We start from the raw sequence: 110,724 nt of genomic DNA, 5'->3' as shown, positions 1-110,724 counted from the left end.
TTTCTTCACCTCACCCCGGAGAAGAGACTTTGAAAATGACTGAGCGAGTCTGCACAGCACTACCTGGCCAGGAGTGTTGGCCCCGCGTCCCCATGGCCCCTTTGCAAGCGACATCCCCAGCATCACAGTCCTGATGGCACAGGCTAGGACCTCCAGTACAACGTAGAATAGAAGTGGTGACGGTGGACATCGTGCCCAGTCCCCAACTGGAGAAAAAGTGCTCAGTGTTTCTCCACGAAGTATGATGTGAGCCTTAGGTGTTTAGTTTTTTACACATGTCCTTTGTCACATAGAGAAAGTGTCCTTCTATTATATTATTATTAATATAATCATATTACCTACTATATTACTAATGTAAATATTATTCTCTATTAGTATAGTTTGCTGAGAGTATTTTTCTTTTTTTTTTTTTGGCCACGCTGCGCGGCGTGTGGGATCTTTGTTCCCAGACCAGGGATCGAACCCGGGCCGCTGGCAGCGGCAGTGCGGAGTCCTAACCACTGGACTGCTAGGGAAGTCCCTTTGAGAGTTTTTTTAAAACTCATACATTTGTTCAATGACTTTTAATCCATGGCAATTATTATTATTTAAAACATCCCCCCCAAATAAATCTAATCTATTTTTTTAGATCTGCAAATAACTTAAATCACCATACCTTTGTCTTTACTATGCAACAATGTGTATAGACTTGCTTACTTCATGATTGTGTCTTAAAACAAAAAATATTAATGAATAAAAAGATTAGTGCCTAAGACTCTGCCTTTTTCATGTTGTCAGTTTCTTCCTTTTGCTCTCAGAACCCAATGATTAAATGTGTACCCAACAGAATCCTCTTATTATCAGTTTTGCAAATAAAAGGCATGGTTTTAGCGGAAGCCAAAAAACTGTTTGTTATTGTGTCACTTGAGAAGGGATTAAAACTTCAAACTTCCTAATCACGAGGCCATTAAAAGGTAACCTGAGGGTTTCGCTGAGGTGAAACCTGTGCCCTTTGGTAAGGGAGAGGGATGTGGCAGTGGGGAGGTTGGGTTTGCTGGTCAGATTTTTGCCTCGCCATGGACGTATATACACTACCAAACGTAAGGTAGATAGCTAGTGGGAAGCAGCCGCATAGCACAGGGAGATCAGCTCGGTGCTTTGTGACCACCTAGAGGGGTGGGATAGGGAGGGTGGGAGGGAGGGAGACGCAAGAGGGAAGAGGTATGGGAACATATGTATGTGTATAACTGATTCACTTTGTTATAAAACAGAAACCAACACACCATTGTAAAGCAATTATACTCCAGTAAAGCTGTAAAAAAAAAAAAAAGATTTTTGCCTCTCGACTTTGATGGCTGATTTGTGGGTCAGATTTTCTGGTCTCTGGAAGCTTGAGCCCCCTTCCTAGAGTTTCTGGGCCACTAATATCCCTCACTCTCTTGGAATGGCCCAAAGAAAGACAGCTTACCAACAAGGCCCCCCATGTCCAAGGTGACCCCCATGTCCGAGGTGCCCCTTTCTTCAGAGGGCAGAAGGTCTCTCACTGGTTGGCATGCCGTCCAGCTGGTCTTTGGGCCCATGGACTGGACGAGGCAGGCCCCTGGGGCAGAGGCTCTCGCCCTGTGACACTCTGCCTGGTGTGTGTCCCCGAGGCTGGTTCTGCTATAGCATTGCTGGCGTTGGTGCTGAAGTGTAGCCCAGCCGGTACCCCTGCAAACATCCATATCCTGGGGCAGTGTCTGGAATTGGAACACTGCACGCTTCGGGAGGCGAAGAGGGGCCCTTGCCATCAGGGCGTGTGATCCTTCAGGACGCTGAGGTGAGCTCCACGTTCATGCACGGCCTGAACCTCAGGACGCCTCTCACCCTGTGGACGAGCTACGACTTCGCACACGCTCACCACCGGCAGCGCTTTACGTGAATTCTCTTCTTTCATCCTCACAACTCTGGGAGGCGTGTGCCCACAGCCCCGCGGTCCCTTTGCAAAAGACACCCTCGACGTCAGGACACGCTAAGGAATCGTGCAGAGCCGTGTCTCATGTCATCAAGGAGAGACGGTCTTTGTCTGCAGAACGATCTCGTGGCCGCTTGCTCCTGCAGAGCCTGGGAACAAGGCGACCAAAGTCCAAACTCCAATGTCTCTCTCGTCCCCAGAACATTAACCCCACCTGAAATCTCCCTCTGTGATGTGGCTGGCCAGGTGCCTGCACCTTCCTCACCCGCCTTTAAATACATAGAGGCTCACGGTGGTGGGGAATGGGGGGTGGGAGTGGCTGGAGCGCAGGTCCCCCTCGTGGACCACCACCCACCACTGGCCCTGCCGCCTGCAGGGCCTCCCTGGATGGCAGGGCTCTTGCCTTCCGCCTGAACCTCTAAGTTTTCCCTCCAGTAAACTGTGGCGTATATCTCATCTGCGTTACCTGCCGTGTTGGTCCTTGCTCACCTGCTTCTCCTTGCTGCCCAGCGTGGAAAATATACCACTTGTGCCCGGACCACACCTTTTTGGAAGCAACAAAGGGGTCTGACTAGACCACTCTCAGGATGGGCAGCATCGCCTCGGGATGGTGACAGGTCACCTGGCTGAGTTGCCAAGGCAGGAGCCCGGGTGACTTAGCTGTGGAAGGCAGCAGCCTTGGGGCGCATGGTGGTCCTATCGTGAAAGAGACCCTTGGGGGGACAAGGCTGCTGTGGGCCCATACCCCTACTCCTCTTCAACAGATCAAGCCCTGCGAGGGAGGAGGAAGGGAAAATAGGAGACCCCCACCTGCATGGCACTACCGAAGCTTCTGGGGCCCCGTGGTGCAGGGAGAAGACCACGTGTTGGTGGGATATGTGTGGGTGCTCATTAAAGAGATGGGCTCCCCCTGGCGTTGCTGCCACCAGCACTCTGGACTCTCAGGAAGCCGGGAGGGTTCGTCTGCACAGTGAGAACCAACAATGGTGCTGCCGAGCGAAGCAAAGGGCAGGTGGCGGGGGCCAACCCAGGACCCCTGCCTCGGAGTCTGTGGTCTGGACAGACTACCATTCCCACTTATGTCTTGGAGTGGGTGCTCAAGGGCATCCGTCATACCCCCCCACTCTACCCCAGGGGAGCTCCTGAGACCTTGGGATAAACTAGGACACCCCACTGAGGCCATGGCGTTACTGAGGGAACTTGTGGGAAACCAGGAAGAACCCCTGGCTACAATTTCTGGAGTCAGAAAATGCCAAGTGATTTAACGTTGTGAGGCCTCCAAGGGGGGATGTCCTCGGCTTTGCTCCTCCAGTCCCGAGGCAGTGTCAGGGATGGAACGGTCCTCCCAGATCTCTGCCTGAGATAGGAAAGGGGAGCAAAGATGGGGAGGACCTGCCCCCCTCCCAAACGGTGTGGCCATGGCTTGGGAACAAAGGGTGCTGAGTAGGGAAATGGTGGCCTGCCTAATCCTACACCGTGGAAGGCTGGTAGATCAGGAAGGAGGACAAAGGGGCCCATGGCGAGAGTAGGGAAGGGACCGTTTGTAAGGAAGTGTGTGGACAGGGGTGGGGAGATGGTGAAGGGAGAGTAATGTGAAAACTAGGAAGGGAGGGCAAGAGGAAGCCTGGGGCCGAGGGTCCCTAGGAGAGAAGAGCCCATCACCCTCACCTCTGTGGTCCACCCTGCAAAGCTCCTACCCCTCTGAAGGACTCGGGAGTGCAGCCGAAGAGCTGGCATGCCACATTCTGACAACACTGAAACGCATTCCTGAAGGGAAGGCTTGTGGCTGGAGGGTCCACGCAGCCAGACCAGTCCTGCTCAGGCCTCCCTACACCCGGAGTCCTTCAAACCAGAAGATGAGGACCGAGGTCCTGGCCCTCTGCTCCCTTGGGCCTGGGTGGGGATTGAAGACTCTGTGTCATATACACTGGAAAGGGGAGGGATCCTAGGCCTGGGGTCCCAGCTGGAGCCCAGGAAAGGTCACTGTGGTAACTGCTGTCCTGGCTTTTCCCGTGTCCCTGGTGGGACTGTGGAGCCGGCCTTGCACTTCTCCAGGAAGAGGCGGGAGAGGGCCAGCTCACCAGTGCCTCACCCTTCGCCCTCCAGGGGGCAAAAATCCCAGCTGTTCCAGAGAAATTCCTGGGCTGAGCATGTGAACCTGCTGACTGTCTGGTGTGTCTCACGTGGTTCATTGGGGAGCAGAGGTGGCCACGGAAATGCTGCATCTCGCATTTTCCTCCATATTCCTTTGCGCTCACTGCCCTGGGACTGCGCCTCCTGGTAAAGTGTGGGTTCTTAAGCCTTTCCTCAGGCTCTGTTTTCCAGGGAATCTAAACGAAGACACTGGAGACTGCAAATGGTTTTAGAAAGCAGACCCTCAGGGTTTCATTCTGGGATTGAACTGCCCACTTGTCTTAAAGCCACCGCATTATCCATCCCTAGGGGTAAGCGGGATTGTTACAACCAGGGTTCGGCCGTGGCTTGTTTTGTATGGTCCTTGAGCTAAGAATGGTTTTTATTTTCTTTCTAATTTTTATTTTATTTTATTTTTTAATATTTATTTATTTGACTGTGCCGGGTTTTAGTTGTGGCAGGCAGGATCTAGTTCTCTGACCAGCGATCGAACCTGGGGCCCCTGCATTGGGAGCGTGGAGTCTCAACCCCTGGACCACCAGGGAAGTCCCAAGAATGGTTTTTATTTTTTAAATGGAAAAAGGAGGAATAAAAACGTCAAAGAGTCTTCCCTGGTGGCGCAGTGGTTGAAAGTCCGCCTGCCGTTGCAGGGGACGCAGGTTCGTGACCCGGTCTGGGAAGATCCCACATGCCACGGAGCGGCTGGGCCTGTGAGCCATGGCCGCTGAGCCTGCGCGTCTGGAGCCTGTGCTCCGCAACGGGAGGGGCCACAACAGTGAGAGGCCCGCGTACCGCAAAAAAAATAATAAAAAAAAAAAGTCAAAGTATATGCCACAGAGATCACACTAGGTGCCCAAAGCCTGGATTATTTACTGTCTGGCCATTTACAGAAGAAGTTTGCTGACCGCTGGTAATAACTTACCACGCAGTAGCATTGCAATTCCTTAGGTTTTCACGGGTGGTCGGTTATGATGGGGCACAGGTAGAGAGAAAGGTACTGGGAAGTCAAGCAGAGGTGGTACTTCATCAGAGGGGACAATGGTAATGATATTGATCATGGAGAAGGGTGGCTCCTAACGTTGGGGCTGGAGACCTTGGCAAAAGAAAATGGTAGGCTTAGGACAGCTCACTGCCAACTTGACCAAGTCTGTAAGCCTGAGGGCCCATTTGCAGCCCTGCAGATTCACATCTCCCACGGCCACTGGGTAGACTGGTGGAAATCAGGCCTAGACTCTGATTGTGAGGTTCCCAGAACTACAAAGGAGACCAAGTCACAGGCTTGACAGGTCCCTTATGTCAAGGTCAGGAGTCAGATAGGGAATGATCCTGGGTCATGGATGAACTGAAATTTTCAAAGCCCCAAGTTCCCGGGAGTCTCCTCGTCGGCAGAAACAATCACTTCCCCCTTCCAGAGAACTGACTGTCCTTGCTGGATGCCTCACCTGGAGCAGGTGCCCTGCAAAATGATGCCTGTTCTCCTCAAGACCTACTCTCAGCATGCCTCTTTGATTCCAGGCCTATGAGGGGGTTCGGGTTTCAGCATAGCTGGAGCAGGGAAGATAAGCCCTACCCTGGTAAGAAACAGCCCACACGCCAAAGGAATTGCAAGCCTGGCTGACATGTACCCACAGGACCTGAAGTACATGTGTGATGGTGGGTCTTCAGAATGCTGCAGTGGGCCGGGCGGGGGGGGACTACAAGTCTAGGTTGGTGGCTAGAGAAGAATTCACTGGCGTGGGGCACTCTTCTGTGATTTAGAACTTAACGTTTTGGCAAGAACACCGGGAACTTGTTCTAATCATTTCTTGGAGGTGAGTCCAGTGGTGTGCTGGTAAAAGTTTAACAGCTGGGTCTCTGGAGGGAAAAAATGTTTGTCATGGTGTAAATGTCCCCACTGTGGCCAATTTCCAGCTACCGATGTGACTCTCTTAGGAAAGTGGCAATGCCCACCAAGGCCACACCGTGAAGAGAAAAGATCCACACCGGACTCAGTCCAGTACGGCTGACAGAAGCGTTTCTTTAGAAAATAGAGTGAATTCACTCAGTTGCAAGGAGAAATGGGTCTTCCAAAGTTCAACACCTAAAAGACTCTTTTTCACGACTCTTTGTTTAGGAGATTTAAAAAGAGGCAAGTGTTGCCGAATAATCCGAACAAAGTGTTCATGGTAAAAACATTTCTCAGGGTCATTGAGGCCTCTGGCCTCTTGTAGGAGGATTCTGCTGTAAGTCAGTTCACGCTGGGCTTGGAATCATGGCTCTTGAGATGCTGTTCGGGACAAGGACAGGCCAGTCCGCAATCACAGCACTCCTGCTCGTCACGGCTATAAAATCTGCTGTCGGCACAGAGGAGGCGGCTCAAGTTTCTGTCCTGAATGAGGGCCCAGGTATCGGTGTAAGTCATTAGGGCTCCAGTGAAGGAGAAATGGCTGGCAGGCACCCTGTCTCATCCCCTGGGAATGACCCTTGCCCTCTGGGAGGCTTCCTCCCACCCCTGCCTCTCACATCTGAGCCACCCCTCAGGGTCAAAGTTCAGGAGGAGGTCACCAGAAAGTCTCAGTGTCCCTGACAGATTGTTCCTCAGTGGTAGGGGGGGAAGCATGGCCAGCAGGGGTTGAGCTGTGCCCAAACCCCCCGCCCTTGATGTCGAATGTTGACCTGAGAGAGCCAGACCTGCACTTTATTGAAAGAGTATGGACTTCCCTTCCAGATGAGGTGCACAGTTAACAGCCTATGTTTTTAGGGGAGTGTGTTTGTGTGAATGTGTACATAGAAGAAAACCAAAAAGGAACATCAAAACTCTTACAGTGATTTTTCCCTGAGTTGTGGAATATGGGTGGCATTAGTTTTCCTTTTTATACCATACTTTTCAATGTCCTTCATATAGTCTATAATAAGCATTCGTTACATGTTCTATATATTTGTATAAATTCTAGATAATCTACATTTATATAAGAATTTTTATAATTAGAAAAATATAGTTTTAAATGTTATAAACTACTAAATATAAATCAAAAATTAATTTTGAGTTTTTACCATGAATGGATGGTGAATTTTATCAAGTGCTTTTTCTGCATCTATTGAGAGGATCATGTGGTTTTTATCTTTTCTTTTGTTGATGTGGTGTATCACATTGATTTGCATATGTTGAACTAAAAAATTAATTTTGAATAGGGTGCTTAGTATCAGTTTAAAATGGCTGGCTTTGTAACCCCAATAGAGATGAAGAATTGGGACCAGAGCAGTAAAAAGCAAAGACACTGAATTCTTCATATTGTGAAGTTACTATTTTTGTTTGACTTCTCTTCATTTCCCAGTTTTTGTCTTCAATAATTACATAAATGTGAGTTTCATGCTGTTTTGAACAACCACTGCTAGAGATTTACCAAGCATATATTTATTGTCCACACCTTTGCAGAAATGATAAACAAATAAAATATTCTACAGAGCCAAAGTCAGATGATAGAACAATAAACAAACCACAGAAAATAATGTGACAGACATAGGTCAGGCACAGCCATGAGTGCAACAAACAAACAATGGAAGTAAGAGCAGTGGGCTTTCAGGTGGGACAGAAAACACCCAATATTGGGGGGCTTTTAAGAGGCCAAGACACAAATGCTACAGAAAGGTAAAATAATAAAATAAATAAAATGATGAGCTTGGCTGTATCTGTGAAACCAAAGAATGTAGATGTGGCAACATTGCGGAAAGACAAAGCAAAATTTGTGCTTTTGGGTGTACGTATCTTACACGTACAACCATATGAAGCATACGTGCCAATGGGGAGTGCGGGGAGGGAAAACGTGAAAGGAATACACTTCTGTCAGGTGGGTGGAGTGGAAGTGGCTTCCTCACTTGTTTTCCAAGCTCTGTTTTGCTTGTACAAACAAACAGGGGATGCTAATTCCTGTGCTTTCTCAGCTAGCTTTTAAACAAAACAAAACAAAACAAAACCTTCTAAGCATGTTTGCTTAAAGACCATGCAGCTAGCACAATTTATAGTAGCCAAGACATGGACGCAACCTAAGTGTCCATCAACAGACGAATGGATAAAGAAGATGTGGTACATATATACAATGGAATATTACTCAGCCACAAAAACAATGAAATAATGCCATTTGCAACAACATGGGTGGACCTACAGGTTATCATACTAAGTGAAGTAAGTCAGACAGAGAAAGACACATATCCTAGGATGTCACTTACATATGGAATCTAAAAAAATGATACAAATGAACTTATTAATAAAACAGAGATAGACAGAGAAAACAAACTTATGGTTACCAAAGGGGAAAGGAGGAAGGGATAAATTAGGAGTTTGGGATTAACAGATACACATTGCTATATATAAAATAGATAACCAACAAGGACCTACTGTGTAGCAGAGTGAACTACATTCAATATCTTGTAATAACCTTTAATGGAAAAAAACTGAAAAAGAATATATATATTCAGTTATGCACATATATATATATATATATATATCACTTTGCTGTACACCTGCAACTAACACGACATTGTAAATCAACTCTACTTCAAAAAAAAAAAGACCAGGCATCTCTCAAGAGTGGGATTTTGGGGAGCTGAGGCAGAGATGTGGCAACAGGCTCTTCCTGGAGCGGGTCAGGGCAGTGCGAGGGAGCCATGGGGGCGGGGGGCTCACCCTGCCCCTGCCCGCCACCTGCCCACAGCTGGACCCCCGAGGCTTTAGCGCACCTCCAGGTCACTTTTCAGCCCCTTCCTCCTCCGACCCCCTCAGGCTCCGGGTTGGAACGCGGGTTGCCTGCTCGTGCTCCTCCGTCCATGAAGACTGGACGTGGCCCTGGGTGTCATCTGGGTTGAAGACATCAGGCCCCGAAACGACAGCGTCGGTCAGCGCTGGGTGCGGGCGGATTTGCATCCTGGAAGCCGCCTCGTGCAGAATCTGTCCCCGGCTCTCACCTTCCGCCGGCCCTGACGCAAGGACACTGTGCACCCATGCCTGCCCCCCGTCCCCGACTTCCTCTCCTGCCCTCCTCTCTGTCCTCACCCTCGGGACTCCAGCGTTCTTCTAACACTCGAAACTCCTCATCCAACTGCCGCTTTCGGGAAACATCTGATGGGGTCCCTGCCCGGGATCACGGAGGCTTTTTTATTCTGAGGGAGTAAGTTCTCACCACCCTGGGCTCTAGGTTTAAGCGTGATCTTCTCCAAATCTGTTTGGAACTCACTCTTTTTTCCAAGGACAAGCTTCACCTCATCCTATCCAAATGTTTTTGCCTTTTTTAAAATAATTAATTTATTTATTCTATTTTTGGCTGCATTGGGTCTTCGTTGCTGAGCCGGGGCTTTCTCTAGTTGCAGAGAGCGGGGGCTACTCTTCGTTGCGGATTTGCCGGCTTCTCATTGCGGTGGCTTCTCTTGTTGCGGAGCACGGGATCTAGGCGCATGGGCTTCAGTAGTTGTGGCACGAGGGCTCAGTAGTTGAGGCACATGGGCTAGGTTGCTCTGCGGCATGTGGGATCTTCCCAGACCAGGGCTCGAACCCATGTCCCCTGCCTTGGCAGGTGGATTCTTTACCACTGCGCCACCAGGGAAGTCCTTTGCCTTGTTTTTGTTTAACTCTTTTGTTCCCTACCTTCCCCTCAATATTCTCTTCCCTCCCCCTCGTTGTTCAGGTCCCCAAGATTTCAGGCCACATGAACTCTCCTCTGAGACACCCTTTGCCGGCCAGTAAAGGAGCTCCTGGCATGCTTGTACGTGGAGCTCCTGACTGGGAATTTTCCCTCCAGGTCTTTGGAGGGTGCTCAGGCCAAAGCTGCGTGTGATATCTGGGAGAGCCATGTCTGTCCCTGGGGGCTCTGGGGCTCCGGCTGCATGGCCCAGTGAGGGGTGTTTGTGTGTGTGTGTGTGCATGCGTGCACATGTGTGTGCGTGAATGCCTATCATCAGGGACTAGCATCTTTCACCAGCATCAAAAGACTGACCCATTTTCTGCAGCCACCTTCTTGCAGCCGACGAAGCCTTCGTTCAGTTTGTATGGGAGAGCGGAAATGTGCCTCCATCTGGGCCGGGTTGTTTTTAAGAGAAGTCGTAGGGGCTTAGCAGGTGGGAAGGAAGCCTGGCCATGGCTCTCCTGTGAAATCTCACCTCCTTTCTTTCTGGAAAATTTACAAGACTCTGGTTTCCTTTTGCTCAGTCATAATGGAAGCCTCTCTTTAGGCATAAAGTCAATGGGGCGCAATGGAAATACCCTGAAAACATCACCCCCTGTTGGTACCTGGGATTCAGGCCCGTGAAAGCCCCCGTTCTCCATGGTGATGAACGCCTCACAGGCACCAGGCTCAGCTCTGGCACACGGCTAAGCCCTGAGTTTGCAGAGAGCTTCAGTGAAGGGCAAGCCGAGTACACTAAGCATTTGCTGAGAGCCACTAAGTCCCAGCAAGTGGAATTGGTTTTGGTTTGTTTGTAAAATTTCATTGCACTTACAATAAAACCAATTGCTTGAACTCTTTTTTAAAAAAATGTATTTATCTATTTTTGGCTGTGTTGGTTCTTCGTTTCTGTGTGAGGGCTTTCTCCAGTTGCGGCGAGCGGGGACCCACTCTTCATCGCAGTGCGCGGGCCTCTCACTGTTGCGGCCTCTCTTGTTGCGGAGCATAGTCTCCAGACGCGCAGGCTCAGTAGTTGTGGCTCACGGGCTTAGTTGCCCCGCGACATGTGGGATCTTCCCAGACCAGGGCTCGAATCCATGTCCCCTGCATTGGCAGGCAGATTCCCAACCACTGCGCCACCAGGGAAGCCGTGTTTTAACTCTTAAACTATTCCATGCTCCTCCTGCGTGTGGACCCCCAGGAGTCTCAGGGGTCGGCCTGGCCTCACTTAATGGCGTCGCACAATGATGCAGCCCTGCTTTCTTCTAGAAGCTGGCATTATGCCTAGTGTTAGCTGTCCTAAATTTGTAACAATTGTTGGGCACATATAAAATTCATCTGTTTGGACAGCACAAAGTGAATGGACAAGACTAACATTTAAATTGTTAGCCAAATACTGCCTTTTGAAGAAACACGTCACGCCTGGACCTCTGCCTCAGCTTTTTGTTTGCGTACACTCAACATGGTGGGAATTGATGTAAACGTTATTTTCCTGTTTCTCTGGCTTGTGTTATTTTTGTTTTTACAATGTTGATTTGCTTTGAAGGTGAGTGCATCAGAGGGAAATGAATGTCAAATCTTGTTCAGAAGGTGGTAAACAGGCTTGTTTGGGGGATCAGAGACCAACTTGATGGACAAAGTAAAGGAAAAGGAGTGGGGTTGGTGGGGAGGGGACAGTGCAGGCCTTGCGGGATGTGGTAGGGGAGGGTCGAAGGACATCTGGGGTCTGACCATCAAAATGATCCCCAGGACATGGCCTGAGAAAGGGGTTGGGTGGATGGGCCCTGCGGACCAGCTGAGGTGGGAGTCGAAGGTCTCACCGGAGATGCAAACGTGGGCATCCTTTGGTTAGTTTTTATTTTTTAATCTTATTCAAAAAAAAGTATGTTGTGTATACTGTGCAGAACAGCGGCTTGGGTTTCATAATTCATGTAGCCGGATTTACAGCTTATTTAAAAGGTTATTTAAAAATTCAACCACATTCCCATTTGTTTGTGCTTGAGGAGGTCCGACCTTACATTTGTACCCCACCTTCCGGTGGTGACTCCTTTTCCTGCCTGCCGGTCTCTGGGCACAAAGAGCCCGAAGTGACTGCTGACAGCCATGACACAGCTCAGTGGCACTCTTACTGGGTACCCTGGTGGAAGTGTTCTCCCTCTGGAGAAGAAACACAAATTCAGTGAATGCCTGGAAGTAAAGGAAAGGGCACTGCTTCTAGTTTTACTCCTTGGTTCCCGGACCTATGCATTTTATCAATTGGAGACAGCAATTTATAATGATTTAGGGTACATTCCGTGTCCTAAAGGATGGAGTCGCATCCTTATAGGGTATTTTCTCCCACCTGGGACCTCAGCTGAGCCTCCAAGAGGAGCGCTCCATCACTCACCTGGGTGCGCAGCTTCTGGGTGGAGAGGTAAATGAGAGACCCTGTGGACCCCGCGCTCATGGGCCTAATGCCACACTCCCTTTGCTGTCAAGTGGGTCCTTTGGTCTGGAACAGTACTATGTATTGTTCTATACCTGACGATCGAACATTCTTATAAGCCCCAGAGAGTGACTATAAAGGCAGGAAGAACAAATCCACACTCGGACTATGCGTTGGTTCAGCCAACATGAATCGTTGCCCCCTTTAGGGTGGAAAAGTCCAAAGTGATCAACTTTCCACAGAGTAGCCTGTGGGATTCCTCAAGGGGCGGTGCTAAGGTGGGGGTAGCTCTGCTTCCTGGTGCTGTCGGGTTGAACTTCAGCAGATGTCATAACTGGCTCAGCCTGGGCAGGTAGGACCTCATGCTGGGCCCAGGCCGTCCTGTTGTCCCACCGCCACGGCTGGTCGCTGAGCGGCCCATGGCTGAGGCATGTTGATTTCAACCAGTCAAACCACTTCCCTGCTTGGTTGGTTATTGCCTGTTCCCTGGTGGGTGTTTTCTGGTAGGTGTCACCGTGGAAGACAAAGGTCTTTGCAGCACCCCCACCCCCAGGTCGATCCACACACGTGCCCCTGCACAAAATTCCTGGGGTCCTCAACCGTTGGATCCTTCCAGGTCCAGCCTAGCGGCAGCCAAGCCTTTAATCACCGTCCATGGGTTTGAATACATTCAGGTCACATCCCTTTCTACATAAAATGAATAGCCAAGTGTGCTGCCCAGGGGTGGTGGGCAGAATGATGGCCCCCAAAGATCTTCACGTCCAGATCCCTGGAACCTATGAATAGGTAACAGTACATGGCTAAAGGGAGTTTGTGGATGTCATCAAGTTGAGGAGTTTTAGATGAGACGGTGATCTTGGATTACCTGGGCCGGCTCAATTTAACTATAAAAAGGAGGCAGGAGGTCAGAGCCAGAGAGGGAGATGTGGCGATAGAAACAGATGTTGAAGTGATGTCATTGCTGGAAAGAAGCCACGAGCCAACGAACTCAGGTGGCTTCTAGAAGCTGGAAAAGCCAAGGAAGTGGATTCTCCCCAAGAATCTCCAGAAAGAACACAGCCCTGCCATCACTGTGATTTTAGCCCAGTGAGACCCATTTTGGATTTCTGACCTCCAGGACTGTATGATATTAAATGTATATTGTTTTAAACTCCTAAGTTTGTGGAAATTTGTTGTAGCAGCAACAGTGAAACTAACACACCAAGTTTCTCCTCCCTGGGAGCTTGGGAAGATTTCATTTCACCTCTGCCTTTCAGGGACACTGAGTGAGGCTGTAGTGTAGCTACAGCTGCCTTTCAGGGACACCGAGTGAGGCTGTAGTGTAGCGCTGCTGTTTGTAGGCACATTTTGCGCCCCACCCTGAGCCAACCCATCCACATAGGAAGCTCAGCTCCCTTCTTCCTCTGTCGGCTGGTCATAAGTGCCACCCTAACCCAACACAGCAATAGGTGGAGGTGAGGGACAGGCAACTGGGGCAACAGCAGTAGGTGATACGAGGGTCTGGGCTTACGAGGTTTGCTTTCGTCCTCTGGCCCTGCGCGTGCCCGATCCCGACGTACTACTTTCTTCTTCCAGTGGATCGCAGTTGGCTGTGCCTGACCTTGCAACTTGGAGGGTCTGGTGGAACCCAGCTCAAGTGGCGTGGTGACCACTTGGTGTCTCGCGGTCAGGCACTCCTTCTCTAGGACACAGAGGCGTGCCAGCAGCTATGGGTCTTTGCTGCAGGTAGCGTGTGGCCTTGCTACAAAAACCTAGGGGTCTACGTTGTGATTCTCCTCCTGGGGCTTGCCATAAAATTACCACAGGCTTAGTGGTTTAAAGGAATATGGCATCGTTTCCCAGCATAGGTACCTCTAGAACCACAGTATCTTCCAGATCACATGGTCTAAGTGGCAGGGATGCTTGTACCACAGCCTCTGCACCTGTGAGAGTTCTTTGCTCTTCTGGGACTTTTCCCAGAGCCACTTGGTAAGCACATCGGGGCATTATTCCCAAGTGTGGCCCACTCTGCCACCAGCCTCTGAAGAAGCTACGAGGTGTCGTGGGTCTTTCTTAGTGGTGGGAAGTGCAAAATGCAGTATCTGTCCTCTCCTTTTTTTTTTTTTTTTTGTCCTTTCCTTTGGAGCAGGTGTCTGTCATGCTCCAAACCACTGGACTTCTAAACATTGATGCTGCAGGCCCCGGAGTCTTCACAGGATTTCCCTCCCGCCCTCTGCAGCATGTATCTTACTAAAGCCTCTGATGTGTTTTCCTCTTGTTCATCCAGTTTAATTAATATGATACCGTTAATATGCTGGACCAATATGGTGTCATGCAGAGCACCCAGACAGTCCAGACTATGTTAGGACAGAGGGAAAAGAGTTACCATAACCCTGGGCAAGACCATCAATGTGCCCTCTGTCCATCCTAAATGAGTGTAAACTGCCTCTCGTCCTCCTTTTTAGTAGGGATGGAAAAGAATGTATTGGCTGCCTCCCACGGACTTGAGGCTGTGTTGACCTGCTCTGGAAAACACAATAATTGGGGCTACTACTTGTTTGGGTTTGCAGTACTCCACTGTCATTTTCCAGGATCCAGCTGAATTTTACAGGAGTTAGACTGATGAATTAAATGGCTATACGATGGGGCAAACTATCCATTTTAAGGGTGGGGCAGATCTCGTTCTCATAAATACTGCCATTCTCAGTATTCAGTACCGTTTTGGTTTACTCTACTGGCGGAGGTGAGCTGGGTCTCCCACACAGGCTCCCCCACTTCTATAGCTCTTATTCCATAGTCCAAGGACCTGGCCAACACGGGGCTTATCCCACCTGCTAAGTATGTCCATTTCAACTGTGCGTTTAAGGGCTTGGGAAATGGCCACCAGGTGGGTCCATACACTCAGTGGACCTAACAAAATCTAAACAAACCTACAGCTAACTGAAGCAAATCTTGGCCAGGACTTTATTTATCACTCGACCCCGAATGCCCTCCCTCTAACAGGGGCCATGATGACGCTTCAGGTCCCCAGGACCCTGTGTCCAATATTCCGTGAAATGGTTGTGTATACCCCGCCCCCGTCCCCCCAGTGTAGGCTTACCTGGATGAGTGACCTTAGGTCTCTTTAGAGAAAGACTGGGGGAGATTATGACTGTATACAATGGCAGTGATGTTGGGAATCTGGGCTTTCCTTCAGTCAGTGGGGTCCAGGTCTGAACAGTGAGTAAGGGATAGAGGCATTTTATTGGGGGCAGAAACCCTCAGCCTCTGGATTATCTTTGATTTCTTTTGTTGCTTAAACCTCACTGCCTGTGCATCTGGCCCCTGGGGACACTGTGTTCTATCAACCATCTCATGGCTGTCTGCATGTCACCTCCTGCTGGCTACCACGCCAACCTTGCCACTCTTTACTGTAACTGTATCTACCCTGTTTCTGATCATTAGGCACCGCTGCTTGGCCTCTATTATTCTGAGATGCTGTCGTCCCCATTGTTACCAGGGAGCTCAGACTCACAACAGCATCTCCCTACCACGAGCCCCCGCCAAGCGCACTTCTCACCAGTCACTGCTTTGGTAAAAGAAGTGATCCACCAGGATACCCCACGGAAGCAAGTTGGCTGGTGGGTTTGCTGGCGTTGCATACTACATCTACTCTAGCAGGACTACTTCTCTGAGCCTTTGACCCTTTTCTCCACCATATCCCGTGGCAGGGACGGCAGTTTTCCTTCATTTAGTGAAGGCCACAGCGTTTTACAGGCGTTCAAGAACCATACTAACAACTAAGATGATTAGTCCCGTCTCCCTGGGCCCTTGCCAGGGTCGTAAATCCTATACTGTATGGCAGAAGTCCTGCCACACTGACTAACTCTCCCTCATCCAACTTTTCATTCTATCCCCTGCTGATCCAGCATGTTGGGATGCCGTCCCAAATATGGCCTCCAGGCTCTGCTGGGCCCTACAGCTCCTGTGGGTCTAGTGCCTTCTTCCCAGCAGGTCATGTGACTTGACCCTGGTGACAACTCTGGGGACAGGAGGGGGTTAATGGGGAGGATCCCGAGAAAGGTGCGTGCTGTCTTGCATGCAATGACCTCTATATTGTCTTCGAGAAACCCTTTACGGGGAGGAGTGGACCACTTCTGTAAGCCCAGAAGATTCAGGGGAATGTGGGGATTCTAGATTTTTGAGTACATCAATCCAGATGTCCTGTTCAAATCTCAGTCCCAGGGCTTCCCAATCACATGTCTCATCTTGGCAGAATAGACTTCCTGGAGTTGAGAAATAAACCTTCTCTGGAGCTCCACTGCCCTTAAAATTAATGTTGGGGCTTCCCTGGTGGCGCAGTGGTTGAGAGTCTGCCTGCCGATGCGGGAGACACGGGTTCGTGCCCCGGTCCGGGAAGATCCCACATGCCACGGAGTGGCTGGGCCTGTGAGCCATGGCTGCTGAGCCTGCGCGTCCGGAACCTGTGCTCCGCAATGGGAGAGGCCACAACAGTGAGAGGCCCGCGTACCGCAAAAAAAATTAATGTTGGACCTGATCCCCAGCTATTTCTGATCTTTGGCTGCAAGAGACAAGGGTTTCTTTATGACCTGCCAAGGAGGTCCTCTGACTCTCAGCCTTGGCCTTCATTGTCTTTATCCACTGCCCTGGCAACCCCACAGCCACCAGCTGACCCCATGGTTCTTTCAGATGAAGATAGTGCCCTCTTGCTGGACTCCCATCCCTCCAGCGCTGGGGAGATTTTTCACAGTTGCATCCCTACTGCACCAGGTGCTCAGTTCTCGCACTCTTACATTAATCATGGGGATTTCAGTTCAGCTGGCCAGTGGGTGATTCGGCTTCAAAGTCTCAGGTTAGAGGCTGCTTCCCCAGACCACTCCTGATAGCAACTATATTAGGTGGAGGTCCCTGAGAAAGTGGGTTTGTAGCCCCAACTTGAATGGGGACTCCCCGGGGGGAAGAGGGGGGAGGTAAGCCACGTTGGTTGAATTTCCCCAGAGAGGAGCTTAGCTGGGAGCCAACAAGGACCAGTACTCCTTGTGGAGTGGGCTTTGGTCCGAGAAGCATCGGGGTGGCCGTCCACAGCATCCGTGACAGTGGTTTCAGACTTTGGCTCATCTAGCCAAGATGCACCGTGTGTACCAAGGAGACAGCAGAGCAGGCTCCTGTCTTCCTGGAGCTTGCGTTCTAGCGGGGAGGAGACACTGTACATCCCTTTATACAATATCTCGTTTAGGTGCAGCCCGGAGGAAGCTGATGGGCGGCCGTGGGCCACCTGGCGAGGCACCCGGAGGTGCAGGTCAGGGGAAGCTCCCTGAGGAATGACCCACAAGCCTACTGGGCTTGCAGGGGTGGCAGGCTGGCATAGTTTGGGTGGAAAACTCAGTTTTTACATGATTCAGACAGAAGCTGTGCTCTGAAACTCCGCTCTGAGGCGTGGACGGTGTGTGGCTCATGGTGTGGCTCACGGTGTGTGGCTCATGTGGACGGTGTGTGGTAGGCACTCTGGAGGGAGGGGCTGGGCCCAGCGAGGCGGAGGGGCAGCGCCAGGCAGCGCTGAGGCCTCGGAACCCGCCCGCCTGCCCTCCTGTGACACCTACTCTGGCAGAAAGCGCCAAGTCCACGTGTGTGCCTTGTCCTCGCGCTTTCGGGCAAACCCTGACTGACTTCGGACACTAGTTGACCAGGCTTTCCTGGAAAGGGCTTGCTTGGGTCTCTGACAGCAGATGACTCTTGCCCTTTGTTTGAGAACCAGCCCCTCTGTTCAAATAAGAGGAAAGCCGTGGACGCCCCCCTCCTCCACTCCAGGAAGGCGCCCTGAACAATTATTCTGTCTGTGTTTTCATGGATGTAAGGGCCCTCCATCAGATCTCTAGGTCCTGGGAGATCCCGGTTTAAGAAAATCCTGGTGGAATCTGGCTCGGCCCGGAATCTTCTGCGGGGCGTTGCTCCAAGGGCTTGTCATTAGGGATAATTATTGGAGGAGGCGTCTGAGCTTATCTAATTCAAATCCCTCGCTTTCCTGGTGAAATAGATGAGGACTAAAAAGGCCAGAATTGACCAAAAAGTCACACAGCTGGTTATAGGTAAAGTGACAGCTGGTCGCTGCTAATTTGGGGAACTCACCACAGTACCAGGTAAACTTCAGTCTCCTAAATGATCCTGTTAGATGCAGTTATATATATATATATATTTTTGTTGTTGTTGTTGTTGTTGTTTTTTTGCGGTACGCGGGCCTCTCACTGTTGTGGCCTCTCCCGTTGCAGAGCACAGGCTCCGGACGCGCAGGCTCGGCGGCCATGGCTCACGGGCCCAGCCACTTTGCGGCATGTGGGATCTTCCCGGACCAGGGCACGAACCCGCGTCCCCTGCATCGGCAGGTGGACTCTCAATCACTGCGCCACCAGGGAAGCCCAGATGCAGTTATATTTGAATGGGGTATAAATGGGCACCCAGAGCATTCACCAACAAGGCATCAATATTGTGGTTTTTCCTAAGTGGGGGCTTCCTCTGACAACCTTTAACTTTTGTGTTTGATTGAAAAGTTATTATTTATTGAGAAATAAATCTAAATTACAATGAGGTATAAAGAAGCAGAGAAATGTCCCATTATCCCAACTCCAAGATCATCTCTGAAACCTTGGGACTGCTGGACTTATTCACACACTCAAACACACTCACACAAGTACACATTTAACATGACTGAGATCATATTGTCCACATAACATCATAGCTTGATTTTTTCATTTAAACTTGCGGTATAAGTGAACCATGTTACTAAGAGCCCTTAGGAAAGAGCACTTCTACTAACTGCATAAGCTATTCGGCGTTTGGCAAATAGGTATTGATTATCGTATGCATCTGACAATGTTGAAGGTATAGGGGATTCAGAGGTGAGCAAATCAACCTGTACAAGTGGAACTCACTTTCTGGGGGGAAACTGGGGTGGGAGAGGAGACAGAAAATGAAAAGACAGATATGAATTTTAAAAATTACTTCCAGAGAGTGATAAGTACTTTGAAGAAAGTAAATTAACAGACTGGAGAGTTCAGGTGTGGTTTACTTTTGACATCTCTGAGGATGTCACATGTGATTTGAGACCCAAATAATGGCAAGGATGCAGCCATATGAAGATCTGGGGGACCAGTGTTATTCAGCTGAAAAGACCAGCAAGTTCAAAGGTCCTGGGGCAGAAATGATCTTAGCAAGTTTAGGAACAGATAGAAGGTTTTGTCTTCTAGGCTCACTTGGAGAGGTGGGGACAAAGCCTTCTAGGCAGACCCCTCAGGTTTCACAAAATGATATCAGTTACCTCGTGGCTTAGATGATGGAGTATACAGCAAGGCACTTTACTGGCCATACAGACCGATACCTGCCCTTCTGAGGCTGTCCCCAGGCTCTGGCCACTTCTCCTTCTCCTGGTGCCTGCTTCCCAGCCCGTCCCTCTGGCTGACCTACATTCTGGGCTCTTCTCAGATGTGGAGCTCAGGATTGGGCCTCCCCAGCCTCTGTGGGCCTTTGTCTCTAGGCATGTTTGCCTCTCAGGCAAGGGAAGGTAGGGCCTGGAAGCCACCTTGTTTTGTGGACTTTCCCTCCTGGGGTGAGTCCTGGCCATGGTTACTTCGTTCATTCATTCATTCAGAAACTGCCGATTTCCAAAGCATCTCCTGCCAGGCTTTTATGTTTCAAACACTTTCTTTGCTGTGATTTTCTCTAGTTATTCAATCAATTATCTTTTTTTATGAATGACACTTTTTCATGTGCTCTGCCTTTTTCTCTAATCCTTTCATGACTCTGAGGAACTTAGGGGCATTCAGGGTACAGATCCCCCACTCCCTGCAGCCAGCCCCCAGACCTGGAGGCCCCAGGCTGGCGCCCTCCTCCCGCCCCGACTCCCGAGGCCCTGGTGCCAGGTCTCTTTCCTGGAGGCAGGAATCCTTAGCTGCATGCACTAGCCCTGCTTTCCCAGGCCCCAGAATGCCTGCCCACCTGCCTTCCGGGTAGGAGGCGAGGACTCACCTAGGGACAGTGTTAAGGACGTGACCTACAGGGACTCATGTCCACTCGACAGTCACCTCCGCCCAGACAGGCCCTCAGTGCGGGGTGGTGACCCTGCTCCCTTGTCCCAGATCTCAGATCTCACACCCTCTCTCACAGTCCCGCAGAGAGGGGCCAGGCCTGTGCCCTCCAGCCTCCACAGGGCCTCCTCAGCCTAGAAGTCCCCCTACTCTCCACAGCTGTGGGAGAAACACGATTCCTCCTCGTGCGGCACTGGCTGGGGTCCTCGGTGGACCCTCGGGGTCAGAGGACTCTCCACAGCCATACCCCCTCCCCCACCGCTCACAGACAAGCCAGTTACTGGCCACAGCTGCCCTGGCTGCTCCGGGCCCAGAGGAGGATTCTGCCTGGCGTGAACTTTCTGGGCAGGAGGCTGGGGAGCCTCTGTTGAGAAGGCAGGGTACTTGGGGGTCAGAGGCCAAGGTCACTGACCTCCCTGAGTTCCGCCTTTGCCCCTGCTCAGGCCAAGCCCAGCCAGTGTTCAAAGCTCACAGGTGGGTGCCCCTGAGGGGAGACTCTGGGTTCCCAGCTTGGCCACGGTGGGCAGGTGGAGGAAGAGGTCTGGGTGGGACGCCCCAGCTCTCAGACTCCACAGTGTCTTCTGCATCTCCTGCAGGCCCCGGGGGCCTGGCCGCCCTGTGCCAGTGAGTTCCCCTTCCTTCTCTCCCTAACGCCTGGAGGGCAGGAAGCTGGTGCATCCTCCTCTAAGGGCTTAATCACCGCAGAGCTTTGGGCCAAGCTTCATGAACTAAGGGCCCAGCCTCGAAGAAGTACACAGTCCCATTATGGCCCCCCTTTTAATAGACTTCCAGGGGGCCTGAGGTGGGGTCGGGTGGTGGACGGGGAGGGGGAAGGGAGTGAATACCATTCTCCATCGTGATGTGAAGTACTAGCATCAGCGTGGGTGAGGACGCTCAGAAATGACGAGGCAGTTGGGAAACTGTTTTACGCTTCTTTATGGCGTTTGATGGGCTGTTTAAGAATGAATGTTTGCTCTTGGGCAACAGGATACATGTGTGATAAAGATAAGTGTGTGGACGACAAGGAGGATAACAGGAATCTGAGAGCCCTGGAAGGAGCCTGGTTCACAGTGTCCACCATCACCCAAGGGACCAAGGTGTCAAATGCCACAGGGGACTGTCCTACCAAGACCTTGGGTTGTGGGTCTGGACGGGAGAGCCCAGACTCTGGGAAGTGTACTGCTGGGAGAAAGGGGATGGATGGGAAGACAAAAGCTCCCATGGGTAGAGTGGGGTTTCCAGAAAGTCAGGAAGATTTGATAAGGCAGGGGCCAGAGGATGGAGGTGCTCTGGTCAAGGGGTGGACTTGGAAGTGGGGAAGCAGGGTTAATAGCCGAGGGCCACCCGGGAGGGAATCTCTCTGAGAGCACGATTCTCCGGGGGCTTTCTTCCTCATGGACCGTGGAAGAGCTCTACACAGTGAGTGTTATCAAATGCCTTCCCTCACAGGTTGTCACCTCTTAGGCTTCTCTCAACCGCTCAGTAAAGTCTCTTACAGCCAGCCCACCTGCATGGTGAAGTGTGGAAAGAAATGAGGTTGGCACTGCTGGAGGGAGATGAGCTCTGGCCGTTCACCTGGCCTCTGGCTAGATAACCATGGTCCTGGATGCAGGACCAGGTCCTGGATGCAGTTAGCAGCAGAGAGAGCTATGGTCCTAGGAGCAGTGATCAACTGCTGTTGTGGAAGTTGCTTACTAGAAGGTGTGTAGTTCCACAGAGATCCCCCGCACCTAAACAGTACTCGGCGCACAGCAGTGCTTCAATAAATGCCTGAATGATACTTTGTAGGCGATCCTCACCAAATATACATGAATGCCCATGAAAATGAAAAGTGTGCATGTACATAAAAAGTGCTTGAACTCAGTAATTACCAGAGAAATGCAAATTAAAACCATAATAAGATACTATTACATACCTATTAGAATGGCTAAAATTAAAAAGGCTGACACATCAGGTGTTGCCAGGGGATATGGAGCAACTGGGATGCCATACGTTGCTAGTGCAAATGAAAAGTGATGCAGCCACTTTAAAAACAGTATGGTTGTATCTTGCAAAGTTAAGCATGTTCTTACCATATAATCCAGCAATCCTATTTCTAGGTATTTATCCAAGAGAAATGAAAACTTATGTTCATACAAAGACTTGTATGTGAGTGGTCTTAGTAGTGTTACTCATAAATAATAAGAAATAAAAGCAACTCAAATATGCATCAACTGTTGAACGGATAACCAAACTGTACTACGGATACTACTCAGCTGCAAAAAGGAATGACGTGTGGATGAATCTCAAAACATTATAAAGGAAAGAATTAAACACAAAAGACTATGTACTGTATGATTCCATTTATATGGAACTCTAGGAAAGGCATGGTTATAATGACAGTTGCAGTTGCCTGGGGCTGGGGTGGGGGAGGAGATGAACTGCAAATGAGCAGGAGAAAATGTTTTAGGGTACAGGAACTGTTCTGTATCTTGATTGTGGTGATGGTAGCATAATTGTGTAAAATTACCAAAACGCAACAGGCTGTACACTTAAAATGGGTGAATTTTATTGAATGTCAATAATAATCGGAGGCTTTCCTGGTGGTCCAGTGGTAAAGAATCCGCCTTCCAATGCAGGGGACATGGGTGCAATCCCTGGTCGGGGAACTAACATCCCACATGCCGCGGGTCAACTAAGCCTGAGCGCCACTACCGAGCTCTCGCGCCTCAATCAGAGAGCCCGCGTGCCGCAAAGTACAGAGCCCCTGCGCTCTGGAGCCCAGGCCACAGCTAGAGAAGAGAAAACCTGCACGCACGCCACAACTAGAGAGAAGCCCGCGCGCCGCAAGGAGCGCCACTGTAAGGTCGGATCTTAACAAAACGGCACCGCGAAACAAAGGAAGGCTTCAAGTGAGCTTTATTAGGGAGCGCTCCCGGGCGAGGTTCACGGTGGGTCCGAGAGAAAGGGGCCAGAGAAGTCGCGTCCAGTACTGGATGAGGGGAATTTTTATTGGGGTAAAAGCAGAAGGCGGCTTGCAAGGGGAGGGGGTGGTTTGCTATACAGGGTAATTCCTTATTTGGTGAGGATACAGCAGGGCCAGGTGTTGGTTGGTCTGTTGTGGGGCGTAAGCCCATTTTCCCTTCCCGTCAGCCCCATTGTTTTCTGGGCAGGAAGTTAGAGTCTCTTGTTGATTCCCAGAACAGGTGAGGTCGTTATGTTCCAATGCCTCTCCTACCTCATACTGGTCGATGTTTTCTCTTACCCCCGGGCCTCCTTTCACCCGGGCCAACGGACTTTACAGCCACAACGATAGATCCCACATACCGCCAACGAAGATTCTGCGTGCTGCAACGAAGATTCCGCGTGCTGCAACGAAGGCCTGACGTAGCCAAATAAATTAATATTTTAAAAAGTCAAATATAAATTTTAAGTTAAAAAACTCCACATCCAGATACATCTCGAGCAAAGAACACATAAAGAATGGAGCGCATTGAAAATGGTAAAAATGAATGTAAATAAAAATTATAAAGGTATCCAATAGAAGAACTAAAAACAGACCACAAAGCTTCAAAATTGATAGAAGTATCTGCAGTGAGCCTGTGCGTGGCGGATGGAAGACAGATGGGACAGAACCACAGACACCTGGCAGAACAACAAGGGAGCGGCTTCATCCTGGTTACAAAGCCTGAAGCATCGTTTGGTCCTCATCTCCCTGGGAGTTAGGGAGGCTGGCACATATTATCCCTGCTTTATAGGAACAGAAACATAGCCTCAGAGAAAAGGAGTTACTCTTCCAAGAAGCCATGTTAAGTAACAACAGGATAAGGTATGTGTCTTTCGAGATAACTTAGTCCAGTCCCCCTGAAATGAACCTTGGAAGCTGTGTTGCTGCTATCCAGTCCTCGGGAAGGCTCCTCTCACGCGGGGAGAACAGCTTTTTCCCGAGGCTGCTGAGCGGTGGAGGGGTTCGGCGCTGTCACCGGGCAGGGACGCTGAGGCAGCCCCACCGCAAACGCCGCCCGCGTGCGCGCGCAGTCGGACAGGGGCCGGGGCGCAGCCGCCGGTCCGTTGCTAAGGCCGCGCCGCCCTGGCGACCGAGGGCCGCGGCCCCGCGCACGCGCCTTGGCCGACTCCGGTGCACTGTGGGATGGAAACCCGAGCGGCGCGTCTAGGCCGGACCTGGCGGCGGCGGCGGCGGGGCCGGGAGCGGCGTTTAGGCTCGGCGGCCGGCGAGACGCGGGCGGCGCCGCCATGAACGCGGCGGTGGTGAAGCGGACGCAGGAGGCTCTGGGGAAGGTGATTCGGAGGCCGCCGCTGACGGAGAAGCTGCTGAACAAGCCCCCGTTCCGCTACCTGCACGACATCATCACGGAGGTGAGTGCCGGGCCGGGGCGGGGGTCGGGGTGCAGTCCGGGGTTCGTCGGGGTCGGGGCCGGGGTCCCGGTGCGCTGTCTGGGTGCAGGCCGGGGGTCAGGGCCCTTGTGGGGCTCGGGGTGCGGGCCGGGGGTCAGGGCCCTTGTGGGGGTCGGGGTGAGGGCCGGGATGCGGGTCGGGGGTCACTGCCGGGTTGTGGGTCGGGACCAGAGCTGGCGTCAGGGTCGGACCTCGCGTCGCTGAGCGCGTCCTCTACCCGAGGAGCCGGGCTTTGGCCGGATTCCGCGGCGCCTCTGCTCTCACCCCTGTGCTCCCCTTCGCGCCAACCCCCTGAGCCCCCTCTTCCGGGGAGACTCCCCGCCCCTTGGGGAGCATTCTTATTTCTTCCCATCCTACCCATGTATCTCTTAGAGCACATCTTCCACTCTACCTGGCAAAGCTGTTTCTGTGACTTTTTTTTGCTGCGGTGTCTAGCATGTGGAGAGTGCTTACAAATCCCGGGAGAAAGAAATCATTCTTTTTGTTTTTGTATAAACTCCCTCTCCCCAAGTTTCCCTCCACCTGCTCCACTGTGGCCACCACATACTGGTTGCTTAATCGGTACCTGTGGGTGAATTGATTGAAGGTGGTTTAGGGGACCTGAAAAGAAGACGCTATAAAAGAGCAGGTCAGTATTTACCGATAAACGACAGAGCATGTCTTGAGATGGGTTGTCTGTAAACTTCTCCCCACTGGTAAATTCCTGAGTGACGTGGACGGTAGCTTGTTTGTTGGCATATCCTGGGTACGGTACACAGAAGGTGCACGACAAACATTCATTGTTGAATGGAATCAGTCAAGGCTCCTGTAACTCAGGGGGGCAGTGCCCATTTCCGTGGTGCACCTGAGTGCAGTGTTGACCTTGGAAACTCGGGCATGCTCTTGGGGAGTTAAGAGCTCGAACTTGCAGGTGTCCACGGGCTCAGGCTCCCACTCTTGCCCCATGTTTGTCCTTAAACTTCACGTCTCACTCTTTCCAGCAGGTGCTGGAAATTACACAAATTTTGCTTTGCTTGTTTCTGCTATCTTAACTTAGCTTACAATGTGTGCCTCTCTCTGTTAAAAACCCTAATCGTGCTTACAGCTCTCTTGAAACCCACCCACATCCCAAGGGCTGCCTTGACTGGCCTCCCCCTCCTCCTAAGCTAGTGCAGCACTTAGACCTGCCCTGGACAGTGTTTGGGGAAGGGACGTGGCTGCGTGGAGAGCCTGGTGGGAGCCGGGCCTTGAGCTGCATCACCCCCGCCCTGTGAAGTAGGCAGGTAGCGTCCTCTAACCCAGGAGGGGCCAAGTCACTTAGCCAGGAGGTGAGTGGCCAACTACAGCAGTTGCCGCCCAGCCTCACACTTTCATTTTCTGTGTTAGTCCCATCTCTTCACTGAAACAGAGCCAGGAAGGAGGCTGGCGGCCATACCTTGTCCTGTGGGTCTTGGTGTGGCCCTGGTCTCATGGTGGCTGCTGTCCCCACCTCCTGGAAGGGCGGAGGAGGAGGAAGGTTCGGGCAGGAATCGGCTTGGTTGGCCAGGTAGCCAGGGTGTGGGGAAGGAGTTCCGTGTTCCCAGTCGGGATCCACTGGTCTGCTTTTCTTCCTCAGTTTTTTCCTAATCTAAGGTCAAAATTAATTTCTCTACCTGTGTAAAGATAAATACGTTAATTGTCACCTACTCAATAAAGATGTTAGGACAGTTGACACCTGGAAAGCATTTTCAGATAATATGTGCAGATCCTTGTACGAAAATTCTTCACTGCCCCTGAGTATTCAAATCTCCCTGTTAGTATTTTAGCTACTGCTAAACCAACTCTGCCTCTTTCATAAATTGAAGCACTGATCCTGCGAAATTCATGTCTCTTGTTGGTTAAAATGACTGCTCACAAGTTTAACTGTCAGCCCACTGGAAAAAGCTCCAAAGGTTTTTCCTTTTGAGGATGCAAAAGTTCCAGGAATATTAAGTGCAGGATACTCCTGATATTCCACCTGTCTTGTCAGGAAGAAAACCAGCACAGCTGTTAAGTAGTTTGAGGAATGAAAGCTAGCTTAATTAATAGCTAGCTAGTTGTAGCTTGGTCTCAGAGAAGGAGCCTAATATTAGTGTGGTAATAAATACTCTTTATATCTGACCCAGGACACACACATATAGGCAATATTCATCCTAACCACATACAGTGCAGTCTGATATTTTCTTATATGTTTTATTAAAAAATGCTTATTGCTACCCATTACATTGACTTTATAGTGACCTGCCGCATTTTGAAAACCTCTGGTCTGAGAGAAGCCAGGGCCCTGGTGTGTCTGGAGGTGGGGAGGAACGGAACACATCACCACCCCCAAAGCCTGACTGAGGGGTAGCTGGGAGGTCCAGGTTGACTGAGGAGAGGAAGGGGTGGGGGGAGAACAAAAGTGATGTGGCACAGAGCACCCCTGTGTCCCAGGAAGTGAGTGACCCAGTGGTGAGGAGAAACCCAGGCTGGGAAGTCCCTCTTCTTTCCAAAGTCCGCGCTCTCCACTGCCCTGAGCCATCCTCACAGGAGGCCATTTCCTGTCTGTGCACCCCTCGGGGCCTCCTCGTGGTAGTGAGGCTAAGTCCACATTCCTGATGGCTTCCAAGGCCATCCAGTCAGGCTCGTGCCGACTCCCTGGCCTCAGGCTCCTCTTGTCAAACTTCCTCTGGCTCCTTGAACAGGACCTAGTTGGACCTTGTGGGACTGTTTCTTTTGCCTGTCACGTGCTTCCTCAATACCCGCTCTCCCAGTTCTTCTCCCGTAAGCTTCTGGTCTTAGTTTAGATATGATTTGCTCTGGGAAGTGTTCCCCGACTCCCCAGGGCCTCCTGCACCTGGATTAGGAGGGATCCTGTCCCCCGTTATAGCCCCGCGGGTCCATCGTGTTCACCTGTTGTCACAGCCAGGCTGAGTTCTGTGAGGACCAGGCTGGCTCCTGCCGGGACGAGGCCTGGCACATGGCAGACGCTCAGTGCTCATTGCGTCAGTGGATGAATGACGTCCTGGGCGTAGACAGATCCAGGCGGCCCTTAGCGTGGGCAGTGGGCGAGGCCAGGGCACGGGCTGTCCCGTGGGGCGCTGACCATGGCCTTGCTTTATCTTTTGAAGGTGATCAGGGTGACCGGTTTCATGAAGGGCCTCTACACAGACGCTGAGATGAAGTCCGATAACGTTAAGGTAGGTTTGAGGCACTGTCCCTGCTCGCCTTCGTGAACAGGGTTTTTGTGAGCGGTGCGCTGTGGTGGCCCCTCGCTCACGGCTGACCTGTGGCTGGCATGCGAGGCTGGTGGCTCTGGGCGTTGCCATGTGCCCTTCCTCGCTTCGTGGTCTTTGCGGCAGCTGCCTAGCACGCTAACGTTATCCTGGAGAAATGGAATGAGTGTTCCAAAGGTTAATGATGCTAGCCCACCACCTACAACTAAAAGCTTTACCGGAGATTTTTTTTGGTGGTTGTTGTTATAAAGAGTCAGGATTTCTAAATTTAACACGAATCTAAAAATAGCTTCTTATCTAAACGGGAGCTGTGCCTGTTGGACATACTGAAGACAATGCAAGCTCTTTTTGAAGTATTTTAATATTTGTGTTTTAAATGGAAATCTTTCAGGATAAAGACGCCAAAATTAGCTTCCTTCAGAAGGCCATAGACGTGGTGGTCATGGTCTCCGGAGAGCCACTGTTGGCAAAACCGGCTCGCATCGTGGCCGGGCACGAGCCTGAAAGGACCAACGAGCTGCTCCAGAGAATCGGAAAGTGCTGTCTCAACAAGGTAGTGCCGCCCCCGAGCTGGAGGCTGCCAGCACGGGAGGGATGACCACACGGGGAGGGCAGGCCACGCAGCGGAGCCGAGGTGTTTAAGGAGGGGGTTTTAACCCTGTGCTTGCAGTCTGACCCCACCTCTCCTGGAGCCTCCGAGTTGCAGAAGTAGTTTAAAGCTGCACACTGAAACAGATAAGGCAGTGCTACGCACAGGGTCTACGAGCTGTCAGCATCAAATAGGGACTCCGCAGACACTTTGCTCTTGGGCACGTGGCTGGGGGCTGTGTGCCCGGCCTGCTGAGCCCTGAATCCTTTCTCCTTTTGGGCCTCCTTTCAGGGCAGGTGACTGTTTCCAACCGGGTGACCGGAGGAGCTGCTTTTCTTCATCTTTGGGGCTCGTGGGATGTCCCTGTTCTCTGCCCGCCTTTCCAGCCTCTTGGGTCTGCTTCCCTCCCTCTTTCCCTCCTCCCCTCCATCCCTCCCTCTCCCCTGGTGGGTGTTTGCAGAGCTGTGCTGCCTTCAAAGAGATCCCGTTTCACTTGTGCAGGGACTGGATTTCCTGAGATCCTCACCAAGGGCTGGAATCTTGGCTTCTCCCTCACAGTCCAGCTGGGGCCATAGGAGCAGGTCATCCCCAGGGCCTGCCTTCTTTGTGGGATCTGAGTAGCCCCCAGGGGAGCGGAGTTGGACCTTTATCAAGGGCATGGCTAACAGAGCCCTTCATGGACCTGATGGGCTGGGGGCTAACCTTCCATGTTACCAAGATGGGAAAGGTGGGCTTCAGCTCACACAGCAGCAGTGGGAGATGGAGAGTGGGATCAGACTGGCCCCCGGGGCCTCAGGGTAGCCTCGCCCTGGTGTGCTGGGTCCAAGGCATGGAGACGCAGAGACTGATCTTCCAGTGCGCTGACCTCTGTCCCCCGCCCCCACCCCCAGATCCTTCTCGTTGCTCATCTTTCCAAAAAGCAAATCTGACTAGCCTTCCTGCTGAATCCCTCGCCCCCAGCTCCGTGCACCGCTCACGAAGCCCGTCTCCTCTGGTCCTTTTCTCTCATCTCTCACCTTGTGCCTGCACCCCGAGGGCTCCTGCCCTGGTGTCACTCCCTCGCTTGTGCTGCTGCTTTCTCTGTGCGGAGCTGCTTCCCGGGAGCCGTGTGGGATTGGCTGCTCTTGCTGGAACCCCCGTCGTGTTCCCCCAGCGCACTGACTTTTGGTTCTTGTGTTTGGCCGCCTCGCTGGTGTGCAGCGTGTCCTCGGCCCGCGGTCTAGTGCCGGGCGTGTAGCAGTCACTCAGCGCAGGCTTGCGGAAAGCGGGAGTGTGTGGCCAGTGGGATTCCTGACCCGAGGTGTTCAGAGACTCTGGGGGGCGGTCAGGGATGCTGCAGAAGGGATTTTGGCATTTGATGGGGCTCCGGTTAGATCATTCCTTAGGCCCTTTCGGTGCTGGGCCTCTGTGGCCCCGTGAGAAGTGAAGGGCGTCGTAGAGTCGTGTGGCCAGCTTTGGTGTCCTTGAACAGCACACACGTCCACTCTTGGCACCTTGGGTAGAAGGGACCCAGGGTTCATTTAGCTTGAGTGGACTGCACTGTTACCGCAGGAGTGCTGGAGGGCTCGGTTAGAGGAGATGCTGTACGTTGTCTGTGGTAACGTTCATTTCCTTTTAATATTTTATCCTTTGAAATCCATTAGGAGACAAAGATTCCGTTTAATGAGCAATCTTTGAATGTTGACATTCATGTTTATTAAATGTACTAATTTCATCGCAACCTTGCATTTTATTTCCTCACGTTGGGACAAGCTCTCCAGCGACGATGCGGTGAAGAGAGTGTTAGCCGGAGAGAAGGCGGAAACAAAAGGAAGGTCCTCACTGACGTCGAAACCTCAAGAATTGGATAATAAGAACGTGAGGGAGGAAGCGTCCAGGGTTCATAAGGATAAAGAGGTGAATGCAAGTTACGTGCATCTGAAAATGAAATAATGAGGCTTTTTGTGGTTCAGGTAGACGTTTATAAGTGATATTGTCATCCAGCTTTTTTTTTTTCTAGGATAGAAGAAACTCTGAAATAAACGAGAGAAATACAAGCGGAGGTCGAAAACAGAAAGAGGAATTAAAGGAAGAAAGCAAACCAAGAGAAAAGGAAAGGGACAGGGAGAAGGCCAAGGAGAATGACCGAGACAGACACAAAGATCCCGAGAGAGACAAGTGCCACGAAGGGGAGAGCGAGCGGGCCAAGAACAGGGCCCGGCCGGAGAGGGCCAGGGACAAGGACGCAGAGCGGGAGAGCGAGCGGAAGAACGAGGGCGGAAAGGAGGAGAAGTGGAAAGACCGGGAGAGCGAGCGCGAGCGACACAAGGGCCAGGAGCGGGCCCGGCAGAGGGTGCGGGACGGGCAGCGCTCCAGGGACCCTGACAGGGAGAGGAGCCGCGAGCGCGAGAAGCCGGGGAGAAAGGTAAGTCCTGTTGGAAAACCTCTGCCTTTAACTTAGAAAGGGTTCGTGGTGTTCTCCACAATGACTCTGGTCTTGGTTGTAGTGTGATTAGGAAACTGGATTTCTTTATCACCAGTTTAAAATTCTGACAGTCGTGGATTCCTAGGAGAACCTTAAAGTGATACTGGTTTTTGCTTTTCCTGTCTGCTGTGTGTGTGTGCCTTTGGGCGTTCTCCTGGAGACCGGGGATCAGTGGGTCCCGTGGCTTTGTGAGCAGCGTTTCCAGGCAGCCTCAGCGTGTGGGGTCCCCGGGGTGTGGGCATGGCTGCGTTTATTAAGGATTAGGGACACTTTCTAAGCCTCTGAAGCATTAGCAGGTGAGTAAAATGAGACCTCAGTTTACTGAATGCTTGTTTGATTAAATTTTCAGGTAAATTTAGGGTTTTCCAGAAAATTCTTTTGGTTTCAGACACTGTTTTCTAGATGTGCAGGTTATTTCGGACCCGCTGTAAATAGGGTAAGTCTCCTGGCAGGGCTGGCATTGCAAATGCTGGTTCTTGCAGGGACATCAGATAACTGTAAAGTGTCCTGGGCAGGTCCTGGAAATCCTCTGGTCTCCAGCTGCTAGAAAGGAGGAAGCTGAGGTCTGGGAAAGTACAAGGTCTGCTGAGTGAGGCGGCCAGGCGGTGAGGGGCCAGCTTGCTCTTTCCTGCCGAGCCGGCCTCTGGTTTTGTGGCCTCGCATCCCTGGCACCGGGAGGTGAGCGGGCTCCGTGGGACGGACTGCGCGCCAGGCCTGGCAGCTGGTCTGCTCGGTGGTTCTTTTGGCTGTCGGTATGCTACCTGGGACCCTGGGGTCTCCCAGGGACACCCTGGAGTCATGTAACTCACCACGGCGTATGTATCATAAAAGCCTGGTTTCCCGTAGGAGTTTTAGAAATAACCAAGGCCTTCCCCGTCTTTTGCTTCTTTTTAGAGGTCGAAGAAAAGTCTTTCACGGAGCCGGTTTTAGTGCGGTGCCCGCACATTCTAGTGCACTTCACGAGGCAGCGCCTGCCTGGGGCACCTCCTCAGCACTCCAGGTCTTCAGACCCAGTGTCCCACCCGTGACGTTCACTGAGGTTGCTGGTGGTGGGACTGGTTTTCTAAGTAGAGAGACAGTTCCAAAGAGAACTTTTATGGGTGGATATATGGGACGTATTGGAGCCACGAGCGAGGGACGGTTTTGTTTAAGTGCGTGAGACCAGGGTGAACGGACTGCGTTCCTGCTCCCAGCTGGCCCTTGTTGGCCGAAGGCAGGTGCTCATAGACCTGTCGTGGTGATTTTGCTGGACTGGCCCTTCTGTGTCCGTCTGGGGCTCCTTTGTGGAACAGGGCTCTGGGGGCAGGCTGCTGTCTCCCCCAGGAGTGGTGGGACCCCCAGAGAGCCGAGCCTCGAGGCTTCCGGGAGGGCAGCTCCAGGGAAGAGGAGACTCAGCTCTCACCTGGGCCCTGCCGGGCAGTCTGCAGCCTCCAGTCGAATCCCATGACTTAGAAGAGACGATGGTGAGACATTCTCAGCCTGTGAAACAGCAGGTGTGAAGGCACTCTGAGAAGTCACGGGTGTGTCCCCGTGTGGCGGTGGAGGATGAGTCTGAGGTCAGAGTGGCCACGTGTGGGTGCTGCCCTCCTCCCATGTCTGCAGGGAACTGAGCACTCTGGGCTGGGGGGACCCCAGGCACAGAGCCCGGCCCGCACAGGAAACTACTTCGGATGTAGTCTGCTACCTTCATAGTTAAGTCATGAGGACAGTTAATTGTTGAAGTATTCAACAGGCATCCACTGCTTTTCATGGAGGAAAATCTCAGTGATTGTGTCTCTTCTACTCCTTATGTCGAGATACGTCTTTCTGAGAGTTGATTTAAGTGTGAGGTTTTTTAAGGTGTTGATTTAACATGCTTACAGTTTTCACGTCATTTTTGTTTTGAGAGTGCTTTCCTGATGTAGCGTCTGGAGACTTTGCTCAAAAAGAACCGCTCCATTGGGAGGTGAGAGTGGTTCCCTCACAGAAGATAGGAGTGGGCGACTCCCTCGTTTCCAGATTCCCTGTGTGTCCCTGGAACATCTCCGAGAAGTCTGGCCTGGCGTAGGGACCGTGTGGGCCTGGGAGACGCTGCTCCCTGCGGTTCCCTGCGAGGCCCTGCGCCTGCTGCCCTTGGCCTCCTGGTCAGCCCCCAGTGGGTGGAGATCTTGGATGGGCCTTTGGAGGTCCAGGCCACACAGCGACCGCAGTGGGGCGGGGCTGGGATGTGACATGGTGCTCCCGTGTGAAGGGTTATCTTGTTGTTGGTCAGTGTTAGAGAAAACATCTCGGCGCGTTTTTAGATGTTACAGACTTGAGTAATTCTAGAGTTTGAAAAAAAAAAATTTTTTTTTATAGTCCTCAAGCTCAGGAGAGATGTCTAAAAAGTCGTCAGATGGATCTTTCAAAGACTCCAAAGCTGAAACAGAGGTAAACTTGAAAAAATAATTTTGAGAGACATAAACCCATAGCTGTGTTGAAATAGTAAGTGCTGTGTGTGGTCCACCCCCAGTCCACGGAGGCACGGGGTGGGGCGTGGCGGAGGCTCACACACAATAGGTCCATATTTATTTTGTTGTAAAAGTACCGCTTTAAAGGGTTTACTGCCTGTAAAGTAGGTGGGGTGTGTTTATTCTCTGCTTCTCTGTGGTGGACTCTTGGGTCTCCTCGTACCTTTATGTGACAAGTATGATGTACGGAGTACAGAGGGGTAAGGCAGTCATTTGGGAGAGGATGGAGGTGGCACTTCGGAGGAGTCTGGGAGAGGATTAAGTCACGAGGCAGGCAGGGACCGGAGGGCCGGCTGGAGGGACCCGTCCAAGCTCTGCCTGGCCCGGTGGGACCCTGCAGTGCAATTCCTGTGGGTGAGGTCGAGGCCAGGCCGGGCTGTCTTGGGGAGGTTAGACTCACCCCAACTTCATCGTCCAGTTTGCATTTCAGAAAGTATATCCGGGCAGCCACAGGCAAGATGGACAGGCGTGGAGTGGAGGCTGGGAGGCTAGTTAAGAGGCCCTCGTGGCAGGTTGAGGGAGGGGTCGGGCCAGGGAACTGAGCCAGCGGTGGGAGGGATGGGATGTGCTGTTTTCTCTGATTTACGCTCTGTTTGAACACACTGTGTACGTTTTCACTCTCAGAGTTGTTCACAAATGCATTGAGGTGATTAAGCATATAGCGACAGAAGTCGAGTCCCCATAAACTCATCTGATGAGACAATGATTCTCAAGGCATGGTCAGTGGACGGCTGACCTTTTTAGGGCTGTACCAAAAAGTGGAATTCTGCATTTAGAGTGAAAGAGCTTTCGGCTTCCTTCTAACTCACACTCTTAGGCCTTAAGTGCTTAGCCGTGCTGACTTGGAGTCAGTTCCCCTTTGAATGCGCACGGATGTTGTGTTTCCTGTTTGTTCTTCCTTGAGCTTGAATAATAAATCTGCTCATGGTGTCACTCTGTGGTGCATCAATTAATTTATTTTTTCATTCTCTTTTCTTTAAGACTGAGATTTCCACTAGAGCATCCAGGTCAGTGACAACAAAGACATCAAAACGGCGATCCAAAAATTCAGTGGAAGGTACTGCAAAATTTATCATACAATGTAGCTGAAAATACTAGATTCTTTTTTCTTAATTTATTTTATTTTTGGCTGCGTTGGGTCTTCGTTGCTGTGCACAGGCTTTTCTCTGGTTGTGGCAAGTGGGGGCTACTCTTCGTTGTGGTGCGCAGGCTTCTTATTGCGGTGGCTTCTCTTGTCGTGGAGCATGGGCTCTAGGCGCGCTGGCTTCAGTAGTTGTGGCACGCAGGCTTAGCTGCTCCGCAGTATGTGGGATCCTCCTGGACCAGGGCTCGAACCCGTGTCCCCTGCATTGGCAGGCGGATTCTTAACCACTGTGCCGCCAGGGAAACCCAATACTAGATTCTTTGCTTTAGTCACAACATCTAGTAGGAAAAAGCTTCTGTGACTAGAAAGCAGATTTGCCCTTGGAAGGAATGAACAAAGACTGTGTGAAAATGTTGAAGATATATGGCTTTCACACCCACATGCATGTGCATGCCCTTGCACACATGTGTGAGCTCACGACACCAGGGGCAGAGCACACCTGCGTGATCTGTGTTCCAATCTAAAAGGTGTGACTGAATGTTAATTTTTCAGAAATATGTATCAGTCACCCGTGTCTCACTGACTCTTCTGAATGGGTAAGCAAGTTTAGTCCTGATGCAGGACGGACATCAAGAGCATCCTGCCCTTAGACAGGTGATGTTTATGCATTTAAAACATAGCAGAAAATGTCACTGGCAGTCATGCTAAAAGCTGAAGCTGAAGCTGAAGCAAACGGGCCTGGCCTGGGTTTGCCCGAAGATGTGTCTCCTTGTGACAGACCAATAAGTAGGGAAAGAATGTCAGTCCAATGCAGGGAAGTACAGTTGGAGGCCGGCAGTGTCGGAGGCTTTCAGTGGAAGCATGAAGTTACTTTGAATGAGCAGTAGTAGTTCCTGAAAAGTCATCCTTTTCCTAAATTGTAAAACTTAAAGAAGTATGGCAAGAATGTAGTAGTTGGAATTTTTCACTGAGAAATTGAACTTAGATGGCAAGTTCCACTCTTTGACATTGATAAATGCTTTAGTGAACTTCTTTGTGCCAGAAACTTTCTCTTCCTTTTGGGCGATCTCTGTGGGATAGGTTCCCAGGGTATAATTACTGGCACAGAGGGCCATTATGGACATTGTAAGGTTTTAGCTACAGTGGACGCTGTCTGTACCCTCTACCCCACACCTTCTCCGGGGATTTGTTTGAAAGGCTTGCTGATTTTGATAGACGGAAAACACTCAGAGTCTGAGTGTTCTTAATTTGCGTGAGCTCCCTGTATGTGAAGGACATCTGCCAATTTTTTTTTAAGTATTTATTGTTTCATTTTTTTTTTATCAGGGTATAGTTGTTTTACAATGTTGGGTTGGTTTCTACTGTACAGGGAAGTGGAGTTCCCTGTGCTAACAGCAGGTTCTTATTAGGTATCTATTTTATACATATTAGTATATGTATGTCAATCCCAATCTCCCAATTCATCCCACCCCCCCACACCGATTTTTAAATAAGTATTTGTTTCTTATATTTTTTTCCCACTTTTTTAATTCTAATTTTGTTTGGTTTCTGACTTGCCTAGGTGTTTGATTTTTATGCGCTGGAAGCTACCAGTCTTTTTTCTGTAGTTTTTCCAGAGATTTGAGAGATGAAGGTTTGTGTTTTGTCATACGTTTTAATATTTAATCTTTTTGGTTATCTCTTATTTTAATTCATGGTATAAAATGAGGCTCTGAATTTATTTTTTCGTAATAACTCATCAGGTGTTCCAGGGTCACTTACTAAATAATTGTTCCCTTCCCTCCTGCCCTGTGATCTCCCCACATGCCTTTTGGAGTCTGGAATCTGGTGTTTCTGTTTTTGTTTTTTCTCTACTGTTTTTCTGTTTCACTACTAGTTAAAAAAGACGTTTTAAGCCCTTTTATTTGCTATTCTTCCACATGTATTTTGTAATCACTTCATTAGTTAAAGAATCCCACCTCCCACAAAACAAATGGATCAGGATGTAATTGGACTTGGGTGAAACTTAGGCTTTCGTTATTCTGGGAAGATTGGATACCTCTACTTTCAAGTTAGACAGGGGTCTCCTCCTCTCCCGAGATGTGTGTTGGGTGCTTGGGTGTGTCTGTCAGTCAGGGATTGCTCGATTGTTTGTTTTGTTTTCAGTTTTTTTGGAAATGGTACCCTTCTTCCCGTCATTAATTTTTAGTGATCATTGTTGGAATATAGAAGCTTTATTGATTTTTGTAAATGTATCTTAAATCTAGCTTGTATTGAATCTTAACCCATAATTGCCCCATTGATGTTTTGATTTTCTAAGCTGATGGTCGTATCGTCTGCTTTTCTTTTTTAATAACTCAGGATGTTAGCATGTGAGTTAACCGGTAAGCTTGAACTGTAGGGTTCCTTTTCTTTGATCTTTAAGAGATTTGGTTATCAGAGTTGCCAGCTTTATGACATTAAGGTTTACTGAGCTGTCGACAAATTGGTGAACTCTTTCTTCTCTGCTAGTCGGGCACTGACCTCACCCCGGGTCCTTGCCCAGCAAAGCTGGCACTGCGCCCTATCGTGCTGCCTCGCTTTAGCGGGTAGCTTTAGGGGAAGGGTCCAGCACCCAGGAGGTGTGCGAGACACAGGCCCTCTGTGTTCCCGCCGAGGAGAGAAGCCTTGCCTTTACTAGAGAGGGAGGGCATCACGTTTGTTAGACATACTTAGAATCTTAAGGCCATACTAGAATCCCTATAGGATCCAAAAAATATTCTGTGTAAGAATATGATAATTTTTGCTTATTCTTAGCCAGTGGAGACTAGCAGAGCAAATCACTTTGAGTTAGTGGGTACATTTTAATTTCATTTGTTTGATAATATGCAGCATCACAAATTAAGTTTAATACGTATTTTCATTGTGCAATTTCATGTTAGGAAGAAGGGATTCTAGAACCAGTGAAAATAGTCTCTCCCCTGAAAAAGAACGTAACTCTTCCTGCAGTAAAGCTAAGAAGGAACACACCGGGAAACAGCTCGGTAAGACTGAGTGAACCCCAGGGAGGCTGCAAGTGAGGGTTTGCGACTCGAAACCTTTAGCCGCCTGATGCCTTGCTTCCGTTTGATCATTAAACAGACAGAGCCCTGTGGGTGGTGCAGAGGAGATGCGCCTGTTTGACGCGGGCCCGGGTGCTACAGCACTCTTCTCGGCCCCAAGTGGAGCAGGGGCAGGGGACCCGTGGGCCCCCTTGTCTGAGCCACGGGGCTGCCCCCGCCGTGCATGGATTCCCGTCCGTGACTCCCTCACTGGCCGAAATCGTCCATGTGAGCCTTCCTTTCTTAATTCTGCAAATATCTGTGGAGTACCTGCCCTCGTGGAGAGTATGTTCTAGAAGGAGAAGACAGACAATAAAGAGAACTCAGGATGTATACATTCGTGTTAGTTAACCATGAGTCTTTTGAAGGGAGGTGAAGCCGAGAGAGGTGGAGGGGGGGGCGTAGGCAGGGAGGGCCACTGAGGAGGGGGTGTCTGGACAGAGTCCACTAGCGTCACAGAGCACATGACCTGTGGGCGTCCAGGAATGGCCAGAGGCCCCGAGCTGGGGACAGGCCTGCCTGTTTGAGTGACTGGAAGCTGGGTGGTGAAGCTGCAGCAGAGAGAAGGGCAGGTGCCAGGAGAAGGGGCTCGTGAGCGGGCAGGCTGGGGGCATGGTGGAGTAGGTGGGAGCGAGGTCCTGGGGGTGCCCAGCAGGACAGAGACAGGCTCTGGCTTAGGTTTGAGAAGTGCCCCCGTTAAAACTGCAGGAGTGGGAATGAAGGCCAGAGAGCAGTTAGGTGGTGCTGTGGCATCCAGGTGAGAGGCCGTGACATCTGGGACCCAAGGTCACTGCTGTGGAGATCGGCCGGGGGTGGGGCGGGGGGCGGGGTAGGCCGCTCTCACGGAAGGGATGACAGTGGCGCCGATGGACTGCACGGCGCCTGTTAGAGAGGAATCACAGGTGGGATCGGTCGGGGGTGCCCGGCACCTCCGTGGTGTCATTTATTGAAGTGGGGAAGGCTTTGGGAGAAGCTGGTTGGCGGATCCGTTCTAGAGGCGTTAAGTTCAAGATGCCTGTGAAACAAGCAGGTGGAGGCGTTGGGACAGCGGGCAGGCGTGTGGGCCTGAGGTTCAGGGGCAGAGCTGGAGAAGCTGATGTTAAAATGAAGAACTTGGGGGTTCCCAGATTAGCGCACGGGCCTTCATGCAGTAAAGGCCTCCGGGGAGTGTGGAGCCCAGGATTCGAGGGTCGGAGAGGAGGAGAGGGCTCTGGCAGAGGAGACAGAGGCCAGCAAGTTGGGGGGGTTGGAGAGCCAGCGCCCTGAAAGCCAGGGGCTTCCAGAGAGGGAGGGGCTTATCCAGCGCTTCCGAGACGGGTCCCGTGGAGGCTGAGGGTTGACCGTTGAGTTGATGGGACAGTTAGTTGGTGACCTTGGCATAAAGCCTTGTAAATCCCAGCCAAAGCAACCAAACGCGAAAACCTTTGCAATAGTTTAATCTGTTGTTCACTGTTTTATGTCAGGAAGAAAGGAGGATGATATTTCAGCTAAAATTTTAGACCCCATAGTGTCTGGATTAAATAATGAACCAGATCAGGAAACTACAACTTCAGAAATAGGTAAGAAAAATATATTCTTTAGTTTAAATTCCTCACCACTTTGGTATGATTTACATCTCAGTGGGGTTATCATATTCTTTATTTTTCTAACCACTTTAACGTTCATCAGATTTCTTTTTTCCCACAGTGTACTGAAGAACAGAAATGACTTGATAGTCTGTTTGCTTTAATTTGCTAAGTTTTATGATAAAGAAGATTAACTCAGCTTTAAGTTAACCTTTACATGCTTTATTATGTGTAACATCTTTGCATCTAAGTCAAAGTGCTTTCTTCATCTTACTCCTGGAATTTTAAAAAGTGTTGTGGATAGTTAGAGAAATTATCTTTCAATTCTGCAGCGTGCTCTGCTGTGTTCTGTTAAGAAAATGCTCCACAAGAACTATTTTAAAGTGCCTGCTCGGAGCACCCGGGGAAGGTGTCCCCGTGGCACACCTCTTACATTTGAGGCTGGCAGTGTGACGTGTGTGCACATCCTCACCCTGCTGATACCGGGTGATTAGACGTACGGATATGGAATTTCGGTGGGATGATCCAAGATTGTAACTGTATGGAGTCTTCTGTGATGTTTAACTAAATTCTTCAGAAATATGGCAATTCTTGAGTGATATTTGAGGGGAAAAATAGTGTAAATCTTGCCTCCAGGGAAAGATAAAAATTTTTCTAGGCTGAACTTGCCTCGGATCTACCTGGTTTTTTAACATTCTGTAACTGTAGCTAGAATAACAATAAGCCCATCTTTCTGCACTTGCGTTCTCCCTTTACTAGTTTTTGCTTTTCTAAGAGGGGTGTGTTTGCAAGCCGTCTGCTCCATCACTGGTTCAGCAGTGATGGTCTGGGGTTATTCTGTTCCGAGTAGGTCAGCTCTGTGTGGTTTATCTGCGTCTTGAACAGTGTGGGCGGACCGAACGACCTAAATTGGGACAGAATGAGTTCTTACGGATGAAAATGCTCTTCTCAGTGGCCACGCCCGTTGCAATTCAGCTGCATCTTGTGATGGCTTATTTCATTTCTGCAGGAGCTTTTCTCAGCCACAGGCGGGTGCTGTGGGGGGCAGCACAGGGCAGTCCTGGTACTGCAGGAGAGGGGAGTGGGCGGGGCGAAGCTTGAGTGAGGGCTTGCCCTGCGCAGGCCCTGGGCGGCCCACGTGGGCACACCTCGCATCCAAACCCAAACCTGCGTACCTGCTGCCCTGGAACGAGCCGCACAGGTGTGCCCTCTGAGCCAGTGTCTCCTCGTGGGTACACGGGTGTGAGAAGACCTGCCTTGAGGGTAAATGAGGTGATGATCATGAAGTGGCTGGCTTGTCACAGACATGTCGTGCACCATTGCTTTAGTACCCATCACTTTATATATAAAGTTCACCGAGAGCCCCAAGTCGGGGTGAGTCAGCGCTGTTCTGAGATGGTATGCTGGATTTAAAATGAATTGGGGTAGTTCTTTAGACATATGTTAGACTTTATGGATCTTTATAGATCTTCATCTGCATGTGTGAAAATAATAAAAGCTCAGTGTTTAAGAAGCACAGAACATTGCAGCAGGCGATTCTAGTTGAGCGCTTTGTGGAGATTAGAAGGAAGCCTGGCGCCACCTGGTGGCCGCCAGCAGAGTCCTGTGCGCTCCCTGTCCCCGGGCGGCCCTAGTGAGCCTCCCTCCCCGCAAACCCTTCCTCCCTTGAGTCCTGTCACTGCACACACCCCGGGTCCCTGTCATCACAAGTGTCGTCCTGCGCTGGCAGTCATTTTGCTTCCGGAATTCAGGGTTTGCCAGCAGTCGTTAGGGTTCCTTAAGTTCCCAGATTGATTATGGCTTCCAGATCCAGGCCACTGGGTCTGTCCTCCCAGCCCCCTTCCTCTCCTGGCCAGTGCTTCAGACCAGCGCCTGGCCGGGTCGTGCCGACTGCCCCAGGGCCTGGCCGGCCTGCGTTACTGTTGGGGTGTCCCGGGACAATGGTTGGGCTTGGTGGTTCTCATTTGCCTTTGCAGGTGGGTTGAAGAATTCAACAAGGAATTTATCCATTTCTTTCTCAAAACATGAACGTCTTCTTCCCCTGCTCACATTGTCACACAGGCTGTCTGAGGAGACTCGCTCCTTCTACAGCTGTTTGGTCGTCTTATGTTTTCCCGGAACCTTACGCCATCCATGTCTTCATTTTGCTCGGGTTCGCTCATTTCATTTTGTTTTATTGTTTAGACGTTTTCATTATGAAAAATACATAGGAAGAGTAGAATGACTCGCACCCATGTACCTCTCATGTAGATTCAGTAGTCCTAACATTCTGACACATTTGCTTCATCTATGGTGACATAGTTTTATGAAATATTTCAGAGTATTTAAAAAATATTTTAATACTTTAAATAATTCCATTTAAATACTTCAGCATGCACCTCAAAAAAAAATGTTTCTACATAGCTGTAAAATTATTGTTGCACCCAACAGACTTGTCATTCCCCAAGAGCATCTAAAACCCAGTCTGCATTCTTATTGTCTCAACAGTGTTATTTTTAAAAAAATCAGGATCCAGAACACACTGTATGTTTTTTATTATTCTTTTTGTGTCTTTAACCTCTTGAATGTGGAACAGCCCCCCTTCCCCCACCTTCGTTCCAGAGCATTGACTTTGTGGAGAGGTGAGGCTGCTTGTCCTGTACAGCACTCCCTCCTCTGTGTTTGTCTGATTGCTCCCGTGGTGTCATTTAACTTATGGCACCACCCCCCGCCCCCCGGTATTTCTGTTAGATCTAAAGGCCTGATCAGATTTGGGTTAAAGAGATTGCTTCTCCCTCACCCCTACGTAGGTGATGCTGTGCCCTTTACCTTATGTCCTGTCAGGATGCACTTAGTGTCTCTGCATCCCATGATATGATGCTAAGGCTGGTCACTGGGCCAGCCAGATCCGCCCATTTTAAAACCCTGGTTATTTGCATTTACCCTCAGATGTAGTCAGCACCTCCGTGCAGCTGAACTTTGCACAGAGGTCTGGCGGAAGAGCAAGCTGCTTGTGCAGTGCTATGGGCTCTGCGCTGCTTGGTGAGTTTCAGGGAGAGTGACTGGTGCAGACTCCGTGGCCCCAGCCGGTTCCCCCAGCTTTGCGCGGGTGATCTTACTGGGATGAGAACCCCCTCAAGGCACGGTGCTCCGCCCACGTCCTTACCTGCAGGGCTCAGCAATGGCCGCTAACTCAGCAGATTGTGCTAATGCACTGACTTTTTTTTTTTTTTCCAATTCATAGTAATTTTAATTTCTTACGGGTGCGTTACTGTTTTAAAAGCTGTTGCTTGGCAAGTTGGTTAACCTGCCCTCTGATTAAGAATCGATTGTAAGTATTATTAGTGAATGATAGTCTGTTTTTATGTTCTTTCTGTTTGTGTGAATTTGGGGCTTAGTAAACCTTACTTAAGAATACCACTAGAAACGTTAAAACGACCATCATAGGCCTCTCAAAAAAGTAAAGAAATAAAGAGCTTTGAGGAGATAAAATTGTGCAGTGTCATTGGTCTCCTCAAGCTATGGACAGAAATAATGCATTTGTACTTTACTTCCTGTGCTGGTGGGTTTTGTACAATATAGAAAATATTTGATACTTTCAGATAACATATGACAACTTAAAGTTATTGCGGTGTTTTCTTCTAAAGTTGACAATCTACAGCTGCCTAACTCATGTTTAGATTTGTTTGTTTTAGAACTTAATGGTATTTCTTGTTGGTCCTGTGAGATATCATAAATAATTAACTGTAGACATGAATCAGACTGTTTAAGTCAGCATCGTTTTTGCAGATCAAAAAAAAAAAATTTCCTCAGAATTGTGTGTTGTCTGTTTTAGGCAGTTGCACCGCGTAAAGTCAGGCAGTCCTCTCTGATAGTGACCGTTTAATTCCGACATAAACTATTTCTTTGAGTACTTTTAAGAAATTATAAGATCGTGTTTCAGGAAAGGGAACATTCTCCTAATTTTATTGTTGCCTCCGGATCCATTTTAGAGAGTGTGTGGGAGGGTCCTTTAGTAACGGGTCAGGTTTCCTCCCTGGGTCCTGCCACAATTCAAAATCTGTTCCCCCAGCACCCATCCTTTCATTTTTACTAGGAAAGAATGTTTTATTTCTCAGGTATTTGGTGTTTTTTTCCATTTTTATAAACATTCGCATATGAGTCAGTAACCAGGAGACAAGTGTTTGGGAGCTTTTGACACGTCTAGGGCTGTGCGTGAGGCCAGAAATATTTTTCCTTCTCCTCCTGCTTTCCTGAAGTTGCAACCTATTTGCAGCTTGTGACTCCCAGGCCTGGCTGTCGTGGGGAGATGAGGGGAGACTGGTAGTGTCGGGTGGTCCTGGAAATGGGGGGCCAGGGTGCTTTGGCTGTGGGAGCCCAGGCCTCTGCCTGGGCCACGTGGGCGGGGTCTGCTCACGTCTGGGTGTCCCTTCGCGCTCTCCTGATCCCAGAGCCAGGCCTGGGAGGAGTGTTCTAGGTGCGTTTTCTAGAAGCTGCCCTGGGTCATCCTTGGGAAGCTTGCCGTGGGGAAGCACAGATAAGTAAGGTGCCGCTGATGACCAGTTCTGTCTTAATAACCCATTTAACTGTCTTACATCAGGAACAAAGGAAGCTAATACTAACTCAGCTAGTGTTTCAGATGCTAATTCATCTAGTCTGCAGCGAGAAAGTGCTGAGCCAGAACCAGCAGTAAAGCAGAAAGGTGAGAAGGGGGCCCCGTGTCAGCCACTCCTGTCCCGTGAGGGAGACCCGGCACCCCAGATGTGGCGCGCTTGTGTGGATGCCTCTCAGCCCAAGGCCATGGCTGCAACCACAGGTTCCCTGAGTCTCTGACACCCCCAGAGAGTCCAGTCCCTCGTTCTCCGCACCATCAGGACCGAACGTGGCAAATGGCTCACTTTTGCCTTTTTACAGAAACTAGAAAGCGTCTTCTAGTCACTGCCTGATGGCAGCAGACTCTCCTGTGTCCCCAGTGTTCCTCCTGAGATACTGTGGGAAAGCCCGGGGTGTTGGGACGACAGGAACAAGCCTCAGTCGCTGCTGGGGGTCCCAGAGGCCGAGCTGCATCCCCCAGGTTTCAGGTCCAAAGAGGACTTTTAAGCAGCTCAGAGCGCTGTCACGACTGTGACTTTTCTGTCTGTGACGTTCTCTGAGTGTCTTAAGTCCCGCCTCAGTGGGGTTCTGCTTTTGGCATAATTTTTCTCAGCAGTTAAAAAAAGAAGTCGTGGTAAAGTCCACGTTCAGCATTTGCTTTTTAAGGCCCTGGAGCTCCTTCGAGCATGGAGGGGTGCACGTGCCCCAGTGCCGGGCCTGGTGCAGGGTGTTGGGACCGGGGCAGCAGGGGCACGGCCAGGCGAGGGCCGACATTTGTCAGTTTGTTCCAGTAGAAAATGTTGGTTGAAGGCCTACTGTGTGCTAGGCCCTAAGGCAGTGAGTGCATGAGTGGGCGGAAGCCAGTAGGTGCCCTAAGGGGTGCTGGGGGGAGGGACTCTGCACTCTCTCGGGGAGGGTCAGGGAGAGCCTTTGGGCAGGGGCAGGGGTGAGAGCTGGGGCCAGTGGCCACGTCAGGGAGCTTTGCAGCAGGAAGCCAATGGCATTTTTACGATGAGTGGCTAAGCCCTACTCAGATGGCCTCCACGTGGGCAGAGCAGTGCGTGGTCCAGAGGCGAGAGCGGCCTGGGCTGTGGAGTGGCGGGGGAGGCGGGGGCGGCAGAGTCTCGAGGCGCGCAGACGCCTGAGGGCAGGCTCCAGAGCTCAGAGCGGGGCGCGGCCGGCTGTGAGGGTGCGCTCACCTGGGACGAGGGATCCGAGGGGGACAGAGCGCCTGCACGTCCGGGCCGCCTCGGCCCCGGGATCTGGGGAGGAGGTGGAGCCGCAGAGGAGCTGGGCATCCGTGAGGACGGGGCGCCCAGGGGCCGGGCTGATCTGTGGGCGGGGCTGCCGTGTGCCCTCACCACCTGGGCATCAGCTCGTGACTCAGCCGCCTTTCCGGGACCCACGGCCTGTCCCCAGCGACACCGAGGGCATGGGCTTTGGAGAGAGTCTGGAGGTGTGGCGTCGGGGCCCCGGGGGCCCAGCGGCTCTCACGCTGGCCTCTTTTCCGCGCACCCGGCGACAGGGCAGCAAGGAGGGCGGCTGCGGCTGCTGTGTGTCCTCCCGGGCAGCCCCCGTCACCCCGTCTTCCAGAGGCTCTGTCTGGAGCCACGCTCCCCAGGCCTGTCCTCACCTTGTCCCTCTGTGGGGCGGGACCTCCGGGAGGCTCTGTGTCCCACACAGATGGAGTCCTGGAGGGCTCCCGGGTCCCCCCGATGCCCTAAGCGGCCCCCCCCACCCCTAGAGCCGCCCTCTTTGGGGCAGCATTTCTGTGGCTCTGACCACGGCGTCCACAGGCCACCCAAAGTGCTCGAGGTCCCCCCCACCGGTGCACAGCTCCGGGGTCTGAGGGGCGCTTGTCTGTCACATCTGTGTGTCCTGAGGGTAAGCTGGGCCCATCCCCGGGGGGTGTCTGTCCAGGCCCTCACCTGAATCCAGGGAGTCTTGGGTCTTCTGCACACGTGTTCATGCATTTTAGGAGTGTAACACAGAGACCTTCCTGGGTCCACCCACCCCTGCAATGCTTCACTCGTTGACTGTGGCCGCCTCGGTCACATTTGTCCCCATAAAGTGGCACTTGAAGAGAAAGGGTCCTGGGGGAAGAGTGCCAAGGCAGGCCTGTGTGGGGCAGAGACACTTTCTTCTAATTTAGGAGCTGATGGAGAAACACTCGCTGCTGAGTTATGTAAGACGGGCTCTTGTTTGCTTCCATCCAGAGCCTGGAAAATGCCCCAAGGTGTGTTCGCCAGTTCACCCCTGGCTCGTCCCACACATGGAGTCAGTCCATCCGTGGCTTCGAGGCTCTGTCACCTTCTCCCTCTTCTGTTTCTTTCATTCATCTCTTTGATGGATACACTTTCTTCTCATCGCTGCTTCCTGTTTCCATGTAATAACATGTTCTGATTCATAGTTTTGTTTGTTCTTTGTCTTTCTCTCTTTGAAAATAAAGCAGTGGCAGTAGGAAACTAGAAAAAAGGCTATGAGGAAATGACCCCTTTTTTCCCCAGTAGACATCAGAAATTATTAATTATGTATTTCTCTCTAACCCTGTTCTGCTCATTTAATATACTGAGGTTTCCTAACACAGAAGTTGATTTTCTGATGTACCTCTTTTTTTTTTTTTTTTTTTTTTTTTTTTAGGTGATTCTCCTAGTGATGCAGGTAAGGAATAGCCTTAAGTAAATCTGTTTGGTGTAAATTGTGTACGTGTGTATAGTTATTAACATGTACTCTCAGATTTAGGTTTTACAAATTGTATTAGCGAAAGTAACTTAAGGAAACATAACTGCACCAAGTTAAGATTTAATTTTCATATTTTATGAAAATATGTTTCAAAAGAATACATTTCAGAATTTCTTCCTGAGTGTGAACTGTATTTCCAATAATCAAGTTCTGATTTTACTATTTTCTAATGTATAAAGTCCTTTTACTTTAAATAGTAAGAGTAAATTTAATTGTCTTAATATTATAGCTTGGGCTTATTATTTACTGATTCAATATTTATCAAAATGAAGAAAACTTTATTCAGATTATAAAAACAATATGGTACAGAGCCAAAGTGAAAAACCTTAAAAATGCAGAAAACTATGGAGAAGAAAATGAAAAGCACCGGCAGTGCCCCTGCTCGTAACTCGAATGGATGTCCTTCTAGAGCCCGCCTGTGTGTGTAATGATCAGATACGTTACCCTACTCTACTGACGATACATACATTAACATGACGACTGGTTTATACGAGGGTCTCACAAACCGCAGTTCCCTGAAGTTTCCTAGTGTCTGTCACTGTTGTAAATGCTGATGGGTGAGCGTCTTGACACGAGGTTACACGTGTCCGCTTCTTTCCTTAGCTTGTATTTCCTTTAAGTTAAATTGCTGACTTGATTGACCTACCTTTTTAATTCTGTTTCTGGAGAAGTTAAACCAGTTTGTATTCCCAGGGTTTGAGTGTGCCCGTTTCCCCAAATCTCCCCCCAAATTTAGATATCAGGTGTCTGTTTGAACTTCATCAAAATGATAGATGAAAAAAAGCTCATTTATATTTGCAGTTGTTTGATTGCTGTCTCTTCATATATTTACTAGTTGTTTGTTTCTTTCTTTGTGAACTGCTGGTTGGCTTGCTGCCTGTCCAGAAGGAGACGTTGGACCTTCTGGCCAGGAGAAGTGTGAGGTGCCGGAGAATTCCGAGCTGCCAGGCGAGCTCCCAGCCGCCGTCAGGTTCGTGTGCTCTGGTTCCCACCCGGGCAGCTGCCCTGCTCCTCTCCGTACCTTCCACAGCTCGTGTAATGCTTGGGCTTAATTGTGAGGAAGTGTGTGTACAAAGAAAGCAAAAACTGTTTAATTTTCTTGTTCCTGAGGTGTAACTAACTCACGTAGAATGTTTTAGAGATTTAGGGAAATTCGTTCCTAAGGCTAAATTAGGTCATGGTTTGATTCCTGATAGTTAGGTTACTACTTTTTGTACCTTAAAATTAACGAGAATGTAAGATTAGAAGATGGATACTTTTAGACTTGTCAGGTTAATGGAACGTTCTTACTATTCTGCAGGCTGTGTCCTAACTGGCGTATTGATGGCGGCCTGGAAATTAGCATTAACATTAATGTGGGTTTTCATCTGTCCACTTTGAAACGTGCAAGTGTTTTGTATCCCTTTTCAGGAGGATACCTCGGCCCGGGAGCGCACGGCCCGCGCCTCCCCGGGTCAGGCGGCCGGAGAGTGCGGAGGTGCCGACGACGGACAGGTGAGGCCCTGGAATCCGCGTTGGCACCGAGGGGCAGGGCTTCCCTGGCGCTGGTGGGACAGGGATGGGTGAGGATGGTGCGTGTGCTGAGAGACGGGGGCGGAGCGGGCAGCAGACGGCGCAGGGAGCACTTGCTGTCGAGTAAAAGAGAACCCGGGGTAGAGCGTGACCTCAAACCTCATGCGTGCCGCACACTTCAGATAGAAGTGAGGGAAAACACAGGTGTTCGTGCTCGTACAGTTATGTCTTTACAGTTACGGGGAAAGTGGATTGCCCCCATCTCTACATAGAGGATTTTCTAAGCATAAAAACAATTAGGGGAAAAATAGGACAAAAAAATTTAAAGGCTTAATTGCACAAAAATTAAAAAACAAAAGGTGGTCAGAAAGTCATCAGCAGTATAAAGACAAGCCTCAGGCAGGGCTTTTATAAATTTTACAAATCTACCTGTGGATCCAGTACAGAAAATCAAAACAAAAAACTAGGAAGATGAAAACAGGCTGGTCGGAGTAGGCTTCAGATGGAACGGGAGGCGGGGCCTGGAGGCGGCGTAGACGTATTTTACGTATGGTTGCCGGGGGAAGCGGAGGGATGCGCAATGTCAAGGGAAGTTAGGGGTCTCTGTTTTTAAGATGAGCCGGCTAGCACATTTTTCTGGTGCGGGGGATGGTCCAGTGGAGAGGGGGAGACTGGAGATGCCGGCGTTGCGGGGTGGGGAGAGGGGACTGTGGGAACAGAGCCCCTGGGTGGGCCAGGACGTGTGGAGGGAATGGCCTCAGCGAAGGCCGGGGGGCTGGCGGGCGGGTGAGATCCCAGGAGGTGAGACCCTGGCTCTTCATCTTTCTCCTGAGCCAACAGTGAGTCTGGGCGAGGAGGGGCAGGGCTCAGAGGAGAGAGGAGGTGGTGGATAGTGTCCTCCACGAGAGGGGCTGGTGAACGGGCGAGGGCAGAGGTCCTACCCGGGGGCCGCCCCAGCCCGGGGCCACGTCTGGGGGCGTTTTGTAGCACCGTGATTGGGGAGGAGGTGCAGGGGAGGCCCTTGGCCTCTAGTTGGGGCTTGGAGCCAAGGATGCTGCTGAACATCCTGTGGAGGACAGGCAGCCCCACCCCAGAGGTCTGTGGCGTGCCTCCCAGGGCACGTGGGGTGGAGTGATGGCTCAGCATCGCGTGGACTTTGTTCTCCAGCCAGAGCTGGGAAGATGGGTGGGGGAGGCCACAGAGTGGGTGCTTGGATCCGCGGTTAAGCATTTGCTGTCAGTGGCAGTGACAAGGCATCACTTTGGGAGTGATTTCTCAGCCCTTGAAATCCTCAAGAGTGAAGCCAGGAGCCTGGAGTGCAGGGGTGAGGCCCGGGATTGGCAGATGGCGGCACTCATAATGGGGTTCAGGGCGAGACTCTGATTCTCGGGGAATCTCTGAGAACGTGAGATTCAGAGTTGGGAGATTTTAGGGAGAAAGATCTGGAAGCCTCCATAAGCCCAAGGAAAACCTCGACCCTCCTCGGGACCTGGCGGTCGGAGGCCAGAAGGAGGAAGGCCTCGCAGGGCAGGCACGTGGCGGCAGCATTCGGGGACGAGGGTGAGGATGGAGAGGGTTTGCTGAGGGGAAGGATGTGGGGGAGGGTTTCGGGAGTTGGAAGTGGTGGGATGTAGGCCGGACGGGGTGTACAGAGGGCGTGGAAGACCAAGGACGAGACAAGGTCGGTCCTGGTGGGGCAGGACGGGCGGCTGGGAGTGTCTGAGGACCCTGGGGGTGGAGCCGAAGGTGTTAGTGGGAAGCGGGTGTTGTGTTGAGAGCTCACACCCAAGTGCAGGGACTGCTTCTGGACCTCCCATCCCACTGAAGGGTGTGTGTGCACGCGTGTGTACGTGCGCTGGAGAGATAGTGGCAGGGGCTGAAGGGTATTTGTTGAAGCGTGACTGTGTCAGGTTGGTAGGGGAGAAATGAGGGCAGGAGGGGCTGGTGGGGAGCCGTGGAGTTTGGGGTCTGGGGGCTGTGGTCCAAGTGCAGGCGCAGCGGAAGTCAGTGCCTAAGCAGCAGGCAGCTGGTGGTGGTCTGCCGCCGGGTGACAGTAGGCGGGGCAGTTCCGGCGGTGGCCACTGGAGGCAGGAGAGAGCCCTTGGATGGAAGCGGTTACCAGGGAGACCAGGTCAGGAGCCCCTGGACATCGGACTGGTCCAGAATGATGGCAGGCCCTCGGGGAGAGGCGGTGTGTAAGTGAGGGTGCTGGGCGGGGCCGTAGGTCAGGGACAGCGCCCAGCAGCCAAATGAGGGGCCTCAAGGAGGCTGCTGTGTTCCCGCGAGAGACCAAGGAGCGGGGTCTGGGGTGGCACTGGCCAGCAGGGCCACCAGTGAGTGCCACCCCTGCCCTGAGATTTGCGACTTGGGAGACCGGGCCTCTCCTGGAGAGGGGCTGCAGGCCCAGGGCTGGTCCCGCAGCGAGCCCGGCTGGGAGGAGGGCACGGCGTGGGGCGGGGTGGCACAGTGGGGTGGGGCCTGGCGGCTTTCCCCAGACTGCATGTTCGCAGACTGCGTCTCAGCTCCGGCCTCCTCTCAGGGAACCTCAGACACAGTTCCAGACGCTGGGATTGATGAGGACGTGTGACCTGGAGAATGTTTCTAATTTAATCTGATTTCTTTTCATTTAGGACAGGAAGTGGTAAAACCGTCTCAAATGTGATCGTAGAGTCACAGAATTCTGACAATGAGGACGCCGACCAGTTTGTGGTGGAGGCCGCCCCCCAGCTCTCTGAGATGTCAGAGCTTGAAATGGTTGGTCAGCCACAGCGTATGTTTAATAATCACACTCAAACAGCACTGGAATTAATTCTCCAACTTAGAGATTTGTGTAGACGGAATTTTCCTCCAGCGTTTCAGTTAGTTCTCTGCCATCTTTAATTTTGTCACCTCTGCTGAGATGCATGCAAGCATGAGTTTGAGATTCCAACAAATCTGAATCTCCTTTTCTTCTCCTTCCTTTCCTGCTCAGGTACAGGCGGTGGAATTAGAAGATGAGAAGCACGGTGAGTCGTGGGGTTGTGTGTGCACACGTGTGTCTGCTCCGTGTGTTATGAAAGGATCTGGTGAAATGAGCTTTGTCTGCCAGGGTTTGGTCAGGGGTCTGAGTAGCAGTAGATGGGATGCCGTGGGCACAGATGCCTCCTCCGTGTGTGGGTTATTCTGGGAGGCGATGGAAGCTGCTGGGGAGCGGGGGGTGGCCAGGACCCCAGAGGGCAGCCGTAGGCAGTTGTGGGGATGACATCACTTCTTTTCTGCACGGTTAGACTGTGGGATTGGATGACCCCTGAAGTCCTTCCCAGGTCGACAGTTCTGTCATATTGTTTTCTTCCCAAGCACAATGTCTTCTTTGATTTCAAACATTTATAGAAGCAGAGAGAATAGTCTCGTGAGCCCCTGACGGTCGTGTAGCTTTTGCAGTGAGCGGTCATCTGGTCTGATCTCAGTCTCCGCCGACTGCTTTCAAGTCCTGGAGAGCATCATTTTTGCCATAAACATGTTCTTTTTTAAAAAGCAGAACCGTAACTCCATTATTATATATAAAAAAAGCAGTCCTCCCTTAATATCATCAAATGCCTGGTTTTTTTCCCAGTGGTTTTGTGTGTTTTTTTTCTAGTTTGTATGAGTCAGAATCCAAATAGGGTCCCTGTGTTTGCAGCTGGTGGATCTAACTCTGAATCCGCTCTTAGCCTGTAGGTCCCCTACCACCCCATCTCCCTTGTAGTTTATTTGTTGAAGAGGCTGGTCGGTTGTCCAGCAGAGTTCCTCACCGTTGGGTGTTGCTTGTCACACCCCAGTGTTGTGGGTTTCTTCCATGTTCTTCGGTTCCTGTAAATTGGTTCTAGAGACTTGGTGAGATTCAGGTTTTTCGGGCAAGAACACTTGACAAGTGGTGTTGGTTCTTCATCACACCTGCCCGTCTCTGTGCTTGGAGGTTGGTCTCAGTCTGTTGTTTCATGAGGGTTGTGGGGACGGTGACCATTCTCGTCCCGCCCCGTCCCCGCTCCAGCACGTTTTGGTTGGCAATCTCCACGCTGTGAGGCTTCCCCTCTGCAGGAATTTGCCGCTCCGAGGCCCAGCTTCGTGCTTCCCCTTCATTGATCAGTTTTCTTAATAGTGCATTTGTCTCCTGGCACCTTCAGGGGTGACTAATGAGGGCTTTGGTGGTGGTAGTGGGTTTTTTTTTTTTTTAATTTTTATTGGAGTAGCTGATTTACAAAAATATGGAACGAATTTGCGTGTCATCCTTGCACAAATGTCATGCTTATCTTCTCTGTATCGTTCCAATTTTAGTATATGTGCTGCCGAAGCAAGCGCTTGATGTCTGTACGATGTCATGGTTTTTAACACGCTTGACGTGTTCCATTTCAGTCCATCTCAGTTTTCTCCTTGATGTTCTGTTGTCCAGTGTTTGACCGTGGGGGCCTTTTGACACGTCCCAGTGGGCTTTGTAGCTTCCTTGTTTATGGTAGGACAGATGTTTCAGACTCGTTTTGTGTATTTCCTGCCCCGTGTCTCTAAGGAGCCTGGCTGCAACTTGCTTCTGGGTTGGTCATTGTTTCTGGGGGTTTTCTAATTTTTTTTGCAGGAAAGTATATCCTGAGTTTGTACTGGTATTTCCAACTTAGATTTATGATTGCAGGGTTCTTCCTAAGTTCTTTATTTTTGCAGGTACGTTCTTTCCTGTCTCGTGCCCCAATCCCGGCTCCCCCCAGCAGTAGCTGTTTGTGTCTTTACCCTACATTGTGCACTCACAGCGATTTAGAGCAACACCACTGGTGGTTGACAACAACGTGATTACTGGAAACACCTTAGGATCGTTTTTGGCAGATCTGCTTGCCTTTTTGTTCTTAGTGCATATCCCATTAGAAGTGTACAACCAGTTCTTCTCTGTTCGGTTATGCTTGCCAACATGACACTGTTATGTTTATTTTTTATTTATTTATAAAAAATTAAGAAACAAAAGCAAAAAACCGAAATGAAAAAGTCACCATCACTTCTGTCCTCAAGGAGCCATTAGAAGGGACTCTTTCATGATATTTGCTTCATGGTCCCTCAGAACTGGAAAAAGGGAGGCATTTGCTCCTGTGGGTTTTCTCTGATGTACCTCCAGGGTCTTAGGGCTCTGGTTGCAAGGCATGATGGGAGAAGGTGGACGTGATGATAAGTGTGTTTGGCCTGCATAGCTGTAACGGGGGGTGGGGCGGGAACAGGGTCAAGGGGAAGGAGGCAGGTCTGATTTCAGGATTTCAGATGAACCTCTTCTTCCTCGGGTCTCAGTCCTGCAGAGCACGGATTGTGACACTGCTCCAGCTTCTGATTCAGTGGATACACGATTTCAAATATGAGCTAACAGTTCATGATGCTTCAAGGTTTCGATACTGTTACGTTTATAGTTTCATTTTGCTTTCAAGTTTTAGGCTTTGAAATTTTTGATTTAATTTTGTTTTATCTATGTAAAATATTCCCTTATGTAAAATATTCACATAGTTCCAAGGTCAAATGTACCAAACAAGATATATTCAAATGGTTTTTCATATGATATTTATGCCATGAGTAATCCTTTTAAAAAAAAAAAAAAAAGTTGATGACTTGTCCCAATATAAAAAAAGTATTTGTACTTAGTCTACAATAGGCTGAGAGAATTGCTTTGACCTTTTATCATACAATGATTATCTGAAGCCGTTTCAGTATAGAGAGAGAAAGGGTAAGAACTAAGTATCCCTCCTCACCCCCAGCCCCCCACCCCTTTAGAACAGGATAGCTTCTTAGGGCAGAGAATCACTTTAACATAAAACCACTGGTTTTCAACAGGAGGACTTGTCAAAAAAATTTTGGAGACTAAGAAAGATTATGAGAAGTTGCAGCAGTCGCCCAAACCTGGAGAGAAGGTAACAAAATGATTTTTGTAAACAGTGGCATTTTAGCAGTCTGTTTCACACATTTACATTTAAAAATTAGAAGCATCCTTCAAATGTTGTGATTATCAGTAATGTCTGTTTACATGTTTACAAGCCCCTTCCCATCTCCCCCACCCTCCAGTTGGGAGGATAGAAGATTTGGGGCTTTTGGGGTGCGACGTTGCTTCCCTGGACCCACATCCAGTCCCGTCCTGGGTGGGGCAGTGGCCTTGCTTGGGAGCTCAGGAGTCAGGGTCCAAGGCCTGTTCTGCTCTGACCCCCTGTTGACCCCTTCCTGCCGGGTGCATCCCTTCTCCCTGCACAGAGTGGACAGGCTGTCTGCATGGCCCTGGCTGATGACAAAGTAAGCGTCGGGGGAAGTTTTCAGGGCTGGCTTTTAAATACACGTGCTATTTGTATGTGCCCTCCAGCCGTCTCCCTTACAGGTGTGTGATGTGGCTTTGTTGGAACCCACGGCCTCCTACCAGCCACTGCCCTTGGGCACGTGACCTGGGGTGAATACCTGCAGGCCGGGTAGTGTGCCTCAGATGCCACGGTGAGGTTTCCGTTATCGCGCCTTAAAAAAATAAGAATAAATCTTCTTTTTTTTTTTTTTTTTTGCGGTACGTGGGCCTCTCACTGTTGTGGCTTCTCCCGTTGCGGAGCACAGGCTCCGGACGCGCAGGCTCAGCGGCCATGGCTCCTGGGCCCAGCTGCTCCGCGGCATGTGGGATCTTCCTGGACCGGGGCACAAACCCGCGTCCCCTGCATCGGCAGGCGGACTCCCAACCACTGCGCCACCAGGGAAGCCCTATTTTGGGGTTTTTTAACAGAAGTTTCTTGGTTAGTTAGCTTTATCAGCAGCCAACAGTTCCAGTAAGTTTTACATACACACTCCCACAGACACTTTTCTTTCCTTCCAGTTGAATGAACGGTTATTTGTTTTAGATAATTTCTCTTAAAATGTCCTGGTTTGGCATGCAGATACGGCCTGCAGGATTAATAGCTACTGAGGAGAGCTGCATGGTAGAGCCCACCGTTAGAGGGAACCCTTTATAGCAGTAACGGGAGAGTAGTGTAGCCTGAGTTCTGCCGGCAACACCACCGCCAGCAATTCTGAAAAGAGAGAAACTCTTTCTGCAGTTTATTGTCTATTGCTGTGGAATTTTAATATGTCATAGTCCTTTTCATAGGCCTGAGGACTTGTCCCGGTGTCCCTGGCAGTGTTTCTGCAACCCTGTCAGAAACCTCCAGTGTGGGCCTCGGGCTGTTACTGTAGGTAACCTTTGAAGCTTCAGTTGGTTTAAATTTTATAGCTATGTTTTTCTGCAAAGCACACTAGGCCTGTGTTTCAGTTTCCTCTGAAGAGTAAATTTCAGATTAGTAGATCTTCTGACTTCAGAAGATAAAAGGGAAAGAATTCCCTTGTTTGGTGAACATTTGGGGCTTTAAAGAAGTCCAGTTTGTGAGTGTTCTGAAGTCAGGGGCGATGTGGGTTACAGTTGGGCAGGAAAAGTCAGCAAGTTTCTCTGCTTTTTTTCTTTGGTATGTTATAGACATCAGATTTAAATATAACTTGTGGGTCTTCTAAAAACGTTTTAATTAGATTTTCAAAAATAAGTTAAAATGTATTGGGAAAGTTGAAGTCCTTTCTGTCCTCGCTCTAATCCTGTTCTCACGAGGGCAAAACCACTAAGATGCATTTGGTGTGCTCCTTACTTTTACGTGTATCTGCATTGCTTTGTGAGTTTGTAACTTTATCCTGTTGTTGATTTGTTGTGCAAGTTGCTTTCTTCAGACAGCGTGATGTTTCTAGTTTATTCATTTTAATTGATGAATGGTATTCCAGTGTTTGTCAGTAATTAATTCCTTTACTGATGGACATTTAGGATTCTTCAACCTTTCGCTGTTTGTGAACAGTGCTTCCACGGGCTCCTTTGCGTGTGCCCTGGCACACAAGAGCCAGTGTCTCTCTCCAGCAGTGGTCAGGAAACGTCCTCTGTAAAAGGCCAGATAGTAAATATTTAAGGCTTCAGAGCCATACAGTGTCCATTGTAACATCTCGTCTCTGCTGACGAGCTTGCAAACGGCTGTAGCATAGATACCAGTAAACAGATGTGTGGCCGCGTTCCAATGAGACTGTATTCACAACAGCAGAACCAGGCCTGGGCCTGTGATTTGCGAGCCCCGTACTTTAGAGGCCGTGCCAGACCTGGAATTGCTCGCCAGAGTGCGGGCAGAGCTGCAGTTTCACCAGGTGCTGTCAAAGGCTGTACCGATTTGTTCTCCAAATGGAATGAAAGTCTCTGTTGCCACACATCTGTGCAGCCACAGCCAAGATAACGAACGTGCCCACCGCCCTCAGAAGTGGCCCTTGGGCATCCCTCCCACCCACTTCTCTCCATGCCCCCCCTCCCCCAATCCCCAGCAGCTGCTCATCTGCCTTCTGTCACTTTAGTTCGCATTCCTAGAACTGTATATGAATGGACTCAGTTGGTATATACTTTTTATTGGGTCTGGCTCCTTTTATCCATCCTGATTGTTTTGAGACATCTCCACGTTGCATCGTGTATCGACAGTTCACTTCTTCTTTTACCGAGTAGTAAGTAGTCGGCGGTGTGGGTGTACCGCCGTGCGCTTACCCATGTATCAGCCAAGGAACATCTGGGTTGTTTCCAGTTTGGGACTGTTGCAGACAGAGCTGCTGTGAACAAGTCTTTGTGTGGACAAATACTTTCATCCCATTGGGTAAGTACTTAGGAGTGGGACTGCTGGGTCATGTGGTAAATGTGTGTTCACCTTTTTAAAACACTGCCAGACTGTCTTCCAGGGTGGCTGCACCACCTCCCATTCCAGCCAGCAGTTGAGTTCCAGTTCCTCCACACCTTCATCAACACTTGGTGTGGCCAGTCTTTTTAACTTCCTGTGGTTTTGATTTGCATTTTCTTAGTTGCTAATGATGTTGAATGTCTTTTCTGTGCTTATTTTTCCATTCTAATATCTTCTTTGGTCAAGTGTCCAAAATTTTTTGCCCCTTTTAAAATTAGGCTGGTTGTTTTCTTCCTGTTGAGTTCTGAGAATTCTTCTTATATTCTGGATACTAGACCCTTATCAGACATGATGTGCAAATATTTTCATCCAGTCTGTGGCTTGTCTTTTCCTTCTCTTAACAGTGTCTTTCAAAGAGCAGAAGTTTAGAATTTTAAAGTAGTCAAATGTAGCGGTTTGCTCTTTTTGTTGGTTGTGCTTTTGGTGTTGTGTCTAAGAAGTCTTGCCTAACCCTCAGTCATAGAGGTTTCTTCATATATTTTCTAGAGGTTTCATAGTTTTAGGTTTTATATTTTGAGTTAATTTTTGTATAGAATGTGAGGTATATTGAAGTTTATTTGTTTTTGCATATGGTATCCAAATGTTCCAGCATCATTTGTTAAATTGTCACCCTTAACAAATTTTTTGCCCAATCTGAAGGATGTACAATTGTATCTTCTTGTTTCTTTAATTTAATATTAATAGCAACACACATCGGTTGCCCCCCTCTGTGCTAGGGGCTTTGTATTGATTGCTCTGGCCTCATATCAACTGTCTGGTGTCAGTTCAGTCACAGTCCTGTATGCAGAACTCCTGATGCCAGAGGTATTTGGTTTTAGAAATGTGCTGTGGTACATATACTGTATATCCTCTAATCCCTACTGAGGTCAGAGGTAATCAAATGCATGAACAGTTCCACAACAGCATGGATTAAGAGTCCCACTAAGGGGGTGGGCAGAATGCTAAAAATAACCTCACATGAGTTTTGGTGCCAAGTTTATGAAAAATCTTTCCATTTTCAGCGCTTGTGGCTTTTGGAATTGACACTGTGGTTTCTTCTCGTGTGTTGCCTGTTCACATCTTTGCCCATTTTCTTTAGTGGTGTTTTTCCTTTTGTTATTGGTGTGTGTGTGTGTGTGTGTGTGTGTGTAAAATGGTCGCATATGTCATATATCCTATAATAATAAATATCATATGTGGTATATGTTATGGTTGCATATAGTACATGTGTCATGGAATAATCCCTTGTGTCTCATGCTGTAAACACCTTCCCAGTCTGTTACTTGTCTAACTTAATGTCTTTTTATATACAGAACTTTTCTATTTTGATATAAAATTTAATCAGCCTTTTTCTTTATAAGTTGTTCTGCTCTTGCCTTAAAAAAACAACTGTCCTATCCTGGTAACAGAGATGGTCTCAATAGTTTTCTTAAAATAGTTTGTTTTCTTTTTTACATCCAGGTCTCTAATCTGGAGTTTTTGTTTATGTCGTGGGTAGGGATCTGCTTGTTTTCCCCTTGTAAGTGGTGCCGCCCTCTAATGAACCCAGACCCCTCGTGTGTGGGTGTATTTCTGGGCTCTGCTGTGGTCCTCCTGTTTTAAGTCCTATGTTTTTATGTCTGGGAAAGACGTTCTAATTGTTCCCCTCCACTCCTCCCACACCCCAGGTTGTCTTGGCTATTACTCTTAAATCTTTCTGGCTTTGTATGAACTTTAGAATCAGTTTGTGTGGTTCCATTAGAAGGTCCTGTTGTGATGTTGATTGGAATTGTTTTCATCCTTCTTGATTTTGCTGTGGCTGCTCACCCTTGCTCCGTTGCCTTGCCTCCCCATGTAGCAGAGCTCCTCAGTGGAACTGGATGTACTCACCAGCTGCAGTTCACCCCTTCCCATCCTCTTGTGAATGACTCTTCTGAGCTGCTCTTGTCAAGGTCACCTGCCTTCCTGGTTGTTAAATCCTCCTCGTGTGATTCTCAGTCCTCATCTTACTGGAATTCACAGCAGCACCTGGTTCACTTGGGCGCTCTTCCTTGATGTGCCCTCTCCCTTTGGCTCCCAGGACAGCAGCGTGCCTCTCTGGTGCCCCTGCTCGGTGCCGGTCACCCCTGCTCGGTGCCAGTCACCCCTGCTCCGTGCCGGTCACCTCTCCTCTGTCTCCATTGCTGGTTCTTCCTCCTCTCTCACTTTTCTTATCGGCATCTCTGTTGCTAGCTTTTCTGTTCTCTCAAACTGGTCCTTTCTGTTTGTTTTACCAAGTCACTTTCCTAAGTGAGTCTATTCCATTTCCTATTTCTTTTTGAGTTTATTATGGTAATTAATATTTGAATCAGTTAGGATTAGGGTTACCTGTGGGTGCAGGAAAGATCTGAAGCAATAGTGGCTAAAGTGAGCTGGAAGGTCCCGAGTCAGTCTGGAGGTGGTGGTGATCCAGACCCTTCTGCCTCCTTCCTCCATGCGTGGCTTCCATTCCTCAGGGCACCTCGTGGGCCACAACGGCTGTCGGCTCTAGCCTTCACGACTGCGTTCCAGCCAGCAAGAAGGAAAAGGGAAGTAGGAGAAGGGCCCACCTCTTCTCTTCTAGGCTATTTAATGGAAGTGATGCACACTACTTCTATTTACGTTATATTGGCCAGATCTTTGTCACGAAGGGGTCTGTGAAGTGACACGTTTATTCCAGGCATCTGTTTGCTTAGCTAGCAGTCAGAGGTTCCATTAATATAGACCACAACTTGCCAGATTTTCTCATTGCCTGGCATGGTCAGAAAATGATGATTTTTCAAGGCACTTGGGTAAGTGGCGGAGGCTGCCTGCCTGGCTAGGGGCCGAGGGTTCTGGAACCAGCACGGCTACCACATGTGGGCTGCACACAGGGCAGGAAGCTTTGCTATAAGTAGGGAGGTCAGACACGGGGGTCAACCAGCAGCCCCTTCCACGGAGCTTCTCTAGGAAGTTGCTTATTTCATGCACATTTTACAGAGTCATGGCAAAAAGATGTTTCGAGATACTTTCATGATTTAAAAAATATATCTATAGTTACAGTTTTCCTTTTCTTCCAAAATTTTTGCGTCTTTTTTCCTTTGATAAGACTTTGAAAAAACTATTGAAGGAGACACCCTCTAGCAAAGAATCAACTTTTGGTTTTGTAGATATTCACTTTTATTTTCATTTCATTGGTATCTACTCTTTATTCTTCCTCTTAATTTCTTTGGGTGTTTAGTTTTTCTAGCCTCTTGAGTAAAAGACACAACTCATTTATTTTTAGTCTTTATAATTTTAAACAAATATATTTAAGACTGTACCTCTCCCTTTAAGCATGCTTTATATCCTTAAGTTTAAAATTGTTTGAATACTAAAAACTCCTTGAATTTTAATATGAAGTAGTTGGTTGTTATTTCTTCTTTAACATGTGGGCTATTTAGGAGTCTGGTCTTTAGTTTTTTGGTTTTTTTTTTTCTTTTTGCGGTACGTGGGCCTCTCACTGTTGTGGCCTCTCCCGTTGCGGAGCACAGGCTCCGGACGCGCAGGCTCCGTATGTGCAGGCTCAGCGGCCATGGCTCACGGGCCCAGCCGCTCCGCGGCATGTGGGATCTCCCCGGACCGGGGCACGAACCCGTGTCCCCTGCATCGGCAGGCGGACTCTCAACCACTGCGCCACCAGGGAAGCCCTGGTCTTTAGTTTTTAAACATAACGGTTTTTAAAAACTTGTTGTTTTTTTTTTTAACGGTATCTAATATAGTTGCATGTTCAAAGAATTTGGTCTGTGTGATGTTGATTATTTGGAATTGAGACTTTCTTTGTGGCCTAGTTTGTGGTCAGTTTTTATAAATGTTTCAGAGTGCTTGCAGAGTATGTTTACTTTCTCTCTTTGGTGTCCACACTTCAGTGCACACTGCTGATTTCACAGAGAGGTGATTGGACGACTATGTGCAGACCGTATCTATCTATGATTTTTATGTATTAATCATAATATTAATTGCTTATCTTCTCTATCTTATTCAAAAATTCAAATAGTAGGTGTTTGCTCTCACATAACTTGTAGTGTGCCCTTAGTTTCGGTACTTTTTATTTTTTTGGAAGGAGCACTTTTTTCAATGCTAAGGAAATACATATTTGTAATCTGGGCATCTCTCCAGCCTGTCTTTGAAGTTGTGTTGGAAGAAAAGCCGTTCCTTATTGTGCTAATGGACTTGAGGAATACATTATAGAATAAATATGTGAGTCAGATTGCTTTGAGCATTTTCTTCATCATCCTGACTTACTTGCTCTCTTTTCAAGAGGAAATATAAACTTTGTTAATAGTACGATATTAGCCCATGCCAAGTATTTTTTTCCTTCAGATTTATGAGGTTTTTGAAAAACAACCAGAAAAGCAGTTTTATTACAGTGTTCCTTATGCTTTAAAAATGCTTGCTTTTTCAGCTTTATAAATGAAGATGCTTTGGAGAACAACCAGCAGTGTCAAGGATGGTTCACTCAGTTTAAAGTACCATTTAAAGATTTCTCACTCCTAATTTTTCAATCTCCTTTTATACAGTCTTCTCTCGGGTGTTTTTTCATTTTATATCTGTTCTGTGAATGTCAAAGTTCAGATGCTTTTTCTTTGCATTTAAATTCTTTATTTTGAAATAGACTCAGAGAGTCTATTTCTCTTCGTAAATTTCTTTCTCTTCGTTTATTTAAAGTTTTGGTGATTTTACTCTCTTCATCTTCTCAGTCACATAAACCATGTATTGTACTGGGACTGCTAGAGGTCATACATCTCTTCAGATGAGAACCTGAGCGTGTGTTGAATTGGACCTGCATGTATGTATTTCACTGCCCTTCTGAAGGAAAGCTGTCATAAGGACCTAAGGTAGCACCCACACATCATAGAGATTATGGATGACTGTCTTAAAGAAGCACTTATTTGGGCATATGAGAACCTCTTGTATCTTGAAATGCCTCTTGATGGATAAAATGATCTTATCACAAACATGTTATATTTTAATTGTAATAAGTAGAATATAGCTAATAGTAATTACCTAAATTCTTATATGAAAGTCAGGGGTTTCGGTCGTATTCTCTTTTACTTTGGTGATCTGAATAGATCGTCAAGTTATTTCTTATTTTGGTAGCTAGATGGTGCAATTTCATTACAAATTTCTTAACCCTGTTAGAAAAATGCTATTCCAAATCCCTGCTTAACTGAAATTCTGCGCCTGATAAACGTATTCTTAGTTTGGAAGTTCATGGTCCTACTATTATTGGATGTTCTTTTGCTAAGAATATTGTTCCTGTTTAAATTGCTATGAAAGAAATAAAAGGGAACGTATGCTACGATATTTCTTCGCTGGTGAGACTTTAATAGCTAAACTGGGGAACCACTGAAATTGATTGTAATCATGAAGGGTTACAGGGTTTTTGTATTTCTTTCTTTCTTTATTTGGAAATAAGGGAAGAGTTTTACATTCCCAAGTAGTGCAGTGTTTTCCAATGCACAGGCTGGGGATTTGGAGTTTTGGATATAAAATTAAAACAGGGGCTTCCCTGGTGGCGCAGTTGTTGAGAGTCCGCCTGCCAATGCAGGGGACACGGGTTCGTGCCCCGGCCCGGGAAGGTCCCACATGCCGCGCAGCGGCTGGGCCCGTGAGCCACGGCCGCTGAGCCTGCGCATCCGGAGCCTGTGCTCCGCAACGGGAGAGGCCACAGCAGTGAGAGGCCCGCGTACCGCAAAAACAAACAAACAAACCACTTAAAACAGAATTATCAACAGTATCACTTCAAAATACTTACAGATAATATGCCATGGATATATTATAGACCACAAAAGTGGTTTAGGAACCATCAAAACATTATATGTATCTGAACTTTGTGAAGATAATTATGAGGACATGGGCCTTCTCTGTATATCCTGTGATGTGGTTTGTTATGTGGATGAGGAAACTTTACCTGAAAAAATATATATGTGACTTAACAATTTGGATTATAAGAATTAGCTATAGTCCTATAAACATTTCCAAATTGAATGGTCATCATCTTCTCTTTAATATGTTTACTCAGTGAATGATGTGACAAATATTTTTACTCAAAATGTCAACTTAAAATTCATATCATATTGTATCTATACTTTCCTAGATTTTAGTTCTGTCACGATAAGTAATTTTGGCCTCAATTCCAAAGTTCTGTGCTTTGCATAAAAAATATCTTTAGTTTGATTGATCTTGACAGCCTAAGCCTGTAGATGGACATTCAGTTATGGAGTAGTATGGAGCCTGGGGTTTAACTATACTCACTGTGACACGTTAATGAATGTAGGAGGGGATTGTGCTATGGAAGCCACAGGGTGGACGTCAGTTGGTTAGGGTTAGGATTCAGAGTGAGTTTACACAAATTGACTGTAGAAAAGTGCAGGGGGTAGTCTTGGGAGCAGAAAGTAGACAAATAAGAGAGATTTCGTCACACGTCACAGAAGCTCCAGCTGCCAGACTCGGGCTCCGTCGACAGGAAGAGACTGCAGGTGCGCTGCCCTGACTGAAGGGTAATTCTCGCTAGTTTGTGCAGGTAGGAAGACTAGAAAATATCCATGAGATGTCATGAAACAGTTTTTTAAGGAAAAAAAAAACAAAACACATTAGAAATCAAGGCTTACAAGGAGTGGCGTAAAAATGATCTAGCTGAGCCACTGCCGGCTCAGCCTGCCTTGGCTGGCCTGCTGGTGCAGGTCTGGCCTGGTCCCCTGAAGCCCAGCACAGAGCAGCCTTGCAGGGCGGGTCTCCAGTTGTCTCTGCTGGTCCAGGTGGACTGCAGGTCCGTGGGTGACAGAGGTAGGAGAGTCACGTTCCCCATGCAGCATCTCCTGTAATCTCACCACCTTGTTCAGAGCCCTGCCTGGTACCATCGGTGATTTACAGTGAGCCCTCTGCACCCATGGGGTCTGAATCCACAGATTCAACCAACCTCAGACAGAAGATATTTCAAGAAAAAAAAATTCCAGAAAGTTCCAAAAAGCAAAACTTAAATTTGCAGTGCTGGCAACTGTTTATGTGGCATTTACATTAAATTTACAGCTATTTACATAGCATTTATACTGTATTAGGTGTTATAAATAATCTAGAGGTGATTTAAAGTATACTGGAGGATGTGACTTGGTTATATGCAAACACTTCGCCATTTTACATAAGGGACTTAAGCATCCGAAGATTTTGGTGTCTGGGGTTCGGGGGTGGTCCTGAACCAATCCCCGGATACTGGGGGAGGACTGCACTGCTGAGGAAGTTGGGGTCCGGGCGTCTCCGTACCTTGCCGAGGTCTCACGCCCAAGGCCTGGGGCCCAGCTCTTATTCCGCTCCTGGGCAGAGGGTCTTAACGCAGTAGGGCCCGCGGGCTGCTTGGGGACGCATCTCAGATTCACCAGAAACCGCCCCCTCCCCCACCCCCCAGTTTGCAGGGGCAGAACCTGTGCTGTGTGGATTGGGTGGAGCAGCTCGTTCCTAGAACTGGTTTAATCCTGAAATCCATATGTCTTTGTCTTCACTTTAAACAAAGACATTTATTTCCTGGTAACTATTCTTATTCTTAGTTATTTTGGTCCATCCTGAAACATACCCATTTGTGCTTACTGTTTTAAGTGAGAAACATGTTTATTTTATTTTGCTAGTTCCCCTCTCTTTATTGTTCCTGTGTGTTTACTTATGACTTGAAAAGCAGCTTCCAGGGAAGCTCTGTTGCTGGAAGGACCAGACCTGGATGAATAAATTAGGTTTCCTTGAGCTTCTAATGTAATCTGGGCCACATGGCCATGTCAGCGAGACTGAGCTGGAGGAACCAAGGGCACGGCCCTGCCGCTCTCCTGGGGTCCGGGTCACAGTGGCGCTGTAGAGTCAAGGAAAACTGAAATGCTTGGCATTGAAATACTTGATTTCCTACTTATAGCACTGATGCATGTATAATTTTTCATATTGGAGCATTATCAGGGTTTTCTGATCAAATCTCTAAAACATTCCTTCTGGCCGAAGGCCTCTCCCCAGCAGGCGGAACCCTTTAATGACTAATAAAGCCTTTCCATAATCCTCGTCACAGAGGCCAAGACTGATGGCCACTTAGTGTGAAGGGCTTGTTTTATGTCAGGGTTTTGCTCTACATAAGCTATAAATTTTAGAGAATATTCTTAAATCCCTTAAAGAAAAACAGATCTTAAAGTAGAAATGTGTAGTTTTTAGGCATTTCTATTTATAAGTTATTTACAAATAAATACACTGTATCCTAATACTCTTCCATGTGTACTGCATATTACAAACAAGATGTGCTATAAAACTTTTATTTGTTAGGTTTTGAAACTCAGGAGTAATTTCCGCATATTAATATCTTTGAGACTGATTAGGGTTCCAGGTAGCTTTTAAAAGCTTTACCGTACTACAGATGGAGTCACTTGCAGTGAAAAATGATAGACAATTATGTTGTAATAGTAACAGCTAAACAAGGCAAAGAAAATACTTTTAAACAATTTTAAAAGCTACTTTTGAAGAAAAGCAGATTTAGAAGACATTTAAAGTTGTGAGGACCACTTTTGAGCACTTTCAGATACTTCAGAGATGACTGATCGGGATGTTTAATGTGAAAAAGGAGTGTGCGTCATGGCGCTCCTTCCAGGGCCGCTCCCGCTCTGCTCCTCGGGTTGGTCTTGGCTCCACATTCAGCCCTCGACTGGGTGAAGCCGGCTTAGCTTCTAGGGGAGGAAGGCCTTCTCCGAAGCCCATCCTGGGGTGGCAGCAACAGTCATCGTGCCCCAGGGTTGGTGAGCTTCTGTTATGGGCCAGGCCCTGAGCCACGTGCCTGGATATGTTGCCACAGTTAATTCTCACAGTAATCTTACACTTAGAGAAAAGTTGCGCGTACAATACAAAGAAGTTTCCCCTCTGAACTGTCTGAGAACAAGTTGCTGATATCACTCCCGCATGCTTTCCTGAGTAAGTTCTCTGAACAGGGGCATTCTCTGCACTACAACAGGGCCACCTTCCCCAGGAAATGAGCGCTGCTACATTGTTACCATCGTTACCGTCTTGGGCGGGAATAGCCCGGAAGCAAGGCCCTGCTCTTCTCACTGGGTCCCGTCACGGGGCATGTGTTTTAATCTGTCCCGTTACTGCTAGTTCTGCCTCGTATCTCACGGTGTCTGCCAGGCTTCTCCACTGGCAGGTTACTTTTTGTAGTAAATAATACTTTGTGGGGAAGCGCTTTGGAACCACGTAAGTATCCTGTTCTTCACTAACTTTCATTTTAATTATTTATATCACTATGGGCTCATGGTTTCCAATTTAGTTTTATCGTTATTGTAACGCTCAGATGGCCTCTGATTTGGCCAGTGGGGGCTCCTTCAGACTGGCTTCTGTGTCCTTTCATTCTGCCCCTGTCATTCTTTGAGTTCTTCCTTTCTTGCTGGTTCACCAAGATGTTCTAGGCCTTGCCTGTACTTTCCCTGCCTCAGCCCTGGCATGAGCTGTTTCTCCTGGTTCCGTGCAGTGGAGAAGCGTCTTTAGAAACCACGATCTGCTCACTAGGTGTGCTCGCTGCTTTTGAAGTGTTTCTGCTCTCAGGCCCTCTCGCTGGTCAGAGCTAAAGAGAAAAAGTGTGTGAGTGTGTGTGTGTGCCAGTTTTCTGTTTCTGTATTTGTATTTCTCTTTTCCAACAGTGTGAAACCTGGCTCTCGTTATCCTTTGTAGACGAGCTTATACATGACTCCCCCTTGCATGTAGCCGGTCTCCATTGCTGCTGTCACCCCTGGCCTGTGTGGCTGCCCTCTGCACCCACCTTGGGTTCCAACAGCCCTCGCCAGAACACCAGCGTGACCGCTGCCCTGTGGACGAGCTCCCCGTCGCTCCTGCACTAGCCAGCCTCCCCGCACAGCTGCCCTCTCTGCAGCCTGCGTTGACTGCTGCCCGCTTCCTCTCTTTCCCCTCCCCACCCTGGGCCCCCGAGGCTTCCCACCCTGGGCCCCCGAGGCTTCCCACCGGGTGCAGATGCTTTCCTTGCTCTGCGCACCTCGTGGCTTCAGGGCTGAATGGTTCAGGAGGGAAAGGAGCCAGGAAAGGCCACTAACTGGCGTTCCCTCGGAAGGGAATCTCATAAGGTGAGGACCCGTGCATCTCATTTCCCCCTCCTGTGGCTCGCATAGTATTGGACATAAGTGAGTGATCATTACCTGTTGACTAGGTGAGTTTCAGAGCTACTGGACAAAAGTTAGGAGAGAAAGAGGGACATGGAAGAGAAGGAATGCTAACATGTGAGGAAGCCCTTGGCAGAGATGAAATGAACAGGAGGGGCTGCGGCCTCGGGAGCCGCACACTAACTGCGGGCTGGTGCTTCCAGCCCCTCCAGTGGCGCTGTCCTGGCGCAGAGCCCTGGACGGCCTGACCGCCGGCCGCCGGGTGGTGGAGAGCAGGCCCACAGCCCCCTTGCTCTGCGGCTTTCTGCCACAACTTGGAAGTTTGCAGTTTGAACGGTAATTCAGATTTCCAAGTAAAGTGTGATAGGCATGACGCTTAAATGGTTTTCTGACCTAGATTAATGTGATGTTAAACATAAAAGTATGCTTTTTAAAGAGGTGCTTTGGTACTTTCACAAAAGCAAGAAGCTTAACCTGTGGTGGGCCTGCACTTAAAAGGGCTGTTATGTTCTGGGTAAAAAGAGGACTCACAATATTGGCAGTATTGTTGGGATTGAGGTTTTGTTTGTTTGTTTGTTTGTAACTATTCTATAGGTATACTGTAGGGCAAGAAACAATAGGTCCTTTTTTTTTTTTTTTGCGGTACGCGAGCCTCTCCCTGCTGTGGCCTCTCCCATTGAGGAGCACAGGCTCCGGACGCGCAGGCTCAGCGGCCATGGCTCACGGGCCCAGCCGCTCCGCGGCACGTGGGATCTTCCCGGACCGGGGCACGAACCCGTGTCCCCTGCATCAGCAGGCGGACTCTCAACCACTGCGCCACCAGGGAAGCCCCAATAGGTTCTTTTCAAAGGAACCAAAGTCAGATTTGCTTTTACACTTCTCGGCAGCCCTAAATGCCCGAAGAAAATGGAATAATAATAGTGGTTATAGCATTTGGAGAGAAACAGATTGACCCAAGATTCTTGTTATTTAGTCAGGTTGGCGTCTCATATGCAGAAATAATGAAAGACATACCCAGGTAATGCGAGGGCTCAAAAAATATTGCTCTTGGATTCTTCTTGGAAAAAATGATTGCCTAAAATATAGTCTGTCTGGATAACTAAGAGATCTAAAAAGCAGCCCAAGCCCACCCCTCTGGAAAGGGGAAGGTAGGCCTGACCAGTGCAGGAGCCACTGGTCAGATGCATTTGGGCACCCGGAAGTGGCTGGTCTGAACTGAAAAGTGTGCTGTAAGCTTAACAGACACAGCGGGTTTATAGAATACATAGAAGGAAAGAAGACAGAAACCATCTCGTTAATAATTTTTATATTGACTGCACGTTGAAACAAGATTTTGGACAATGTTAATTAAAAATTCATTGAAGTTAATTTCACCTATTTCTTTTCCCTTTTTTAACGAAACTAGAAGAAAATGTTAAGTTACATATGTGGCTCACATGTTTGTAGTGGGCATCGTTGGTGTGAACAAAATGAATTAAAATTGAGCATTAAAACCAGTTAAGCAAAGAGAATTTGAATGGGCTACAGAATTAAACGTGAAATCCTTAAGACAGCTTTCAAAACATCAGTTTTATAGAAAAATAACACAGTAGCGGGTAGTGGGGTAGAGAGTCAAGGGAGGTCAAGTCGCATGAACGGCGTCATTTACTCACGTTTCCTTGTCCTTCTTCAGTGTCTCTTGATTACTCAGTTCTTAATTTTAATCTAGTCAAAATTTTCAGTCTTGTCCCTTGTCATTAGTGCTTTCTGTGTCTTCGTTAAGAAATCCTTGTCTCTTCTAAGGCCAGAAAGGTATTTATTCTCTTTAAAAAACTAATGCTTTCTTATGACATTTAAGTCCTTGATCCATGTGGAGTTGATTTTCCTGTATTCCTTGAGGTAGAGCTACAGTTTTTCCCCCCAGTTCTTCCTCCTTTCCACACTGATCTGTGATGCTGCCTCTGCTGTATATGAAGGCTCTTCCTGGATTCGCTACACGAGAGGCTAGCAAACTTTTTCTGTAGAGGGCCAGGTAGTAAATATTTTCGGCTCTGAGAGCCGTGCAGTCTGTGCCCAGTACTCAATGTGGCCATTGTAGTGAAAGCAGCCGTAGACAACACGCACATGAACGTATCCATAAATCAACTTTTATTTATGGACACTGAAATGTGAATTTTATAGGACTTTCGTGTGTGTCACAGAGTATTATTCTTTAAATATTTTTTCAAGTGTTTAAGAAAGTGAAAGGTCACCATTCTCAGCTCATGGGCTGTATGAAAAGCGGGCGGTGGGCCGGGCTGCGGGCTGTGGGCTGCACTGTCTCGCTGGCCCCGCCCTGTCCACCCTGCTTCAGTCCCTGTAGCTTTATAATAAGGCCCCACGTCTGGGAGTTTGGCTATTACTGGCCCTCTCCACTGCCATGTAAACGTTATAACCAGCTTCTTGAGTTCAGTGGGCGTGTTCACGCACAAGATTCTGCATTTACTTAGCCTTCTTTTGGGTCTTTCCGTAAATGTTGAGGACCTTCTCTGTAGAGGTTGTGCACATCTCTTGTTAGATTCTGTCTGGGTACTCCAGAGTTCGTTCAGTTATTGCAAGTGCTGTATGTGTAGAGACTGTTTTCTGTTTGTTGCTGGAGGTAGGAGTGCTGTTGACTCATAACCAGCTTCCTCGATACACTGATTACGTTCAGAATGCGTCTGTTGATGCTTTTGTGGCCTATGCTGTAATAGCCGCTGGGTACTAAGGTACATGATACTGAGATGCAGACGGGGGGTGGGGGGCTCCAGGAGGCCAAGGGACTGGTCAGCGCGCAGCGGGGACTCCCACCCAGGCCTTCTGACCCCAGCCCATGTGCCACCTCGAGTCGAGGCGGCTTCACCTCCTCCTTTCCTGTCCTCACGGTTTTCTTTTTAGGGTCTAATTGCTCTGGCTGGGGTAGTAATGAAATAGTAGTCGTGAGAGTGAGCAATCTTGTTCCCTTCCTGATTTTTAGTGGACATGCTTCTAGAAGCTACCCCTTCCTGATATTGTTGTAGCAAAAACAAGTTGAGAAAGTAACGATTTTTCCCAGTCTGGGGCATTTATCTTGCATGGGTGTTGATTTTATTAAATGTTCTTTCCGCATTGATTGAGATGATTCTGTTGTCTTCTTTTAATTTGATAAATGCCACTTACAGCTTTTCTCACCTTCAGCTGCTCTCACATTCCTGGTGCAGCCCAGCATCGCTATGACGTGCCGTCTTTTCCATCCGCCGCTGGGTTCTAGGTGCTGATTAGGGTTTCTCCACGTATATTCGTGGGTGAAATGGGCCCCTGGCTTTCTTCCTCACGTGGTCTTCATCTTGTTTTTGTCCTCAGGTTAAGAATGAATTGGGGAGCGTCCTTTTCTTCTCTCTGGAAGAGATGGTAGATGATGGAATGATATATTTCTAGACAATTTGGTGGGACACACCTGTGAAACCATCCGAGTGTGGTGTTTCTTTTGTGGGAAAAATTTAAACGACTGTTTTTATTTTTGTATTAATTATGGGCGTATTCAGGCTTCTATTTCTTCCTGAGTCAGTTCTGGTTATTAATTTCTTTTAAACTATCAAGCTTATTGCAAAACATTTTTTTAAAAATGTATTTTATTAATTTATTTTTCAGCTGCATTGGGTCTTCGTTGCTGCACGCGGGCTTTTCTCTGGTTGTGGCGAGCAGCGGCTACTCTTTGTTGCGGTGCGCGGGGCTTCTCATTGCGGTGGCTTCTCTTGTTGCGGAGCACGGTCTCTAGGCACACAGGCTTCGGGAGTTGTGGCGCATGGGCTCAGTAGTTGTGGCTCGCAGGCTCTAGAGTGCAGGCTCAGTAGTTGTGGCGCATGGTCCCAGCTGCTCTGCGGCATGTGGGATCTTCCCGGACCAGGGCTCAAACCTATGCCCCCGGCATTGGCAGGCAGACTCCCAACCACTGCGACACCAGGGAAGCCCGCAAAAAAGCTTTTGATAGAACGCTTAAACATCTGCTCTATTTGTAATTTAGGTTTTTTTTTAAATTAAGAATATTACTTACTTGTGCTTTTTCCTTTTTTTTAATCACTTTTTACAGAAATTTGTCTGTCACTCTCTTAAAACCACCGAATTGTGGCTTTGCTGATCTTCACTTTGTATCTTTGATTTTACTTTTTGCTGATATTTCAAGTTTTCTTTATTTCCTTCCTTCTACTCTTTGAGTTTATTCTGTTTTGTTTTGTTTTTTAATTTCTTAAGTTGGACACTTGTTACTAGTTTTTATTTACCCTTTAAAAAAAACCTTAATATAAACTTGTTTTATGATTATAAGTTATTTTGTTTTAGAAGTCAGTATTCGGGACTTCCCTGGTGGTCCCGTGGTTAAGACTTTGCGATTCCACTGCAAGGGGCACGGGTTCATCCCTGCTCAGGAAACTAAGATCCCGCACAGCGCATAGTGCAGCCAAAGAAAAAACAAGTCAGTGTTCATTCACTCACCAGCCATTTATCGATCACCTGCGATATCCTGGGCACTGTTCTAGGCATCAAATCAGAAATGGATGTTAAATGCTATCAAATATCTTTTTGGCAACTGTTGAGATTATCATATATTAATAGAATTCCTAATGTTGAGCAATTCTTACATTTCTAAAATAACCTTTGCTTGGTCATAGACTATTATTTGTCCACTGCAGAACTATATTCAATTTACTACTATTTTAAAATAGAAGTTTGTATCTTTATTCAAGTGAAATTAACCTGGGGTGTTTGTTCAAATGTGTCTGTGTATTGTCATTAGGTGTTACGATCAAGATTATGTTGGTTTTATAAAATTCGTTTTTTTCCTGTGCCCTAGACAGTTTAAGTCAGAGGAGTGATTTGGTTCACAGAGGTTTCATGGAGCCTTGAGGCTGGGTGCCCTTCCTTCCTCTCAGACAGAGGTTGGTCCCCTCGGGGACTCCTCTCCCCGGGGCTGCTATCAGAAGCAGGAGCTCACTTCTTATCTGACGACAGCTTGAGAACCAGTAGCTCGGAGCTCACAGGGTTTCCTGGTCCCCAGCTGCTGACAGTCACAGGTTCCCATGCTCTTGCCTGCGGGGCACATAGGTCGCAGGTAGCGAGGCCTGGGTAGGGGTCCTTCTCCTACACACGTGGGTCAGCTTGCCCCGCCCCCCCGCACCGGGAAGCCCTGGGAGGGACACTGGGTGCAGCTGCCCTGCGGGAGCTCGGCGGGATCCCAGAGCTGAGGTTTGTCCCCTCTGCGCTCCCTCTGTCTGTCCGTAGGAGGTGGGGCGGGGCTGTTGTCAGGGTGTAATTAGCGGCTTGCTTTCCTGATTGCTTTCCTGCGGGGCAAGCCGCCTCCTCCCTTGGGTTGTGCTGTGGACCGGCGGCTTCCGGCCTCTCAGCCGCCAGTATCAGGACCTGTCACAGAAACCCCCGCTCAAGTCCCCGCTCACATGTCGCCTCTTCAGAGGCCTTCCCTGCCTGCCGGCTACACCAGTCCTCCCTCCAGCCCCTCACCCACGAGTGTCCGACCCGACTATTTTCTTCATGGCATCGGTGGCCACCTGGAATTGTAGGATGTGTTTTTGGACTGACTTGAGTGCTGGAGGAGCGAAGAATAATGAGTCCGGGCTTAAGAAGACCTAATTGTGCCGTCTGTGTCTGCAGGGCACCTGCAGCACTCTTGCCACTGTCCTCAGCGCCCGCAGGGTGTCTGGGACCCAGCGTCCTTTATTTGCATTTCCTTTGCTCCTCCTAGCCTTGGGCACACTGCTTATGCTGATCACGAATTCTGCCGAATGTATTTTCTGCTGAAGACCTCTGATATCCGGGTACTTCAGTTACAGGTTTGAGTGTTGATTTCTTCTCCATTTCACATGCCAACCGTGAAATTCACTGGGGTCATAGCCCAGTAACTGCCTTTGGGGGGTAATGCTTAATTTGGGTGTGATTATTTTATCTGGTATTTTTAGAGCCATTAAATATGGTAAGAATTTAGAAGTCTAAATATGTAAAAATAAAACTGGAGCCAGAATTACAAGCACAGATTGGAGCAGTAGGCTCAATAGAAAATGATAAATATTTTAGCAAGACATTTAAAGTAGCAAATTCAGTTAGTTAGTAAAGGGATGGAAAGGAAAACCAAAATAATTTAAGTATCCTAATGGGCATTTCCAGAGATGATAGTGAAAAGAGAAAAGCACTTCTAAAGTGTATTTTTAAACCTAGATTCATTTGCTGCCACGGCCTACATCATGGGAGGTGATTATAAAGTATAAAGCAAGTGAACTTTAGAACCCTGTATCCTTTGAAATTTCCTTAAGGTACATCTGCTCAAACAGTCTGTGCATTAGCCCTGTCCAAAGGGTCTTGTTAAATGTTGGTGCTGGGTCTGCCCCACACCCATAGGTCAGTCTTCGGGCAGGATCCTGGTGTGCGTATGTTTAAAAACTTCCCCAGGTGATTCTGATGCACAGCCAGGAATGAGACGGTGCCTTCAAGCTTCTGCGCCAGGTGGTCGCTGACCCCTGGAGGGATGAGGTAGGAGTTGCTTAGCCTCCACTTCTGGTTCCTGTGCACAAGGACTGATCCCATTAAACCCTTAGAAGACCTGGGGTCAGTGCTCGGGGAGGAAAGAGCCTGTCCACTCCCTCCATCCCTGGGTGGTAGCAGTGGCCTTCTTGGACCTGGCTCATTTGGGTGGGGGGGGCCATGGAGCTATGGACTTGAGGCAGATCTAAAAGCATCGTCCTAACCAATAGGGAACATGCACTACCTCCTGCCTGGTGGCCTGTGTGCTCCAGTTATAGCTTCTTCCTCTTGCTGACATGCAGGGAGTGGGGCCTGTTCCTCGCCGGTGCGTCTGCCCAGGTTGCTGTGTCAGGAGCAGGGACTGTTTCTTGTTAGCCCTGGCTTGCATGAGCCTAGCCACTCCAAGCTTACTCACTTACCCCATGGCTCTCCCCCCTTCCCCAAGGTGAGATCATCCTAACAATATTTTACAAGAAATGCCTGCACACACCTTTTTAATCTTGAGCTCCTGAGAAATCTAAATAACAAATATAGACTTGTAAAAAGATGAGAGGAATGTGAGACGTAATAAAAATGACATAAAAGGATATTAATAACTTTGATGTCCCTGAAGATGTATTAGTTGATGCTTAAATGTGAATGCTGTAGCCATGGAGATGCCATGGAGATGCCTTGGATGGAAAGCAAGGGTCCTTCCTGGGAATGTCTTAGATTTAAGTTCCTCTGAGTGCTTGATACCAGTTTTCTCCATCTGTTGAGCCTGGCGCCTCCGGTCTGGTCGTCTGAGGGTACTCCCAGAGCCATCCGCCCTCTTTACAGAATGGCCACTGGTTTTCTTGCCTTGATGACGGGACTCAGTAGGAGGCTTGATACTTTTTCAGAATTCTGTTTCCATGGAACTTCTAGGTCAGATGGGGCAGCTTGAGCCCAAGAGTTTATCTTCCTCTCTCCTATTAGTATTTGCTTAGTATACCTAGGTGTGCTGATGTTGGGTGCATATATATTTATAATGCATATATATTTATGGTTGTTTTAAACTCTTGATGAATTGACCCCTTTATCAGTATATATAATGACCTTTTTTGTCTCTCCTTAGAGTTTTTGGCTTGAACTCTATTTTGTCTGATACAAGTATAGATACCCCTGCTCTCTTTTGGTTTCTAATTTTGTGAAATATCTTTTTCTATCCCTTCACTTTTAGCCTATGTGTATCTTTAAAGATGAAGTGAGTCTCTTGCAGGCAACAGGTACTTGAGTCTTGTTTTGTTTTTTTTATCCTTCCAGCCACTCTATGCCTTCTTTCTCCCAGTTTTATTGAAATATAATCGACATATAGCACTGTGTACTTTTAAGGTGTACAGCGTAATGATTTGACTTAAATATATCGTGAAATGATTGCCATAACAAGTTAGCTAACATCCATCATCTCTTATAGATTAAAAAAAAAAAGAAATTTTTTCATTGTGATGAGAACTCTTAGGATCTATTCTCCTAGCAACTTTCATATATACTGTACAGCAGTGTTAGCTATAACCATCGTGTTGTACATCACATTCCCAGTACTTATTTGTCTTATAACTGGAAGTTCATACCTTTTGACCACCTTCCTCCAGTTCCTTCTCCCCTTACCCCCATCATACTGTATTTGTCTTTCTCCGCCTGATGTATTTCCGTTAGCATAATGCCCCAGGGTCTACCTGTGTTGTTGCAAATGGTAGGATTTCTTCCCTTTGTGTGGGTGAATAATATTCCACTGTGTATAACTATCTATCCATCCATCCCACAACTTCTTTATCCATTCATCTGTTGATGGACACTTAGGTTGTTTCCACGTCCTTGCTATTGTGAATAGAGCTACAATAAACGTGGGGCTGCAGATGGCTCTTTGACATGGTGCTTTCATTTTCTTCAGATATGTTCCCAGAAGTGGAATTGCTGAGTCCACTCTGTGCTTTTTGCTTGGAGAATTTAATCCATTTACATGTAGAGTAATTACCATAAGTAAGGACTTACTAATGCCATCCTGTTGTTTTCTGGCTGTTTTCTGATTCCCATGTTCCTTTCTTCTTCTCTCTCTGCCTGCCTTTGTGAATTCATGATTTTCCATAGTGGTGTGCCTTCATTCTCTTCTCTTTATCTCTTGTGTATCTACTGTAGGTTTTTGCTCTGCTTTTATTTCATTTTTTTTTTGCTTTGTTTTTTTCTGAGGCTTACATAAAACATCTTACAGATATAACAGTCTATTTTACATTGATAACAGCTTAACTTCAATTGCATACAAAAACTCTACCCTTTTACTCCCCCTTATGTTTTTGATATTGTGATCTACCTCTTTTTATATTGTGTATTTATTAACAAATTATTGTAGCCTTAGTTATTTTTAATACTTTTTTCCTCGAACCTTTATACTAAAGTGGTTAATACCTCCATCACATTACAGTACTAGAGTGTTGTTGTTGTTGTTTTGTTTGGCTTCAGCAGAAACGCTAGACATGGATAAGGCTTTGTGACATTTCTTCTCTGTCTGTGACACTTTATTATTATTATTATTTTTTTTTTTGCGGTATGTGGGCCTCTCACTGTTGTGGCCTCTCCCGTTGCAGAGCACAGGCTCCGGACGCACAGGCTCAGTGGCCATGGCTCATGGGCCCAGCCGCTCCGTGGCATGTGGGATCTTCCCGGACCGGGGCACGAACCTCTGTCCCCCGCATCGGCAGGTGGACTCTCAACCACTGCGCCACCAGGGAAGCCCTGTCTGTGACACTTTAGAAGGCACGATTTACACGGGATTGTCTACAGTTAACAAATATGCTATTTTTGAGACTTTATGGCTTCTTATTTAACAGCCATAAATCTAAGAGTAACTGTATGTCATGACATAAGAACTATGAGGTCCCATCTTGAGATTGCTTCCTTCAAGATCAGCATTTTGTTTCAGATGAAATGTTTTAAATTTGGTTAATACTACATTTCAAGAAAAATAATTGCATTTATACATGCACCTATTTATTTATTTTTAAAGCGAAAGCAGGTTTATTCAGGGAGGTATACACTCCGTAGGCAGAGTGTGGGCCATCTTCGAAGGCAAGAGGCCAGTATTAGAGTATTTTGAATTTGACAGTATACTTATCTTCACCAGTGTGTTGTATATTTTCATGTTTTCATGTTACTAATTAGTGTCCTTTAGTTTCAGCCTGAAGAACTCCTTTCAGCATTTCTTATAAGGCAGATCTAGTGGTGATGAACTCCCTCAGCTTTTGTTTATCTGAGAAAGTCTTATCTCTCCTTCATTTCTGAAGGACAGCTTTGCTGGATAGAGTATTCTTGGTTGGCAATTTTTTCCTTCATCTCTTTGAATATTTTGTCCCCCTCTTTCCTGGCCTGTAAGGTTTCTGCTGACAGATCTGCAGATTGCTTTATGGGGATAGCTGGAAGTTGCAAGCTGCTTGTCTCTTGCTGCTTTAAGAGTCTCTTCTTGTCTTTGATTTTTGACAGTTTCATTATTGTGTGTCTTGGAGAGGATCTCCTTAGGTGAAGTTTGTTTGATGAACTGTGAGCTTCATGAACTTGGATGTCCAAATCTTCTTCCAGATTTGGGAAGTTCTCAGAAATATTTAAATAAGCTTTCTGCCCCTTTCTCCCTCTTTTCTTCTGGGACTCCAGTAGTTTGTAGATTGCTTCTCTTGATGGTGCCCATTGATCACGTAGGCTTTCTTCACTCTTTTTCATTCATGCTTTTCCCCCCAGACAGGGTAATTTTGAAGGTCTTGTCTTCTATGTCACAGATTCTTCTTCCGCTTGAACCGTTCTGTTGTTGATGCTCTCGTCACATTTTTCATTTCATTGGTTGTGTTATTCAGCTCCAGAACTTCTGTTTCTATCTCTTTGTTAAACTTATCATTTTTTTCCTATGTTATTTTCCTGATTTGTTGAACTGTCTGTGTTTCCTTGCAGCTCATCGAACTTCCTTAAAATAGCTATTTTGGGTTCTTTATCAGGTAAATTGGAGCTCTCCATGTCTTTGGTATTGGTTACTGGAAGAGTATTGGTGGTGTCATGTTTTCTTGATTTTTCATGTTCCTTGAGTCTTTTTTTTTAAATTTATTTATCTTATTTACTTATTTTTGGCTGTGTTGGGTCTTTGTTGCTGCACGCAGGCTTTCTCTAGTTGCAGTGAGCAGGGGCTACTCTTTGTTGTGGTGTGCTGGCTTCTCATTGCGGTGGCTTCTCTTGTTGTGGAGCACGGGCTCTAGGCGTGTGGGCTTCAGTAGTTGTGGCATGTGGGCTCAGTAGTTGTGGCTTGCGGGCTCTAGATCGCAGGCTCAGTAGTTGTGGCGCATGGGCTTAGCTGCTCTGCAGCATGTGGGATCTTTCCAGACCAGAGCTCGAACCCACGTCCCCTGCATTGGCAGGTAGATTCTCAACCACTGCGCCACCAGGAAGCCCCTTGTTGCTTGAGTCTTATGTTGCTGTCTTCACGTTTGAAGTAGCAGCCATCTCCTCCAATCTTTACTAACTGACTTTGGGTGATAAATATTTCCACCAGCCCTGCTAGGGATTGTGAGGCTTTCTCATCTCCTATGCGTACGCTCGCTCCATGTTTCTTGCCGTTTCTTGCTCCCTCCTCCAGCAGAATTCCTCAGCTTCTGTGCCATCTCTCTGCCCCATAGCTCCCGGCTGGGTGATGACAGCCTCTGTTTCTTTTCCCAGGAGTGGAGCTCAAGCTGAAGGTTGTGGTCTCTCCCTCCACAGACTCAGGCTGGCTCTCTGCACGTGCTCAGTAGCCGTCCGTCAGAGCTTGCTCTCACCATGTGGGGATCACACACAGGAGTGGCCGCAGGGTGGGAGTACGTGTGGGTGAGGCACGCTGAGCGCTGGGGGGCACCCATGGGCCAGCTGGGGCTCCGTAGGTGAGGCGTCCCCAGCGGCTCGTATAGGCAGACTTGTTGGTGGAGTCTGCAGTGGGGGCAGTAGGATCTGCATCAGTTTAGCTACCTGCCACTCTCCCAGCCACTCCGAGCCCCCAGGCATGCAGCCCACGGCTCTGGATGGGGCGAGAGAGAAAGGAGCCTCCTTGGCAGCTTCCCGCACAGCTGGGGAAGCGGAGTGCCCACTCTGGCGCTCTCACTGTCCCCCTCGGGGGAAATCACAGGCCATGGTGGTCTCTCTTGGCCCTAAGCTGTTCCACCTCGGGGAGGAGTGACACCATGGGTGAAGTCAGGCTGTTTCTCTTTCCCTCTCCAGTGCATCCACACTGGATTGTTTTGCTCTGGTGGTGTGCTGGACCTCTCCAAGGGCTCCCTGCCTGCAGAGTCAGCACATCCGTTGCCTTGTGGTGGAGTCTCCAAAGCTTGGTGGCCCCCTACTCTGTGCCGCGGTTGGGAGATTGTCCCCACGTGGAGAGTGGAGCGAGAGTGGGCTGGCTGCCCGAGTGTCCTCCTGTCCAGCTCTGAGCCGTCCACTGCCTTTCTTCATCTCCTGAGCATGGTTGCCTCTGACATTTTGTTCTGTTTTATAGTTGTTCCCTAGTTCGGTTTCAGTTCTGTTATTTGGGCAGAATCTACTTGCTGTAGCTTAAAAAAATTGCAGAATCCTAAAAATCTCTAGCTAGAATGAATTTTAGAGATTAAACAAAGATAAAGGAATACAAAAATAAAGGTTCATGGTTACGAATTCCTAATCTTATTTTTTTCTAAAGCATATATTTTATTATATGATTAATAGTGAAATAGAATACACTCTAGGAATGGAAACCCTATTCCCTAGTGGATAAATATATTTTTGTCCATTTTCTTTAATAGTCAGTGTTTCTTTTGGGCTGCCACATCCAGGAAAGAGTCAGTTGTTTCAGTTAAAAAAAATTCAAGTCAGCCGTTGTAGCATCCTTTGAACTTAGCTTACTTACAGTACATTTAACCAAGAAATTATTCTTGAACCAAATAAAATCACTAGTGAGTGTGTTGTGTCTCAGGTAAAATCACTAGTGAGTGGGTTGTCTCTCAAGAATAAATGGCACGTATAAAATTCAACATCCATTATTGCTACAAGCTTGCAGTGAACGAGGGGTAGGAGGGTTCCTCTGGCCACAGGAGGGAGAGTACCTGCAACGAGCAGTCAGCAACCTACACAGCAGGGAGGGGCTGCAGGTGTTTCCGTGGAATTCAGGAACAAGGATGTGAAGTGAAACCTGGCTGAGATATTCTGGAGGGTCTAACTGGTACAAAAAGAAATGAGGTTGAATTCTGGAAAGGAGACAGGGTCACCATCATTTGAAGATGACAGCAGTCTACCGAGTCAATCAACCCCCTAAAAGTTAAAACTATTTAAAAAATTTATAAGGTGGCCAGTGACAAAATAAATACACAGAAGTCAGTACTTTTCCTATATGTCAGCAATAACCCGTTGGAAACAATGTATATCAAGTCCCCCATCCAGAACTGGAAACAAAAATGTAAGTTTCCAAGGCATGTGTGCATTTAATAAGAATTTATAGTAACTGTATTGAGAAGCCACAGAATTTCACCAAGAAATAAAAAGGTCTGGAAAAAGTCGAGAGAGACATTGTGTTTCTGGGTGGAAACTCAGTATTATAGAGATGTCACTTCTCTCAAGTTAACTTGTAAGTTTAATGCAATTCCAGTAAATATTCAATGGATGTTTGGGAATTTGGCAGGGAATATTCTGAAGTTTTTCTGAAAGCATAAATATATGAGAATAGCCTTCCATAAAAATGTTTGAAAGGACCAGGTTTAGGCCAGTAATGTCACATTCTTAACTTACTTTTATTACTTTAAGTAGAGAAGGGATCACTGTAGCTGGGGATCTGAGTTCTACATTTCCCTGTTGCCTGCTTTGTTAGTGTCATTATGGTCAGTCCTCCATGTGACAAGATGATTTTTTAAATTCTTTCCATTTTCATGTCAGTCTGAAAGGCCAGGCTGAAGGCACGTCTTCTCTGTTCCGTGCAGTAACCTTTGGCTTCAGCCGCAGTGACCCCACGCCAAGCCTCTGTACTCTTATCTTACACACCGGCCTTCCGAGAGGGTTCCTCGTTCCTTTCCAAGGACATTAATGTTTGTAGAAGTAGCTAACATTTAATGATCTTTTGATTTCTCTCTGCACCAGGTTCTAGGTGGTTCCTTATATGCATTTCTTCTCCTGTAGAAGCTTACCCATCGGATAGTCTCAGTCGTGGGCAATATAATTATAACAATAGCTGACATTGATAGAGCACTTACTATCCCTAAGGAGTTGCATACATCACTTCATTTAATCCTCCCAGTAATTTATGAGATAGGTGTCATCCCCATTTTCTAGGTTAGGAAACTGAGGCACAAGAGTTATCTTGCCCAGGATTATGTGGACAGTCGCACAGGTAGGGCATCAGTGAACCTCACACTATATAGCTTCTCATACATACGTTCTAAAAGCTTCCTGCTCGTGTTTATTTCTTATCCGTAGTGGCTGCAGTGAGCAGATTTTACCAGCTGGGAGGTTTTCTTTTTTAACAGCGTGTCCCTGACTTGGACTGGCGGTTTTCTCTCTGCTGCCAGTGTTCACCTGCAGCTGTCAGATTGTGGAAATGCCATCGGAGTCGATGTTCTTGTATATGCACAGAAGTAAAATACTGGCTTGTGAAAAATATTTGATGTAAATTGGTACAAGCACTTTGGAAAACTGTGTGACATACGTACCCGTTGACCCAGCAGTGCCGCTTCTTGTTGCATGCCGTGGAGAATCCTGTGCCTGTGTGTATTAGGACAAATGTATAAGGCTGTTCCGAGTGGCCCTGTTTGTCATGGCCCCAGACCAAGAATCACCCAAGTGTCCACCAGCAGTGGGGTGGTTGGATAAATCATGGTGTATTCGTATGATGACATAACCATTCAGCAATGCAGATGAACAGAACGCGTGTGCTCGTAATTACGTGGTTGATTCTCAAGTACAGCGTTGAGCAACAGAGCCCAACACATGCAGATGCATGTGTGATTCCATTTGTCCCGTGCACATAGGACAGGCACACGGGTCAGCAAACAGCAGAGCCCGTCATGCAGACCTGGGACTCGAACACCAGGGACGGCAGACTGACAGTGACCTTGGGCTTTGGGGACCCTGGCAGGGTTTGCTTTCCTCACCCAGATGATGGCTGCAGGTGTCACTTTATCATTTTGTTAAACCGTTCATTTCTGTCTTAGGTGCTTTTCTGTGTGTGTGTAAAGGTTAAAGTGTTTGATTCCAGACTGTTCTACTGTGTGTTCAAGATACCAGTTTGACCCACACTAGAAGTGAGTGTGTGGTTTACAGAGAAGTTTGGTGACGGAATATTTCTGGATGAACAGGACGCTTGGAATCATTATTCCGTGGGTCTCTGCTTCTCTCATGTAACTTGGATGCAGGCATTCCTCGGTTTACAAAGAAAATGAACTTTTGACAGGTTGTATATAAATCGCTTCCTGAAGTCATGGGAGAGTATGTTACTTAAAGCAAATACTCACGCTCTTTGATTTATTACCCCCCCTCAATTAATCAGGCCTTTGTTTATTGGGTTGGCTTCATGGAGGGTAGAACTCTGCTCGGGAGTGTCCGTGACCCCTCAGATCAGCGGCAGAGTGGAGGGCAGTGTCGTACCCCAGATCCGGCTTCTGAGAGACTTCTAGCAGAATCTAAGGGTCGGGCTTTCAAGCATTATTTTAACAATAGTACTTTTTTGCCCTGAAGCATTGTAATTGAAACTTAAAGAAACAAATCTCGGAGGTCAGCAGTTTTTATGTGTATGACTTATAATAATAAATCATTATAAATTTAAAAAGCACTATAAACACAAATGCCCACAGTTCTGGGGACAAGTGTGTGTGTGGTAAATGCAAATAATATTAAGTCCCAGGAGTAACTCTTCACCTGAAAACTCTTGGAAAGTCACTTTTTCTGAAGCGCGCGTGCGAAGTGGCCGGCCAGACGCTACCAGCTGAGCAAACAGTCTGCATGCAGCCCGCGGCAGGCGGAGGGCCGGCCAGGCGGGAGGGCGGGCGGGTGTGTGTGCCCGCGACACACAGCTGCCGCCCCTCTGTGTCACCTGTAGCAGCTGATCCCGTGGCAAGCCACACGCAGGAGCTGCAGATCTCCGAGCTCAGCACTGCAGTCTTTCGGTAAAGATTTTTAAGGGCTAATTTCATGGTTTGGGTTATTTATGAAGTGGCGATGGGGAAGGGGATGTGTCAGGAAGGAAGGCAAATGATTTTTTGGTGAAAGAACTTGTCCGCCTGCAGCTGGGCACACAGCTTGTCGGTTGGTGTTGACAGTACAGCAGCGTACCTGTCAGCCTGTCGCCTTGCCTGGAGCGGTGGCGCCCGCACTGAAGCAGGGACTCGCCTGCTCCCCCTGCAGGCCTTGCGGCTTCGTTCTTCATGGTGGATCAATTTATAATGGTTACCGTTTACTGAGGGCTTACTCTGTGCAAGGCACTGAGCTGCTTATTTTATATTACCCCACTTAATCTGACCTGCAGGGTAAATATTATTACTTCTGTTTTATGGTGAGGAAACTGAGGTACACAGAGGTCACGTCAAGCTCCCAAGGCCGTAAAGATGGGAGGCGGTGAGGCGGGCTGGGATCGGCTCGGGCCCTGCAAAAGCACACGCTCCCGACCGCTCGCGCCTCGCCCACAGGCCCTCCTGTGTTCTAGGCGGTTTTAGGTGCTATTTTGGGTCATGATACAGTTTTGTTACTTTTTGCTCTTCTGTTTTCAAAAATTAAGTATATTTCATGTGACTGATTCCTGTATGGTGAGTATGGTGGTGGATTCTCCAATTCTACCGTACATATTAAAAGTCTATAAAACAAGGGTTTATAATGGTTGTATTTGTCTGGAAAGTTGCTGATATAGCAGTAGAAGCTATGCGTAAATCAGAGACTGTCGTCAGTGGAGTGTGCTTTTAAAGCACATAATCACTGCTTGACTTATCCACCCCACCTGCCACTTTAAGTGAAAGTTTGAAAAATGCCAGAATTTTGATATTTTGCAGCAATAATAAAAGCCTCTCCCGACTATCATAATCCAAGCCCAAATGTATCTTGTTTAAAATTCTTAGGCTCTTAAAATTATGACTCTTACGATTAGTGTTCCCGGGCTTCCCTGGTGGCGCAGTGGTTGAGAGTCCGCCTGCCGATGCAGGGGACGTGGGTTCGTGCCCCGGTCCGGGAAGATCCCACGTGCCGCGGAGCGGCTGGGCCTGTGAGCCATGGCCGCTGAGCCTGCGCGTCCGGAGCCTGTGCTCCGCAACGGGAGAGGCCACAACAGTGAGAGGCCCGCGTACCGCAAAAAAAAAAAAAAAAAAAGCAAGATTACTGTTCCCAATCCTGCTTGGTTCTGTGCCACAGAAACATGAAGGATTTTGACAGATGACCCCTTATTGTCTTCATCCACGTTGGGACTTGCCAGTTTGGCAAGACGTTGTGCCTGTTAGTCTCCATCCTAAGTTCTGTGCCCTAAACAGTTTTGTGTTAGAGACAACATGATGCCAAATACATAAGAATTACTTAATAATCATTATGAGTCGGTTTAAATAGAATTTTAAATGTCTCAACTAAGTAAGTAGTCAATATAATAAAGACAACACAGTTTTTCCTGGGAAGTCGTTTGTCATTGTATTGATTCATTTTAGTCATTTAGCATTTTAATTTAAAAGCATTTTTATAGCTACTACCTTTTTTCTTTAATTAAACTTATTTTGAGATAACTGTAGATTCAAATGCAGTTGTAAGAAATAATAGAGAGATCCCAGGGACGCCTTACTCAGTTTTTCCCGCTGATAACATCTTACAAAACTGAGTGCAGTACGACACCCAGGATGCTGACCTTGATACAGCCAAGATACAACATCTCCATCATCACAAGGATCCCTCTTGTTGCCCTTGTATAACCACAATCCATTCTCTACCTTCCACCCCACCCCATCCTGAACCCCTGGCAACCACTAATCTGTTCTCCGTTTTTATAGTTTTATCATTTTAAGAATGTTATATAAATGGAATCATGCAGCATGTAAGTTTTTTTTTTAATTTTAAAATTTGTATTTATTTTTGGCTGTATTGGGTGTTCGTTGCTGTGCATGGGCTTTCTCTAGTTGTGGCGAGCGGGGGCTACTCTTCGTTGCGGTGTGCAGGCTTCTCATTGCGGTGGCTTCTCTTGTTGCGGAGCATGGGCTCTAGGCGCGCGGGCTTCAGTAGTTGCGGCACATGGGCTCAGTAATTGTGGCTCACAGGCTCTAGAGCGCAGGCTCAGTAATTATGACGCGTGGGCTTAGTTGCTCTGCAGCATATTGGATCTTCCCAGACCAGGGCTCGAACCCGTGTCCCCTGCATTGGCAGGCAGATTCTTAACCAATGCGCCACTAGGGAAGCCCGCAGCATGTAAGTTTTGAGACTGGCTTTTTTCACTCAGCATAACTCTCTCAAGGTCCGTCCAGGTTGTTGTGTGAATCAACAGTTCATTCCTTTTTTTATTGCCAAGTAGTATTCCATGATACAGATGTAGCATAGTTTATTTAACTACTCAGTCCTTGAAGGGCATCTGGGTTGTGTCCAGTTTTTGGCTCCTTGAATACAGCTTCTGTAAACATACCTATACAGGTTTTTGTGTGAACGTGTCTTCTCTTCTCTGGGATCAGTGCCCAGGAGTACAATTGCTGGGTTGTATGGCAGCTGCATGTTTAGCTTTTAAAGAAACTGCCAGCTGGTTTTCCAGAGCAGCTGCACCATTTTACGTTCCCACCAGCCGTGAGTGAGGGATCCAGTTTCTCTGCACCCTTCCCAGCATTTGGTGTGGTCGCTGTTTTTTGTTTTAAACATTCTGATAGGTGTGGAGTGTTATCTCATGGTGGTTCTAATTTCCATTTCCTTCATAGGTAATGATTTTGAACATCTGTTCACGTGCTCGTTGGCCTTCTGTATATCATCTTTGGTGAAATGTCTGTTCTTTTGTCCGTTTTCTAATTTGATTGTTTGCTTTTTTTGCTGTTGACTTTTGAGAGTTTTTACATTCTAGGTACTAGTCCTTCACCAGGTCTGTGGTTTGAACATATGTCCTCTCACTCTCTAGGCTTTCTTGCATGCTCTCAATAGGGTTTCTTGCCCAGCGACAGTTTTTAATTCTGATGAAGTCCAGTTTATCAGTTTTTCCTTTAATTGATCGTGCTTTCGGTGTCAAGTCAGAACTCTTTGCCTGGCCCTAAATCCCAAGGGTTTTCTTCTAGCTTTTTTTCTAGAAGTTTTATAGTTTTCTGTTTTACATTTAAGTCTGTGATCCATTTTGAGTTAATTTTTGTACAAGATGTGAGACTTAGATCAAGGTTCATTTTTCCCTGTGGATGTCCAGTTGCTCCAGTGCCTTACGTTGACTGGCTGTGTTTCCTCCACTGGATTGCTTGTGCACCTTCGTCAAAAATCAGCTGGGCATATTTGTGAGGATCTGCTTCTGGATTCTCTGTTCTGTTCCATTGATCTGTGTGTCCATCCTGCCAGTACCACCCTGTCTTGATTACTGTAGCTATCTGGGAAGTCCTGAAATTGGGTAGCCTGATTCTTCCCTCTTATTTCTTCTTTTTCAAAATGTTTTAGCTATGCTAGTTCCTTTGCCTTTCTATATAAGTTTTAGGATAATCCTGTCCATGTCTACAGAGAATTTGGGATTTTGGTAAGAATTGTATTAAACCTATATAATAGTCGGCTTGGGGAGAATTGACATCTCTACTATGTTGAATCTTGCAATTGATGAACAGGGTATGGCTCTCTCTTTTTAGATCTCCTTTGATTTATTTCATCCACATTGTGTAGTTTTCAGTATACAAGTTCTGTACATATTTGGTTAGATTTACACCTAGTATTTCTGTTTTTTGAGCAATTATAAATGGCATTGTATTTTTAATTTTGGTATCCGTGTGTTCACTGCCAGTAAATAGAAACACAGTTGATTTTTGTATGTTTATCTTGTATCCCGCAACCTTGCAGAGCTCACTTATTAGTTCTATGAGCTTGGCCTTTTATTTGTAGTCCTGTGTACTTAACACTGTCTATGTGCCAGGCGTTATGTTAAGGCTTTCCGTGTGTTTGCCAAAGGCCAGGACGTAGTGAGGCTAGGATCTTGACTCATAAATTACTTATTCACTTCATCTATTCATTTGGCAAATATTTAAGGAGCACTTATATGGACCAGATGCAGGGTGTCTGCCCTCCTGGGGCCTATGGTCTGAAACCGGAATTAGAAGTGACACAAGCGGTTATCTAACTTAATACAAGAAGTTTAAAAATAAAACAAGACGTTGATTAATTATAACCTAATGCATCTGACTCAGTGTCAGTGGGTAAAGCAGGGACCTTTAGTCAGCCTGTGTGGAGTGGGGGCACCCAGGGGGGACTTGCTAAACATTGTTCATTTCCCCAGGAAAGGTTTCCCGACCCAAACTGCTTGTTGATTCTTACATCAGTTTTTGCAGTTCAGAGACGTCTGTGGTAAAACCTCATATGAAGGGAATTAAATATTTCTTGTCCAAGAGCCCAAGAACTCCTGGCCAAAACTGCATGAAGCTCCCTGGTCACCTCCTTCACCTGCTGTGCATTAGCCCCTCCCCCGCCGACCCTGCACCCTCGATGCCCGTCACCTCCGCACCGGCCGGCCCAGGCCAGCCCTCCTCGACCTCACCTGCTGCCCCCGCGCTGCCGATGGCCGCACCCTCCGTCCGCACACCGCACCTCCCTCTCTCCACCTCGCGGCCCTCCTCTCCTCGGCTGGCGGCTGCCCTCCTCTGGCCTGGCAGGCCGGGTTGCAGAGTCGTTTGAGCTGGGAGGGTGGTGCATCAAGGAGTGAGATGCAGGGCCAGGTCCCCTTCCCGCCAGACGGTTTGGGAAGATCATCGGTGGCCCTGCCTGAGCTTTTGTAACAACAGCGGCAGTAAGTTTCTGGCCAGTTGGGAAATGAAAATCTTACCCTACAGAAATGTGCCCCTCGGGCAGCCTTCCAGGGACAGGGCCTTACGGGGCGCTGCTGACATGCTCACACAGGGCCTGGCACCCCGGGCCACTGCTGGCCTAGTCTCGCGGTCACAGGCGTGAAGCAGTGTCCCATAGCCGGGTGGGTCCCGAACCGGCACCGTCCCCACGCCCACGCCCCTTCCGCCTTTAGCAGTCCCTGTCCTGCCTTAGGAGTGAGGCTGTTGCTCTCTCTTCATTCTCTTCCCACTGACTGTAGGAGAAACTGCTCGTCTTTGAGTCGGCGTGGAAGAAGGAGAAGGACATAGTCTCCAAGGAGATAGAGAAGCTCCGTGTGTCAATCCAGACCCTGTGCAGGAGTGCACTTCCCCTGGGCAAGATCATGGACTACATCCAGGAGGATGTCGCCGCCATGCAGAACGAGTTGCAGCTGTGGCACAGCGAGAACCGGCAGCATGCTGAGGCCCTGCGGAAGGAGCAGAGGTGGGGGCCGGGGGTGCGGGGGGGAGAGCCGGGGCGGGGCCCAGGGCCCACGTGTGCCCGCAGCCCAGGGGGAGGTGGGAGAGCCGGGGCGGGGTCCGGGGCCCACGTGTGCCCGCAGCCCAGGGGGAGGGCTCCTGAGAGCCCGCGGCCCCTTGACCCTCTCTTTCTTACCTCCTCCCCCGAAGGAAACACGTTTCTTTTTCTTTTTCGTTCATAGCATAACGTGCATTTCTTTGTAGCAGTTAGAGAAGATCTGCAGTCAGTGTTCAAAAACGAGATTTAGACATTAAAACAGACAGCAAACTTTGCAGTTTGGATACCATATTTTTCATGTATCTTATCGAAATCCCCAAAGCTTTGTGACTGTAATTTGAAAGTATTTTAATTTTTCACTCTGAAAGAGTACGTTTATGTTTTTACCCTTTTTCTTTGGATGCAATGACTAATTCCCCTTTTGTTGTCTTCCACTGTTTTAATTAAGAAGCAAATGTAAAATGTGAAAGATATTTATGAGCCCCTGGCTTTGCTTTCCGTCAGCATCACAGACTGTGCCCTGGAGCCCTTGGAGGTGGAGCTGGCGGAGCTGGAGCAGCTGGTCAGAGACCAGCAGGACAGGATCTGCGCCGTGAAGGCCAGTATTCTGAAGAATGAAGAGAAAATTCAGAAAATGGTACATAGTATCCATTTGAGTTCCAGAAGGTGAAAGCTCAAACGTTTCGGAGACTAAAGTTGGTCCTCAGTTTGCACGTCGTTACTCCTTAAGTTTCCGTTTGAAGACAATGAACAGTTTACAATGTTATCCAACTAATTTTCAGAGCTTTACAAGCTTGAGGCATATTCAGTGTGTGAAAGACCATGTGTTCCTACCTTCCTCCGCTAGAATACTTGCTAGTTATAAATAGCTCTTGCAAATGCCTGTGTGAAAAGTTTCTTTACAAGCCTGTTCTTTGTATTTCTGCCATAGGCTGTTCAGTTCTGTGCCAGATCCGCCAGCAGGTAAGTGGTGCTGGCGCAGCCAGGGATGCAGGCGTCCGTGATTTCAGACTCTGAGTCTAGTGACAGGACTTTCGTGAGTCAAGCACTGAGTGAGATGGCTGTACATTTTGATAGGAGCTTCATAAATACAATGAAGCCTGAAAATGAATGAATTATATTTTTAGCTCATTTCCACTTGAAAAGGGTTAATTTCGGCCCATATCTTTATAAGGTACGCGTGAACTTTAATTTTTAACCTCTTTGTAATTGCATACACGTTATGTAATTTTCTTACTGGTCCCTTTTATCTTTTGCTTATGTTTCCAGCCCTTAAAGTTCATACATTTAAAAAGGAGGTTTGAGTATGGCCTTCATGGACATCGTCTGGACATGAGATTGTCACAGGCCCTTTCCTCACTTTCTTTAACATTTTGCCCCTGGGTTTTCGCCACGTGCACACTTGTGTCACTTGCCTCGTTCTCTCCAGAGGAGGGGCTTGCTCTCCAAGGCATCGGCATCATACCTTTTCCTTCGCACAGGTGTAAGCACCTGTGCACCTGAGAGACAGGTAGCTTAGGGAAAACTGCAAAAGGAAGACTTAAAAGGATACATGGATTTGCAAAACTTTTTTAATGTTAGCATTTTTTTGGAAATTGTTTTTTTAAAGCAAAAGTTTTCTTTTTTTTTTAACATGGTTTATATTTAGTTTTTCACTGCATATAATATTGTAAATACTTACTAAAGTCTTCAATTTGTGTATAAAGGATTTCACTGTTTGGAGACATACTTACGGGTCTTAAGGTCTGGGTCCTGATACTTTTATTTCTAGATACTGTATTTATTATGTAACCCAAGGAGGGCCATTTTAAGTGTTAGAATTTGCCTGAGAAAGTTTTGTTTCTTTAAAAGACTAGCACAAATGGCACGGTTAAGTTTTTCTTAGTGTAATTTCCAAAATAAATCTGTTACAAAGGTAGTTCTATGACTTTCGAAGCTGAGTAAGTTCAAGGTCACATTATTAAGATCTGCCATTGTGAAACATTGGTCTTCTTCTCCTTTCCGTAGTTTACTGTAAAATTCAGTTTGGCAAGGCTCCACTAATGCAGCACTGCCGGCGGGCAGGTGTGTCAGTCCCCAGCCCTCACATGCTCATAGTCTCTTTTCCACTGACTTGGATGGCAGCCATCATCCTAAAGGGACCCTGTTTTGCTTCAAGTGAAGGTGTCTGCCTTTAATGAATTTGTACATAAGACTAGAGATTTTGTGTTGCAAAAAATTACATACATTGTGAGTAAAATTTTGTATGAAGTAGTCTCTCAAATTGTATCATAAAATTTATTTTTCTTTTATACATAAATCATTAAAGATAATCAGATATTTTTTTCTATCAGTGTATGGGTTGTGCAGTTCAGTTCACACCTGGAAAAAAGCATTTATAAGCATTTGGATTTTTTTTAGTTTTCAAATGTGTGCAGTTTGTTTTTCTTTGAAGAAAGTTCAGGGAAATTTATATTTTCACTCATTGTGACACCCCTTTTCTGTATAAATTGAAGTCTTATATATGGCAGGTAAGCATTTACCAGAAATTTTAAGACCATTCAGGAAGTTTTAGGAAGTCTCTGCATGTAGTTATTACTGTATCTTATCACAAACAAATTAAATCCTGTTATTTATTATCTTGATAGAATACACAAATGGGATTATTAAATGTTTTTCTCTGCTTTGGCTTGTAAGTTTTCAAGAAGTACTGGAGTCATACTTCAGAAATTTTAATTTAAGCGACTTCCCTGGCAGTCCAGTGGTTAAGACTCTGCACTTCCACCGCAGGGGGCACGGGTTCAATCCCTGGTGGGGGGAACTAAGATCCCGCATGCCGTGTGGTGCGGCCACAGAAGAAAAAAAAAAAGAAATTAAAAGTTGAGCTGACATATTTATATTTAAAGGAAATACATAAACCTTTGGGAAAAAAAGCAAGACTAAAATTCAGGCTTTCTACTTTGATATTCATGCTTATTTTTCTTAATAAGCAACTTAAAAAATGATAACTGGGATCTGTGAAGACAGATGGTGTTACCTAGTGACAATATAAGTGCAGTTTAGGATTGGGGGGGGTCTGGAATTCTCAGTCTGTCGACAAGTGCCCCTGAAATATTCCCAGACTTCTTTTCCAGGCTGCCCTGAACTGACCGGGATGTGTCTTCTGCTGACTTGCGCAGCCCTGGGGCACACGAGCGAGAGGAGAGGTGGCTGGACCTTTACCAGCTTGGTGTCACCAGTCGCAGGCTTAGGACGACCAGTCTGCTTGAGTTCCCACAAGAATCGGGTTCAGGATGAGGCCGCACGCAGGACCCTGTGCTCAGGCGGCCGCCCTGAAGGACCGGTTTCCGCACAGACCCAGACCCCCTCCCAGCTCCGGGGTCTTCTGCCTGCTCCCAGGGGAGGCAGAGGCAGAGCGCCTCGCTCCTCATGCCCTCCCTGCCCCCAGGAGCCCACCGCCCGAGCTGGGAGGAAGCCCCAGGCCCGTCCACTCCCGGGGTGTGCTCTTGCCGTGGCGGGGCTGTGTTCACCTCTATCCTGTGATGTACTTCACTAATCGAAAGGCCTCACGTTTTCCTAAAAAGTGTTTGGGTGAGTACACTTCACACAAGCTCTGCAAGAGGGCAGAAGGAGGCCCCTGGAAGAGTCTCCTTCTGCCGCTTATGTGTGTTTTCATAAAAGGAGTTTGGGAAGGACTTTTATTTTTTTAATTCAGTGAGAGAAATGACATTTAAATGGCTCTTTAAGCTATAAAACTAGTGTTTAAGTCCATATTTAGAGCCGAGTTCCAGTTTGATTATCAGCCTCGTAAACCAAGCAAGTTGGTCTTTCTGGTGAGAAAATGGGGTTCAGGGACTTCCCTGGCTGTCCAGTGGTTAGGGCCCCGCGCTTGCACTGCCGAGGGCGCGGGTTCAGTCCCCGGTCGGGGAACTAAGATCCCACAAGCTTCGTGGTGCAGACCCCCCGCCCCCCCCAAAAAAAAACCCAAAAACGGGGTTCCGAAGGAAGTCAAGGCCTGAGTCACGGAGGCTGTGCCGGCCGGCCAGCCGAGGCGCAACCAGGGCTTTGTAAGCCAGTGTGGTGGGTGCGCTCGGTGTGCGAGGTTCCCCGGCAGCCCCGCCCTCTGCCCCCGCACCGCCGGCTCAGCACACCCCGCAGGCGCGCGGCCAGCGAGTCAGGGCAGCTCAGAGGACGCTACGCCCGCACCAGTTTTCAGCCACAGCCTGTCGGCTAATTCACAGCATCTGTCTTGTTCTTCACTGCACTCTCGGACTTCCCGTTCAATTCTCGGAAAAGGCTCTTAGCGTTGCTGTCGCCGTGACGTAACAAACCAAAAAACACTTAGGTCTGCCGTTTACGGTCCCCGTCAAAGCCAGCACTTTGCCGGGTGATGGCGGCCAGCGATCGCGGGCCTCGCTTGCCGGACCCCGGCCTGAACGCCGGGTGCGCGGTGCCTCTTGCGCCCTCCTGTACTTGGGGCGCGACGCGCACCCCCGGGAGCAGAGCCATAGTCCTGATCTGCTCAGGACGGTGACAGCCGTGCCTTTTCTTGAGGCATAATTATTAATACATCCCTTCCCCGCCTGCAGGAGGGTTCTGGTTTGGATGACAAATGACCTTCTCCCTCTCCCTATTTGATACCTAGGAGTGGTGACACATGGCCGTGAAGGGGTGACGGGGCCCCTCTGAGCGACAGGAGAGCCGTGTGGGTCCCACTGTCGCCACAGCTCTGCCGCAGGTCAGGGGGCGTTCGTGACGCGTCCACACTGCAGACAGGTGACAGGGCCTCTGCTTGCCCAGGGCAAGACGCGGACGTGTGTCTTGGTTTCATGACTGTTGCAGGGCCTTCCCCAAAGGCTCCCGTCTGAGCTGATGTTGCCTGAAGGGAATCGCAGGGGCCCTGTTGGACGCCCTTCCAGCTATCTGGATGGAGCTGCAGGAGGTGGGTCTGTGCTGTGTGCAGCTGGCATGACCTTGACCGGGCAGGACAGAGGCCCCGGAGAACCTCCCCGGGCCGCGGCAAGATGGGACCAGGCAGACCCTGCCTGGAGGAGAGCGGCAGGAGGAACCCCAGGGCTCCTGGCACCACAGTCAGCACGCGCTGGGCGCGCGGAGACGCCCCCCGCCCCGAGGTATTCCGTGGTGAAGCCGGCACAGCGCGACCTCAGGGGATGCCCGTGGAAGCGAGGCCCGGCTGGTCCGCGTGGACGGCAGGGCTGGGCCATGTTCCCACGGAGCCCGGCGTGACATCCGATGACAGTGTTATGTGTAAATGTCTTTTTAAAAAAGAAAATGACCGTTAACTGCTCTCACGTATCAGTATTCTTAGTCATTCCACATTTTTGTATGTGGCATAACTATAATTTTAAAAATATGTCTTCCATATTTTTATTTAAAGTGCTTTTTTAAGAAATAGATTATATATTAACATGGATGAATAAGTGGTGCAAAAGGTCTGCAGCGAGCGGTCTCCCCCTTCTCATCCCCGTCTGCCCTGTTTCTTCTTGCCCCTGTAGGCAGCCTCTTTTATTAGATTCTCCTTTATCTCTCTGTTTCTTTAGGGAAATATGAATACATATTTTTATACTCCCACAACACACAGTATCGCGAAAGGTAGAATGCTATATATATGCCATTCTGCATCTTGGTTTTTAAAATTTTCCCAGATCCTGGGGACTGCGCCCTGCCAGTCCCTAGAGGCCATCGTCATTCCCTGCAGAGCCATGCGGAGTGTCCCAAGGACGTGCCCGGTGCGTGCGGCCCAGTTCCCTGTCGCTGGCCTCGGGTGGTTTCCAGCCTTGCGCAGTGACCGACCTTGTTTTGCTTCGTTTTTTACGTGTGCAGGTGTGTCCGTGGATGGACACCCAGAAACGAGGTTGCCGGGTTGCTGGGTAGACGCACCGTAATGTCGGCACCTCAGCTTCAAGGCGATGGTTGTGGGCTGTGCTTTTTGGTCTCCCGCCAGTACAGGTGCAGGCGTGTCTGCCTCGCCACAGCCTTTCCAGCGGCGTATTGTCACACATTTGGCCTTTTGTTACTCTGACAGGTGAGAAAGCGGATCTCAGTGAGGTTTAATTTGCACTTCTCTTTTTTCGAATGGCTTCGAGCATCTGGCCGTGTGTTTAAGGACTGTTTGCTTTCTGTGAACTGAGTCTTCTGATCAGCTGCCCTTGATTCTGGTGGACTCTTGGCCTTTTTCTTCTGATTTGTTTCTAGAAGCCCTTTGTGTCTTGCGTTGTAAATATTATTTTCCACTTTGCCTTTCACCCAAAGTGATGCTAAACAAATAACGATGCTAATCATCCTCATTTTTTTTTTTTTTTTTTTGCTGTACGCGGGCCTCTCACTGCTGTGGCCTCTCCCGTTGCGGAGCACAGGCTCCGGACGCGCAGGCTCAGCGGCCATGGCTCACGGGCCCAGCCGCTCGGCGGCATGTGGGATCTTCCCGGACCGGGGCACGAACCCGTGTCCCCTGCATCGGCAGGCGGACTTTGAACCACTGCGCCACCAGGGAAGCCCCATCCTCATTTTGTAACCGACTTGACGGATGGTCCCTCTGGTGCCACTGCTCAGAGCGGTGTTGACCGCTGCTTTAAGGTACTTTTATCACGTTGAAAACACGTCCTATTCCCGGCTCACAAAGAGTGATCAACACGAGTGGATGTTGAATCGTTCTTTTCTGTTAGGGAGAGTGTACCTGTTTCTCCTTTGGCCTGGTGATGTGATATTCTAGGTCACCTGATGTCAGAATATCCTTACAGTCATAGATCAGATCCTGCCTCATCAGGATGGATTATTCTTTTGCTCTACCAATTAGTTGTGTTACATAGTCATTATTCCAGGATTTCCTGTTGCCGGGGCTGCAGGGGCGCCCTCTGTTGTTCCGTTTACCCCAGCCCTCTGTGGTTCTCTGTCCCTGGGGTGCGGCCCCCCAGCACTCCTGCCCGCCCCGGGCTGCAGCTCCGGACCCAGCACACTTCCCTGCCTGCAGTGCCCTGAAGCGGACAGTGCTTGTCGCTGCCTCACAGAGGGGGAGGGGGAGAAGGTTTCAGTAGGAGGTGTTGCCCCTCCAGTGGCTGCTGCTCCCTTTCCCAGGTCTACACCGCGAGGGATACATGGTGAAAAGCTGTCCAGCGTCTTCTGGGAGGTTGTGGAGGACACCCGCAGGAGGCTGGCCCCCGCTCCAGGCTTTCTCCCTTCTGGCTTGGGCTCTGCCCTCTTTTGGGTTCTGTGCCGGGTGCTTGTCCTGTGGCCTCAGCTCCCAGCTCAAGAAAAGTCTCAGGCTTGTGCAGCCTTTTTCCCCAAGTGGAGCAGGACGTTCTCCTCTGCCGGTCCTGGGGGCTGGTTCCTGGGTCTTGCTCTGAACTGTAGACTCAAAGCCCCCGATGGACCTGAAAATCAAAGGTCGGGCCAGATAGTGACTTGCTGCCATCACTGGTCTCTGTCGTGTCCATGGATCACGCCACAGTGTTTCAAAGCCCCAACAAGGTTCATCATCAACAGTAAGGGGCAGACGGGCCAGTATCTGAAGGCTGAGGGTGGCGTGCTGGCTGGGGGCACGTCTCACTGGCCGCCAGGATTACAGACGGGATGCGCCCCCCCATGACCCCTGGACCTTTCCCCCAGCCCCCCAACCAGGACTTGAGCCATGTCTCTCCTCCGCTGGCAGAGAAGAACAAAGGTGCCCCACGGGGGAGTGCAGGTCCCTCTCCCTGCCGGACCCCACCTCTCCGGGTGAATCCTGCCCTTGCCGAGGTGGTCACCTCTGGTGACAGATGCTTTTCTTTCCCTTAAACCCCACAGGCAAAGGCAGACCTGGTGGGAAGGAGGCCAGTGGCCTGGGGAGAGCTCGGGACTTGGAGGCTGTGTGGCCTGGGTGTCCCCGCACACCATCTCTGAGCTGTAGATGCCTGGGGACGGGGTTGCCATGACCCCTCAGCATCAGGGGGCTTCTCAAGAGCGTTCCAGCTCACACAGGGTCTCCTGGGGGCTCCTCAGCCCCTTCATCCTTCAGGGCAGGTGGGCTGTGTCCCCATCTTGCTGGAGGGTCGCACATCTCCTTCCTGGCTCGAGGAGAGAATGTGCCGCAGACGCACAGTTAAGTCCAGGACTGTCCCCTCGTCCGTGTTTGGATCGCTGGCTACGAGCGTTTTCCTGTGAGAGACCGGACTGTGGTCTAAGCTGAGGTCTTAGGAGAGGCCTGCCCAGGCCTTGGCCTGAGGACACCCAGAGCTGGACACAAAAGGGGCAGCTTTGCCTCGGCCTGTGGCCACTGAGGGGACTCGGGCCTCCTGGCTGGTGGCACCGAGGAGCGATATGGTCCCAAAGCCGGGCATGGGGCCCCTTGGGGCTGAGGGCCCTGACAGTTCTGGGAGGCGCTGTCTTCATAAAGCACATGAAGTCCTCTGACCTGGGCAGTGAGGGGCCAGCCCGGCCCTCCCAGACTCCCAGCTTCCTGAGTGCAGACGTGTCCACCCTGCCTAGGGGACAGACAGATGGGGCTGGGTGGGCACAGGTCTCCCTGGGGCTCCGGCTGTCGTCCTGGTCGCGAGCCACAGGGCGCGTGGAGGGGCGGGACCAGGCAGGGCTGGCTGCCGGCTCCCCCCAGGACAGGAGGCCGAGGGTGGGCAAGTGGAGGACAGCCCAACACGGGACTGCACTCCAGCCAGCACGGTGGGCTGCCCGGGTCCAGCTCTGCTGTGTGGACCCTTAGCTTCCTCTGCCCGGGGGGTGGAGGAGGGGTGCCCAGGAGTGTGGGCAAGGGTGCGGCACAGGGAAGGGCCAGGGAAGCGGCGAGTCTGCGTTCCCGGGGGGTGCAGAACATGGGCAGGGTGCAGGCCTCAGGGACGCAAACGGACCTTTCTCCCCGAAACCTGGAAATTGAACAGTAAAAATTCAAATCCCAGTGACGTTATTGAAGAAATGTAAGCTGATCACATACGATGAGGCTCTAGTAATTGTAACAGAGTGGAACCGGTGTAGGAAAACATGAACCACTGAAATAGCACAGGACCCCCCTCCAGACACATAAGTCTAGGAATTCTGATTTCTGATAAATGTGGTTACTTCAACGCAGAAGTATTTCAGATTGGTGTCCAAATAAATGGCATTGGAACGTATGGTTTTCCACACGGCAAAACTATTACATACAAAAATAAATTCCAAGAAATTAAACAGTTCAAAACATGAGAATACCGGAAGAAAATAATTGGAGAATATTTTATATTGATAATATGTATAAATGTTTATATAATTTATTGATATATTTATTATACTATTAATACATTTGGTATTTATGATAGTTCTATTTTGTGAGAGGCAGTGTAATGTATTGGAATAAAGCACTTAGAAGAGAGGGTACTAAGTGCTAAACATATTTTAAGGTGAAGAAGAACTTCCTAAAAAAGACATTTTCAGAAATCTTAAGTGAAAAAAATTATATATACTTGGCTCTATAAGAAATAAAAATTTCTGTATAGCCAAGCAAAAGTGAAAAATGGTTCACTGGGAGAAATACTTGCAATGTCTGTAACAAAGAGTTAATATTCATAAGAGGCAAAGACTTTCTAATTAATAAGAAAAATACTTATGGCCCAATTGAATGATGGAAGGAAGTGACAAAATAGGCAGTCAATTCATGGAAGGAGCCAGAAACCAACGTTTGGCCTTATCATCAACGGATAAAGGGGCCGAGAGCTCGGGAGTCCAGGCTGGAGAGAGTGACTCGGGTTCAGACCCCAGCAGGTCAGGGTGCCCAGCCCTCACTCCTTTGTTAGCTGGTGACTTTGGGCAAATGGCCTAAACTTTTGCCTCACTTGCCCATGTGTTTGATTGGGTTAATCCACATGGCACCGGCTTCATAGTTTGTTGTCAGAGGATAAATATGTTCCTGGTTATAGAGTACAAAGATCAATAATTGGCACGTAGTACGGGCTATATAAGTATCGACTAATATTCACGTAATGTAACATGAGCATCGCACTGGCACAAGTTTTCAGCTGGCAGGGGTTAGAAAGATTAATAATGCATGGTGTGGGGCTTCCCTGGTGGCGCAGTGGTTGAGAGTCGGCCTGCCGAGGCAGGGGACACGGGGTCGTGCCCCGGTCCGGTAAGATCCCACGTGCCGCAGAGCGGCTGGGCCCGTGAGCCGTGGCCGCTGAGCCTGCGCGTCCGGAGCCTGTGCTCCGCAACGGGAGAGGCCACAGCAGTGAGAGGCCCGCGTACCACAAAAAAAAAAAATAATAATAATGCATGGTGTGGTTGAGGATGTGGTGTGTAAGTCGGTCAGTATTTTTAGAGGGCATTCTGGAAGTACTTCTCAAAATTAAAAACAGGAATATTTGGCTGACTGAAGAAAAAGCTGGAGCAGGGAGATGACCACTGTCTTCAGATAAAAGGTCCGGTGGGTGGAGGAACCTTCAAATAAAAGGTTCTCTGTGGCCCTAGCACTGACGTGTGGATGCGAAATATAGGGAGATGGCCTTGGCCCTGTGTAAGAAATAAGTCTCCATTCAGACGGAGCGGTCCGTAGGTGGTGTGGATAGCGAGCTCCCCGCCTCAGGAGGTGTGCAAGCAGAGGCTGGTTGGCCACTTCCCAGGGATGCCTTGGGGGGTTCGCTGGAGGCTCCCTCTGCTTCTTCAGGCCTTGCCCACCACAAGGAATGACCCATCCCTCTAGCCCAGATCTCCACCCACCCTCCTCCCGGCTCTACCTGCTGACTCTGCCAGGTCAGCAGATGTGGTCTTCAGGAGCCCCTGCAGGCTGAGCCCGGCTGTGCTTCCTGCCCCCCTGATGGACCTGCAGCCTCCATTCCCCTCCGCTGCTCAAAGTTTGCCGGGAGAGGCCTCGCCTTGCCCTCCTCCAGCCAGGTGTGGATGTCATCGTTCTCTCCTGAATACAAACCGCCTTTCAGGGGGTTTCATCGTGGCCCCAGGAAACTGGGGGTGACGGGCAGGCAGCTTCAGGGGGATGTGCCTCTCAGGACAGAGACCGATCGGGACAAGAGCATTTGCTTATTTTTCTGTTTCACTTTCAAGCAGCCTGGGACCCTTCCAGGGTGTTCCAGAGTTTTTCATTTAAACCCCGGGGAAAGCTGTCCTCTGCGATCGCGTGCCTGGCACTGGCTCTCTGGGTTGGCTGTAGCTGCCCTGCGGGTTTCCATGGCTTGGCACCTTGGTCAGGGCCTGGAATTCCCTCTGTCAGGGAAGCCCCTTCTGCTCTTTTGTTAGAGATACAGGGAAAAAGAGAGAGCCCTCCTGGCATGGAATTGTTTACAGAGATCTTTCCCTCCCACCTTCTCATGTGAGCCTCTCTGGGGCTGGGAGTCAGGCCTTAGCTACCCATTTTACAGATGAGAAAACCGAGGCTGTGTTAGCAAGTCTCAGGCCTCTGCCAGGTCTAAGCCCCAGGCATGTTGTCCGGCTGCCTTTGAGGTGAGCAAACCTGGGCTGAGCTGAAGAGCGTGGAGGCCGGGTCCAGGGCTGCTGGCCTTTGGGCTGAGAACACATCGCTTGCCGGTCCCCGGGGTGGGTTCCTTGTTCTGTCATCTGGGTGAGCACACAGCTAAGAAAGGGCGAGTCAGTGATTTCTAAAAGCCCGTTTGTTGTTTTGGCTGGTGCCCCAGCAAGAACGCCTCCCCGCCCGAGTCTGTAGGATGACGGTCACCCCCTGCCCGTCTCAAACCACACACCTGAGCCAAGACCTTGATACGTGGCCCGTCAGCCCAAGGGCCACAGCCACTGGGCGCATTGGCAGGACCCACCAACCCACCGGGCGCAGCAGGTGCAGCACTTTGAGGGGCCCGGGAAAGCGTTGTAACTTTTTATAATAAAAAAAATTAACTTTTAGGTCAGAGTAAATGTTTGAATATATAATATTAATACATCTGCCTTTATAACAATGTGGTTGTAAAATAGAATTTTTAATATTTTTTGTGAAAGAAGGGCCCACAAAGGCAAAAGTGCCACGGACCATCGTGCAGTCTGAGTGCCGCCCGGCCGCTGGGGCTCACGCCCGTCCTGTCCCCAGTGTGGCTGGACCCACCTCGAAGGTGACCTCATTCCTCACTTTACCCAGACACACCCAGGGAGTGGAGCAGAGCTGCATTCTTCCGATCGGTTTTCCATTTCCAGGGATTATGGTTCTGAAGGAAAGCATCTTTGGGGCAGTTTCAGTACAAACACCGGGATGTATTTAAAAATAGAACTTGCAAATGGAAGCTCTTAAACCGTGGCTTTTAGGCGGGCATTAAGCTCGTTCGCATGGATGCAAAATCAGAACCTCATGTCAGCGCGTGGACGTGCCTCTTGCAGCCCGCAGTGCTGTGGAAGGAGGCTGTCCCCTTAGCAGCGGCTTCTGTGTCCCGCTGCCAGCACAGCCCTGCGGGCAGGGCTTGTGGACCAGCCTCCAGCCCTCCGCAAGCCTCTCTCCTATCGCCTGTAAAACTGCACACCCATCTCAGTATTTCCCCTATTTTTACAGCTGCCAGAACAACCATTTGTGGTTTTAAAATAAAACTCTTATTAGACTCCTTAGCAACGGAATGGAAAGGTCACAGTTTATAAAGAGAATTGTCTCTGGGGTGAGCATTCCCCTCGTTGTCCCCTCAGGAGGAGCCTTGCAGGGCCCTGCCTGAGGGGCACCTCCAGGGCCACATGCCCCAGACACTGGCACCCCGAGGGCCAGAGCACAGGTCGAGGGGTGCACGGTGAGCGATTGTTAAACTTTCCGGAATTCTGCGAGCTGTTGTGTTAAAAAACAAAAGTAGTGGATACTGAAAACTCATCGCTTCTTAATTATTTTATCACTTTCTACTCTTCGCTCTGCCTCGGGGCCTGTCTGTATGGTGGAATACCACTGTGTGTGGCATCTCTCCCTGAATCCAAATTCAGTTAAGTCCCTTTTGGCCAAGGTTGAAGTATTTACACCATGGAAACCGGCAACTTTGATAGAGTGAAAGTGATAATAAAGTATGCGTGTCTGCAGCCATTACATGGTGAATAGCACAAAAAACGAAGGCAATTCATTCCAGCGCTCAAAAGTGATTGTTCAGTTCAGCAAAGTCATCACTCGTGTCATTGCCAAACAACCGAAGTTCCTCTGCAGGAATTGTATTTCTTTTCTCTTACTTGTTAAAATAAATGAAAACGGTAACCGACATTCAGGTCAGAGCTACATTTGTTTGTCAGTCACAGCCATAGGTTGACTATGAACACAAGAGTTCAGCAAAAATCCACAAAAACATTCTGTGAGAATCGATTATCGACCTCTGTGGAATTTATAATATCGTATATCTTATTGTTTGTAAGTTGTGTGCTACACATATTTATACCACTAGTATTTTGAGAATATATTTTTATGTATTGTCTCGTTGATATTTATAATTCCCTTCCCTCCGATCAGGGGAGGAGACGTCTTCCGTTTGGACCTCTGGTTCTGACTGGGGGCTGGAGGGCCTCCTGAAAGTTCTGAGTCCCCTTGATTTAGCAGGCTCTGGGGTACTGAGGTGCTTCCCGGGGTCTGGCACGGTCGGCTGGGGCTCCAGGATGAGAGGAGAGCCAGAGGACTTAGGGGGGCATTGAAGACAGAGCAGAACTGGCCTCATCGACTCCAGGGGTCCCGCCGGTGGCACCCCTCACCTGGGAAGGCAGAGGATGGAAGTGGGGGTCTCGTGTCCTTCTCTGACCACCCAGTGCCCTTCCATCAATCCTGCTTGAGTGGCTGGATCAACACCCAGGGGAACAAAAGTTGGGTGCTGGGGGTTCCTTGTGCTCCGCCCACACAGCTACTGTTACTTTTGTCCCAGTGACGTTCATTGTTTCGGTTTCCTGCTTACTTAGTTTTTGTTCGGTTAGAAAACAGCATCAGGAAGGAAATAAACATGACTCATAATCCCATCTTCCAAAGTTAACGATTTATATACGCTGGTTGCTGGTATCTGTTTTCCCATCTTTAAATTTCTTTTTCCTTTACAATCGCATCTGTTTTTTATGCATATGCAACACGTACACATCAGCCACATATTCACACTGTTGAGACAATGTGGCTTATATTGTTACTCAACGTTGACTTCTTATCTTCAGGAAAGAATTTAGTGTATTTCCCCCTTGTCATTTTGTTCTCTTAACCGTCATTTTGATAGCTGAATACTGTTTCATTGAATGGAGGACTTATTTTGGTTCAGCTGCAAATATTTTCTCATTCCATAATCATTTCTTCTTTGGCCTGTTGTCAGATACGTACTTCCCCCTCCCCCGTTTTATCTTTTTGTTCTTGGTTTCTGGTTTGATTGCATCACATGAGAGAATGGGACCAGCCACACCTCTGAGCTGAGTGGAGGCTGCATATGCACATGGCCTGGCATGTAGTCAATTTCGTAAACTGCCATGTAACTTTTTTTCACAATTTATCACTTTATTGGGCTTAACAAACAACGTTTTGACATGTCATTATCCCCCCTTTTATTCTTATTGTGGTAAAATACACATAACATGAAATTCACTCTTAACCATTTTTCCGTGTATATTCAGTGGCGTTAAGCACGTTCACCTTGTTGTGCAACCGCCACCTCACCCATTGCCAGAACTTTTGCATCTTCCCGAACGGAAACTCTGTCCCCATTAAACACTAACTCCCCATCCCTCCTCCTCCAGTCCTGGCGACACTCATTTTACTTTCTGTGTCGATGAATCTGAATCTGACTCTTCCAGGGACCTCATATAAGTGGGGTCAGGCACTATTTGTCGTTTTGTGACTGGCTCCTTTCACTCAGCACGGTGTCTTCAAGGTTCATCCATGTCGTAGCCCGTGTCAGAATTTCATTTCTTTTCAAGGCTGAATAACATTGCATGCTGTGGTTGGACCCCACTTTGTTCACCCACTCACTTGTCAGTGGATACCTGGGCTGCTTTCACCTCTTGGCTATTGTGAATAGTGCCGCTATGAGTGTGGGTGTGCAAATATCTATTTGCATGCTTGCTTTCCATTTTTTTTTGGATACATACCCAGAATTGGAATTGCTGGATCATATGGTATTTCTCTGTTTAATTTGTTGAGGAACCACCATACTTGCCTAACTTGTTCTTCTCACGTTAGTTTGAAAAGAATCTGTACTTTCAAATTGTTGCATACCATGTTGTATCTATATTTGCCCATTCTGTCAAGCTTATTTTGAGTGTGGAAATAACCCTGCAAGCTCACTAAAGGTTGCCCAGAGAGTGAGTCAGTGGGAACCACTCTGCCCTCACCCACTCTGCCTTCTTTTCATGGGGGGCAGGCTGTACACCCAGTATCCCCGGCATCCCAGGCCATGACATCACCATCTCTGGGGCTGTTGGCAGCCTTCTCGGGCCCCCTGTCTTTGTAAAAAATTGTACTCCGAGTGGGACTTAAACTAAACAGACTTCCTCTAGGAAACACACACAATCACACTGCTGTGGAAGTTGCTTTTATGGACATTTCCCTGAGAAATATTCCTCTCTGGAAAAATAAATTCACAGGATGTAATTAAAACCATTATATGTGTATGTTGGCCTGGGCGTTTCTTAAGTGCTTCACCAAATGGGCCACCAAATAAAGAAATGAAGGCCGGCTTTGTTCACATCTAGTAACAATGACCTTTATTAACTGTAACCTAGGATGTTCTTCTGTTACTTTATGGATTCAGAAGTAGCCTTTCATCGGGCCCTTGTGCAGGGGGTGCACCCTTGGTCCTGACCCCGGTGTGACCGACCACTGCAGGGAAAAGCAGAGCAGGTGGTGCTGTGTCACCTGGATGAAGGTGACCATCTCAGTGTCCACTGACAGTGGAATGGCATGTGTTTTCTGGCTTTCGACCTGTGACAAAATAAGATAAATTCATGTTGTCTTCAAACATCATAAGTTCTGAGAAGGAAGGAAAGTGACCAAAGCAAGGCGCTTTGAGCAGCGTGGCTTAGAGGGGCTACTGTGCTGTGTTGGCTCCTTTGGTCACCTTCTGGCTCTCCTTTTTCCAGTTCTCTGCGGAACTCCTCCTTCACCCCAGTGCCCTGGTGGAGGACCCAGCCACGGGCTCGCACCGGCCTTTGTGTCGGCACGTGGCCCAGCAGGACAGTCAGAATACTCTTTGGGATGGACATGTGATGTGGGCTGAGAGGTTTCTCCTGCAGTTACTGAGTGAGGAGCTTGAAGGCCTGTGGTGATGCAACACAGAAGAAACTGTCACAGTGGAAACTGCACACGGAGGAAAGCAAGTCTGGAGGTGGGTGAGACCTAGGGCCAGACTTCGAGCTCCTGGATCCAGCTGTGCCTGAAGACCATCCCACCTTTGACATCCCATTCTGTAGATGACTTGGTAGGTGTGATGGTTCAATTTTATGGGTCATCTTGGCTAGGTTATTGGTCAAACACCTGTCTGGGTGCTTCTGTGAAGGTATTTTATAAATGGAATTAGCATCTACAATTCACTGACTTGACTTTAAAGAGATTGCCCTGGATAATCTGGGTGGGCCTCAGCCAGTTGAAAGCCTTAAGAACAAAACCAGGTTTCCCTGAGCAAAGGGAATTCTGACTCCAGGCTGCAGCGTAGAAACCCTGTCTTGAGCCTCCAGCTTGCCCGGCTGCCCTACAAATTTTGGGCCCAAGATGACACCAGCTCTTGTCTGAGTTTCCAGGCTGCCAGCCCGGATTTCACACTTGCCAGCTTTCTCAGTTACATGCGCCAACTCCTTGTTCCCTGGGCAGACCCTAAGGCAAGGATTTGTGTGCAAGTGATTTATTAAGGCAGTGGCTGCCTGGGGAGGGGGGCAGGGAGTGGCAGCGGGGGACGTGGAAGAGTGGAAACAGGTGGAATCTGATTTCAGGCCTCAGCTGGATCCCGTGGGGGCCTCTGAGGTATGAATTACAGTCAGAGTTTGCCCCGCCTCCGGTAAGGGCTGTAACTCCCAGGTCCTTCTCTCTCTCACCTCTTGGCAGTGGTTCCAGGGCACCAAGAGCTTCTGCTACAACAGGCCAATAGATTTTTTCCTCCTTTACTGGTTTGAGTAGAGCCTCTCCTGACAAATCGTCAACTCACTGTGCTGTTCAGAGGGAAACTCTGAAGCCGAGCAGGACCCTGTGGGGCTCCGGGGCACGGGCGCCTTTCCATGTCCCCTGCTTCTTGTTTGTAGGGACAAGACTCCAGTCTCCATGACCTTCCCTGAGTTCTAAAGCGCAGATTCAAACAGTTGCTAACCAGGGAAGGGAGGGGATGCAGAGACAAGGGAGGAGCGGCCAGGAAGCAATAGAGCAGCCTTGGGCCAGGGTCCTGGTTCCTCCTCAAGGGACACATATAACAATGTATTTGAGATCTTTACAGAACTAAAACCCCCAACGAATGGAAGATGTTGGCATTCTTCATTCCAGAGAACATCACAGTTTGATAACCTCATCAAGGGACCACCTGAGGCCAGATTAAAGGAACCAGAGCAGCTCATTAGGAGGAAACCACCTGAGGCCAGATGGAAGGAGCGCAGGCCTTGCAAGCACCCTGATCCTTATCAGCAACCCCGCCCTTGAACCATTGCTATAAACTCCTCACCAAATCCTCCTGGGTTGGGTCACACGCAGTTTCTGAGGGGCATGTGGCCCTTTTTGCCTGGCAAAGCAATAAAGCTGCTCTTTTCTAGTTCACCCAAAACTCCAAGATCTGATTCAGGACCGGTGCACAGAGGCCAAGCTTTTGGCAACAACCCCTCAGCTACAGACCACAGCAAAGGCTTTTGATTATCCAGGTGGCCAGACTCTGCCGGTCGACACAGCCTGTGGAGTCCTTGGAGGCTTGGTGCAGGGGCTCCTGGGCCAGAGGAAGCTGATCATGGCCGACTGGCTGGCCAGGTTTCTGTCCCCAGAACATGAATCCAGAGACCCAGGGGGAGGTGGATGCCGGAACTGTTGGTCACTGAGGGTCAGGCTGGAGTTTCTGACTCAGTGAGACTGAGGGCTGCCGGGGGCAGAAGCTGAGAGACAGCCGGGCCGAGGAAGTCCATCTGCAGAGAGGGGATGGGCACACGCACAGGACAGGCAGGGAGAGAGACAGGGAGGGTGCTAAAGAGACAGAGAGAGGGAGAGAGAGGGACAGAGAAACACCAAGGTTCAGGGAAACAGTGAGAGACGAAGGCAGAGACAGAGAGAGATGGAGAGAAAGAGATTGTATTACTCAGAATAGCTGCAGCAAGATATATCCCATCTCACATCCTTTCTTTGGACGTGACATTGATGTTCCTCCACAGAGAGATGGGTGGGGTCCATGCTGGCACCCTGAACACGGGCGGACCTTTGTAACTTCTTGGACCAATAGAACGCAGCGAGAATGATGCTCACGGCTTCCCCCTCCCTCGCTCCCTCTCTCCTCTTTGTCTCCCCTTCTCTCCGGATGCTCCCAGTGGAATCTGGCCACCACGTTGTGAGGAGCCCTAACCACGTGGGGAGGCCACATGCGGGTGTTCCTTCCGCAGCCCCAGCTAAGCCGCAGCCAACAGCCAGCATCGGCCTGTGTCCCTTCAGATGGCCCACCCCAGCCTCGGGGTCTCCCGGCTGAGACCTCAGTCATGAATCAGAACCAAGCCATTCCCGCTGTGCCCGGGCCAGGTTCCTGCCGCACAGCAACCATGCGGGATGACATACGACGACACCTGGTGATTATTGAAGCCACTGCTTTGTCACCTGGCAACACAAAGAGACACACATGGCAGGTCAAGGAGGGAAACAGAGCAGAGAGGGTGCTGGGTCCCGTGCAGCCAGCCTTCCGAGCTCAGCTTGGCCTGACACCCTGGCCACCCCGTGTCCCCAGACCAAACCAAAGGCTCCTGGTACTTGAACCAGCTTCCGGGGACGCCTGGTCTGTGTTCGTTTTGCCTCCTGACTGTCTCTCACAGGACACACTCTTAGCTCACAGGGATGCACAGGACTGTTCAGCGCCGGCCGCGGGGGCAGCGGCCCCATGAAGGCCAGCGTCTTCTGTCCCCTCAGCCGGTGCGGGGACGGGGTTGCCCAGGTCTCTCTGGAGTCCTGCGCCCTTTTCCTCTCGATTTCCCACACACGGAAGCCAGCGTGGCTCTGTCCAAACCTGGGTCTGATCACCACACTGCTTGGTAAAACCCTGTTGACCTCCTGTGACACAGCACAGGAACCGGCATCACCAGGTCCACAGGGTCTCCCCTCCCAGACCCCAGAAGGGCCTTTGCCCAACTGTCCGGTGCCTTGGTTGCGATGCGTCCTCTCTCGTTGTGGTTAACTTCTCACCCTCCCTGACTCCTGCAGACGTCCTCTTGCTCCCCGGCCCCACTCCATCCTTCATGGCCCTCACTCTGCGGGTGATTTGTGATTCTGGTCCATGGCTGGGTGTGAGTTTCCTGTGGCTGCCGTGACAAGTGGCACACACCGGGAGGCTTCACCCAACGGACACGTACTCGTGCTCAGTTTAGAGGGCAGAGGTCTGAAATCAGCGTGTTGGCAGGGCCACGCTCCCTCTGGAGGCTCTCGGGCAGGACCCTTCCTGTCTTTTCCAGCTTCTGGTGGCTCTTAGCTTGTGGCTGCATCCCTCCAGGCTCTGTCTGCTCACGTGGCCTTCTTGCTCTGTGTCTGAGTCTCAAATCTCCCTCTTCCTTTCAAACCCAAAGATCTGTCATTGGATTTAGGGTCACCCTAAATGCAGGATGATGGAGATCGTTTACTTAATTACATCGGCAAAACCCCTTTTCCCAAGTAACGTCCCATTCGTAGCTTTCAGGGGTTAGGAGGTGGACTTTTCTTTTTGGGGAACCACTATTCACCCCACCTACTGGACCACAGGCTCCATGGTAAGTGTCCACTTTGGCTCACCCTGCACCAGGCTCAGTGCCCAGCCGAGGTGGCTGTCACTTCTGGCCGTCTGTTCAATGTCAAGTCCCGAGCGAGCTCTTGTGAGGGAACCTAAATATGTTTGTGAGCAGAAGCAGCTTTCGAGGAAGCTGCACCTCTGCCAGGAGAGATAAGACACCTCCTCCCACAGCTGCAAGTCAAGGTGAGAGGAGATGGGGCCCAGGACCACGGGTGGAGGCTGGCAAGGAGCCCAGGCGCCCAGCTGGGTGGGTGGGGATGGGGGAGGCACCTGCTGAGCTGGGAGGCAGGTCCCCTGGCTGAGGGTGTGGACGGGCCTCCGGGTGTGTGCAGACGTTGGGTTCTAGGTGGGAGGTTGGAGTCTGCATTGTAAAGGGCCCCAGATGCCCAGAGAAGGAACATTCCGGAGTTCTGGGGACCATTTAGGAGTTTGTGGGTCAGAGCGACAGAGCCTGAGTCGCAGGGCACAGAATCAACCTGGTGGGGCCGGAGGGAGGGAGGGTGAGGCAGGGTGGTTGGGAGCAATCCTGCGGGGTGGGGAGGGTCCCAGCTCACTCCGGTTTGAAAACTGGGGTCCTGCGTTCTGGGAGCCCCTCAGCCTGGGGCAGACTGGGCTGGCCTGGGATGGGGGAGTCATTCTCCGAGAATCTGCCCCTTGTGCTCCCTGGGGACTCAGGTTCAGGCTTCTCCCACGTCTGGACCCCGCCCCCCACCCCCAGGGGCCAGCAGCGCAGTAGGTGCCCCGGGCCGGTGTTGGGTGGAGAACGGAGCAGGCCGTGGCACTGATGCCCGTTTTGTTCTGAGGCTCTCTCTGGACCGGGAAGCGAGTGCACTTCCTGAGGAATTTCGTGTCTTTACAGTAATCCTGCAGACAGGGGTCATCAGCCCCGTTTTACGGGAGACGGAGGCCCGGAGGAGCTGCGCCCTGAGCTGGTTGCTGGGCAGAAGGACTTGGCCCCCGGCTCCTGGCGGACTCCAGGCTCCGCCCCCTTTCGGAGGGTCCGCACCTCGGCTCCGCGGCGGCGGGGACTCTGAAGGGCAGAGGCAGGGTCTGCAGAGCAGGGCCGGTCAGGTGTTTCCAGGGCAAAGCCGAGGGTGAGGGCTGCCCTCGCTCATGGTCTCCTGGGTAAACGTGAGGAGTGAGTGGCCCTGCTTCCTCCTTGGAGGCCAAGGGCAGGGTGGGAGGGGAGCAGCAAAGGAGATCTCCGAAAGGGGGTTGAGGCCCGAGGCCCTGAGAGCAGACGCCCCAAACACAGGCCCAGGGGCCCAGGATCAGGAGAGCTGCCCGTTTCCCACCCTGCGGGGTGGCCGTCTGCTGCCCCGTCCTGGGCTGGGCTCCGGGGGTCGAGCTGCCGACAGCACCAGCACCCCAAGCCCGGGGCAGGAGCCCTCCGCCCGCGCAGCTGGGGGCTCTGGCTTCTAGCTGCCCCAGCACCTGCAGCGTTTCCAGAGGAGGGGGGCAGGGGACGAGGGGACGAGGGGCTGGTTAAGAGAGGAGCCCTTGCCCCTTCCCGGACCTCCTGAGCCAGAAAGCTGTTGTTGGACATTTTTTTCTGTAAACAGCTGTCAGATGGCAGCAGGACGCGACAGGGGACTTTGGGGTAGGAGGAAGTGACGGGATGGGAAAATGCCAGGGTGCCCCCGGGACTTGGAGGGGTGCGGGGACAGCCCCCTGCTCTGCCTGAAGGTGGCACTGGCCCTGTGTCTGTCCAGGGCTGGTGCTCCCAGAGCTGTGGCAGCACCAGGGAGTTCCTGTTGGGAGGGGGTCGGTCACGTGATCTGATGAATTCCATCTGTTCCATTCGCTCACATCCCTTTGTCGGTGGGTGTTTTGGGCTTAAAGGACCTGGAGGGAAGGGGAGACCTGAGAGCGGCTGCCCGGCTGGACGGTCCTGGGTTTGAGTCCTGACTGGGCCACTGTATGTTGTGGGCACGGTACCAAGGCTCCCTGACCTCAGGGTCCTGAAAACAACAGGGCGAGCGTTAGTGCTCCCTCCAGTACCCGCTGGTGTTGAGAGCATTGACCCATGCCCAGCGGGCAGTTAGGAGGAGGGGTGGGATGCCTCTGACCCAGTGGGGCCTCAGGTCTTTCTAGAGAACAGACGGGATCCCCAGGGCAATATCAGAGCCAGGCGCCGGCAGGGAGTGACACTCTGCTCAGGCCACTTAACCCCTGGTTGCAAAGGCCCTGATACTGGGACGGGGGGTGGGGGGTGGGGGGGGCAGTGCAGCTGAAGCTGGCTGGGGCAGGTGTCTCAGCCTGGCTGCATTCGAATCACCTGGGAGCCTCAAAAATCCTGATGCCCAGGCCACATCCTAGATCACCTGCATTAGGATCTCTGGGGTGGGGTGGCATCAGGCTTAATTTTTTTTTTTTAATAACTGTGGTTAAGATATACATAGTAAACTTTACCATCTTAACCTTAAGTGCACAGTTTTGTAGTGAGTACGTTAACTCTGTTGTGCAACCAACGCATCTCCAGAACTTTATCATCCTCTGGAACTGAAACTCCAGGCCCATTAAGCAACTTCCCGCTCCCCCTCCCCCAGCCCCTGGCACCACCATCTACTTTCTGTCTCTGTGACTTTCACTTCTTTAGGAAACTCATGAGTGGAATCAAACAGTATTGGCCTTTTGGTGACCGGCTTCTTCCACTCAGCTTGATGTCCTTAAAGGTTCACGCGTGCTGTAATATACGTTAGAATTTCCTTCCCTTTTAAGGCTGAATGATATCCCACCGTATGGCGGGATATATATATCATCTACCCGTATGGGTGGACTACACTGTTTACCCACCCATTCAGCGCTGATGGACACTTGGGTGGTCCAGGCTTCTGGGTTTTTCAAGCTCCCAGGTGTTCCCGAGGTGCAGGTCTGGTGGAGGGCCAGTGGGCATGGCAAGCCCCTGGCTCCCTGGAGGGCACGTCACTCCTGGCTTCCCTGCCGGTGGTAGTTTCTGCTGTTATCAAGCCCAAACAGAGCTTCAGGAAGCTCCCTTCCCCCAACAGACACCCCTGCAGGGCCTGCTGCCCAGGTGGTGCCACCCACTGAACTGGAGCACTCCTCCTGCGGATGCGAAGCCCCTCCGTGTGGCTCCGCCTACGCCAGGCCGGTCCTGTGATTACAACACAGGCCAGGCCAGCGGGTCACACGCACGCTTGTTGGGGGGGGTCTCCAGCCTCACACGCATCGG

At 49.1% G+C, this 110,724-nt stretch overlaps 1 protein-coding gene and 1 pseudogene across 5 annotated transcripts; one reads left to right on the top strand and one right to left on the bottom strand.

Moving 5' to 3' along the window:
• Window positions 1-23,653: 23,653 nt before the first annotated feature.
• On the top strand, window positions 23,654-90,392 carry IFT54 (intraflagellar transport 54). 5 transcript variants are annotated; one of them, XM_022568120.3, is made up of 18 exons: window positions 24,019-24,537; window positions 27,684-27,752; window positions 28,180-28,341; window positions 30,130-30,273; window positions 30,377-30,781; window positions 33,179-33,250; window positions 34,312-34,387; window positions 37,315-37,416; window positions 38,937-39,032; window positions 43,618-43,719; window positions 46,251-46,271; window positions 47,238-47,322; window positions 47,763-47,846; window positions 50,495-50,618; window positions 50,836-50,869; window positions 53,679-53,755; window positions 87,461-87,684; window positions 88,222-90,392. In XM_022568120.3, exons 1-18 carry the CDS (start codon window positions 24,415-24,417, stop codon window positions 88,385-88,387), a joined length of 2,166 nt encoding a protein of 721 aa, XP_022423828.2. In that variant the 5' UTR covers window positions 24,019-24,414; the 3' UTR covers window positions 88,388-90,392. The 5 variants fall into 5 exon arrangements, with proteins under 5 accessions (XP_089772245.1, XP_022423828.2, XP_089772244.1 ...); XM_022568122.3 differs by lacking the exon at window positions 43,618-43,719 and having other exon boundaries at window positions 24,023-24,537; XM_089916118.1 differs by lacking the exons at window positions 37,315-37,416; window positions 38,937-39,032 and having other exon boundaries at window positions 24,022-24,537.
• LOC115802189 (U6 spliceosomal RNA) lies at window positions 52,082-52,181 on the bottom strand (annotated as a pseudogene).
• Window positions 90,393-110,724: the final 20,332 nt, after the last annotated feature.

The sequence above is a fragment of the Delphinapterus leucas genome, chromosome 8, assembly GCF_059928025.1.
Source record: "Delphinapterus leucas isolate spDelLeu-1000000601 "Yukka" chromosome 8, BTC_Dleu_Yukka2, whole genome shotgun sequence".
In the NCBI taxonomy this organism is placed as follows: domain Eukaryota; kingdom Metazoa; phylum Chordata; class Mammalia; order Artiodactyla; family Monodontidae; genus Delphinapterus; species Delphinapterus leucas.
The sequence above is the reverse complement of the archived record's forward strand: the minus strand, read 5'-3'. Positions and strand labels throughout refer to the sequence as shown.

Coding starts and splice junctions, on each gene's coding strand:
- IFT54 (XM_022568120.3), top strand. CDS start 24,415: ATGAACGCGGCGGTGGTGAAGCGGACGCAGGAGGCTCTGGGGAAGGTG. Junction 33,251..34,311: donor ACTCCAAAGCTGAAACAGAG/GTAAACTTGAAA, acceptor CTTTTCTTTAAG/ACTGAGATTTCCACTAGAGC. Junction 43,720..46,250: donor ACCAGCAGTAAAGCAGAAAG/GTGAGAAGGGGG, acceptor TTTTTTTTTTAG/GTGATTCTCCTAGTGATGCA.